This window comes from Rhinolophus hipposideros (assembly GCF_964194185.1).
Source record: "Rhinolophus hipposideros genome assembly, chromosome: 12".
NCBI classification, from domain to species: Eukaryota; Metazoa; Chordata; class Mammalia; order Chiroptera; family Rhinolophidae; genus Rhinolophus; species Rhinolophus hipposideros.
Genome location: NC_138058.1, coordinates 59,868,627 through 60,002,373, shown reverse-complemented (window position 1 = coordinate 60,002,373; position 133,747 = coordinate 59,868,627). Strand labels below are relative to the sequence as shown.

General features: G+C 46.6%; 3 protein-coding genes and 1 pseudogene across 5 annotated transcripts; 3 read left to right on the top strand and 1 right to left on the bottom strand.

Moving 5' to 3' along the window:
- Positions 1–9,198: 9,198 nt before the first annotated feature.
- On the bottom strand, positions 9,199–9,924 carry LOC308505664 (small ribosomal subunit protein eS6-like; annotated as a pseudogene). The gene has a single exon. The product of its transcript is annotated as a small ribosomal subunit protein eS6-like (transcript).
- A 7,923-nt stretch (positions 9,925–17,847) lies between these two features.
- On the top strand, positions 17,848–34,080 carry SLC35F6 (solute carrier family 35 member F6). The gene is made up of 6 exons (XM_081068229.1): positions 17,848–18,076; positions 27,336–27,408; positions 28,152–28,323; positions 28,603–28,815; positions 29,480–29,590; positions 30,860–34,080. The coding sequence occupies exons 1-6, from the start codon at positions 18,000–18,002 to the stop codon at positions 31,327–31,329; spliced, it is 1,116 nt and encodes a 371-aa protein (XP_080924355.1). The 5' UTR covers positions 17,848–17,999; the 3' UTR covers positions 31,330–34,080.
- A 1,297-nt stretch (positions 34,081–35,377) lies between these two features.
- CENPA (centromere protein A) lies at positions 35,378–44,166 on the top strand. Its single transcript, XM_081068230.1, has 5 exons — positions 35,378–37,367; positions 41,918–42,006; positions 42,517–42,594; positions 42,904–43,054; positions 43,399–44,166. Exons 1-4 carry the CDS (start codon positions 37,274–37,276, stop codon positions 43,036–43,038), a joined length of 396 nt encoding a protein of 131 aa, XP_080924356.1. The 5' UTR covers positions 35,378–37,273; the 3' UTR covers positions 43,039–43,054; positions 43,399–44,166.
- Positions 44,167–55,010: 10,844 nt separating this feature from the next.
- DPYSL5 (dihydropyrimidinase like 5) lies at positions 55,011–132,362 on the top strand. Of its 2 annotated transcripts, none has more exons than XM_081068253.1 (13): positions 55,011–55,140; positions 85,382–85,646; positions 109,341–109,499; positions 111,570–111,749; positions 112,407–112,475; positions 114,184–114,228; positions 116,027–116,102; positions 117,186–117,342; positions 119,765–119,906; positions 121,059–121,201; positions 122,762–122,969; positions 127,527–127,695; positions 129,831–132,362. In XM_081068253.1, the coding sequence occupies exons 2-13, from the start codon at positions 85,386–85,388 to the stop codon at positions 129,914–129,916; spliced, it is 1,695 nt and encodes a 564-aa protein (XP_080924379.1). In that variant the 5' UTR covers positions 55,011–55,140; positions 85,382–85,385; the 3' UTR covers positions 129,917–132,362. The 2 variants fall into 2 exon arrangements, with proteins under 2 accessions (XP_080924379.1, XP_080924380.1); XM_081068254.1 differs by lacking the exon at positions 55,011–55,140 and adding an exon at positions 55,779–55,873.
- Positions 132,363–133,747: the final 1,385 nt, after the last annotated feature.

Genomic DNA, 133,747 nt, shown 5'->3' with positions numbered 1-133,747 from the left:
CAAATTGAAATACACAGAAGAAATAAAAAGGGTGGGGGTAGGGGCATTCTCTCCCAGTCCTCCCACCTACCCACATAGATCAACTGAAAGACACAGAGGAAAGTGTATTTATTGGGGGTTCAGGGATCAACACAGAAGTGGTAGCACCAGCACCCCCCCCCCCAAAAAAAGCAGGACACGGTGTGACAGTGCTCCTGGCTGCTCCCTGCAGCTGCAGCAGTCTCCTGGGACATGTTCCTTGTTGGCCTGTGGCCCTTATGGCGGTCTTAGCTCCCATTGGCTTACCTGCACCTATAACTACTTCATCAAAAGCCAGGGCTTCCTGCCCATGGCCCACTGCCTCTGCCTTTTTTAGTACAACAGCAGAAATGATGTCACTTTTGAGGTCAGCGGTGACCAGTACAAGGTTGCTTTTACTTTCTTAAGCACTTCTTATAGGACATAAACATGCTGACATTTGCCCTCCTTTCTTTATCACCCAGGACAAAATAATCAGAGCTCAACGGAATCTCCAAGGAGCTGCATTCATCCCAGTTTTCAGAACTGTGACAGCACTAAACTGTACCCCAGCCCACAGCTCCTAAGTGCTCAGAATTGCCCGTGGTCTTAGTATGGGCTCTTTATCTCCAGATGATGCTTTCCCCACTCTCCTCCCTTCCACACAACATCTGAGGCATCCTACACTAAAATATATATACTATATGTACAGCAAAATGAAAATAGAAAACCAGCACCGCAGAGTGGGGGTCGGGTATTAAATATACCAAGATCCGGGCTGATGTGGTAACTTCCTGTGAGATCAGATGGAGACAGAAGCTTTCTGGGAGCCAAGAGAGAAAGAGGCCTGCAATATCAGCTCTTCCCAAAACATGTCCCATGGCATGCCTTGTTGGTTCCTTGGCCAAGTGAATCTGGGGAAATGCTGTGCATGTCACTCACCCATAGAGCTTCACAAGGCATCTTAGCTTAGCAAAGGTTCTGAAAAGCCTGCAGCAAACACAGCTGCTTACTTCCTCTTACCCCAGACTTGTTCAAAGTCATGCCCAACACCAGACCCGCTGTTTGTGTGGTATAGCTTCACACCCTGTGGTCCATAGAGCATGCTTTGGGAAATGCTGACCTAGCCAAATCTCATTGTCTGATGAAGAGAGAAGGCTGATCCTCCCCCTCAATAAATTCTAAAAAGAATGTAGTTTATAAGTCCTTCTAGAACTGAAGGCCATGGCATTACCAAATACACATTTTATTCTCAATTACATGTCAGCTCCAAGCAAGGCTCAGAGCAGTTCACTTGCCAAGATCAGGCCGTGGGTTGGTGGCAGAGCTGGGACTTGAGCCCAGACCTGATGACTCCTAAGCATACGTTCTCACCCACCTCACTGTTTCCTGTCTTCATGCTGGTCCATGTCTTCAGCAAAGGTTTAGCAGTATCGTAGAGCTCTTTAGAACACGTCGTTTCTCATTCAAAACCTTGGTGAGAGGGCTGGCTGTAATCTAAAATGTCATCCTTCAAAGATGCCAGATTCTGATGAAGCGAAGAAATCATGTTCCACCCAGGGTCCCCCACTCCCACGAGTAAGACCGTTCAGCTCTTTCTACAGGCTCAGTGTTGTCCCCAAGCCAAACAGCATCCCACAACTCATCTCAGGAAGCCAGGGGCCATGAGGGCTATTCAGGGCCAGGGAAGGACTTCTTCAGGACAGACATACTGCCCAAAGAAAGAGCAACTGCCCACACTGACCATGCTAGCCTCCCCACCCCAGGGCACACCTCCCCATCTCCACCAAGTAGCATGCAGCTGATGCCCCTTCTCACTCCCAAAGCTGATTAAGACTTTGTTTCCAGGGCAGGCCCAGTGGCTCAGGCTGTTGGAGCGCCGTGCTCCTAACGCCAGGAACAGCCGGCAGCCAGCGAGAGCTGCTGTGAGCAGCCAACTGATGAGCGGCAACCAACTGCCTCAGCCGGGGGGAGCACAAGGCTCATAATACCAGCATGGGCCACGGAGCTGTGTCCTACACAACTAGCCTGAGAAACAACGGCTTGAATCGGAGTGGGTGGGGGAGAGGTTGAAGAAGGGGTGGAGGGAAAAATGACTCTGCGCTCCTGTGTTTTGAAGGAAGAGATTTTTGTTTGCAGAGAGGAAGTAAGATGTTCAAGGTCATGAAGCAAGATAAAGGTGTAGCCAGGATTAGTGTCCAGATAGCCTAACTTTCCACCCTCCTCACACCACCATACACAGAGTGGGAGCCCAGCCTTCTCTGACTCTGATTTCAGATGAAAGCTGCTAATCTCTAGAGTTGAGTCATTCTCATACTGGAAATTTCCCACATTTACGTCTGGACAAATATCAAGAGATTCACATCCCCCCACCCCTCAGTCTCCCAGCTGGGGAGAGCCTTGTGGGTGGTGCCAACTCCTTAGGGCAGGGACTGTGATGGAATTGACCATCGCTGCACCCTTCTGCCTTGACGGCAATGGGCTGACATTCCTTAGATGTTCGCCCTTCCCCAACCTCAGTTCCAGGCACAAAGCTAATTATGATGACCTCGAACATCTTTCCAAAGATTGGATTAGGTCGGAGGGTATTTAATTCTAGTTAGTAGACTCATCAGGGAAGTCTCCTGGTGCTACTAGGAAAGGCTTTCCTTCTCCTAAAAGAAAACACAACAGAGGAAACACCATTCTACTCTAACTGGACCTTGCCAGGTCTATGTGTGATGACTGGAACAGTGGCAGCTATCTTGTGAACATGAGAGAAGACATCATGGACATAGTGAGGATGGCAGAAGGAGGAGATGGAGAGCTTAATTGTCACTGTGACATTGAGGGATCCCTGGTAACCCTCACCTCAGGACCTCTTATCACAGGAGATGGAAAGTGAAAGACCCAGATGTGTTTTCCATTATTGGCAGCCGAAAACCTCATAGCCCACAGGCTCCTACAACCGGATTGTTGCACTGTCTGAACCCAGTGGGCCACAAGAAGTGGCTTTGTTTCTCCTCCCTTCACAGGCTTTAGCAACACGAGGTTGAGTCTTCCATTCCTGTCTTTTAAATAGTAGCTGGGGCCAAGGTGGCCAGTTAGCTCAGTTGGTTAGAGCGTGATGCTCTTAACAAGGTTGCTGGTTTGATCCCCTCATGGGCCACTGTGAGCTACGCCCTCCACAACTAGATTGAAACAACTGCTTGACCTGGAGCTGATGGGTCCTGGAAAAACACACTGGAAAAAAAAAAACTTAAAAAAAAAAAATATATATATATATACATATATATATATATATATATATATATATATATATATATATATATATATATATATATAGTAGCTGGGGCCAATTCCAAAGCTTTGTGGTCACTCTTGGGTAGAAGGAAGTCCAATCTAGTTCAGTTTAAAACTTTAATCTCAAATCCATTTTAATGCTAATATTCTCTCCTCCCTGCTCCCAGAATAAACCATCCTTCAGCCCAAAAGACTTAGAAAGGGGAGGAGGCATGTTCTCCTCCCCCACGCCCACCTTCTACTTCTGACTGTTCCACAGTCAAGCTGGGGAAGAGGGACTAGAAAGACAAGGGAAGCCCTCCTTGTGCTGGCTCTCCCACGCCCCACGAGTGTTTTATAGAAACCATACAAGAGCCTCTTTACTGCCCTGTTCCATAGAGGGCCAGCCCAGTGTCCCCACAGCTCAAGCCCTTGGCGGCTCATCCTTCCCCCACCAGCCTCTTCTGGCCTCGCAGCCAGCTCTCTTGGGTGGAAGACTATAAAAATACAAAGGTGGCCCAGCCATATTCCAGTGTCCACTTGGCCCACAGGACACTCACACATCCTGACCCTGCTGGACAGTGTGAGTGCAGACGACCTCCAGTGAACCTGTCACCTCTCCCCAGTGCCCTTTACCCTTGTTCAAACAGGTAGAGGGTGGAACAGCACTTTCATCTCTCACGTAGACATCCAAACTGAAAAGAAGACGCCAAGTCCCCTTCTTGTGGTTTCTAACAGTGATTCCTGGGAGCCTGCTGCTCCAACCTAGCTAAGTGGGGGAGTCATAGCATTTTTCCCCCAGACTAACAAGTCACAATTAAAGTGACTCTCCTTCCTGTCTCTGATCTCTGCTTATTTATCCAGGCCGGGGAGGTCTAAGGACATCTCTCTGTCCTTGACTGTACATTCTGGTAGTTAATGCCAGGGCAAGAGAAAAAGTCAGTGTCTGTTCTGTTCCTTTCAAGCCAGGCCTGTCCTGCACTGAAGCTAAGCAGTTGCTCTTTTTAATGTCAGTGCAACATCTCATTGACTTAGCACTACTAGGTCTCATCTGGTTGGTGCCAGGCTTTTGATGATGTTCCAGATGTTGAAGCCTGGTTCCACTATTAAATCTATCCTGCTCTCTCCCAGCTCCACACCACCCACAGATTTGATAATCCAGTTTTCTGTGCCATTATTCAAGACTTTGATGAAAATATCAAAGAGAACAGGCCCTAATAGAGGACTATTAATTCAGGGTGACATTTATTCCAGCATGTTCCTGGTGAACTGTTACTGGCTCCTGCTACTTACCACTTCCTTTTATCTGTGCTCTAAAATTGTCTGTTTGATCAAAGCTCGCAGGTGGCTGGGCTCCAGTCCACAGTTCCCTTGCTCCCCCAGGGTGTCAGCGACCTGCGCTGGGGATTTGAACTTGCTGAAAATAGCAGGTGCTTCCTTGCCTGGCTCAGCCTTCACCCCCTCATTTGGGCTTCTTCATTTAGCTCAGCTCTGCCCAGCCCATATCCAGCCCCAGCTCCTGAGCTGAACACTGCCCTTCTCATCCCTTTCCCAGCTCAGCCGTGGCTCCTCTCTCAGGCAGCTGAGGAGAGGAGATAGGAGGGCAGTCACTGGAATAGTCGTGATCGCTCCAACAGTTGAGATCTGCCATAGGAAACAGCTGATGCCCAGGGCTCTTAGGTCAGCTGGGGCTGGGGTGGGCGAAGCAAAGGAAATTTGTTAAGCGAGTGCCAGGAGCTGGGCTAGGTATATTACCAGGTCCTCAGCAGAGCCCTGAGGATGTAGGCACAGTTGTCTCCATCTTCTGGGTGAGGAAATTGGGGTACAGGGAGGTCCCATCACTTGCCCAAAGTCAACCAACCAGTAAGTGGCAGAACCAGGTTTTGAACCCAAGGCTATGTGTTCCACTTTCCGTGCCTGACCACCACACGCTCTGGCTCACTGCCACTGTTTTCTCACCTTCCCAGGTGCTCCTCCCAGGCTAGCAGGGGGACCCAGCTACTGCTTTAGTGGCCTCTGGAAAACAGAGTAAGCCTAAGCTCAGCCCTTCTTGATCCCCCCAGAGGAAGCAGCAGGTGGGTGGGGTGACATCAGGCTACAGGGAAACCACACCAGTGTTCCCGAGACCTGAGCAATCTGGGATTAATCTCACAGAGCTGGCACCACAGACGTGATATGAATCTGCTGCCATCCCGCCCCCTCCAGCCTATCGTGGTGAACAGATGGGCAGACCCCTCCCTGGGGTCTAAATAGGGCACTGCTGAGGCTGCTGGGAGACAGGGAGGGTGGCCAGTCAGAGAGGGAGGGAAAGGAGCAGCAACCCAGCTTACCCCACCCTGCCCAGGCCCCCAGAGCCTGTGGAATCAGAGGGTTAGCTTTCTGCTGACAAAGGTGGGTGCAGCTGCAGCACCCTGGCAAAGACACACATCCCTGGGGTGCTCAAGCAGAGACTGGACAAGCGTTGCCCGGGATTCATGGGCCAGTCAGGCAGCCCTTGCTAACTCCAAACTCCTTAGCCTAAGCCCACTGGAACTGATAAGCAACAGGAACTTCCTCCTCGGGGCTCCAGAGTGAGGCCTGGGCAGTATGGTGCCCAGACCCAGCCTCCACTGTCTGCTCCCACCATCTCCGCAAGCACAGCGGGGTGGCGTGGGGCATGGGGTGCTGGAACAATGTGGAAACATAAACAGCTGGCTATCAGAGCTGGAAGGAACTGAGGAACCATGAGTACAATGCTTTCTGTTTTACAAGTGAACACGGAGGCTCAGAGAGGGGAAGAGAGGTGCAAGCAGTTAGTAGGTGACAGAGCCAGGGGCTCCCGGCTCCCCGACTAGCTTTCCTTCCACATCAACACAAGCCACAAGCTTGTACCAGCCAGGCACTGGAAACAACCCAGACGTCCACCAGCAGGTAAATGGATAAACCAACTGAGCACACGCATGCCAAGGACGACCTCCTACTCAGCAACACCAAGGAATGAACCAGTGACCCGTGCAGCATGGACGAGCCCCAAATCACCGTGCTGAGTGAAAGAAGTCAGTTGAAAAGAAGAGTACACGCTGCAGGATTCCATTTATATAAAGCTGGGGAAAGTGTAAACTAATCTAGAGCGACAGAAAGCAGATCGAGGGTTCCAGGGGAGGGGATGGTGGCAGGAGGAGCATTAAAAAGGGGCGCAGGGAAGGTTTGGTGTGATCAGGACTGTGCTGGCAGTTTCACACGTCAAAATTTATCAAATTCAACATTTTAAATATGTACAGTTTATTATATGTCAGTGTTATCTCAAAACAGCCGTTGCTAAAAAACAAGGCACAGAGGCATTGAACATGGCCCACCCAGGTCAGCCAAGCAGCCCACCCATACCTCAGTGTGTCCTGGTGGCTGGGCTGAGGTATAAGTTCCCTACACCCCCTTACCAGAGGGTCAGTGGGGAGGTCGCCAAAGCTTCTGGTTAATTCTGCCCACCCCAAAACTGCTATACGCATGGTGTTACCAACGTCACGTGAAGCCAAATCTGTTTCAAGGTGCAACAAACAATCCATAGGGGGTTGCTACACAAGCCAGACATCAAGCAAAGGTCAACGTCAAAGGGTGTCTCTACTCGGTAGAAAGGAAAACCAATTCCCACTCCACTCTCCCAGGGCTAAAGCGAGCTGGGCTGCTCCTTCGGTGGAATTGAAAAGGAGTTCCTTCTGGAAGGCACAGCCTCACGTGGTGTGCAAGCAGCCCCTTTGTGTGGAAAAAAAGGGTGCCCCTTGCTCCAAGCACATAGCTTGGGGAGGCGCTGGGAAAAAAAGCAAGGAGGTGCTTTTTTTGCCACTCCCACAGGGTCACTTTTCACTCTAGAGAAAACTGTCCGCCCTGACGCAATTATTCTGCCTGCCCCCTCCTCGCTAAAGCCCATCTCTGCTGTGGAGAAAAGGTCATTTTGCCCAGAGTCGCTAAAAATTACACATTAACAGCCCTACTGATTTCCAGCAGTTTCACATGCTGGCTTTGGCCAAAAATTTCTTTAAAAGGCCATCCTTCCTTCTTTTTCCATTGAGTTTACATTTTATAATATTTAAACAGAACCGCTTTTAAGCAAAGATACGCAGTACTTTCCTCACATGTCCCCATAAAAAGTAAAATCTGGGAACTGTCTACATTGGATGGCTAGGGAATGCCTTTGGAGCCCAGCAATGATTAGCTTTGTCTCCACAATAGTTTGGAATACTGCTGCCTCAAACCAGAGAACTCCCTCCTCCAAGAAGCCCTCCTGCTTCCCATCCAGGCTTCGAGCCATGGATATCAATCTCTGGGAGAAGGCATCTTGGCAGAAGCAGCTTCTCCACTCTTTATACACCTGACAGCTACATTTACTGAGCTCATCTAACATGTCAAGGGCAGAGACTGCTAAGAGAACTACCTATTATACTTCATTTGCCAGGTCAACCCTATAAGACAGCTATGACTCTTATACCCATTTTACAGATGGGAAGCAGAGGCTCAGAGAGGTCAATAGACCCTTCACCCTGACTCCACAACTCACATCCTTTAAGGCTCTCAGCTCCAGCCGAGGCATCCAGAACTGACAGAGAGACTGAAACCTTGAGCCAGGCCTGGGGTCTCATCCGCCTCATAAGCCCATCCATCCTGCTGTCCTGGTTGAGGACACCTGACTGCATCCTCCACCAATTGAGCCCAAAGAAGCTGATCCCTCTGCCATCGTTTTTGTTATTTTGCTTCTCTTTCTCCGTGAATTACTCACCCTACAATGCCCAAGATACTACTGTGGGTTTGCTTTTTTGATGTTAAAATTCCCTCAGGTGACTCAAATTTTTAAAAGCTGGATGGGCCCCAGCCACAGCACACCTCCCCGTTAGCAGCAGGGGCAGCGCGCCATCTAGTGGCTGTGGAATGAACCTCGTATTGGCTGCCTTTTAGAAATAGAGCCTGGGATCTGGGAGGCCCTTAGGTTGTCAGGTGGTCCAGCTGGGGTTCAGAGAAGGAAAGTGACCAACCTAAAGGCACACAGCAAGTTAATATCCAGTCTCCAGGACCACAACGCAGCTTGAGCAGCAAGACTGTGCTTCCCAAACTTCCCTGGTATTCAGGGGATGCTGCACATCTGGAAGCAGCTCTCAATTCCAGTAGTTGTAAGAGTAAAGGAAGTGCACCATCTTCCTGACAATGTGTCCTTTATTCCGGTTACCATTTTTGAGTTGGTAACGGTTCACACGGTATGGAGTGCAAAAGGTACAAAAAGGGTATATGGTGAAATTTAATACAAATTTAATACGACTCTCACCCCAACACCAGTTCCCAGCCACAGAGGCAACCAGAGTTATCAGTGTCTACATGTCTATCTGGATACTGCATATTTAAAAGTATACATATTTTCTAATTTTTTACATAAAAGGTAGCATTTCCTTCACTGGGCACTTAAGGTATTTTGGAGGTCATTGCACATTAGCACATAAAGAGCAGACTTGTTCCTATGTAAAGGCACACAGTATTCCCTCTGTGGGGTATGTGGAGGTACCACCATTTATTTAACTCCTTTCCTTTTGATGGATATTTATGTGACTCCCAATCTGCTGCTATAACAAACACATATGGGAAAACCTATAGAATCAATTCCTAAAAGTGGAATTTTCTGGATTATCAGTTCTGAATCGTTTTGATCTCAGATACCAGAAAACCCAACATAATAAGAGTTTAAATACTGAGGGCCTTATTATCTCATGTCAAACAAATCTAGAGGCAGACAGTCCAGAGGCACGTGGCAGCTTCATGCTGGGGCAAATACTGTACATGTGTAACTTTCATAGATATGACTAAATTGCCCTCTTCAGAGGTTGTACTGTCTTGATTTTTTTTCTTTCTTCCTTTCTTTCTTTCTTCTTTCTTCTTTTTTTTAATGTCTGATCTTATTTATTTATTACTCTTAGAAAAATCTCATTTTTGACTGGACTCAGACTTAGAGGTAGGAGCTCTCAGAGAGGGCAGCCTACATCTCTTGGCAGTCTGTTCCTGGTGTTTTTCTTTGGCCTCCTTCATTCTCTTGGCCAAAAGTTGAGCATAGTCTGTGGCCTCTTCCTTATTTTTCTTAGTTCGCTGTTTCTTCAGAGCAATACGCCCACATTTGTGTTGCAGGACGCATGGACTAACAAGACGCTGAATCTTGGGCGCTTTGGTCCGAGGTTTCTTACCTTCTTTGTTTAGGGGCTTGCTCACAACTCGGTGGCGGACGTCATCTTCTTTAGAGAGACTGCAGATTCTGCTAGCCCTTTAGGGCCCCAGGCGACAAGGCACAGCAGTATCAGTAAAACCAGAAATATCTTCCTCCCCCTTTTTTACAATGACCGAGTTGAGAACACTCAGATTGGCATCCACAATGCCAAAAGAACAGATTTGTACCTTCTTCCTCCAGTCCTTTTTTGTCCCCGTACTCAGGAGCAGGCGGACATGGCCATGGGTCAAGACATCCTGCTTCATGAGGAAACCCTGTGTGTCATTCCCACCACTGATTCTAACCACATGACCCTTCCGTTCTTCACCCAGAGCGTCAGCAGCAACTTCTATGGCCATACGCTCCTCATAAAACATGCGAAGTTTGCATTCATCATCTACTTCCATGAGTTTCTAGCCGACAGTGGCTGGGAAAGAGATGTTCAGCTTCATCCTGAAGCAGCCAACCGCCTCCCAGGTGCCATGAAAAAAAAGCTGTCCTGTCTTGATTTCCACCATCGGTGTACGAAGTGTTTCCTACAGCCTGCCCAACATTACATTGTCATACTGTGACTAAAATTTCCCCCATTGAGAGGTGAAAATGGTGTTCTTTATATTCTTAATTTTCATTTCTCTTATGAGTCAAATTGAACGAGGTATTTCTTTTTCCATAGATTGTCTGGTTATACTCATTGTCCATTTCCCTTTCATGTTTCTAGTCTTGTTTTGTATTAAATTTTTGTTAATACCTTTATTAAGACACAATTCACATACCATAAAAAAATCACCCAATAAAGCATACAGTTCAGTGGTTTTAGCATGTTCACAGGGTTATGCAACCATCACCCCAATCTAATTCTAGAACATTTATCTCCCCCACAAAAAGAAACACAGACACGTCATTTTCATTATCAGTCACTCATTCTCAATATGTCGCAGGTTTAAGCAACCATTAACCTACCTTGTCCATAGTGTTGCCTATTCTGGACATTTCACATAAATGTAATCACATGAAATTTGGTCCTCTGTGGCTGGCTTCCTTCATTAGCATAGCATTTTAAGGTTCATCCATTTTATAGCCTATATTAGTACTTCATTCCTTTTTGTTGTTGATTAATATTCCATTGTGTGGATATACCTCGTTTGTTTATCCCTTCATCGGCTGATGGACATTGAGTCATTTCCACTTTTCTGACTATTATGAGTAATGCTGCTCTAAATACTCAGGGACAAGTTTTTGGATGAACGTATGTTTTCATTTCTCCTTAGTGAATACTCAAAGTGGAGGTGCTGGGTCATATGGTAAGTCTATGTCTAACATTTTGAGGAACTGCCAAACTGTTTTCCAAAACAACTGCACCATTTTACATTCCCACCAGTAGTTTATGAGGGTTCCAATTTCCCAACATCTTCTCCAACACTTGTTATTTGCCTTTTTTAAAAATTACAGCCAAGTGGTAGAAGTGATTTGATTTCATTTCCCTAATGGTTGAGCACGGCTCAGTACCTTTTCACGTGTTATTAATCATTTGTATATCCTCTTTGGAGAAATAGCTATCGTATTGATTTTTAAGACCGCTTTAAATGGCAAGGAAATTAGCCCTTTGACATGGCTTGCAAATATTTTTCACAGACTGTCACATATTTTTGTTTTTATTTATGTTTTTTCCCCATGCGAGGTTTTGTATCATACTCATGAAGACCTTTTCTATTGCAGAAGTATTACAATTTTTTTAATGGCTTTCTATGTTTTCTTATAGCAATGTTATGATGTAACTTTTTTCCAGTCAAATCTTTGATCAAACTGAGTTTATTTTGGTGTAAGGTGAGAGGTAGAAATCCAAATTCCTTTTTTTTTCAGATATCTACCCTATTGTCCCATGACTATTTACATAATCCCTGCTGGTTTGAAATGTCATGCTTTTATTTACTGAATCCCTACCTGTATTGGACGAATTTCTGGACTCCCTATTCTTTTCCATTTACTTATCTATTCATGTGTCAGAACCATAAAGATTTCATGTGTAACTTTTTATTATGGAAAGTTTCAAACATGTAGTAATTAGAAAAAATAGTACAATGAGCTCCTGTGTACCCCAAACTCAGCTTCAACAACTATCATCTCTTGTCTCCTGTTTTCAGTTTTGTTTTTGTTTTCTCCTTTTTTCCTTTTCTACAGTTGCCCTAGTCTGCATAGGCTACCATAGCAAAATACTACAGACTGGGTAGTTTAAACAACAGAAATTTATATCTCACAGTTCTGGAGGCTGGGAAATCCAAGATCAAGGTGATGGCCAATTTGTTTCCTGGTGAGAACTCTCTTCCTACATTGCAGACATCATCTCCTTGCTATGTCCTCACATAGCCTTTCCTTGGTTTGTACGCGCAGAGACCACCCTCTCTTCCTCTTCTTATTAGGCTACTAATCCCATCGTGAGTTTTCTATCCCCTAACCTAATATAACCCCGATTACTTCCCAAAGGTCCCATCTCCAGGTACCATCACACTGGGGATTAGGGCTTCAATACATGAATTTCGGGAAGAAAAAAGGGAGTCCAGAAATACATCCAATACAGGTAGGGATTCAGTAAATAAAAGCATGACATTTCAAACCAGCAGGGATTATGTAAATAGTCATGGGACAATAGGGTAGATATCTGAAAAAAAGGAATTTGGATTTCTATCTCTCACCTTACACCAAAATAAACTCAGTTTGATCAAAGATTTGACTGGAAAAAAGTTAAACCATAACATTGCTATAAGAAAACACAGAAAGCCATCAAAAAAAATTGTAATACTTCTGGAGTAGAAAAGGTCTTCATGAGTATGATACAAAACCTTGCATGGGGAAGAAAAAACATAAATAAAAACAAAGATATATGACAGTCTGTGAAAAATATTTGCAAGCCATGTCAAAGGGCTAATTTCCTTGCCATTTAAAGGGGTCTTAAAAATCAATACGATAGCTATTTCTCCAACGAGGATATACAAATGATTAATAACACGTGAAAAGGTACTGAGCCGTGCTCAACCATTAGGGAAATGAAATCAAATCACATCTACCACTTGGCTGTAATTTAAAAAAAGACATAAGCATTCAGTCCATAACAAGAGCATTTTAAAGCAAATCATTTCACCTTTAATTAATTCACTCTCTAACAGCTAAGGACTTTTTTGATGTATCAAGACTCCTCTGTCACAACTGTGGTAGACAGAATAATGTCCTAATTCCCAAAGCCTGTGAATATGACACTTAACGTGATAAAAGATACTTTGCAGACGTGATTAAACCAAGGTTATTGAGTTGGGAGATGATGGCCAATGTAATCAGAGGATTTTGTCTTTTTTCAGTTCGTATGCTCACAGGTTATATTATTTTTAATGTAATTAAGCATTTCTAGGGCCAACCCATTTTTTATTACTATCCAGATTAAGCTAATTAATAAAAACTGAATCCAAATAAATAAATAAATGGGGGGGAAAGTTCACAAGTCACTTGCTACTAACCTGGACTAGTCACTTCCTCTCTGGGACTAGGCTTCCTACTCTGACAGCACGAAGGTTGGATTAGATCACATGTTCCCTCTAGGGAATCCATGTCTGGGCTGCATGAGATCTGGGAATACCCTGAAACTGTGCAAGAAGGGAGGGTTCAAATCTATCTGCCTCAGAGTCTCCTACAGATGACCCCATCCCTCACTTCTAGTCAGAAGGGTGTTAAACACAGAAGCCTGGGGGTTCCCGGTGTAAGATTCTCCTCCAAGGAGGCTGGTGTCAATTTAGAGACTTAACCGAATCAGAGGAAGAAAATATCATGCGCTTATTCAACAGCATATTCAAAGAAAGATATTTGCCCGACACACATCCATTCAATGCAGCTGATGTCATGGTTTACCTTCTCTGACCGAGGGCACTGAGTTGGGTGCCAGGCCAGCAGGGTTGCCAGTCTGAGCAAATGAAATGCCCAACTAAATTCAAGTTTCAGAAAAATAATGAATCATATTTTAGTATAAGTATATTCCCAAACAATATTGAAGATATACTTATACTTAAAAAAATTATTCATTGCTTATTTGAAATCAAATTTAAGTAGGAGGCCATGCTTAATCTGGATCTGACTTAATCCTGTTCCCAGAGGACCAAGAAAACACCAGCTTCCAGGATCCAGTGACCCACCCCAAGGCTAATGATCATCACTGATGGGGGACTGTTAGGGACCAAAGAAGATGTTAAGAAAGAAAGGCAAAGAGGGAAGGTTTGAAAATGACCTTAAGAGGGCCTGAAGCTAGAAGGAGCAGGTGATTCCTGATCTAATCATCTACAGTCACCATGGAAACCAGCCATAAAGTCCATCAGAAAAAGCTTGTAAACAGTATCTACTGCCTCACCACCAGTACAGACCACCCACATTTTCTGCCCTGGTTAGGTTCTGTCAGGCCTGGTTTCATTGTCACAGTTTGTCCCCCAGGAGACAGCCAAGATCTATCCTGCCCTCCTCCTCCCAAGGCCCTATACTCCTCTTCCCAGCTGCAGCCTCAGATGGCTGCCCTGCACTGCCCACCCTGTTGGGAGAGACAGACAACTAGATACCCAGGGCTGTGTCAAAGAAAAACCAGAACCAGACAGTAGTTAAAGCAATAAAAACAGTAGTGCCATAAGGGAAAAGAGACCTCAGTCTATGCAGGGTTATACAGAGCTCAATTCCAAATATAGCATGGGCAAGTGGTGATTTATAGCCTAGTGGCAGGGTGGGAGCCAATGGATGAAAAATTACTAAGAGGAAATGTCAGGTATAAGGGGGATTCTGGCTAAACCCACCTGAAAGGATTCTTGATGAAGGCAGGTCAGAGGCTCAGACATCCCGTGGGGGCATGGTGAAGGATGAAATAGTGAAGGTAATCAGATATGGAGGGGAGGGGTTTCTGGTTAAACTGACTTAGCAGGGTTCTTACTAAAACTGAATTTTATAAGAAAGTACACAGATGAGCCTAGGAGAATGTTCATGAACTTGACTAAAGTTTGGTCAAGCAAAAAATCTTTGTCACTGCCCATGAGACGGTCACATTCTACCAGGAGAACAGGCTATACATGAGGAAAATAGCCCAAGGACATACAGCAAAAACTTGTTTTAAACAAAACAGGTCTCTGTCCTTCTCAGGATAAAATAACTCTCTTCTAATCCAGAATATGATTAAATTGATTGAGGAAATGTTCAATCTTTCAGGCAAGCCACAGGCTGCAGTAAGCTTTGAATACAAATGCAGGGGTTTGCACTGACGCATTTAATGGTCTCTGGCAATTTAGCATGCAAATTTATTCAAAATGTCCCCGACTTTGGGAGAAAAGGCTCAAAGACTGGATCATGCACCTATGCAAATCATGAGAAGTGCTTTTAAATGGGCAGCTGAGGTCCTTCCTGTACCTCTCTGCTTAGATCAGCCCCGACCTCACATCAGCTATCTTCATACTCCCACAGGCCTCCCATGGCACTTCCTCTTCTGTCCTCCTTCCCTCTGTACAACAAGCTATGAATATTAACATTCCCATTTTACAGATAGGAAAGTAGGACTCTGAGCAATTAAGCAACTGAACCACGGTCACTTTGCTCTAAATGACAGACTCCCTCCAGGCTGAAGCAGCCCTCTCTTCCCTAGTCTGGGACAACATGTACAGATGTCATTTCCACTTGTGAAGATTCTGAGCTCTTAGGGGTACACCCACCCACACCCGCAGATTCTGTGGAAGGGGCATTCCCTAACGCTCAGTAAATTTCCACCCTGTGCCAAAAATTTGCAAATGTGTTCCGTTTCATGTAACTCCAATCTTCATGATCTTCAGGCAAGCTGTAATCTTTCATCGGGACCACCAAATCTGAGAAATTAGGAGACAACTGCTCTTCTGATGGCCAAAATCACCACACAAAGCAGCTGGCCCACCTTTGACTTTCTAAAAGACTCAGAAAGGTCTCAGGTTCAGTTTTGTGAGCATGTTATGTAATCCAGGAAATCATGGCTTCTAAAATTATGATGCAAATTTGTACCCAACATATACATTAAGCTCTATCCCTGAATTTAATCAAATAGTAATCCAAAGGATTTTGCAAAGCCTGTGTATGAACACACCCACCCTGATTCTTCTCTACTTTTCTCAGAATTCCCATATCCTGAGGCTCTGATGCCTTGACTTCAGGCTCGCTACTACCTGTGACATTAACGTCAACCCTGGTTTTCACCTGTAAAGCCCAGTCTAGCCAGGCTGGCAGAGACCTGGAGCCTCACTGAAGGTCACTCCCCAGCATGAGGGCTGGCTGGCCAACCCCATGGTGTCCACAAGGACTAGCCCATGATGGTCTTTGCCCCAGATGAACCCCTTCTCCACCTGGAGCAATTCTGCCTCTCCTTCAAGCCCCTGCTCAAATCACCTCTGAAGTCCAGCACACAGAGCTGCTGTGAAAATTGAGTTCACAGTGGTCACCCACCTTGCACAAGCAGACACAGATGAGGCACTTGATCCAGGACAACTCTGATTGTCACTATCACGCCCTTTCTCCTATTCCTGTTGAGGAACCCATCTCTTTCCCAGCTCCCTCTGCCTCTTACAAATCCTCAGGTTGCTGCGTGGTTACCCGTGAGCTCATCCTTCTCCTCCATAAAATCCTGAACTCCTTGAGGGCAGGGACCTTGTCTCACTTGTCTTTAGGGGTGTCATGTCTGGCTCTGGGCCTGGCATTTAGTGGGCTCCAAGTGTTTTTGCAAATAAACCCTCCTGTCTCCTGGGCTCCAGGGACAGCAATTTGATGAGTGGTCAGAACACGGTGATAAATTACAATTCATTTTATGATGTGGCTATAGAGACAGACAAAGACTGTGCTGCTAGTGACATCATGTCGGACGGGTGACACCATTGATCATTAGTAATGTTTACTTCAAGACAGTGCCCTTGGCGTGGACACATGTGGGGAAAATGGTCCAAAGCCCCACTGAGTGTGTCCCTGTGCCCTGTAGGAACTGCCTCCATTAGGGATGGGGCCATCCTGTTGTGTGGACTGCACCAGCCTGCCCCTTGGGACAGACGCTGTGCTACATTTATCTGTAAAGGCCCGAGAATCTCAGTAAAAATTTTTGGGTAACTGAATTAATTCCTTTTAAATCACATGAAACTAGTGGTGTTTTGGACAAGAAGCTTAAGAAGCTTCCTCTGAGTCTCCTGTCTCCCCATTGACTTATAAGAACAGGCGCCAGAGAAGAAGAATTCCCAGATGGTGTGTGGGTCAGATACACTCCATGCCCACTCATACCTCTGTGCCATTCCCTCCTGTGGGAAACCCCTTCCCCTGTCTATCAGGTGACCTCCTACATTTTGTCCAGAATCCCACTTATACATTTTCTCTGTCAGTTTTTTTCTGTAATAAAAGAGTCTGTGCAATACCTTGAGTGTTTTTCTAATTCAACACTGGTCATTTTCACAAGTTCAAGGCAGTCTTAGGGTAAGCAGGAAGACTTGGTAGGCAAGTCCATCTTTTCACCTTTAGTAAAAAGATCTGCAGTGATAGGGGAAATGTGCCCACTGGGTCTGAGCAGTTCCTGGAAGACCTTGGGTTCCAGGTCTTCCTGGATGAGATGAGATGAGATCTTCCAGGTCTTCCAAGATGAGATGGCTTGGCGTGCAGACTGGAGACCTGGAGATGAGGACAGAGAGCAGCTAAGGGCTGAGAACTAGGAGTAGAATTGTAAAAGCCAGAAAGCTTTTGCAAACAAACCTAGGTCTTTCTACGGTGATTGCCTCCTAGCAGCATCTGGGGAATCCAAGAAGCAGTGGGGCGATCTTCCTGGAGGGGCTGAGCTGAAGGCATGGATTTGGGGGAGACTGAAGAATCTGAGTGCAAACCCGCACCCCATCACTCACTAGCATGATCATAAGCAAATCACTTGGCTTCTCTCAATTTCGTTTCCTTATCTATAAAAATGGTCTCCCGGGAAGCAGGAACTAGCTTCCTACACCACTTTTTTTGTAAGATGTGAGCAACACTGTGGGCTGGGATCCCTAGGGACACGTCCTAGGCCTCCCGGGAGTTCTCTGGGTACCATGTGGAGAGGAGGTTCCCACGCTCGAAAAGAGCACTTTGTAGTTTGCCTTTGCCATCATTCAACTCAACCTCTCAACCGTTTACAAAACCCTCTAACATCCACGCTGCCTCTTCATTGCATCGTCCCATCGGTGCCTTTTACAAATGGGGAGACCTAGGTCCGTGACTTGCCATTGGCATCCTATGGGGACCAACCAGCACGCCTGGCTCCGGACTTGGAGAGCGCGGGCACCTCTGCTCCGCGAGCTCAGCTGCCGGGGCCGACACCCTCCCGGGGGCGGAGCGCGACGGCGCGGGGCGAGGCCAGCGCGGGTCACGTGACGCCCGGCCCGGAAGCGCTAGCACCCGAGACCCTCGGGTGACCGGGTCAGGGGCTGCTGCTTCTAGTGATCGCGGAGGTCGCGGGGGCCCCTGTAGTGTTGCGCTCCCCACCTCCACCGCCATGGCCTGGACCAAGTACCAGCTGTTCCTGGCCGGGCTTATGCTGGTCACCGGTTCCATCAACACACTATCGGCAAAGTGAGTCCGGGCCCGGCCGGGAGGGGAGGGGACTCTGCCCGGCCCGCCGCAGCCCACGCGGGAGCTGTCGACTCCCGCGCACCTTCCTCGCTCCCCCGCCCCCAGATAGCCTTTCCCGGCTTCACCCGCTTGACCATTTTCTCGGGTCGGTTCACGCGGTTTATGAACCACCCAAGGGGTGCGAGGCCCCGGGGAAACAGAGCGAGTCAGTGCCCGGGTTGGGGGACCCGAGCCCTGGCTTTGATTCACTGTGTGCTTGATGCCGGAGAGTCACCTTCCGTCTGTGCGCCTCAGGTTCCTCATCTTGAAACCGGAGCGTTGGTCCTTCCCGGATTCCTTCCAATGCTGGCGTCGCCCCCTCCCCCAGGAGCTATGGGCAGGGGTGGGGGGAGGCTCCCATACTGCGCATGCCAGCTACAATAGATGCCATGCAGGCCGAGTGACCAGTGAGCATGGAGTGCTGTGGCGGCAGAGACGCAGCTGCCCCATCAACCCCTCGTGGAGGAAGCGTTACAACTGGATTTCTACGTGTGGCGGGGACATCAAGGCAGGGAACAGCCAGGCCAGATAGAAGTGCAAGCACCAAATGCCCACGCCTGATTTTTATCCCATCATCAAAGAAGGGCTTTTGAGCAGGGAGTGACATGTTAAAAGTTGTATGATGAACCTGGTAGTCAAGGTAAAGAGCAGTTTGGTGCAGGGAAAACCACTCCAAGGCTGCTGCATGGCTTGGATGAGGGGAACTAGTAGTAGGCAGTGAGGTGGGAAAGGGACGGACAGGTGAGAGAGACCAGGTGCATAATGAAGTCCTACTGCCTGACCCACAGGATCAAGAGACAACGATCACTCCAGAGTTTCTGCCTGGGAAAGCAGAAGTGTCATTGAGCCAGACAGGGAGGGCAGGTGGGCAGTTCAGCTATGATGTATGAGAGTGAGGTGCTCGTGGGACAGTGAGGACAGTCCCCATGTGGTTGAAGATTGAGGACCCAGGGCTGTCGTGAGGCTAAGGGACCTAGCATAGCCTCCTCTCTGTAATGGGCGACGACAGAGGCCCAGGGAGCAGCCCCTTCTCTAGGCAGCTCTTTGCCTCCTTCTCTCCCCCCACACAAGGGCAGGACCTTCCTGCCGCTCTGCACCACCTAAGAACTCCAGGACCCAGAGCCCGGCTTTTTTCTGTGGTCCCGAATCTGACCTCACTTCCACCTCGGCCCTGCCAGGCTCAGAGCAAAAGGAAGTCATTCCAGTCACCTCTGGCCTATGCTTCAGACCCCCTGGGAGGAGGGCTGGTCATACTCAATTTTGAGGCATTTGTTCCTAGCACACTCCCATCAGTGATCTGAGAAATGCCCCAAAAGAGAGGCCTGGGAAAGAAGTATCCTATTCAGTTCATCAGACATGTAAAAGGTACCTGCAGTGAGTGAGGCACTGTCTGGACTCGGGGAAGGAGACAGAAATGACTAAGAGTCACTTCTGCCTTTGAGATGCTTAGAATCTGAAGTAGAGGTGACAGATGTGTACACACTTGGCAATCACAACGTCTTCCCTTCTCCAAAGGAAGTAGAGCTCAGGGTAGGGCCCGCCTTTCTGGTTAGGCTCTGCCCAGCTGTGTCTGTCTGATTTGTGCTGGTCTCTTAGGCCCTATGGCCTCTTAAAGGTCACTCCTTTGGCTGAGCCCTAGCTATAATAAGGAGACTCAACCAGAGGGCCCCACCTCAGTTAGGATCTGAACGCAGCAGAACAAATCACTTCCCCTCCATCTGTGGCTCCAGCCAAGACCCAGGTCAAGTGCTTAGAGGTCTGCCAGGGCTGCTGTCTCCAAGGAGAGTTGCTATTGTCTGTTCCTACTGGGGTAAACTGTGCTGACTCAGTTCCTTCCTTAAAAAGTTCCAAACCGGTCAGGTAGGAAGCCAGGTGATTCTCAGCCCCACGAGGCTGAACCCTGGCTAGCTGCCTGAAAGGCAGGAAAGAGGTTCCCAGGTGGGGACCCAGCCTTTGATCGTGTCTCCTAGCCTGTAGCCTGATGAGGGGCCTACCAGGAGCCTCCCGACCTGAGATGGGCCCCAGAATTGGACCCTAAACAGTGTTCTAAGGCCAGACTGAGAAGAATGCTCTCAAAGAGAAAGAACTTGAGAGAGTGGCTTTGTACCTCCTGCTGGGAATTATCAATTTAAAATCACACTCTGACCTGCAGGTTTTGGTGGGGACAGACAGACAAGAATGTGACTACAGCAACTGCTAATCAGCTAATACACAGAGAGCATCATGTGCCCGGTCCTGCTCTGGCCGCCTTTCATGTGTTAATTTAATGAATTCTCATAACCACCCTATGAGGGATATAAACTCATTGGCCCTCGATTAGGTAACTGGGATATGGAAAGATGGACTTTTCTGCCCAAGTTCAACTCAGCTACCAGTTGGCAGAGTTTATATTTGAGCCTAAGTACCTGGCTGTAGATTCTGTGCTCTTACCCACCTATGTGGGATGAGAACTGGGGCTTCTCTAGTCATTTTTCAGGGCATTTGGAGTTGTTAGAAAGTAGAAATCTTCCATCCCCACAATGTACCGTCCAAGTCCCAAGTTTCTTTTTGTGACTCAGCTGGTCAGAGCAGGAACCAGAACCTAGGTCTCAGCATTTTAGTCCCGTCCTGTTCCTTCATAGCTGCAGTACCCCAAAAGTCCCTCTTCCGTGGGATTTACTCTCACATCTCCCCAGACAAGCACAGCCCAGTGTGTGCCCATGGAAGGTATCGTCCTATAAGTGGCATCTGCCTTCAGAGCACTTTCCCTTTGGGACTGGGCAACAAGCCTCTGTCCCAGCCCACTGGACGCTGCTGTCACCTGCTTGTTTTCCCCCTGGGGCCAGCAGCCATGCAATGTTCAGGTTTAGAGTCTCTAGTAACCTCTTGCAGTTTCTTGGCCTATAAGGTGAGCATAATGTTTCCCTCCCGGGGTTCTTGGGCGGACGATAGACAGTGGATGAGGAAGTGGGTATGAGCACGTGCTGCCTGCTATACTGGGATCACAGGTCAGCTCTCCGCTGGAGAGGCCGCTCTGCCCACTCAGCAGCTTTGGAGAGATGGGCTGCCCTGGCTGGGATGGGGGTGGGCGTCACATACTCACGGGAGAGAAAGCCACCAAGCAGGCTTGCCCTTTACCCTGTCCCTGGGTCTTGGCAGAGGGCCCTTCCTGTGACGTGGCTCCTTCTCCTTTCTATGGCTGCTCTCACCCCCTCACCGGGACCTTCTGCTGGTGCGTCTCCTGGAGACCAAACATTTTGCCCTCCTCGGTACTGCTTAGAGCTGTCTGTCTAAAGCCTGTCCATGAGGTCGTGCCCATTTTGGAGCCCCATTCTCCTGAATCCATGAGGGGTTCAGCACATAAAGTGCCAGAGTCAAGTAGACACTCACTAAATAGGGCTCAGATCCCCTCTTAAACATCTGCAGGCTTCGAAGCTCACCCAGCCAGAGAGAGGCCTTGAGGGTGACTTCCCTCCAACAGTCAGACCTGCTGGTTCCAGGGGCCCTGCCAAGAAAGTGACAGGAAGTTTGGGACCACTGAGCTTCTATTAGGGAAGTACTCTCACTGTCCTTTCAATGCCAGCTCTAACTTTTGCTTTGGTGGCTGCCCCCACCCTTGGGTTCCATGAGCTGGCATGAGCTAATTGCTTCAAAGGGATTCCAGGGACTAACTAAAGAAATCCTGAAATCAAAGAGCAGGAGACTTGGGATTAGATGAGTCACCGGGCCTCTTCAAGCCTCAGTTTTACCTGTAAAATAAGTGTGACTTCCCCCACCTTCTTCACAAACACAGGTGGGATCTACTGAGGAAGATTTTCAGATTGTTCTTATAGATAAGTGGGCTTATCCTCATTTATCCCCACATGAGCCAGGGCCACCTGCTGTGACATCCCAGAGAGTGAAGTCCTGTGGCCCTTCTGTAGACCCTACTACAGGAGAAAGGAACTGACTGGGCTTGACAAGCCAGGCATGAAAGAGGAAATGGCAGAGATTCTGTGGTAAATGGACACACAACCAGTTGGTCTGAGGCAGCCATAGTAGCCACTTCCTCCGTCTCAGTTTGCCATCCCCGCCCACACACAGATACGCTCACTTCTTAGAATGCTGAATTTTGAGTTTGACTGGGCAAGGCCATGCAGAGTGACTCACCCTACCCCCACGCCTACCCCCAGCAAGGGGAGCCCAGCCAGCTGAAGCCCAGGGAACTCTAAAAGAAGCCAGCCTCTACCAGCAGGGGAGGAGAACCTCCTCATGAGGCCTCAGCCTGACGCTGGTGGGTCCCCACAGGCTTCCTGCTCTGGAGACCATGGCTTTCCCCAGGATGCAGTATCTACAGAGAACGGAGGGCCCATCTGCAGGGTTGACCCCTCCCCACCTCAGCCAGGGGAATGAGAAGCAATGGACATAGGAAGGTGCTAAGGGAAGCTCAAGAGTCGAGCAAGGGGGCACAGAACTGGAGTGGAAACTCCTGGGTACCCGCCCTCTGGGCATGTGATGAGCCCTGTGTCCCTCAGCCATCTCTGGTCCCTGGGCTCCTCGTCTGAGTAATGAGGAGCTTCATGAGATGATGGCTGAGTTTCTCCTCTTGCAGCACTTCGTGGCTCTGGAACTGCAGGGGCAGTAGCCTGAGGTCCTTCCCATAGCCTTTGCCTCAGCCAGCAGGGTAGGTCCCAGAGAACGGATGCTCTCCCAGCTTTCAAGCTAGAGCAGAGCTGGGACCACACCGACGTAACACAGAGGGAGACGTCAATAGAGGGGCAAGAGGGAGAAGGGGCAGGAGAGAACTTTTATTGACTACCTGCCGTGTGCCAGCTGTTACATATCTTATTTATTACTTCGACAATTCATCAGTGTTGGCATTATGATCCCCATTTTATAGATGAGAACACTATAACTTCTCCAGCCTGTGAGACTCAATCTGAGTTTTCCATGTATCCTGCTGCCTTTTCTGAATGTAAGTTCAAGCACATGGGTTTGGGCCTAGATCTGCCTGTTGTTAATTGTGTGAGCCTGAACACACCCCTCTCCACCCCTCCTCCCCCACCCTGAAGTCCCCAGGTGTAAAATAGGATTCTTGTTAATTCAGAGGCTTAAAACCGACAACCCATGGGAAGTGCTCAGCACAGGCCTGGCACAAAGTCAGTACTCAACAAATCCTACACTTATCAAAACATGCTAGTGACATGTTTTGCAAAAATAATCAAGTGGCATCCCACCCTAGGGGTCATTGCTGTCGTCCCCAGATGAACTGGGGCTGGATTTTGGCTCTTGTTCTATGCTACCTGGGGTCCTTTTGTGCCTGCTGAAATCTGTGAACCAGAGTCTGTCTCAGGGCCAGGACGAGAAGCCTGACTCCATCCCAAAGTGCCTGCTGGCCTGATTTCCCTGGTCTGAAGAGAGGCTGGGCAGGGTATGCTGTCCAATGACACCCAATCCCTTGGGCTGTAAGCCTGCCCCAGGCCCTCAGATACAAAAAGACTCCATTTCTCCAGTTGGGAACGCTGCCAGCCCCAGTCTGTTCCAGCAGAACCACCCCTTGGAGAAAGCAAAGCCGTCCCTTTGGGGTGGGGGGAGGGACCTCCACATGGTGCCCATCCTGGGGAAAGACAGGCCCAGCCTGTCCCACCAGCAAAGGGCACCTCATATCAGGTGGGAAATTAGGACTCACGGAGACATTGCCTCTGGACTGTAGTACCTGCCTATTTGCTCCGTGTGGTTTGGAAGTCTCATTCATTCAACCAAAGAATGTTTGAGCTTCTGTGCAGTAATGTGCCAGAAGCAGGGGATTGAAAGATGTGGAAGTTTCTGGATGCTGAGCTCAACTCTCCAGTGACAGTGGCTGTGGAACCTGAAAGTGATACTGATGTGAGTTGTCATTACTGTAAGTGTGTAGGTAGTAAGTAGTCCGGGGGAAGGTTCTGGAAGGTGGATCCACCACTAGATCTGGGGGGTCTTCTTGAACCTGCCAATCTCTGAGTGTGCCCCCAGGATGAGGAAGGGGCTTCCACACCTGCCCTTGTCCTAGGCTTCTGGTTGGCGTTATGGACTTGGCGTGACCTCCCTCGACCCCCTGGAGGAGCCCTGGCTCCAGTCCTGGGAATTCCCATCTTGGACCTGCTCACTTGGCTCTGTGCCTTTGGTAAAATTTCACTTCTTCATTCTTCCTCACCTCACTGTCTTGCTCAGTTGCCTCACCCAGGCCCTCCCAGGGGGCTCTTTCTGCAAAAGCGAGCCTGGTTGTAGAGCAGGCTTGCCCTGAGCCACAGTTTGTCTGTGGCCCCCACCCACGTCCCATGTCCTGCCCTGCCTGCGGATCTAAGAGCCAGAGCCTGTAGCAGATGCAGGCAGAAATGAGGCCCCAGAGAGCACGGAGTTTCATTCTATAGCAGGGCTTCTTTTCTTCATTGGTTCTGGGACTGATTCCAGCCTGACTGTAAGTGGTCCCCCAACCCAGATCTCTCTTCCTTCCCGTCCAGTCATACCAGAATTTCTCCCTGCCCTGCAGCTCTCCTTTGAGCCCTGCCTTTCCCAAGAACCACATCCCCTTCCTAACTGCCCCTCTTTCTCTACATCTCAGCGACTGGGTGGGGTCTCTCTCTGTGAGATAAGTTTGCCATCGCCCTGTTTGTTCACTATCCCTGGGATGCATTCAGATCTCTGTGTAGACCTGGGCTCTCCCTCACAGGTCTGCTACCCTCACAGTTGACCAGGAGCTCTGCCACCATTCAGCCTGCCCTTCCTACTGCTAGCATACGGACATCATGCCCTTGCCCTGGGCTATGGGAAAGAGCTGCTTGTTCCCCTTCCCAAACTCAGGGCACAGAGGAGCCAGGGCTGAACAGGATATTTGTCAAACCCAGACCCTAATTGTTTACTGCTCTGTAGGTGGCACAGGAAGCAGAAGGTTCCCTGGCTCTTTGGAGCTCAGGGTTGCATAGAAATGACTCTGTGAAGTAGGGCTGGGCACTACGGTATGGTTGGTCTTGACAGACATCACAAGGAGAGACATTTAAGAAAGAAGTCCTGAGTCTTTCAGTTTAGAGACAGCCACTGCCTACGTGTGAGGTGCTGCAAAGGGAACTGGTCAGTGGCCCACAGGAAACAGCCTGGGTCTGTATTGACTTGAGTCAGCAGTGTGACGTGGTGGACACAGTTGAAGTCCTATCAACTAACCAGGACATCCAGCATGAGGGAGGGGCCACCATCTAGCCAGGCTCGGTCTGGACCAGATCACATGCCTTTGGCTCAGGTCCTGGGCCCACTGGAGCCCTTCCATACGTCAGCAGCCAGGGAAGTGAAAGGCTAGGAAGGACTGGGGCTGTTTAGCCAGAAGATGAGAAGATTCAGAAGGTGGAAAAGTCTCCCAATATCTGAAGGGTTTTCCAATGAAAGAGATCGTACTAGACCCAGCAAAAATGAAATTCAGGGATGGGAGCTTTAGCACACACAGATGGCTGACAATGTAGAATGTTGGTAGTAGCTGCCCAGAGTGCTGTGCTACAAAGGATTTGGGGCCTGTGTCTGGACTCAGTGGGGAAGTGTGCCATAAACAGTTATGCCATCTGCCAGGGTGCTGGCTGGGAGGCCACACCACTAGTGCCGCGTGCTTGCCATCTGCTTTAGGCTCTGTGCTAGAAAGACCCTCCAAGCCCTCAGGTGTTATGCAGGTGACTGGGTAGTCTGTGTTAGGCGGTCATTTCCCGGGGCCCAAGTGACCTTGGAGACCAGTGGCTCTCAATGTTTTTGTGCCATGGATCCCTTTGATAATCTGGTGAATCCTGTTGTTTTTAAATGTGCAAATAAATGTACTTCCTAAAGTAATGTTTTAACATGCGAAAATAAAAGACCAAGGATTATAGAAAAATCCAATTTGTTGAAATAAAGTTATCAAAACCTTAAAAAGCAAGTTTGTGATACAGTAATTGTGTGTATACACTTCTTAACACATACAAGGTATGATCGGACAACATGGTGAATGTTTAAATAAATAAAAAATTTACTACAGTAAAAGACACATTGCTATTAATCCCTCTCAAAATACTTCCCCTCACTTCAGACACGCTTATCCCATCATTCTTGCCACTTTCTGCAGTAGTTCTGGAAGTCTTCTTTCATGAGTGTCTGTAGTTGTGCTGTCGTGGCTGCCTCAGTGTCCTGAATCATTTTGACTTTGGGGAAGAGCCAGAAGTTGCACGGTGCCAGATCCAATGAATAAGGTGGACGAGGACACACTGGAATGATTTTATTTGACAGAAATTGCCATATTCCAGAAACAATGTGTGATACGTTTCCATGATGGAGGATGATTTATGCCTCACTTTAAAACACACCTTCTCAACCGTAGCTCACACCCGACTGCACCGGACAAGCTGAAACTTGTCACACACTGTTACTAAGTTTGGACATGCCACTTCCCATATTGAAGATCCCTGCCTTGACGTTGGATGGCACTCGGCAGCAGTCACTGTAATCGTGTCACACATCGCTTCTGGCATGGCAGTTTCTGTCAAATAAAAACATTACGGTGTGTCCTCATCTATCTTATTCACTGGACCTGGCACCATGCGACTGCTGGCTCTCCCCCAAAGTCAAAATGACCACGGAAGATGAACATTTTGAATCAATTCAGGACATCGAGGCAGCCAGAACAGCGCAACTAAAGACACTCAAGAAAGAGGACTTCCAGAACTGCTTCAGAAAGTGGCAAGAATGATCAGATACGTGTATTTAAAGCGAGGGGGAGTGTTCCGAGGGGGATTAATGGCAATCTATCTTTTACTGTACTAAATTTTTTAATGTAGACATCCACTGTATTTTCTGATCATACCTTGTAAAATTATAAGCGTTCGGTCTAATTACTATAGTTTTGGATTAGTGATGAGTGTAAATGGTACTTCACAATATCTGTAACGCCTCCTATGTGAAAATGAGAATAGTTGTGATTTCTTTGTGACAAAGTCGCAGGTATTGCAATGCTACATTCATAATTTGAGGAAATGCTAAATTTCAGTTAGAGGTTCATGAAAATGTAAAGTTTCCCAGGCCCCCACATTCTGTCCATGGTCCCAGATGAAGACTCCTTGCCGTGGAAACTGGCCCCTTTGAGAGGAAGCCCCACTCTCGGCTGAGTCCCCTAAGTATAGCCTGTTGGCACTGAAAAGAGCAAGCTTGTCTAAAGGTACGAGGACCAGGGTGGGAGAGCCCGCCTCACTACAGGGTTTGACCTCCTTTTCTGCTGCAGGTGGGCGGACAACTTCGTGGCCCAGGGCTGTGGAGGAAGCAAGGAGCACAGCTTCCAGCATCCCTTCCTCCAGGTATGGCCCTGTCCCTTCCCACTTCCCATCTGCCAGGCCTCAGGCCAGGTGCCCTGCTGTTTTCTGACCTAGGGATAGAGTACTCCCCTGCTCCCAGAAAAGCCACCCGCTTTTCTCTCTCCCTTCCCAGAACAAAGGCCAGGGTTAAGTGCCTCTGGAAGGGAGTAGAGGGCACAGTCCTTTGTGGGAGTCCTGAATGAGTCCTGGTGAGCAGTCATGGCCTGGGCACTGTGAGGCTAGCCCTTACCAAGTTCAGGTCAGGATACATTTGGAAAACATCAACCCTCATAGCAAAACCTCCTCTCCATCCACTGGGAGCCCAGAGCCCACTGGGACAGGGCTGACACCATAAATAGGAGGCACCTCATTGCTCAACTGGGAAGTGGGAGACTCAAATTTCAGGCCCAGCTCCGCCAGCAACTTCCTCTGTGACCTTAAATAAGTTTGTGAACCTCTCTGGGCCGCAGTTTCTCCATCTGGAGCTTGAACTGGGGTTGGCCTAGATTGGTGGTTTTCAGACCAGGCTCTACAGAGCCTTGGGTTTGGGTCAAGATGTTCAGGAGTCTTAGGAGTAGACCCAGGAATCAGTCTCTGGCCTCCCACACACAGCAGCTCTGTTTTTGCCTGTTTTATGTGTTGGGGTTATAGGTAGGCTTTTATGTGAAGAAAAGTTATGTCAAAATTATTTTTGTTAAAGATGATCCTCTTTCCAGCTGTAAACTCCGAGGGTTCTGTCTCTGCAGGCAGTGGGCATGTTCCTGGGGGAGTTCTCCTGCCTGGCTGCCTTCTACCTGCTCCGGTGCAGAGCTGCGAGGCACCTAGATAGCAGCATGGATCCCCAGCAGCCCTTCAACCCCCTTCTTTTCCTGCCCCCAGCCCTCTGTGACATGACCGGGACCAGCATCATGTATGTGGGTAAGTAGCCAGGCCAGGCTGAGCAGGGCTCCATGAAGCCCATGACCCAAGGGGGGCCCTGGTGAAACAGCCACCCCTACCCCCAATTCATCTTCACCTCACCCCTGCGCCTCTCCCATCGACTTTCACACACACACACACACACACACACACACACTCACCCACCCAAGATTTACTGAGCACATACTATGTGGGAGGTCTGTCTTTAGTCCTGAGGACACCAAAGCGAACAGACAGCCTTGGCCTTCAGGAGCTAACATCGTGTCTGTCCTCTTCCAGCCCTGAACATGACCAGCGCCTCCAGCTTCCAGATGCTGCGGGGAGCGGTGATCATATTCACAGGCCTGTTCTCAGTGGCCTTCCTAGGGCGGAGGCTGGCCCTGAGCCAGTGGCTGGGCATCCTTTCAACCATCGCAGGGCTGGTGGTCGTGGGTCTGGCGGACCTTATGAGCAAGCATGACGATCAGCACAAGCTCAGCGAAGTGATCACAGGTATGGCCGGGCTCGGGGGTCCAAGGGCTGCCCTTCCTGTTCTGTCTGCCCTGTCCTCTCTAGGAGCCCAGCACAGAGTCACTCAACAAACTTGTACAAGCTCTGCTGTGTGCCACGTCCTAGGGGACGGCATGTGGGGGCCAGCTGCTGTGAACATGCACCTGCTCTTGAGGTGATGGGGAGAGTGTAGGGAAGGCACTTACCAAGTGTACTGAGCGCTTCCCGAGTGCCCAGCCTGGTGCTGAGCACTGGCGTTTGTCATCATAGTGACAAACTTCCCACAAGCCCAGAAAGGAAGCGGTGCAGCCCATTTTACAATGAAGTGACTACCCTGGTCACTCAGAGGCAGAACTAAACCAGGAATGTCTATCTCAGAGCCTGTGCTTCTCAAAAGACCTGCTTACCCCGTTGTGCAGGCCTCTGGACCTTCTGGGGGCTCAGTCCAGAGGCTGGCCAGCCTGCCCACCCCTCAGGGGCCAGGAGATCAGGCATGGGGGCAGCCATGACTGCCTTGTGAGCTGTATGGTGCCTACACAAGTCAGGGCTATGCGTGTTATGTCCCCATGGGCGCCCTCAACTTTGGGCTCCCCCCACCGCCAACATCCCGTGGCCTTGCTATGTCCCTGCCTCCCTCACCCTGAGCCTTCTTGATTCTTTCCCACAGGGGACCTGCTGATCATCATGGCCCAGATCATTGTCTCCATCCAGATGGTGCTAGAGGAGAAGTTCATCTACAAGCACAATGTGCACCCATTGCGAGCAGTTGGCACTGAGGGTATGTGAGCACAGGGGCTGGGAGCAGGGCACTGGTCGGGGGGCCACGTGGCGTGAATGCACACACAGGGGCGCTGGGAGGAGTGAGCCTCCTGCTCCCCATTCCTTCCTCCCTGCACCACATATGTGTTGCCATATACTCTGATATCTGCTGTGCATGTGGTCAGGAGCTCAGGAAGGACGAGGACGAAGGTGAATGACAGGTAAGCCTCCCTCTAGAGACGCTGAGCAGCAGGAAAGGACCGAGCAGTGCATCTCAGCTCAGGCCATTTGTGCTCAAGTGGTTTCGTCTGCGAGGCATAGCTGAGTGTCTTGGAGCAGGGGAGGTGGCATTCGAGTTGTGATTTCAACAGGAAGAGTGGGAAGGAGGGAACTCCAAACAGAGTGAAGACACGGGGAGCTGGACATGAGTTTGGAGACCAGTGAGAAATAGTTTGGGTGACATACCAGTCTGATGTTGGGGAAATGATAAGGAATTGAATAGGTCAAGGTCATATCATGGAGAACCTTGAACATCAGGCAAGTGGATTTAGAGTTTAAATGACAGGCAGGGAGGAACCACCAAAGGTTTTTGAGCAGGGAAGTAACTATCAAAATTATGCTTTAAAAATAGGAAGCTAACAGGGTGATTTAGAGCACTGCCACCAAAGTGTGGCCTGTGGATCTGTAAGGGAACTGTTTGTCCTGGTCCACAGTGACCTGAGGGCTAACCACAGAATGTTAGTCAACCACATCAGCAACATCATTAAGTGTAGTGTTTGTTTCTGCTCTTTTTTTTTTTGTCCTTCATTCAGACTTTCTGAATGAAGCAGTGCATCAATTTACATTCTGGTCCAGCTCCTTGTCACAAGCCAATGCCACTGAATTAGAGAGCCATGTTTTTCCACACTCATGAGCACTACAGCCAGCAATTCTTTTTTTTAAATGAATAGACTAGAATTTAAAAGTGTCTAAGAGCATTGTACATTGTAAGGGTAGCTATTGTTTTGTGAAAGTGTGCGTGTGCATACATGTGCCCGTGCACACATGTACTGGTCACAATATAAAAAGTATTTCTTACTCTTAGTCCAGTCAGAAATCACAGATTAACGTGGAGATGGGGCAGCTAGAGAGCCACAGTGAAATCCTGGTGAGACGGACGGCTCCAGGACCTGAAAGGAAGGTCCTGGTGTGAGGGCCACTCGGGAGGGGTGGCAGGAGATCAGGGGAGGTGTTGCTGGGAGCGTGAGGGCTGAGCAGAGAGTACGACAAGCTTCCTCCTCTCCTGCAGGCCTCTTTGGCTTTGTGATCCTCTCCCTGCTGCTGGTGCCCATGTACTACATCCCGGCCGGCTCCTTCAGTGGCAGCCCTCGTGGGACTCTGGAGGATGCGCTGGATGCCTTCTGCCAGGTGGGCCGGCAGCCACTCATCGCGCTGGCGCTGCTGGGCAACATCAGCAGTATTGCCTTCTTCAACTTCGCGGGCATCAGCGTCACCAAGGAGCTGAGCGCCACCACCCGCATGGTGCTGGACAGCCTGCGGACCATTGTCATCTGGGCACTGAGCCTGGCACTGGGCTGGGAGGCCTTCCACCCACTGCAGATCCTCGGCTTTGTCGTTCTCCTGATGGGCACTGCCCTCTACAACGGGCTGCACCGCCCATTGCTGAGCCGCCTGTCCCGGGGCCGGCCCCCAGCAGAGGAGGGCGAGCGTGAGAGACTGCTGGGTGCCTCTCGGACTCCCATCAATGATGCCAGCTGAGCCTCCTGCGGGGCCTCTGCTGCCACCTGGATGCACCTTGTTTGCCCTGAGGCTGAGGCCACACAGGCTGGTGAGCCTCAAGAGTGCCCTGTCCCCAAGGCCCCTCCTCCCCACCGATCGCCAGGACCCAGGATGTAATACCCAGGTCCTCCTTTGTCACCTCCCCCTGCAGAAAGGTGCTTCCCAGCCCCCACAGGTGTGAGTGCAGTGACTGAGTGAGCCCACCACGCTTCCCCTAACCCCCTAAACCTCTCTGGCAGCACTAAAGCCAAATCATCAAGTGGAATGGCAGGAACTAACAACCCTAAGATTTCCTCCTAAATCATAAGCTAAAATTGGTTCTCCAATGAAGAGAGGTGAGGGAGCAAATTCAAACCAGAACTAAGTATTGTAGTTTTGAACACTTGGAAGATATTCCCTAACTTTGTTTGGGACCCTAGGTTTTGCAAACTCAGTGTCTGTTCCCAGCCCATTCATTACCTAGTCTCTCTGGGCCTTGGTGTCCTGCTCTGCAAAGCAGAAAGTGTCAACACTGTGGCTTCGGGGACTTCCACCCCCAGCTGCGCCCACTCTGTGGGCCAACCTAGGAAAGGAGCAATAGCCCATTATTGGAAATTCCCCTCTGCCCACCGTGCCTCCTCCCGAGGCCTGTTTTGATGCTCCATGTCCTCGCTCACACATCCTCTGCCCTGGGAGAGGTTACAGGGGTATTCCCGGCAGCCCTTGATAACAGCTATTATGAACTCTGCACCTTGCATTTGAAAGATGAGGAAGCCGAGGCCCAGAAGTGCAAGTTGTTTGGCAAGAGGGGTATCCTGCCATGGGCTCTGGCCATACAAGCCACAGGATGCTGCCACCGGCGGGGACCTTGAGCACAGCTGGACCTCAGCCCCACCGCCAGCAACCTGACTCCAGAGCACTTCCAGGGTGGTGATTGACCAGGATCCTGCCATTCAGAGTAGTTCTGGTATCCCAGGATTGTATTAAGTGCTGAACTTTTATTCTCTCGCATAACAACCTGCATAGGTCGGTGCAGATCAAGGAAATCAAGGTCCAGAGAAGGTTAAGTGACTTCCTCATGGAACCTATATTCCAAGCAAGGTTTGCCTGATTCCCAATCTGTGGCCCCACCTGCCATAGGGGTCTCTGGAGGCTTTGGGGGAAATTTCCTGTGGCTGGGATAGAAGCATCATGTGCTGGTGTCCTCTTGGTAACACTACCCCCACCCCACCCCCAAGAGAGAGGACTGGCATTAGGGACTCCAGAGAGCTGAGTGGCCCTTCATTCCAGCGTTCCTCACTCCTTGGCAGTTTCTGGAGCCTCAGACCATTTTCCTGGGCAGCTCAATCATAAAACAAAATGCCAAATGCCTTCCTTAAAATAGATTCTAGGGGAAGGCATCCCTGACAAGCAAAACCCTCGGGCTGCGTGGGAATCCAGCAGGTTAAAGTTTGCTGGGAGAAGAGGGTCTTTACATCCCACCAGCTCTGAGTCCCAGGCTCCACTGAACATCTCTGGGTCATGGTGTGTGTCCTGGGAAGAAGGAAATAGAGAGTGAGGGTGGCGGGGACTACACCTGCCTTGTTCAAAATGAGGCCTGAGAATGTTTTAGGCTTTGTCTGAAAAAAGAAAAGGGAAATTGGCAGTAGGACTATTTTTTAAATGAGGGAAGCGGCACCAGGGTTGGGACGTTCCTGGGCATAGCATCTAGAATGTTGTTGAATGTTGAATGTTGAATCGAAAAGCTCTGATGTACCAAAGCCTCGAACTCTCCCAGTCCACCATATGTTGTTCAGAGGAAGGAATTTCCCAAGGTCATATAGCCAGTGATGGGCAAAGCCAGAGTTCCTGGTTCCCAGACCTTGCCCACCCCTTTCTACCACAGGGAACGCAGCCAGGAGTCTGGAAGAATCCACGACTGTTCCTTTGCCATGGGCTGCCCAGCCTGTGCGCCCAACTGTGCAAATTGCTTAAGAGAGTGTTCGGGAAGCACTTGGCCTTTATTTGAGTGTTGCCATGGAGGACGGAAGGCTTTTGGGGAGAATTACAATGGAACTTCAGTGGTGAGGGGTAGCGAAGCCTGAGGAGAGGGAAGCCCCATCAGGCCTGCCACCGACTCAAGCCAATTGCTTTACCTCCTGGGGCTTTTGGGTCTTCGTGTCTCTAAAATGGGAAAGCCTAACAGGATGAGTATGAAAATTACATAAGGTAATAAATCACAGGTGCCTCTAAATGTTAACACACAGTGGGGGGGGGGGTGTTTAGCTCCACTGTCCACCGGGGTGGTCTGTCAGGGGCACTGAAGTCCCAGCTGAGCACAGCATGGCATCAGCTTTGCTGAGAGGGGAAGAAATGTTTTATTAAAATACCATCATGGAGTCAAATGCAAAATTCATATCAATTACAGTGATAGAGGATAAAACAGAAGCCTCAAGAATATTTCATGCTGACAGTAGATACCATCCCAGACCCCGGAGATGGGTTCACTGGATCCTGTTGGGCTTTGGGGGGTGAGTTTGAGACGCTTTGCTGTGTCGTGCTGATTATGTAGATGGAGGGTAAGAACCTCTACTCTCCCAATGAGTCTGGAGGGTTATAGGGAATGTCTAGCTGTGGCCTGCCCTTCTGAGTGGAGTAAGGAGGCCCTAAATGGTGGAAGTTTGGCATAGAGGCGCTGAACCCCCAAATAAGAATTGACTGGTATTAGACTTCTGTAAACATTGGTTCAAATACAATGTAATTTAAACCATCTGTACCGTGGTGAACTCATCAGTCCCTGCCCCTGAGTGCTTCTGAGGGAGCCTAGGGCTGGGGCTTCCTTCAGGACTGCCTGTCTGGGCCCTGGAGTTGGCCTCAGGCTCCTCTCGTCAGGAATCTGCCTACAAAGCAGAGAAGTAGGACTGTGCCAAGTGGTTCTGCTTACCTTCACTTTGTCCAAAGGTCTGCATAGTTTAACAAGCAAACAACATTCCAGGAGGTCAGAGCTCTGACCCCTGATGATGATAGGCTGAGGACTGGAGCAAAGGGTCACCTGGTATAGGGGAAAAAAGCAACATTAGGAGTCAGCTGTGTCCGCAGCCCTGCCTCTGCCTTGACTGGCTGTCCTTAGACAAGTCATGTTACCTTTCAACACCTTGGCTACCTATAAAAAGGAGAGGTTCTCAGCAGCCCTAAATGTGTTCATCCCTTTGACCTGCTTATCATTCGATACCATTCTTTCCAATTTGGTTTGGTTTAGAGCCCCCTGACCTTTTGTTGACTACATCCTTTCAAAACCTGAGGTCAGCAGGGAGCTCCCTATGTAGTCACGAAAGTTTACAAATCACCCTTCTTCATTAAGAACTCATCAAAAAAAAATGTAATAAGAGATTTCTATCCCAGAGAGTGTTTATCAAGAATGTATGTGCTCCAAGGACTGGATCCATCAAAGGAAACAGGAAAAATAAATGTGTAATGAAATTCTAGTGCAGCTTGCTGTGCAATCAGAGGCCTTTGTATGAGGTGCAGGGGAGGTGTTGCAGGGGAGATCAGCTAACTGCCTGGAAGTCAGAGGCAGGCTCCACTTGAGCTGGGTGTTGAAGGATGGGCAGGAGTCTTCTAGGCTTGGTGGCGTGGGAGGAGGGAAAGAAGTATTCCAGGAAGCAGGAACAGCTTGTAAAAAGCACAGAAACGTATGTCACAAGGTGTGTACTTGAGAACTCAGGTAAGTAGACTGGTACAGCTGGCAATAGGCATGCAACACAGTAAGTGGGCAGAGACAAGGCTACAGCAGGAGAGGCTCCCAGGTAAAGCTGTGCCTCGTAGGCTTCGAGGAGGCGTCAGGGCTCTCTGTAGACAGTAGGATGCCCTGGAGAGTTTTAAGCAAGGAAGTAACATGATCCACATTGCCGTTTGGGAAGATGCCATGGTTATATGGGTTTGATTAGCATTAGGAAGAACTAAAGGCCAGTAAGACCACCTTTGATTAATTAGGGTTTAACTAGGGAAATACGAGAACCATCCAAGAAGGAGAGTCTGACTTTTTAGAGACCTGGTTGTAGGATCTTACATTGTATAAGGACATTATGCTAAGTGAAATAAGTCAGAGAAAGGCAAGTACCATGTGATCTCACTTCTATGTGGAAGCTAAAAAAAAGAATCCACTATTTTCTACCTTGTTTTCCACTTCAGTAGAGCAAAATAGGAGCTATATGTCTAAAACAGAATTAATGAGTGAAGATTTGCCTTGTCTGATTAATGGGTGTTGAGGACTGGTGTAGCTGGACTTCTTGCCTCTGTGATGATCTGGATTACTGAAAACCAGTCATCCTTCTGTGATCTGACTACACCTCGTTGGATTCCATCGAACATTCCTTTTCCTTCCTCCCTTTTTCTCTTTACTTCTTTTTTTTTCTTTCCTTCCTTCCAGTAAAATATACACAAACCATTATAAAACTTACCATTTTGACCATTAAGTGTACTCAGTGGCATTAAATATATTCACATTATTGTGCAACCATCACCATTCATCTCCAGAACTTTTTCATCTTCCCGAACTGAAACAACATACCCATTACCTATTAACTCCCCATAGCTCTACCCTCAGCCACTGGCAACCACCATCCTATTTTCTGTCTCTAGGAATTTGCTCTAGGCACCTCATATAAGTGGAATCACAGTATTTGTCCTTTTGTGTCTGGTTTATTTCACTTAACAGAATGCCACCAAGGTTCATCCATGTTGTAACGTGTCAGAATTTACTTTCTTTTTAAGGCTGAATAATATTCCATTGCACGTATATATACCACAATTTGTTTATTCATCCATGTGGACATTTTTGGCTATAGTGAGTAACACTGCTATGAGTATTAGTGTACAAATACCTGTTCAAGTCCCTGCATTTAATTCATTTGAGCATATAGCCAGAAGTGGAATTGCTGGATTATATGCTAATTCTATGGCCAGTTACCGTACTGTTTTTCTGGGGTTGTACCATTTTACATTCCCACTAATAGTGAACAAGGGTTCCGTGAAATCACTAATTTTGCAATGACATTTTTCCTGATTATAGTTCATGGTAACTATAGGATACTTAGAGAATGCAAGAAAGCAAACCGTAGAAAATAAAATCCCCCTTGTTCTAACTACGTTTGACCTGAATACGGCTGTCCACGACAGGAAGGGGAGGGGTCGTTTCCCTCGGAGGATTCTATTGCAGTGCTGGAGAGTGTGACCCAAGAACAGTGCTGAGGCCTGCGCTGCCTGATCGCATCGACAGAACCGGGATCCCGGCTGTCCCACGACCCTAAGCAATGTTCATGCAGTTAAAGTGCCTTTCATATTCGTGGGGTGTTCCCGGACGGGACACAGGTACGGCGTGGGGTTGTCACATTCTCTGTGGGTCTGCCTCCTCATCTTTAAAAGCTACCTCAGGATGGATAGGGCAAAGCCTAAAATCTTTGAGCAAAGTGATTCGTCTAGAGAAACGCGTTCTACAAGCACACCATCCATATCTCCAGAGTCGAGGTTTCCTTTTTCCACCCGAGGACACCGGAGGACGCGGAGCTGGCAGCATCCCCGACAAACACGTAGAGGGAAAATACCTGCCTATTTTCAATTCTCCAAGAGACCATTGGCTGATTCCACCGTCGATCCGCCATGTCCCCGCTTCCTCCTCCTATCACCGCCGCCGTTAATCTCTCGCTTTGTGCTCTCATTGGTTCTCCCCGCAGTCGCTCTGCTCCAGAGGCAGCCACTAGGAGTCGCAGGATTCGGGTTTTAAAAAACTCCGGCAATGAATCGGCTGAGCGGGCCGTTTGAACCTAAGGGGGCGCAGGCGACGCTGGAGCCGCCGCCCTGCTGGCACACGTGGCTAGGGCGCTCCTAAGCCTACCCCAGACGCCAGCCTTTACCCCCGAACCCTGAAGGCGGAGAAGAAACCGCGGGCCGAGACCCCGCACCCTCCATGGACCCGCCCCGCCGGCGCCGCAAGCCCGAAGCTCCGAGGAGGCGCACCGCGAGCCCTGCCCCCAGCCCCCGCCGGCGGGGCGCCCCCGCAGGTAACCGGCCGCGGACCCTTTCTCTCCAGGTTGTCTCCCTGAAGCCTGCCTGTGAGCTGGGCACGGCCGGGTCTACGTGCCCATTTCACAGACAAGAAAACCGAGGCTCGTTTGCGGAGACTAACATCGAGCCCGATCTCCCTGCTCCTGGTCCGCTGGCCTTCTAGCATCTGTTTCGAGCAGGGCCCAAGTTCCAAGCCCAGGGAGGGACTGGGGAAGGCAGTTCCAAGAAGGAGAAAGGACTGGCCCAGACAACCTGGCTCCTAATACTAATTCTTCTTCTTGATGTACTAGCATTTATTGAGTGCTTACCCCTAACTAGGCATTTTGTTAAACTCTTTACATGAGTTTTCTCAGTTTTATATATATTGTGCCCATTTTACAGATGAAAAAGCTGAGCCGCAGACAGGCCAGGTAACTTGAACAAAGTCACTCAGCTTGTTCTGTCAAACACAGGATTTATAAAATTCAGTGTTTGTGATTTTTTAAATTGCAAAATTACTGGCTGCTTTTTGTGACGATTTCAAACAATTCTACTTTTAGAAGGTGACCTTCCAGGTTTGTTTCATTTGTTTTTCCTTCTGTGACTGGCAGTGTTGGGGCTTACCCAGTGCCCTTTACTCAAGCAGTGCTCTCCTCTTCTTCCCTTCCCAACGTGGGTGCCCAGAAAGACAACTGGTCTGTGGTCCTTAGTTTCTGTGCTGTGCTCTGTGTTCTGGTGAATGAGAGATGCACCAACTGTACGTTGTGGCAACAATTGCTTTACTTGTCATCTGCTACCTAGACAAGAGCAGGGTGGAAAAGGACATTATAGGTTATTTATAAATGTCATTGTGAATGAGATTTTTTTTTCTTTCCTAAACATAAATAACCTTTGCAGCCAACCAATTTGCTGCATACTTTTGTTAATCCTAATAATCTTTTAGTTGCTTGATTGAAATTTTAAGTAGGCTATTGTCTGCAAATAAAGACTTTTGAGTCTTTTTCATTTTTATACATTTTATTTTGTATTAATGAGGCCCTGAGGCTACTACTGAAATAAGAGTGGTGTTTCAGCCATCTTTGTCTCATTCGTAATCTTTTTTTTTTAATTTGTTGGGGTGACATTTGTTAGTAAAATTACATAGATTTCAGGTGTACAATTCTGTATTACATCATCTATAAATCCCATTGTGTGTTCACCACCGAGTCAGTTCTCTTTCCATCACCATATATTTGATCCCCCTTACCCTCATCTTCCACCCCCCTCATTTGTAATCTTAACAGGAATATTGTTAAGGATGGTGTTTGCAGTTGCATTTTGATGTAGAAGCAGCCCTCTCTATTCCTGATCCATCTTTTCTCTCAGATGGACTCTGACACTTCCTGGCAATCCTACTGCACTTGTTCAGCAGTCTTGCTTTTCCATTCTTCCAATAACTATTCCATGATTTTTTTCTTCTTCTTCTAATTCCTGCAGCTCCAACCCCACCTCACTGTAAGCTGATGATGACCTTGCCCCATGCTTCATTGAGGAAATAGAAGCCTCTAGATTGTATTCCCTTTATCTTCTCACAACAGAGAACCTAGGTATCTGCCTTCCTATCAAAAGCCACTCGTCCACCTACTGGGCTCGTGGTCATATTCTTCTGTCACCTTCCCAAAGCTTTCTGTTGTCCTTTCCACCTGCACTTAGATTTAAATTCCAGCTCGTTACACTGGCATTCTGTAAATGTGCTCTGCTATTTCTAATCTAAAGAGCAGGGGTGGTTCCTGGTTCCCACATCCTGTCTCCCTCATACTCCCCACTTCTCTCTACTGCCCTTGCTAGATACCCATTTTAAAATAGCCAGACTTAAAAGTAGGTTTCCCTTCTTCCCAGAAATCCTTCAACACATTCCCATCTGACTCCCCACAACCACTACCCCTACTTCTAGTACACTTGAATTACTCTCGTCAAGGTCAACAGCTACTTCAGTGTTGCCAACTCCAGTAGACATGTCTGTTTTATTCTTGCTCTGTCTCTCAGAAGCATTTGACACAGTGGACCACTTTCTCCTTGAAACACTGTCCCCTTGGCTTCCATGATGTAACACACTCTCTGCAGTTCCTGCTTATTGTTTCTTACTGCCTGGGCCACCTGTCTTCAGCAGCTTGATGTTGGACTTCCTTGGTATCCTTTCCCTTACTTTCCCTTCCCCAGGTAGTCTCATCCCTTCCCACGACTCTAATTCCACTCATACATCAACAGCTCTCACATTCGTATTTCTAGCCCAGATCTCTCCTCTGAGCCCAGATTTGTATATCAACTGCCTTTCTACCTGAGTGCTCTTGGGTATGTCAAACTAACATACCAAAAACAAACTTTTGATTACACCCCTCCTACCTCTTCATCCCCACTTTCTCCCATTTCAGTAAATGGCACAACCACCCACCCAGTTTTTCAAGCCAGAAACCTGGGAGACATTCTTTTCTCTCACCCCCATGTACAATCCAAATGTAAGTTCATGCAATTGTATCTCCAAATTGCATCCTTAGTCATGTCACTTGTTGCCATCTGTACTCCCACCAGCCTAGTCCAAGCCTCCAGCATCCTAACCCAGCCACTACTCCACTTCCACACATGTCTCTTACACAACAGCTGGAATGAACGTCATAATGTAAGTGGATCACCTCTCTGTCCTGCTTAAAGCTCTTCCATGGCTTCAAACCTTAGTATTGAATCCCAACTCCTCATGTTGGCATTTCAAGACCCAGCTACTGAATGTTTAATCCCAGTTCTTTCCCATGATCTCTTTCATTGGCTACTTTTCATAACCGCTTGTTCTTAGGTCATGGCTTTCCTATCTTACCTTACCCCTCTAAGGTTATAAGGTGTATATCTCTCAAAGTGTCTATCTCTTTGCGCTATGAATTCAGATTCCTTTGGTATTGGTTATTTTGTTTGTTGAGTTTGGTTCCTTCCTTTCATGGTGTTGGCCTTAAGTTGTTTGGTGGCATTTAGTTGTGTTCCTATGACTGCAAGTCTGTTTTTTACAGGCTGCCTCCAGTGACTGGTGGTGACGAAGGAGGGAGGTGCCAGTCAGTATGGAGCCTCCCTCTTCTAAATGTCATCTGAGCACAGCCCTGTTTTTTTTTGGCCCACGCCCCCTCACCCAGACCCAGAGATTAAGTCTCCTCTGCCCGCTGCATAGTACAAGGCATCTCTGGATTGCCTCACCATCCCTGTTTGCTCTTGCAGCAATTCTAACCCTTTGTAATGAGTTCACTGTATTAAATCCCTTCTATTGAACTACTTGGTATGGATTCTCTTTTTGTGGCTGGACCTTGAGTAACATTTCCAAAGCTGATTTTATCCTTCAAAATGTTAGTTTTTGCGTGGATTCTTTCTTTCCTTCTTTCCTTCTTTCTTTCTTTCCTTCCTTCCTTCCTTCCTTCCTTCCTTCCTTCCTTCCTTCCTTCCTTCTTTTCTTCCTTCCTTCAACTTATCAGAGGTTCATTCATTTTTATTGGTCCTTGATTTAATTTATGGTGCAACTATACTGTTTTTTTTTACTCTTTTTCATTATTTTATTTTATTATTAGAATATTTCTTTAGCTCTATCTTCTTTGACTTAGTCTAATAATTCTCTTCCTACCACTTGAGTTGAATGCTTACCTCTGCTATCTTTTAATGTTCTTATTTTCTAACAGATAGCTCTTGAGGCTATACATTTTCCTTTAGTACAATTTGGCTCTATCTTATAAGTTTTGAGATATAGACTTTATTTTTATTCATTTCTAGATAGTTTCATTTCAATAAAGTTTCCTCTTCAACACAGAGTTAGAAGAATTTTAAGGTTTTGCATTCCTGTGTTTTTAATTTCTAATCAGAGAGTTTGATTTTTTTTTTTTTTTGACTTCTACTTTGGAGAATGTTTTTAAGATTTGTTGTTGTTGTTGTTACTAGGCTGTGAGCCAACGGCTCTGACTCCATAGTCTAACGACCTGACATTGGTACTGAGTTATGCCACTTCTGAGGTCCCACTTTGGCCATCAATGAGCTCTGGCTAACTGTCTTCACCTCTTTGGGACTGAGGGTAGACAATACAACAGAACTGTACTAGATAATCTCTCAGATTTTTTCCATCTCTGAAAAAAAGACCTAAAAACAAAGTAACTGGTTTTCCAGTCTATTTGGGAAAGATAGAAGACATGCACAAGCTACTGTGTGGCCCCAAAGAGGGAAGTGACCCATCGGTTTGGAAAGGCTTGGGAGTCAGGGAAGATTGCATGTAAGAGTTGGCATTTAAGATAGTATCCTCAAAGGATCATTATCGAGGGTCAATAAGACCCTCAAAAGAAAGGATCATTCATTCCTTTAACAAATACTTATTTAGTGCCTCTCTCCAGTTGCTAAAAATAAACACAGTGAATAAAATAGACAAAAACCCCTGCTTTTGTGGATTGTATTATGGTCTAGCAATTTGATGGTTTGACAGCCAAGCTACAAGGGACCACCTAGTTTCCACTGCACCTCACCTTTATGACCCAACTCTTCTGCTCAAGCACTTCCTTCCGTTGTCCCTCAGGTCGCCGGAGAACTCTGGTTCTGAAGGAGATCCGAAATCTTCAGAAGAGTACACACCTATTGTTAAGGAAGGCCCCCTTCAGCCGCCTGGTGAGCTCCAGGGAGCTTCCTGCCAACCCCCATGTCTCCTTTCTTTAAATTTCCCAGCTCTTGGGGACCCTATCATCTTTTACCCAAATGGCTAAGGGACTCCTTCTCTAACCTGGTAGGGAATTCTTCATCTTCTGAAAACATGAGCCTGCCAAGGGTACCTTCCAATTCTCTATGGAATTAAGTTCTAACCCCCACCACCTTTGAAGCTGAGTTCTTTGATTATAAATAGAAACCGTCTCATCCAGCCACCTTTTATCCCTATCCTCCCCTGGGAGATTGTATGTTCCTCTCCCCACCTCGAGTAATAGACATGTCGATGCCTAAGCTCCCAGGATTTGACACCCGCTACTAGTTAGGTGCTAAGATTAAGGCCCAGGAAGGTATAAGGGAAATGAAGATTCATGGAGACTCAAGGAGAGGGTCTGTCTTCCCTTGAGTCTCTCTTCTTTTACTCTCTATCCTCCCCACGTCTCTTCCCCCTTGCTGCCCATCTCCACTCCTTCACAGACAAGAGAAATATGTGTTAAATTCACTCGTGGTGTGGACTTCAATTGGCAAGCCCAGGCCCTGTTGGCCCTACAAGAGGTAAGAGGGGGGCCCGGGCACAGTGGGGAAGGGGTGAGTATGGGAGAGAGGTGTTCTAGAATTCCATAGGGTTGGCTGTGGGATGTCACACACTGAATCTTGCCTCCTTGAAAAGAGCTACAAGAATGCCCAGGGTTTGGACGCTGAATCTTTGGCGATAGCAGAATTCCCCAGCAGTTCAGTCTCATTCTGTGGACAGTCTTTCCTATAGTCCTTTGAGCCCTCAGAGACTAAGTTTGGCGGGTCCCTATGAAAAAAGCAGCCCATGCCCCCTTTCTTGTGTCTTTCTACTTCTCTTTCTGCCCCTAGGCAGCCGAAGCATTTCTAGTTCATCTTTTTGAGGATGCCTATCTCCTTTCCCTACATGCTGGCCGAGTTACTCTCTTCCCGAAGGATGTGCAGCTGGCCAGGAGGATCCGAGGCATTCAGGAAGGGCTCGGCTGAGATGCCACCAGTCCCGGTAAGCCTTTTCTGCTCACCAAAGAGTGGGTGGGGGCTGGCGGTGGGGTGGCACCCAGCTTCTTATCACTGGGTGGGAATTTCTCTTCTCCATCCTCAGTCCCTTCCCTTTGTTCTCCAGAAAAGGTTTGCTCTGGTTTTATCTTGAGTATTTGGGACTCTATGGCTCTTTTGTACAATGTTAAATAAAGAGATTTTTCTATTAAGTAATGACAAGACAACCCAAAGCTCTGTCAGAGTTCAGCCTCTCCGTTTTACAAGGACCACATGACCTCATTTTGATTAAGGGAAAGTTTTCTTACTTTTGAAAATGCCTTGTTCATAAATGTGATTCCTTAATTTCAGGGATGATACCAGAGACTCTATCCAGAGCCAGGACCAGATCCATGGGGTCCAGCTGCTGCCTGGACTTGCTGCCCATGAGCAGAGTGTGCGCATTGCTTTTGTAATTGGCTTTTTTAAGAAGGAGCAGACTGCATGGCTTTCTTACGCAACAGAGGTAATATATAAGAAAATCAACGTGGTTCCAGAGGCCTGAACATGATTTTCAGATAAAGAGACTTCAAGGTTGACTTCAGTTTGTAAATTTTTCATATGATTACTTGGTGATTCTGAAGACTTCAGATTTGTTGCGTTATGGCAGAAAAGGATATTTGCTTATTCTTTTAGATCTTTGTACCATTTAAATTTTTACCGTACGTATATTTACTTCTATTTATAACATAAGGGGAAAAAGAAGAGAAGACCACTTCTGTCAGTTGCATGGAAGAGCCTGACACATCTCAGCATACAAATCTCTGTTCTTCAGCTTAATCTTAGTGGTAGCAGCGAGTGCTTATGGGGGTCTGTGTCTGTCAACAAATTACAGTTGCTCAAAAAATCTCAGTTGGGGTTAAAATCGAAAATCTTTTAAGGTTTGATGTTCTGGTTCTTCCTAGTAAATTTCTATCAAAATCATTCTAACTTATAGAATTTTATTATTTGTAAATCACAGAAGATGTATCATAGTTTATACTTTAGAATTTTTCATTTCAGAATTTTCAAGTGCCTTTTCAATGTTTTTACAGGTATATTTATAACTTCTTTGTGGAGAGATAATAAAAATAATTCTTTAACAAAAAAATTTAAAACAGTTACTCTTACAGCATACATGTATATTTTGTGTGTTAGCATTAAGTTCTTCATTTGTACACTGTTTTCAAGCAACTCACATTTAAACAAGAGAATCGTTTTGCCTTCAAGGGAGTAAAGAGAGCAGATAAAAACCTTGCCCTTCTGTTGTAACTGAAAGCAGTTTAAGAGATTTCCAGACAAATGGGAAGTGCCACCCAAAGATTTTTAGATTTTTTTTTTTAGATTTGTATTAAAATATAGCTAACATACAATATTATATTAGTTTCAGATATACATCATAGTTATTCCACAGTACCCACCTGGCACTATACAGAGTAATTACCACATCATTGAGCACAGTACCACGCTATCACAATATTATTGACTGTATTTCCTATGCTGTACGCTACGTCCCCAGGACTTATTTATTTTATATCTGGAACTTTGAACCTCTTATTCTTTATATTCCACCCCCCCTTTTAAAATTTTCAATTGGAGTTGACATTTAATATTATTTTATATTAGTTTCAAGTGTATAGCATAGTGGTTAACCATTTATATAATTTAGGAAGTGATCCCCTGGCTAGTACCCTCCTGGCACTATACATAGTTATTACCATATTATTGATTATATTCCCTATACATTACATCCCCATGACTATTTTGTAACTTCCAATTTGTATTTTTAAATTCCTTCACCTTTTTCATCTTGCCCCGACCCCTCTCCCATCTATCACCACGATAGATCTAGTACCCATCTGGCACCGTACATAGTTATTAGAATATTATTGACTATATTCCTTATACCTTATATCCCCATGACTACTGTGTAACACCCAATTTGTACTCCTTGATCCCTTCCCATTTTCACCTACCCCCTCCCATCTGACAACCATCAAAGTGTTCTCTGTATGAGTTTGTTTCTGTTTCGTTTGATTGTTTATTTTGTTCTTTAGATTCCATTTATAAGTGAAATCATATGACATTTGTCTTTCGCTGTCTGACTTACTATACTCAGCACAATACCTCCTAGGTCCATCCATGTTGTCTCCCATGGCAAGATTTTATTCTTTTTTAATAGCTGAGTAATATCCCACTGTATATACTCGTATGTACCACCACTTCTTTATCCATTCATCCATTTAGGGACACCTAGGTTGCCTTCATATCTTGGCTTATGTACATAGTGCTGCAATGAACATATGGATGAGCACTTCCACTCGAAGTAGCATTTTGGGTTTGTTCGGATAAATTCCCAGAAGTGGGATTACTAGATCCTTCTTTGTTTCTTGTTACAGTCTTTGTTTTAAAGTCTATTTTGTCTGGTATAAGTATTGTTACTACAGCTTTTATTTGTTTCCATTTTCATGAAATATCTTTTTTCATCCCTTTACTTTCAGTCTGTGTGTCTTTCAATCTGCAGGTGAGTCTCTTGTAAGCAGCATATGTAACGGTCTTGTTTTGTTTTCTTGGTTTGTGTGTGTGTGTGTGTGTGTGTGTTTCCAGGACCCATCAGCTCCAACTCAAGTCGTTGTCCTTCAATCTAGTTGTTAGTTGTGGAGGGCGCAACTCAGCTCCAAGCCAGTCATTTTCAATCTTAGTTTCAGGGGGCGCAGTCCACCATCCCATGTGGCAATCAAAGCGGCAACCCTGTTGTTAAGAGCTCACGCTATAATCACCCGAGCCATCTGGCTGCCCTGGGCCTTGTTTTCGTATCTGTTCAGTTCCTCTACCTTTTGATTGGAGCATTTAACCCATTTACATTGAAAATAATTGTTGATACTGTGTTTCCCCAAAAATATGACCTAGCCGGACCATCAGCTCTAATGTGTCTTTTGGAGCAAAAATTAATATTTAAGACCCGGTTTTATTTTACTATAATAAAAGACTGGGTCTTACACAATACAAGATTGGGTCTTATATTAATTTTTGCTCCAAAAGACGCAGTAGAGCTGATGGTCCTACTAGGTCTTACTTTCGGGAAAACACGGTAGGTATGTAGTTATTCCCATTTTATTATTCATGGTTTTGGGTTGTTGTTTTTTTTCCACCTTAAAGAAGTCCCTCTAAGATTCCTTGTAATACTGGTTTGGTAGTGATGAACTCCTTTAGCTTTTTCTTGTGTGATAAGCTCTTTATCTGTCCTTCAATTCCAAATGACAGCTTCGCTGGGTAGTCTTGGTTGTAGGTCCTTACTTTTCATCACGTTGAATATTTTGTTCCAATCCCTTCTGGCCTGCAAAGTTTCTGTTGAGAAATCAGCTGATAGTTTTGTGGGAGCTCCCTTGTAGGTAACTAAAATAGCATTTCTTTTCTCTTGCTGTTTTTAAGATTTTCTCTTTGTCTTTAACGTTTGGTATTTTAATTATAATGTGTCTTAGTGTGGGCCTGTTTGAGTTCATCTTGTTTGGGGCTCTCTGCACTTCCTGGGCTTGTATGTCTATTTCCTTCACAGGTTAGGAAAGTTTTCTGTCATTATTTCTTCAAATAGGGTTTCAATTCCTTGCTCTCTCGTCTCCTTCTGGAACCCCTATAATGCGAATGTTGGCGCATTTGAGGTTGTCCCAGAGGCCCCTTAAACTCTCTTCAATTTGTTGGATTCTTTTTTCTTTTTGCTGTTCTGATTGGGTGTTTTCTGCTACCTTATCTTCTAAATCTCTGATTTGATCCTCTGCTTCATCTAATCTACTGTTGATTCCCTGTAATGTATTCTTTGTTTCCATTATTGTAATCTTTATTTTCATTATTGTTATTACTATTATTATTATTTGTAATCTTTATTTCTGACTGGTCCTTTTTTCTGTTCTCTACCTTCATTTTTATGTTTCCTATCTCTTTTTTGAAGTTCTCCTTGATACTATTGAGAGCATCCTTATAATCAGTGTTTGGAATTCTGCATCTGGTAGACTACTTGTCTCCATTTCGTTCAATTCGTTTTCTGGAGTTCTGTTCTTTGGGGTGTGTTTCTTTGTTTCCCCATTTTGGCTGCCTCCTTGTGTTTGTTTTTATGGAGGGCTGCTATGTCTTCTGTTGTTAGTAGAGTGGCCTTATGTAGTAGGTGTGCTGTGGGGTTCAGTGGTGCCGTCTTCCTGGTCACCTGAGCTGTGCACTCCAGGTGTGTCCCTCGTGAGGATCGTGTGTGCCCGCCTCTTGTGGCTAAGCCTTGGTTGCTGTTTGCACATCAGTAGGAGGGATTCACCACGAGACTCATTGGTTGTGAGGACTGGCCTTGACTACAGTGGAGGAACTGTGGTGCAAGGGCTGACCCTACAGAGTGGGATCTGCCTCAATAGGGCTCTGGGGTCTGCCCAATCTTCCCCTTGGGTGTGTCATCCTTGGAGGCGGCTGGGTGATGTTCCAGCTCATTTTGAAGCTAGCTGATGAGGATGCCAGCACCAGGGCCACCGGGGAGGAGACCTTCTGCTGGTCAAGTTCAGTCACAGCCAGTGCCCCACCCAAGGCCACCCAGCAGGAGCCACAGAGAAATCCGAAGATGGCTACTACCCGTGCCATACTTGGAAGTGCCTTGAGAGGCCAAGCCACCAACCAAGGCCAGCTGCCACTAGTGCTGGGCTTAGGGCTGCTCAGCCAGAGGTACAGGACATGCTCCAGCAAGATGCTGCTTGTCTGGGCTCCTTGAAACTTTGAGAGACCCTAGGAGAGTCTGCAGCATGAGCCAAGGCAGGAGATTTGTACAGAAAAGCCGCTGGAAGCGCCTTGGGTGTGCCTGACAGTTGGGTGGTGCAGGAGTCTTGAATCACCAGGGGGAGCGTTAGCCAGCTTGGTGGAGACTCAGATATGGCAGCTGCCTGTGTCTGCACACAGGGAAGGGGGAGGGCTCAACAAAGAAGCAGTGGCCTCCGCCATCTCCTCAGTCCAGGAGAAAGCTACCCCTCCAGCTCCTCTTCTGAAGCCAGACAACTCAGTTCTCCACCATATGTCCGTGCTACCTCTCCACCTGCTGCCTCAGTGCTGGAGCTCAGAGCCAGTGATTCTGTGGGTAAGTCCTTACTTGGTCCCTTTAAGAGGAACACCTGGTACTTCAGCCGCCCTCAGTATCACTCAGTCACAATCTCTGCTGGTTTTCACAGCCAGAAATTACGGGACTTCTCTCCAGGCACTGGAACCTAGGAGGGAGGGGATGGGGACCCCTCGCTCCTCCAGGAGGACCTCCGCAGCTGATATCCTTCCCAATTTCTAATGGTCACACATGGGTGTGACATCAGCCTGTTCCACGGCTCTGCCCCTCCTACCAGTCTCGAGGTGGATTCTTCTGCACGTCCTTAGTTGTAGGGCTTCGGTTCAGCAAGATTTTAGGCGATCCTCAATGATGGTTGTTTTGTAGTTCAGTCTGTAATTTTGATGTGGTTGTGAGAGAAGGTAAGCATGGCATTGACCGACTTTGCCATCTTGACCAGAAATCCCAAAGTTGTTTAGATTTTGTGTGTGGTAAAGATGATCAGTGAGGATGGACTAATAATGATGTGTCGGTCAACTGATTTCAGAGACAAACTAAAGGGTAGGACCAAGTTCTGTTGTTTAACACATTTTAACGCTTTAGAAAAACCTTTTGTTTGACCTCAGCTCATATTTTTGTAGACAATCAGGTAAAGTTTTATCTATCAATGAATATATTTAAAGTTCTTATCAGAGTGTTATTAATTAGAAGGTTATCGTCTTTCTCTCATTTTCTTTAAATTGACACTGCTCTGCTGTCTTAATATTGTACTAACCAGAGCACCACTACAGCACACGTACATGTGTCACATGCAAATGTCAGGCAGGGGATGTGTGCTCTTGGCACCACACAGAATTTGTACATATATGAGAGTGAGCATTTTTATCAGGACAGTGTTATACAATAGTGTTACATTCACTGTAAAGTTTGAGTACTTGCATTGTGGCTGGAGTTTTGTTTTTGTTTTTCTCTACTTTCTGGGTGATTCCATCAACCTATCTTCTAAATTTTACATCCATTTTTTTATTTCTGCATTCACATTTTTAATATCTAAGAACACTTATTTTTTTTCTTGAATGTTTCTTTTTTATAGCATCCCAATCAGTCAGTGTATACTAAAAAAAAAAAAAGAAGAAGAAGAAGAAGAAGAAGAAGAAAAGAAACCAATCTAGATATGGCAAGCAATGGGGAATTTAATGGAAGGGATTTGGTTACAGTAATGTCAGGATGGCTGAAAGAGCAAAAGGGAAGAGAGTACGCTACCCAAAGATCAGGAAGCCGCCAGTGTCAGAAGCCCATACTCACTGCTATTTGGGAAGCACGGCCCCTGCCAGCACTGTGTTAAAACCGCACTTGTTGCTACTGAGCAGGAACTCAGGAGATGAGCCCCCACTCCAACCAATGCTGTTGAAACCACCACTGACACCAAGGAAGCTCTTTCATCCACGGCTGTTTGTGCTGCCAGACACTACCAAAAAAATGAAAGAACAAAGTTTCCTTTTTCCCCCTCACCTTGCAGACTCCACCAGCATTTTCCATTGACACAACCTAACCCCAGCAGCTGCAAAGGAGTCTGGGAATATAACTGGCTGACTTCTAATCCCTTTCTGTTACAGAGAACTTACAAGGGTGAGAATGGAGCTTACAGCCTGTAGAAATATAATCTACACACATCCCCATCTTGTTTCATGGGTTTAATACCATTTTAAGGAGAGTATAATTTTTTTGTTACTGGTTTTTGTTTTTTGCTGCATAGTCTGTTTTCTCCAGGTTGATTTCGTTTTCCTGTTGTGGCCTCTCACTTACAAGGTTTTCCTTTAATGATTAACACTCCTTATGTTTAAGAGTGGGAGACAGAAAAGTTAATGGAAAGTTCTGTGCCTGTTGATGGGACATGTTGATGGCGCTTTACTGTACCATGGTCAGGTGTGTCTTTTGATGGGGAGCCCCCTGTTCCCTTAGGCTACCCAAATGCCTCAGAAGAGAGTCGTCTAACCTGCTTGGACGGTAAAGGCATATCTGGGTCTAGGAGCTGAATGGAGAAGAGCTGAAGATATCCATATTCAAAATCCCATAGGCATACATTTCTTTCATCTCTCTGGTTTTGTTCTCCCCAAGTTCAGAGACCCTTGATTTTCTCTTTTCAAAATAGGCCTCCAGACACCTGCCTGGAATGGGAGAAAGAGTCACCCAGTGACTGAGTGGTAAGGGAGCAGCATGTAGGGATTTGTTTCCTAAATAGCTTGCAACCAATCCTCTTTAGCCAACCCTTGTTCATACCCAGTTGTGGAAGTACTTGACACTCTCAGTTCTTGGGCCTTGTGAAGATTCTGCTGTGTAGATTGTGATGGTTCTCAACTTCACCCACTGCTAGCTTAGAGGGTTCTATTCTCCTGCATCTGTGAATTCAGTTTCATCTTGTCCATCTGCTTTCTAACTTTGAATTTTGTTGCTATTTTCTTCTCTCCTGTTCTCATCTTTGTGAATGTATGTTGAGTTACTGTGTATAGAATTGTAGATTGGCAGTTATTTTCTTTCTTCACATGAGAAAGCTGATTCCACTATTTCCCGGGTTCTGTTTTTACTGTTGAGAAGTCAGCTGTCCAAGAGTTGCTCCTTTGCCGCTAATGTTACTTGTCTGGCTATCTCTTTGTAAAAGATTTTTCTTTGTTTTTGTAGTTTTGCAATGTCATCATGATGTGTCTAAGTGGATTTCTTATCTCGCTTGGTATGCATTGGACATTGATAAAGAACCTTCTATGTTCCCAGGGCTTTCACGTAGGCTGATACTTACCTATTCCTCCTGACAACTCTGTGAGTTGAGTGTTGGAACTCCCATCGTCCATATGAGGTAATAGAATGACAGAGTAGAAAGGAACCTAGACCCTTCTTCCATGACACAGCCCCAAGTTTGAACCCCAATTCTGACGGTAGCTCAGTGATCTGGGCAATTCATAGCTACGGGGTCTGGCAAATGGGGATAAGAGAACCTCCGCACTGGGGTATTGTGAGAGTTGAACTTGGTGACACTGGGAAAGTGCCTGGCACCCAATAAATGGTTGTTGCTCTTATTACGGTTTCAATTCCATGGTAGTACCTTCAGGGAGGCTGAGTAGCCATGTGGCAGAGGTGGGACTTAAACATAGTCTGCAGACCAATTCACACGACTGCCAGAATGGAGACCCTGGTATAAAGCAAGGAGCACAGCCACAAAAACAGGGTGTTGGCCCTCCAACTCCTTCATCTCTTTCAGGATGGTTACGTGAGGATGGCTCAGAGGGCAGCAGTCTCAGTGGCTAGGACTTGGTGGGGCTCGGGGGTTTTAAGCAACTGACAGTTTGTCACCAGCTTTGAACAAAATTGGTCACCCTCAGTCCAAAGCAGGAGGACTGATGTACCGTGATATCTCGAATTTATTCGGTGCTTTTCTGTCAAGGAGATCAAAGCACTTCAAAATAATTTCCTCTAAACTTCTCTGGGAAAGAAGCCAGCAGGGGAAAACCCATTTTACCTATGAGCTACGCTTGACATCAGTCATCATCTATGACATTTTATAATTCTTTATGAGGATATGACTTTTGCGCATATCCTCAGTGACACTCCTGGAAGTAAAACAGGTGGGATTGACCCCATTTTACAGATGGGTAAATGGGAGCCAGGGGAGCTTAGTGCCTTTCCCAAGTGAATACTCCCCCATCACAGTGCTACATATTGGTGTCAAGTTGCAGCCTGGTGTCAAGTTCCACACAGATCCGAATCAGGGCCAGGTCCCTGGACAGCCTTTGAATCAAGCAGCTCGTGACACTGCCGTCAATGCCCCTTTCCGAATCTCAAGGAGTGCCTGAATACAATGGGAGCATTGAAAGCAGCCCTGTGCAGTGCTGAGCAGGGCCAGGCTCTCCCAGCTGCAGGCTCTGGGACTCCAGCTGGTCTCAGGCAGGGAGACGCCCTCCGTCCTCCGTGCATTGCCATGTTTGCTATTGTCTCCTTCCCAGCCCCCCCCCCACACACACACAATTTCTCCTGTATTCCCAATCTTCCCCTCTTCCTTTCCCCAGGACTCACCTTCTTAGATCCTTCTACACATCTATGTGCCCTCTGCGTTCAGCTTCTTGTTTTCATGGGACATTTCTCCTCATCTACAAACATGGCCATGTCCTCAAAGCTGGGAAAACCTTCCCTAGACCCTGCTGCCCCTCCTCTTAGTCACCTCCACCCTTAGGCTGGTCCTCTTCCTGACAAGCTTCCCTTGGATTATCCACTTGCTGCTGAGCCTACAAACAGATTTTTACCTTCATCCTTTACTGCAACTGCTCACCAAGCAGCTTTCTCAATCTCCTCAGTAATAATAACTACCATACCTCAAGGGGTCTGCTGCTACTGGCATTGTGCCATCTACCCTTAAAATGACCTTGAAAAATGGGTACTGAGAGTCCAGGTTATAGATGAGGCAACTGAGGCTCACAGTACATGTCAGGTTTGAGCTCACGACAGTTTAATTCTGGCTCCTGCTCTGTGGCACTGACCTGAATATAAAGGTTTGACTGCTGACTCACAATTATTTTACATGACTAAGTAGACTTCAAGCTCCTCAGGAATATTGGCGAACACCCTTTCTCAGAGGACACCTCGAGGAGGAACAGGTTGAAACTGCCGAGGAAGGACCATCTGAGAGCCAAAGATTTGGCATAGGCTCTCCTTGAGAGTTGTTCATGGTCCCCACAGTCTGTCAGCCTTCTGGAGGACTTGTGGGGAAGGGCGTGCTGGAGCGGGAAGGGCTCAGCTTGGCATTGGGCAGATGAGGTTTGGAAACCTGGTTCTGCGTACTTATAACAGTGTGACTTTCCGGGCAATTCACTCAACCTCTCTTCCGATCTTGTTTGAAATGAGCAATCTGTAAGAAATGAGCAATGAGCAATGCTACCTGCTATGTGGAGCGGTAATTAAATGACATATTCTGAAAACACCTGCTAATCTTTCCTCCCTCCCTCTTTTATGGTAATTCTTCACTTGCCCATTATTCAGAAGCTTGTTGTTAAAGCAATGTGGAACCCCAAACACATTTACTCCTAAAAGCCAGTAGCCCTGAACTTCATGAGGTATGGCCCCCAGCACCAGTCTACCTTACTCTCCCCTTTCTCTTCCTACTAACCCCATTCTTGGACTTGACTTTCAAGCCATGGTGGTTCCTCAGCTGTCTTCCAAATGTCCACCTTCCCGACCCACAGACTTTTTTACTCCTTTATCCTAGAATCTCAGACCTCTGTTTAGACCCATCCAACAAATCAATATCCAGGTAAAACCTAAATTCAGTTCCTCCATTTAGCAACCCCAGGTTTGGGCATGACTTTCATCAATGTCCCAGGTCTTTCTGATGACAGGTAGGCAGCTCTTATCTGACCAGAGGAGGTCGCCCCAAGAAAGCAAAGAAGCAAGAGTCCAACTGTGAGATCTACTAAATGTTGCAGAAAACGTTTACTGCCACTAGAGGACTCCCTCCCCTTAGGCAAAAATTGCCCCATCTAACGTGTCTTGTGGGCTCAGAGCCTGAACCCCAAACTGGTATTAGGGGGCTGCACTTCTGGATTAGGACTGCAGAGAAAGCGTGGCCCATGACCACCTCAGTTCGGCGGGCTCCGGGGGCCTGCTGCCTCTAGATTTTGCTGGGACCGGGAGGAGAGGCCCTCCTGAGTAGTGGTTTGCAAATACCCCGCAGAGAGAACTAACCCTTGGGGCCTGGGCTTTACGACTGTTGGGGAACTCCCTCACCTTCACCCCTTCGCGCCACCCGGTAGAGGAGGGGCTTCTGCAGCAACACATTGGGGTTCCCAGAGGGATCCCGGAATGGGGTTGGAGGTAAGGATTCAATGTTGCATCTTAACACCGTATGAATAGCATTGCCTTTGGAGTGACGTTAAGTGAAAGAAGGCAAATTACTAAACCGTATCTAAGCCATTATTACAACTACATGAAATAACATACAGGGCAAAGGCTTGAGGGGATCAGGGAGGTCGTATGAAGGCATGATGACCCTCCCTCTCTTTTTTAAATGTGTTGTTTTTGCTAAGTTATGTGTGCATTTAAAACGTGAAGGAAACGATGAAGCAAATGTAAATTGAGTTATAAAACATTTCCAGAGGCTTCACCATCCCCTGAAAAGGGGTGTCCGAAACAGGACAGGCAGCTGGACCTGAGAGATCTGGATGGAGAAGCCCTAGCTCAGCTAGGCCTGAGAGTGAACTCGGGTCAGGGCCCCAACATGGAGAAGTTGCCAACGTCGGTGATCCGGAGTGGCTGTCCACTTTTTACGTGACAACATTGACTCCTAACGACCGACCCTGTCCTCTTCATCCTGGAAACCCGCCGAGTGCCCACTTCGAAGGTATCGGATTGAGTCTTGGCGGGAACTGGGTCTAGCCAGGCCCCCAGCGAAGGGAAGGTCCTGCAACAGCCGGGAGAGGCAGCCCGGGCATTGTTTCAGCCCCTGGGGTGGGGTCCTACAGGGGAGGGGAGGCGGTGTGTCCTCGCGGACCCGCCGTGTAGTCCTTCCAGAGGACCCGGGCTTTGTAAAGTGTTGGGAGTCCCCATGGAAACCCAAAGGAACGCAGAAAAGGTCGGGGGTTTCCTTTGGGTTTCGGGGGTTCTCGGGCCGCGCCCTCTGTCCACTCTCGGACCCCGGCCCTGCAGCAAGGCCTGTCGGGAGTTGTAGTCCCAAGGCGGCGGCGCGGAGGATGCGGACCGCCGCCTGTCCCCGCCTCTCTCGAACCTGCTAGAGCGAGGTGGAGGGCACTGGGGAGGAGCCGTCGCATCGGTGATTGGCCGAGGCCGCCTCCAGCCCATCCGCGTCCCCTCCCCCTCGCAGCTTGGGACTCCAGCGCCTGGCGCGCTAAGGCGGCGATCCTGCGAGCGCGCGTGCAGCCGCCGCCGCCCCGAGCACCCGCAGCTCCCGCGCCGCGGCGAGACCGAGAAGAGACCAACGCACGGACAGACTCTCCAAGCCTCAGCATCCTGGAAGAGTGGGTGATGGCGGGGCGGGCGGTGGGCTTCTTCTCCCCCGGCTGGGACATCCATTTTACGCCCTCTGTTTCTTTGAGAGGCGCACAAAAGGGCGGGGGCTTGGGTGCGCCTAGGGGCCCTGCCGCAGGGAATGGAGCGAGAAGATAGTTTGGGGTTCTGGGCTGCTATCGGGGCTAAACTGGGGCCCGAATTGGGTCCTATTTGTACGCCCACAGAGCGCCGTGCGATGCCTTGCTCACAGTAGGCGTTTATGTGTGCTCATGGAATTGCAAAGAACTGGGATGAGGAGGCGTCTTGGTTGAAGGTGTTTCACTCCTAGCACACAGTAGGCGCTTAACCTCGCTCGTCGAGGTGCAGTGAAAGGCTAGAAGGCTGAGCGGGGGCTTCTCTGGCTGCGGGCCCGTCCTGTCCGAGTCCGTAGCTCGGCGCGGTCCCCAACCCCCAGTCCCCACCCATAGGCAGCGTCCATCCATCTCATCTCTGGGTTGGGATTGCCCGGCCTGGACCGGACCCCGCGGCCCATCTCATCGTCCCGCTAATGGAGCAGACGCCTGAGGTTGACTCGCCAGCCGCGTCCGAGGCACCTGCCTGAACCACAAAGAACGCCTGCCGCCGCCTGGCCCAGAAAGGGCGCCGAGCTTGTTCCCTTCTCTTGAGCCCAGCGCGGGAGCCCTGCCCACAGCATCGATCTTGGCCAGCGAGAGACCTCGACGCCCCGGGCCTGGGGAGGGGGTAGGAGTTGTTGCTGGAGGGAAGCTGGGATGCAGAGAGGCGGAGGCCAGGCCACCGTTTGAGCAAAGATGGGGAGATGGGGAATCTGGGTGGGGACAGGTGTCTGGGTCTGGGAGGAGGGGGAAGTGGAGACCAGGGCTTGAGGATGAAAGAGAAGGGGGCGGAGGCAGGAAAGGAGCGTGGTGCAGGTGGCGCGACTTGAGGCTGGGGCTGATGAAGACTGGCGGCGAGGGTAGATGCTGGAGGGTGGAGACCTCCACCCTCCTGGGTTTGAGGAGGGTAGACGGCGGGGAGGAGGAGACTCGCGCGGTGCGGAGGAGGGAGGTCTCCGGGGAAGGGAGGGGCAGGCAGCTTGGAGGTGGGTCTCAGGCCTAAGGACCCTCAGCTCTAGTTGTGAGGCCTCGAGGTCCAGGTGGCTGGCTGGGCGTGGCTTTTGGACCGGGCGACACACCCAGGATCTGGGACCGGGCTGGTCTATCCTGCGAGCTTTGTCTTCCGGCTTGATTCAAGCCCGTGGGGACTCTTAGGGTTTCGTGATAATCTGCAGCCCCGCAGGCACACCCTTTTCTTCGCGGAGCTGAAAGGCTTGGTCCAGTGGCAGATGCGGCCTGGGAGGCGGAATGGGGGCCGTCTCCCACCGGGGTGACCGGGAGAACAATAGCCGGCACTGATCTCCGCCCGACGGAGAACTAGGGCCCCCCAGAACTCGTGTGCAGTTTTCTGGTGCAGAAAATGCTCCCGGAGAAATCTCAGGGCACGTGTTCATGTTGGGGTTTGTGATGGGAAACCAAACCCCGCCGTTAATGCCGGGGTGGGAGTCGCGCGTTTCCCCAGACTGAGGCGGGTAGACAGCCGCCGCCCCCAGTTTGGGTACCTTCTGTCTGCTGCCGCGCCGCCTGCCCCACGCTGCTGATCATCAGCCGAGACGTGGCGGGTCCCGGCGGCGACCCGGAGCTCGCCTCGGTGCAGACTGGGCCCCCCTTAGCAGCCTGCTTTGTCTGCAGAGGCGGCCACATTGCAGGGCTGCTGTGTGTTCCTAAAGGGAGCAATCAGGGCTGGTGCGGATTGTAGTAAAATCGGGAGAAGCGGGCGCGGAGATGACTCGCCGAGCGTTGGGCTCCTGGTCTTAGAGCGGGCAGCAAGGGGACCTGAGCTTCCCTGTGCCAGTGACCACACCCGAATCTATCCCCATCCTTCGCAGGTTTCGCCTGTATTATCTGCTGACCTAAGTCGGGGACGGCTCTGTGATAGGAGGTGGCTGCTTGCCCATGAAAGCAGATGAATAGAAATGGAAACAGAAAACGGGGATTCAACAGCTTTCCATGCACTCCTAGTCTTGCTGGCTATCTAGGCACCTTTCATGTCACGTTGGAACGTTTTAACGGTGTAAAATGACAGAATTCTGTCTTACGGACTTGTTTTATCATTGTTTAGCTAATATTGAAGGGACTGTTTAACCTAAGTTTTGTAATTTTAAGATACCATTTATTAAAACAAAAGGAGCAAGGCAGAAGCATTTTTTTTCCAAGAGTGGAGGAAGCTTGGTTAAATGACAGCATCATAGGACTAATCGATGTGACTTATATTTGCCATTAAATTAGTTGATGAGCCTTTTGGCTCTCTTAAGCTAGCCTTGAAACCTCAGGATTTTCTTTCTTAACCAGATTGCAGCATAAGGTGAGGGGCTGTGATGTGACTATTGGCTCTTGCCCAGGATGTGTAGTAGTTGCCAGCATGAAGACCTCTTGTGTGGGTTGTCCTGAGTGGCCCCAGGATGGGTCTCTGAAGAGGTGCATCTCAGAAGTTACAGAACTGGTCTAGAAGGACTAGCTGGAATGTTGCTCATTGGGTGTTGTTGTTTTTTTTAAAAACTAAATTAATAGCTCTACCTGTCTCCAGAATAGGTGAAAACCAGGAATCCCAATATTAGCAAACCAGAAATCTGACACTGAAGGTTTTTTTCCCTGTAGAAGAGTCCAATGGGAAATAGGCTTTCATGTCGTCACCCAAAGGGGAAAGTTTCAGGAGGAGATGTTTTCTTGGTTTATTCTTTTGGGAAAAATGTCATGGATTTGTTTCAGGCTGTAATCCTATAAGGCACTATGTGAACAGCCAGCCCAGTCTTTTCTTCATGGTAAGGAGTCCATAGGTGAGGAATCCCAGCATGACCAGCCCATTTCTACAGGGAAGATGGAGAGAAAACAACATTCCCTCCCCTCTCCTGTGACAATACCAGAAGGGAGAGATAGGTGGCCTAGAAAGGACTTTATGTCCCTAGAATTCTGGGGTGCCATTCTTAACCCCCATCTTCCTGAACCAGGAGACCTTGGCTAGGTATACAAAAGATGTTCATAGAACATGAAGACCTAGCCTCTCCAGGATGCAGATGTCAGCCAGGGTATTTTCAGTATTCTCAATGTACTACCTGTTTCCATTTCTGGAAACAGTTACTCAGCAAAACGAGTCTACACAATTGGCCAAAATTTGCTTAGGGGACTTGGTGTTGACCTCATCTGTGGTACCTGCACCTCTCTCTGTCCTCCTTCTGCTATGGACATCTGAGAATTTCCTCTCCTTAATAATAGCTCCTCTGACTCAGGATTCAGCGTGACCATGCATTAACCCCAAGGAACTGCAGGCCAAAGGCCATCACAACTGTGGACAACTCCCTGGGGTAAATTAGGATTCAGTTCACTTTGAGAAGCAGAGAAGTCAGTCTTATTAGAAAAGAGTATCCAAGATCCAGTCCATCTTTCTGATGAAAAAAATTAACCAAATTCTCAAAGGATCTGATCCTGTGCATACGTTTTTGTTTTCTGAGTTATAAGAAAATATTTCAGAAAAGTATTCTCAGACTTACTTCACAGGATCCTATAGGAGAATAGTAATACAGAAAATCTTTGTCGATGTGAAAAACCTATAGGGAGAAGTTGATATAATATGAAATCAAATGAGAATAAGAAGTAAGAAGGTATTTGATTTGATTGTATGGCTAGTGAATAAATGAGAAATAATATCAAGATTGCTTTGCCTTAAATTTTTTTATGTGAAGATGAAAGGTTCAAATACAATGGTATGAATCTTGAATGAACTTTGATATTTATATATAAAAGCGGACACATCATATACTTTAACAAAAGAAATTCATGAAGGAATATTATTTATGACTAGTTCTATTTCAATTTTTAAAACTGATTTAATTTACAATAAGTCAACTTAACTATAGCATCCCCTGAGCCCCTCACAACCTCCCATCAGTCACAGCCCAGTTTGGTGCTTCCTCCTGTCTGGACCCCCTCCTCACAGCCAGACTCAGAGGCAGTGCGCACTGGAGGGAGAGCCTGGGTCTGGGCCAGAAAGCCTGGGGTCAAATCCCAACTTTCTATCTGTCTATCCTTAGGTGAGTTCCTTTTCTTGTAGGCACTCAGTTTCTTTGTCTGTACAATGGGAATTATATGTATAGCACTGAGAGCAGTGTCTGCTATTTAGTCAGTGCTCGATAAATGTTATCACCACCAGCACCATCATCATACTTCCCCCCAGAATGTGTGCCCACAAAAACAACATTTGGATTCCCCATTTAATCTTTCATCTCAGGGGCCAGGCAGGCTGCTGTGGGCATAAACAGTGGGAACAGAGAATGATCAGGACCCCTTTCTGAAGCCCCCACCCTTGCAAATAGTAGAAATAGCTCTGTGCTGAGTCTGAGACTCTGTAAGCACAGCTGTTTTCAGCAGCTGGGTACTTGCAGAGTTAAGAATGTTCCAGAAGTGCTCTGTCCCCAGCGTTGCCGAATTGTCCCCAGGTGTGAAGTTGGCCTGGTGTGTCACCCTGCTCCTGCACCCTCTAAAGGAACAATTAGGCGCCTGTGGCAGGTGCGTAGGCTGCTTTGTTCTTGGTGTGAGAAAGAGCGATCGTGATTGGTTGATGGCAAATTGTTGTGAATAAAAGTGTCTCAAGTTTTCCAGCTGAGAAGTAAACTCAGCACCACAGAATTACTTATTTAACAAACACTTTCAAAGCACTTACTCGGTGCTAGGGGTTCCTGTGAGTTAAGTACTAGCATAACCCCATTTTATAGATGAAGCAACAGAGGTACAGAAATCACCCAGCTAGCGAAGTGGCAGAGCCAAGCTTCAAACCCAAGGAGTCGGCTGCTCAGAGCCTGTTATAAGCAGGGGTTCTCCACAGAAACAAAACCAATAAGGATTGGCTTATGTAGTTGTAGGGGCTGGCAGGTCCCATATGTGTAGGGCAAGTATAAAACAGATCGTCAGGCTGCAGACACTCAGGCAGGAGCTGATGTTTTTGTCTTAAGACAGAATTTCTTCTTAGGGAAAGCTTACTTTTTCTCTTAAGGACTTTGAACTGATTGTCTGAGGCCCACCCACATTATCAAGGAAAATCTCCCTTACTTAAAGTCAACTTTAAGCACATCTGCAAAATACCTTCACAGCAACACATAAAGATGAGCGTGTGATTACTAACTGGTATTATAGCCTAGCCAAATTGACACAAAAAACTAATTATCATGGGCGCCACACTTTTAAACACTACCCCAAACTAAGAAGCTTACATGTTGTGTAGAAGGCTTACAATAAGCTAAAGAACTTAGCGGTGTGCTATCCTATTACAAAATGGTGCTCCTCACTTTGTGTAAAATAGAATTTGGACCACTTCTTTTAATCCATGTTGCTTCTAGCACAAAATATTGCTCCAAGTAAGCATTCAATAATAATATTGAAAGACTGAGCAACTGAATGCTTTAGATGATATTTCATAAGATTTTCCAGCCAGTGAGACCTCTGGCTCCCTTTTTAAATTTAAAATCATTTGGCCCAAGTGAGGTTGAAATGTAATGAATGACTAGATTCTCTTGAAAAAAAGGGAGGCAATGTGCATTCTGAATTGAGCGTTGTGTCACTCTCCACCTCCCGACATCTGTCCGTTTTCATTGGCTCAGCAAAGTTTTTTGGGTCTGTCACTGCCTCCACTCCTTGTGAATGTGTCTCCCACACTTTATCAGTGCCCAGTACTTAGTCACACCATCTTTGTGTCACTTCAGTGTCCATTTACAGGCAGTCCCTTTGTTGATTTCAAATCCGCCATGGGCTTGCTCTGATTTCTCAGGCCCTGGGTCTTTATTCGTCCCTGCTTTTGTCTGGTCCTGTCCTTCCCTTTGTACTTCTGCAGAGCATGAGCCACTATTGATGGAGAAGTTGCCTCCTTTCTTATTTTGACCCCTTCAACCAGTTCTGTCACTGTGGATCGATATGTTCATTCTGTTATAAAATTCAAACGTAGTCCCCAGTTTTCTCATTTAATTTTTGCTCCTGTTTCCAATGCTTGAGAAACTCAGCTTTAATGCAGTTACTTGGATCATTTCAAGTTTGCCATATTGCCAGGTATGTGGGGTGGATGGGGGTATGTTTTAAAAATAGTTTTACTGGGAACAGCCGGTGGCTCAATTGGTTAGAGCGCAGTACTCGTAACACCAAAGTCGCGGGTTCAATTCCCACATAGGCCAGTGAGCTGCACCCTCCACAACTAGGTTGAAAACAGCGACACTTAACTTGGAGCTGATGGGTCCTGGAAAATATTCCCCAATAAAAATTTTTAAAAAAGAAATAGTTTTGCTGTTTAAACTTTTTAGAGAAGTATAACATATACAGCGAAGTACACAAATCATAAATAATATAGCCCAATGAATTTTCACAAACTAAACATCTACGTGATTTGCACCAAATCAAGAAACAGATTACCAGTACCCAAAGCCCCCCTAAAACCCCTCCCAGTCATTACTCTTCCTATCTATACCCTATCCTGACTTCTCACCATCATAGATCAGCTTTATTTTTGAACTTTTTACAAATGGCATCATAATGTGGGTGGCTTCTTTTGCTCAACGTTATGTTTGTTGCATTTCATTTGCTCATTTGCATTGCTATATAGCATTTTATTGTGTAAATATACCACAATTTATTTATCGGTTATGTTGTTAATGGGTAGTTTCCAGTTTGAGCTTATCATGAATAGTGCTACTGTGAATATTCTAGTATGTGTCTTTTGGTGAACATGTGTGTGTTTCTGTTGGGTATGTACTTAGGAATGGAATTGCTGGGTCAAGGGTATGCATGTGTTGGTTTTAGTAGACAGTATTAAATACAGAGGGTGCCAAAAAATGGATGCATATTTTAAGAAAGGAAAAATTTGTATTAAAATCGTGATACTCAATATATACCGATAACAAAAGATGGATACAAGTCACGTTTGAATTCTGCAATTACAAGAGGTGTGCAAAGTGGTTACCATCAGTGTAATTTTAAAAGTGTTTTCCTTTAGCTTAAAATGTGTATATGTGCTCGCTTCGGCAGCACATATACTAAAATGTGTATACATTTTTTTGGCACCCTCTGTAGTCGGATTAATAGTGAAATTAAAAAAAAAAAAAACACCCATACTCTGACATACTCTGAAATATACAATGCTGTGATTAAACTATTTTTAGAAACCCTAAAGGCTGGTAAAATGTGTGACTTGATCAAAAATTGGTTTCAAACTCTTATTCTTTAGCAAAAAATAGAACTTTAAGCTGTGTCTGATTCCATGGTAGCTGAAATGAACATTTTTAAATGGTTGTACTTCAGCCTTAGTCTCGCTACAGCAATTTCCCTATTCGAATACTCTTCCTTAAGGAAAAGATGAGAATCAGATTATAATTGCAACATGGGTCCAAAGATCATTCCACAGATGTCCTGTCAGCCTTGAACAAGGTTAACAAATGATTTTTATTCTGTTGACTATTTTCTATTTATTGTATTGGGTCAAACAGCAATTTTGAACAGTATGATTTCTGTGACTTTAAAAAATTCATTAAAAACTATCAGCTTGGAATCACAAAGTTCAGAATTCTTCACTGGGAATTTGAATTATAGCATAGATCCCCTTTTTTGTGGGTTTCTAAAAAGACTTAAAATGGACGTGATTTTTACAACTGGATTATAATGGAAAAGAGCTCTGCAGCTACTGAAAAACAATACAGATGAGGAACAAGGAAATGAGCAATAGTCTTCAGACAGGGGATGTAAGGCAAACCAATCTTGCCTCTATGGCTGGGCTTTGTTGTTGACGCAGGAGAAATGGCAATGATGTAGATCAAGGGCCTCGACTTAGGCATAATTATATGTAGGATGATGCTAAGGAAACCTGTGCCACCAACGGAGCATGACAAGGCAGTCATGAATTCTTACCTTGGCTGGTTTTCCCTTATGAGACCAAGTTGTTCCTGAGAAAGATTGTTTTCCTGTCACGTTCTGTCACGTTTGGTACTGGTCCTCATCCAAGCAGGTGAGTGAGATCAGATTTATCATTGCTTTAAAACTCAGATTTGGGGTGGCGGTTAGCTCAGTTGGTTAGAGCGTGGTGCTCTTAACAGCAAGGTTGCTGGTTCGATCCCCACATGGGCCAGTGTGAGCTGTGCCCTCCACAACTAGATTGAAATAATGACTCGACTTGGAGCCCAAGGGTCCTGGAAAAACACACTTAAATAAAAGTCTTAAAAAAACTAACAAACCCAGATTTACTGCTTGAACTCTGCATCCCCTCGGCACCTAGATATTTCGTATCTTTTATGATATGAGATTTCATTTTGTACTTTAAAATGTATATATATAATATGCTAATATTTAATCAATTATAAAACCACCGATGGACTGTTTTGCTAATATAGCTGCTGTCATTTTTGCTTTTTCCATCAAACCCTTGTCCCTATGCTCACATAATTTTTACAGCTCTATCTCCAGAAATAGCTCCAGGCTTTTGGCGCCCCACCTTCATTTATACTGGTTCAGTTCAGCTACTGGCTAGGAGCTGTGGGGACAGTCTTGACACTGCCTCCCGGACCTGTACCCCAGATGCCCTCCTGGGAACCTATTTCTTGACTTGGGGACCAGGCTGGAGTTTCCTTTCTTTCCTATTACTGCTTCTTTCAGCTTCCCCTGTGGGCTGAGCCGGAAACACTCTGATGCAAGTCTGACGTGTCTTTGAAGCCTTGTTAACAGCTTTATGGAGATACAGTTTACTTACCATATGAAGTGTACAATTCAGTAGTTCTTAGAGTATTCACAGAGTTGTACAACCATCACCATACTCTGATTTTAGAACATTTTCCTCACCCCCAAAAGAAATCCTTTACCCATTAACAGTCACTCCCCATCCTCTACCACTACCCCACCCTCACCTCACCCCCCCACCCCTACCCCCCAGCTCCCAGCAACAAGTCATCTACTTTTGCCTGTTCTCTAGATTTGCCTGTTCTGGACATTTCATACAAATGGAATCATAGTCGCCCTTTGTGACTGTTGAAGCCTCGTTCTTTAGTCTTAAAAAATGTTAATGCAATGTCTGCACTCTCATTCACCATATACCCTTTTTTGTTTGTTTTGATTTAAAGTTATAACAAATTTTGGGAATTATATATAGTTAAAATGTTAAAGTGTTCCAGGGAGAGATGTCCTGTTTGCCCCAAGGCTCACTTCATGCTGCGCTCCTTGGACTCCTGTCTGAAAGGACAGGCCTAGATAATTCTGACAGCATCTAGATGTCTTTCTCTCCAGAGCAGGGAGAAATCCAATAGAAGGATTATTTGAGTCGTTGTTTGAAAGGGAAGATGATTAACATTTTCTGAGCATCTGCCTCTAGCCAGGCACCACGCTAAATACTGGGGGAAGAAAAAGGTGGAGAGAGGTACGGCCATGAAGACTGTGGAACTGTCAGTTAAGTGGCAAACTATAACTAAGGTGGGGGACAGGACCCACAGGCTGAGGGAATCATCCTGACCTTGCGGTACATCAAAGGTCTTCCTGACAAGATGTTCTGGACAGGATTGGGGGAAGAGGACATTCCCGCAGAGGTATGGGTGTGAAACTGCAGGGTAGTGCCAAGGATGTGTTTGGCTGGTGTCAGGAGGGAGGCTCGGGCAGCAGGGGGAGGAGACAGGCTGAAGGTGAGTAGGGGCCACTGAGCACATGCCCCCCCCAAGCTTCCATCTCTTCTGCATTTCCCCTTTGGGGGTCTCTGTGCTCAGGGGAGTAACAAGGAGGGAGCCTGAGAGGACAGAAAATGAAGAGACCTTGTCTTTACCTGCATGAATCGACACTGACTCACAACTTGTAGGCCTCCCTGCAGACCACCCTTAGCAATTTCTTTTCTTAATGAAAATCAATGACAATACAGATAAGTTTCAAAATATATTTAATTGAGTGTGTGTTTAGGAAAATCCTGTGCATAGATGCAATGTGCCTTTTCTCCTAAGCGTGTACTAAAATAACGACTCTTGTTCCTCTGTTCTTTGAGAACCTATGTTCACATCCTTCATGTTCCAAATAGCCAATAAGTAGCACAGAAAATGCAGTTTTTCCTCCTAATTGTAGAATCCTTTGTTCTCGGCTAAGATGTATAGCTAGGTTCTGGTTTTGGTTTTTAAGGTTATGGTGAGCTTGGATGTCAGAGCATATTTTATTGTATAAAAAAATTATCGTAATGGGCATGGCCCAGGAGAAAGACCCTAAAGGTGAAGAGACAATCAAAAGCCTGCAAAACACAGCTCAGAGCTTCTCCTTTTGTGTTTTTCAACTCCTAAGCAGTAGGCAACAAATTGAACGTTCACAGGGCCCTGTGCCAAGTATGAACACAATTGTTAACACACAGATCTCTGCAACGCACGGTCCTCCCCTCTCTGGCAATCGCAGACTGAAAGGCTAGCGGAGGTAGAGACGAGACTCTTGAAGGCAGGGATCCTACTCATTTTGGAGCCCACTATCCAGGACACTGAGAGGGGCACCTGGTGGCTGAAGGGCACATGGGTTGGCCAAATAGAAGGTAAATGTCCTATGACCAGTATAGCCCATACGTAATAGGGCAGAGACGGAAAAGAATGTCTAGGAGCTAACCGTGGGTGCAGGTCTCGTCTTCTCTACTTACTCCTAATATTTGTCATACCAAGCAAGTCACCTAACCTTTCTGAAACCCCGTTGTCTTCATTCATTGCAGTGTCGCCATGAGGATTAGAATAAAGCACATCTGGTACTATGCGTGGCATGTGACAGGGGCTCAGTAAATTTGACTGGCCTTAAAGGATGGATAGGTAGTTTTTGTTTCGGTGAATATTTTGTTGCTTCTCTCGCCCCTGGTTTTATGTTCATTGTGAAAAATTTGAACAATATTAAATGTATAAAAAAGAAAGTAAAAGTCACCTGAAATCACACAACCCTAAAATAGCCACCATTTGCATTTTGGTGACTTCTGAGGCATCTCATTGTGTAACACACACACACACACACACACACACACACACACACATTCTGTCTTAATTATTGACAGTTTTTCTTTCTCTTTTAAAAATTTGACTTTCCCCTCCCTTTTCCATTTTCTCTCTTCCCACTCTTCTCCAACTAAATACCACCTCCTCATCCTCAGGTAATCTGTGAGAGCAAACGGGCGTTTTGACTACATTTCACTCCATGCACGTTATTGTGTATAAGTATATGGACATGGGTACTTTTGGCCCTTGTTCACTTCAGCAGAATGGGATCCTATTATGGCTATGTCTACGTGTAGATATCCTGGATGCGTGTGCTGGATTTCCATTTTGGTAAAATATGTCATCTCTACAACTCACCTTTCTTGTTACATCTCAGAAGAAGCTTTAAGCCAATTGGTATAGATCTACCTTTTTAAAAATTGTGTGATATTCTATGGCACGGATAATGAGCTATGTAATAAGAAATATATGTTTGATCTTTATCCCCTGGCACACAGCCCCTGAAACTCGAGCGATTTCCTGCGTGATTAGAGTAAGAGGAGCACCTTTTTGACTCTGAGTGGGAGCTCATTGCCAAGGGAACCAACTGGGTGATTAGAGGGTTGGAACTTTCAGCCCTACTCCCCACCCCTGACCCCATCTCTAAGGAGGGGAAAGTGGGTGAAGATGGAGTTAATCGCCAATGGCCAGAGATTCAATCAATCGTGCCTGTGTAATGGAACCTCCATACAAACCCCAAGGAATGGAGAGCTTCTAGGTTGGTGAACGCATTGGGGTACTGGGAGGTGTTGCACCCAGCTCCACGTCCCTTCCCCACACCATGCCCTGTGCGTCTCCCATTTGGCTGTTCCTTAGTTGTATCCAGTAACAGAAAGTACAGTGTTTCTCTGAGGTTTGTGAGCCATTCTAGCAAATTAGCAAACTCGAGGAGGAGGTTCCTGAGAGCCCCTGATTTGTAGTCGGTTGGTAGGAAGTACAGGTGACAACCTGGGATATGTGACTGGCATTTGCAATGAGAGCAGTCTTGTGGGACTGAGCCTTTAGCTGGGGGGGTGGGGGAGCCCTGTGCTAACTCCCGGAAGTCAGTGTCAGTGCTGTGATAAGAGAAACAGTTTTCCTTTAGATAACACCACCGGATTTTCAACCATTCCCCATAGATGGGCATTCGGTTTGTTTCCAGTGTTTTGGTTTTTGCCCTACCAGCAGTTCCGCAGTGGACCTCTCTGTATAGCAGACCTCTCCACTCATCTTTCTCTGGATGGAGTCCTAGGAATGGAGTTGCTGACGCAGAGATCTTCTTAAAATTTTAATAGAGGTCTTTTCAGACTATTTTCCAAAAGCATGTAATAATGCTTTTCTATCAGTATCACCCTCACAGCCACTCCCAACCTGTACCCCTCCTCCCCGAAGTCCTGCCAATGTTGGTATCACCCTCGAATTTTTGCCAGACAGGTGGATGTGAAGTGATTCATCCTTATTGTGACTTTTATTTATGTCTCCTTGGTTCCTGGAGAGGTTGAACATCTTTTCATATGCTGTTGGACACATAGATTTGCTCCTCTGTGGGCACTGATTGATATCCTGTGCCTATCTTTCTCGTGGGTATGTTTTTCCTGTTTGTAAGAGCTCATAGTTGTCATATGCATTGCATATGTCTTGCCAGGGTACTTACTGTTTATCTATTGACTTATTTCTATGATATCATTTACCAAATTTTAAAAATTTTTATAAAGTCAGAAATGTGACTTTTATGGCTTCTGGGTTTCCAGACTGAGCTGAAAAGGGCTCCCCTGTTCCTAGGTTGTACATGTAGTTTCCTGGGCTTTCCTCTAATATTTTTATTTTATGTTTTACATTTAAATAAATTCCAGACAGATTACAGATTTTGGTATACGCTGTAAGGTAGGGACCAACTTAATTTTCTTCCAGACAAATAGCCAGCGATACCAGCCTCATCCATTAAGTAAATCATTTTCCCTCTGCTGAATTTAAATATTACTATGTGTTGGATTTAATTGAAATCTGCTGCCAAGCACCTTATTGTGCTGCCCTCCTCTTTGTCTCCTCATATGCTGATACCAGAGTTTTGATTACAGTAATCTTATAGAGCATCTTTTAATATTTCTAAGTCATTTACCTACTCCACAGCATTCCTTTTCATAATTTTCTTGACTCTTCTCAGTCCCATTATTATCCATTTCAAAATAAACCTGTTAGGAATTGTAATAGGAATTGCATTACATTTATATATTAATTTGGAGGAGAATTGACATTTTACAACATTAGCTTTTCCCATCTAAGAATGTATTTGTTTCATTTCGTTTAGATCTTATTTTATGTACTTTGAGACGTTCTACAGGAATCTGTGCCTTTCATGGGGGGGAAGAGGGAGAGAGAGAGAGAGAGAGAGAGAGAGAGGGAGAGAGAGAGAGAGAGAGGGGCTGTATTGTATAATTTACATGCAATAAAATTCACTCATTTTAGGTGTACAATTCACTGATTACTAGTATATAATACACATTTTAAGAAAGGAAGAAAACAAAGTTGTAATATTTAATATATACCAATAATAAAAGATGAATACAAATCATGTATATACATTTTTTGGCACCCCTGGTATAAAATGTTGTACAACCGTCATGCAGTTTAATTTTATAAAAGTTTTATGACCCAAAAAGAAAACTCAAGCCCATTTGCAGTACTCCCATTCTTACCCCCTGTCCTGGGCAGCCACTGAACAAAAAAGATTATCGAAATAGAGAAAATGCTTTATATTTAGATATGCCTTTTCTGGACCATTCTTTATGTTTCATTCTTTATGCTTAAGTGTTTTCCAGTGTTTTTCATTATTGTAAACACAACCTCTTTTTCTATTTCTAGCTGGTTAGCTGCTCACATAGAAAAAAATTACATTGGTTTTTATTATATTAATCATATAATCTGCTATCTTAAACAAATTTTCTGAGGTTTTCTAGGTATACAATCATAACACAATTTCTCACTTTTTTCCATGATTATCTTGAGGGTTTCATTTTATCTTATTGCATTTTTTAGGAAATTGAAAACATTGTTTAATAATTGGGATCAGAGAAGACATCCCTGCTTTATTCCTGATTGTAATGACTATGACTTGCCATCAAAATGTAATTTATTTACAATGCTGGTTGAACTGGGAGAGGAAGGGAAGGTCAAAAGAAGGTTGAGAGGCCGTTATCTTTCTGTTGACAGTTGTCTTGAAATAGTTATACATTTCCTTAATCATTGGCTGGAGCTGCACTGTATAGAGCCTTAGTCACTTAAAAAGAAATACAATTAAAATTTAGGTTACTCAGTCATACTAGCCACATTTCAAGTGCTCAGTAGCCACACAAGGCGAATGGCCTCCCCATAAGACAGCAAGAATGGGTCGGCAGACCACCACCCGGGGAGTTTTTGTCAAGCCTGTTGAGCTAAGAATGGTGTTTGCCATTTTAAAACGATTATTTAAAAGAAAAATAGTCGTTGGAAAAAATATTTCTGCACCACCCACAAAACTGCAGTCAAATATACCTGTCATGTTACTAATTTTCCTTAAAAAGTAATCCAATAAGTTCTTTCTAGAATTATCTACATAGAGAGCAGACCGGCTTTCTCTGAAACATTCTGACTGAATCCTTCTGTTGAATGTTTGGTTCGATGGAGGGAAGCAATGAATTATTTGGGATTCAAAAGGCTTTTCCTGGTGGGTGAATCAGCCTCGCTTTTATCCAACAAGAAGAGTTTTTCCTTCCCAAACCATTTCCCTTTCTACTTGAACTGCCATGCCAGGAAGCTTTGCACTAAATGTAATTCCTACTAAGTTGTATCTCTTTTATTTCTCTGCTTTCCCTTCAACAATTCTTTCAAATACTTTTAAGTATTTTTTTCATAATAGCCCCAAATAAAAAAACTTTTTATTGTTTTTAAGTCAACTTTGTTAAAGTGTAATTTACATACTATAGACACAACCATTTCAGTATACACTTCAGAGTTTTGACATACTTACTTACCTGAGTAATCACCACCACAATGTAGATATGCAATATTTCTATTATCCCATGTGCCTCTTCCTATTCAGCCCCATCCCTCTCCCTCTCGACCCCCAACCAGTGACCCCCTATCACTATAGACCAATATTGCTCTACCCGGGGCAAGTTTGCCCCTCAGGGAACGTATGGCAATGTCTGGAGACATTTTGGGTTGGCACAACTGGGCAGGTGCTACTGGCATCTCATGGGTAGAGGCCAAGAATACTGCTAGACATCCTTAAATGCACAGGATAGTCCCATACAAGAATTAACCAGCCAAAAGTTTCAGTCATGCCAAGACTGAGAAACTGCTATAAGTATAGATCCGTCATGCAAATGATGGCCCACGGCCCAAATCCAGCTTCATTGCCTGATTTTGTGCAGCCCATAGCTGTACGAATAAATGATTTCAATATGTAGTCTTTTGTAACTGGCTTCTAGCATGAATCAGTACTTTTTATTAATGAATAATATTCCATTGTATGGATATGCCACATTTTGTTTATCCACTCACCAATTGGTGGCTACTTGGGTTGTTTCCACTTTTTGACTATTATAAATAATGTTGCTACCAGCATTCATGTGTAAGTTTTTATGTGGGCATACATTTTCATCTCTCTTGGGTATATACTTAGGAGTGGAATTTCTGGGTCATGTGGTGATTCTATAACTTTTTGAGGAATTGTCACAGTGTTTTCTAAAGCAGTTGCGTCGTTTTACTTTTCTACTAGCAGTGTGTAAGGATTCTAATTTCTCTCCACATCCTTGCCAGCACTTGTTGTTATAACCATCCTAGTGGGTGTGAAGTGGTATCACATTATAGTTTTGATTTGCATTTCTGATTGCTAATGATGTTGAGCATCTTTTCATGTGCTTATTGGCCATTCATATATCTTTGGAGAAATGTCTATTCAGATCCTTTGCCCATTTTTAAATTGGGTTATATGTCTTTATATTACTGAGTTGTAGAAGTTCTTTATATATAGGTTTCTTATCAGGTATACAATTTGCAAAATGTTCTCCCATTCTCTGGGAGTTACTTGCTTTTTATTACTGAGTATTCCTTGTTTGTTTGGAATTAGTACTGTATTAACAATTTGTTTTTCCATTTACCTGTTGGTAGACACTTGGGTTGTTTCCAGTTTGGGGCTATTATGAAAAAACTACCAGTATAAGTCTTTGTGTGCACATATTTTTATTTCTCTGGCAAATATCTACAGAGTAGAACTACTGAGTAGTTTGATAAGTGTATGTTTAACGTTACAGAAATTACCAAAATATTTTCCAAAGTGGTTGCACCATTTTACATTCCCATCAGCAATGCATAAGAATTCCAGTTGTTCCACATCCATGCTAACCTTGACATTATTAGTCTTTTTAAGTTTAGCCATTTTAATGAGCGTATTTCATATTTCTAATGGGTAACGATTTTTCATTATGGTTTTAATTTGCACTTCTTTAATAATCAGTGATGGTGAATATCTTTTCGTGTGCTTATTTGAATCTTCTTTGTGAAGTGTCTTTACAAATCTTTTGCTCATTTTTTATTGTGTTGTTTATCTTATTGAGTTATAAGAGTTCACTTTATATTCTAGATATGTCCTTTGTCTTGTGAATATGTTTTGCAAATGGTTTGTCTTGCTCTATGGCTTGCCCTTTCATTTTCTTAATAGTATCTCTTGAAGAGCAAAAGTTTTAAATTTTGATAAAGTTCTGTTTATCAATTTTATCTTTCAGGGTTCATGGTTTTTTTGTCCCAACCCAAGGTCCTAAAGATGCTCTCCTATGTTTTATTCTAGAATTTTATAGTTTAAAATTTATAATTTAGGTCTATTATTTGTTTTGAGTTCATTTTTCCCCCCAGATGGATGTCCATTTGCCTAGCATCATTTGTTGAAAAGATTACCCTTTCCTCCACTGAATTACTTTAGCACCATTGTTAAAATCAGTTGACATTTTATATAAAACCATATTTTATATAAGATATGTAGGTCTATTTCTGGACTCTATCATACTACCCATGTATTTGTCTATTCTTAAATCTATACCACACTGTCTTGATTACCGTAGCTTGAGAGTAAATCTTGAAATCAGGTAGTATAAGTCTTCCGGTTCGTTCTTTTTCAAAACGGTTTGCCTATTCTATCTAGGTTCTATACATTTTTATATAAATTTAGAAGCAGCTTACCAATATCTACAAAAAAGCCTTATTAAGGTTTTGAGTGAGATTGTGTTCAATCTTCAGATCAAATTGGGGAAAACTGACATCTTAACAACGTTGTCTTCCAATCCATGAACACAGTATATTTATTTATTGATCTCTCTAATTTCTCTCAACAATGTTGTATAGTTTTTATTGTATCTGTTTTGCACATTTTGTTAAATTAATCATGTTTTTGATGCCATTATGAGATAAATACGTTTTAATCTTGTAAGTTGCCTCACTCTGCCAGTTCTCAGAAAAGAAATGTGTCACTATGAACAGCCACAAAATAGGGCAGGCTGAGAAGGGCTAGGACTAGAACGGATGAGACAAGGGGACTAGTTCACTGGGCAAAACACCCGTGACAGCAGAGACCACAGCTGGCAGGGAGCCCAGGCAGGCATTTGGCAGCAAACAGGCAGGTAGAGCAGTGACAGGAGTGCAGATACAAGTGGTAAGAGGAGGCAGTTGGTGTCAGGAGAGTGCCCGCAGGTGGAGGGGCCTCAGACACAGACAGGCAGGGCTTGACAACTCCTCGGAGAAGGCAACAGGCAACAATAAGGAAAGGTGTGCCCGCCTCTGGGAATGAGGCAGATAGTAGGCCCTTTACCAAATAGGTCTTGGGTACAGAGAACCAGGTACCTGATGTGAATCTGGGGTCTGAGCCGAAGCAGCAGAAGAGTGGATCACAGCCAGGGCTTGTCCAACACCAGGTGTTCTGACCTGGAGTCTCAGCATGGCGGACTCTGGTCTTTAGACTTGCCTTCAGGGATTGGTCCTTGGCCTGGGCTGGGAGTGGGGAGACGGCTGCCAGGAACTGGGAACCCAGGGAATCTAGCCAGCCCTTCTGGGAAGTAGAAGGGAATCAATTGTATTTATAAAAGTAATTAGGTGTCTGTCATCACTTCCAACTCCACCTCTCTTCTAGCAGGAGCAGGTGAAGAGGAAATGCTGGCATTCAGGATGAATTCAAAGGGCAGACAATCAGACTTCCCATCACTCCCATTTACTTGTTTTCAAGAGAGGTGGGCTTACTCATCTCTTTTGTCGGCAGTTACTCAGCAGGTGCTCTAGAGCCCAGCCACAGCTCCAAGGAAAAGCTCGTTCCCTTTTTTTGTTTAAGTGAATGAAGGTATCTCCACTTTTTTTTTTTACTGGCAGACTGAACTGCCAGTAAAAGCCTTTGAATCCCAAACAATCAATTGCTCCATCTCTCCAACCAGTCATTCAAGGAAAGCGGCAGCCAGATGGGCTGGGTTAAAAGGGGTGTTATGCTCTTATCTTGCAACCATTCGAGAAGATGTTATCTTGTCTGGGTCCCCAGTGAGCAAAATGGAGGAAGGGATCCATCGCTGTTGCCTATGTCGTTTGCTCTCCTCACTAAAAATGATGCCCCTGGTGCTGGCTTGCTCCCAGGGTGGAAGACACTGGAAAAGGAGCCAGGTGGAGACAGAACATAATGAGTTTAGTTTTGAATGTGATGAGTTTGAAGGGCCAGTGAGACATCAAAGTAGAGCGATCCAATAGGCCATTAGATGTACAGGTTAGCGGTGGAGATGGTAGCTTGCTGGCGAATGGCCTGCCCTGGCACAGACTTCCTGAATCTGCTCCACTGCGCCTGCCCCCTGATCAGGGCTATTGTTCATTCCACAGCCGGTTTATTACAAAAATATTTTTACAATTAAATAATACAGAGAGATTGAGTCTTGCGGTGATTCCCTTTCTGAGACAACTGCAGTTCATAGTTTAGTGAATAGCTTCCCAGTGTTTTATGCAAGAAGCTCATTTATATTTAGTTGAGTTTCACATATGTATGAGTATATATAAATATACAAGTAGATACGCATACCATAGGTCCTGTTCTGTAACCTACTTTTTTTCCTTCTGAAAGTTTCATGGATAACCTCCCATGTCAGTACTTAGAGAGCTACATGACCCTCTTTAATGGCTGTATGGCCTTCTATTGACTATATCATTATTTATATAAACAGTCCTCCTATTGAGAAACCTTAAACTTGTTCTCAAAATACTTGCTATTATAAACAATAATGCAACAAGAGACCCTCACAATTTTTGTGCAATGGTCCAATTATTTCCTTAGGAGAAACTCTTAGATGTGAATGCACGTTTTAGGTTTTCATATAGATTTCCAGATTTCCCTCTGGTAATGTACCAATTTGAACTCCTGCTAACAGTGTATGAGACTGCATGCTTTTCTCACTTGCTCTGGGCATTGTTCCCTGTGCCATTGTTCTGTGCCATTATGATAGGTGAAAAATGTAATCTCATTGTTTTCTTTTGCATTCCTTTGATCATTAATAAAGATGAACCTCTTTTCATTTGCTTCTTAGCTATTTATGCCTCCCCACTCTAACTCTGTGGGTTGCCTATTCCTATCCTTTAGCTTTTTTTTCTACTGAAGTAATGCCTTTCTCTTGAGATTTGTAAGTGCTATTGCATATTACAGATATTAACCCTTGGTTATATGTTGCAAATGTGTCATAACCTATTTTTACTTGACTTTATTAAAAGTAGTTTGTGGGATATTTTGCTGTATCACAGTTTTTCATTGTTATATAGGCATATCTAAATCAATCTTTTATGATTTCTGGCTTTGGATTATGCTAAGAAATGCTTAACCCATCCAAAATTTATAAACGTATCTTTCTGTGTTTTCTCATCCTCTCTTCTCATCCTTTTATTTTTTACCTAAATTGCAAATCTAATGAGGTTACTTCTTTGCTTGCAATACCAGCACACCTTCCCACTGTACTCAGACCCAGGTCCACACTCTTGGAATGTCCCACCAGGCCTTGGGTGATTTGGCTTCTGTCTAGTCTCCAGCCTCACACATCAAATATACCAGCCATCCTGAATGCTCTGAGCTAGATGACACTGCTACTTCTGTCTGGAATGCCCTTGTTTGGCTTCTGCCCCACCGCTGGTGAACTCCAAAGCAACCATCAAGACTCACCTCAACATACGTCCTCTGAGAAGCAGTCTTCCACCTCAGTCAGTGTTAAATGCTTCCCACCTCTCCTGGCACTGACACAACCCTTCTCTTCATGCATATTGAAATTTTGGTTATTGCATTTCTTTCCACTTCAAACTTGTGAGCTCCTGGGAGGTTGGTGCAGCTTCTGGCACTTAGTGTAGTAGGTGCTAAACCCACCTCTGTGATCTGATTGGCACCTTAGCAACTCAATTTGCTGACTGTGGAGGCTGGAAGACCAGTTAGAAGTACAAGCAATAGTGATGTCATAGTCCAGGTAGATGATCAGGGCCTGAACAGAGGCCGTGCTTTGGAGAAAAGAGGACAGATGAGAAACAGGTTTAGTAGGTAGAATGGATAGTGCTTGAGTATTTTGTTGAAATGTCTCCTACATGTTCAACACATGAGTAAATCAAAATGTTAGCCCGTTAGCATGGTCCAGACCTTCTGATTCGGGGATTATTTGGTGTTTAGAATTACTTCTGTTTCTTTCCCTAAGGCTGTCTGACCGTGGGTCATCATCATGTCCATCTGTCAAGTGGAGATGTCAACTCCAAGGGCAATTGTGCAGTGGTTTCGATTAAATGCCATGTATTTAAGAGCTTTCCCGGCCCCTGCCTGACATGTAGTAGCACTCAGTGAGTGTTCTCTGGTCACCTCCTTACCTTGGGTGGTTGGGTCAGTTACCATCTTCTGACCGATCTAAAGGATTCCTGGAGAGAAGCTGAAATCAGTTTTATTGTTGGCTTTCCACAGACCACAGACGTGCCCCGACAACTGGTCTCCATCTGTCCACACCAGCTCTTCGCTCTGCCCTGTTTGCCCATGCTACCATCTTACTGTCGTCCCCAGTCTGTTTTCCTTTTCCTCCAGAGAAGTTCCAGGATTCCGTCTCTTCCCAGCTCTGCTCCTGCCTTTTCTCTTCCATGATCACTGCCTAACTCACCTAATACATCCTTGTGCCTGGTTACTTACTGCAGTCGCTGCTCTCCCAGCCTCCGGTCAAACTGTGCAAAGTAAAGAAGCGGGAAAACCAGTCCCCAAATCATGTTTCACACGCTGACCATCCTCAGGATCCCACTCTTCACGCTCCACGGTGCCCTACATGTCTCATTCAGAACCCTGAGCCGCTGCTTGACTTCACACCTTGGATCTCCAAGCTGCTTCTTCATCTCAGTCTGACTTCTCAGCCCCAAAGCCTGAGAGTCTGCTTGCCATTCCCATCCTCGCTTTCCACTACCTCTTGTTTTTTTTCCGTCCCAAAGAATGCCTCCTTTTTCCTCTGCCCCAGGCTTTCTCACCAAGCGCCCTCACCACCAGCACAGAACTCTTTAGAGAAGGCTTCCTTCCCATCACTAATAGCCTGTTACTGTGGCTGACACTTCTTTGTACATGCAAAGTGCTGTCACACCACTGTCTCCTGAGTAAGCTTCCTTTAACCAGCATTGACAGAGTCCCCTCTGAGCGCCAAGCCCTTAGAAGGATAAAATAAGGCCTAGGCGTTGCTCTCAAGGAATTCCAGTCTCATAGGTGTGAATTCCAACCGACAGTTTCCTCAGCCATAACAGGGGGATAATAAAGTCTAATCACCTCTGCAGGTTGTTGTAAGATTTATATGAAATCTTAAAGAGCTTCATGGTGAGGAAATGCTCATGATGCCCACTTTGTAGCTAAGAAGATGGGCTGGGAGCCGTTAAGGTTGTGCCCACAGTCGCACAACTAGAGGGGCAAAGCCAAGTTCAGTGCTTGTGGTGCTGCCCTCCTCATACCCCACTTACATCTTTGCATCCCCGCCCATTCCCATTCACTGCTCTCTAAAACAGGCCTCTGAAATGCAGATACCATCAGGCTAGTGGTATCACTGCCCCAGTCAAGGGCAGTTGGCCATTTTCACCCATAGTCCTTTATTTAAGCCTGCTGACAGTACGTGCTTGGCCTGCCACTCCTGGTGGGCATGGCGCGTCCCACAGGTGAGCCTGGCTGTCTCACCTGTGTGTTTGTCTATGGCAAGGAGATGGTCAAGCCCATAGTGGCTCACCCACCTTATTGAGCATCTCCCCCAAATTGGGTTCCATTAGTAACGTGTTTCCACAGGCACTGGTGAGATTTGGTTCTCAGGCTCCAGGAATTCTGGATTGGGGTAAAAACACCTGTTTGCCTCAGTGATGGCGATGAGTCAGGTTCATGAGAAGGCAGCTGGCAGAAGCACAGGAGGGGGGATGTCACTAACTGAGCAGAAGCATCATTGGCATAAAGAGTCAATGGCAGGTAAAAGCATTGCGTTTGGGAGAGAGCTGGAAGCACATGTAAACACAAGATGAAATATCTGGTCCTCTTTGAAGGAGTCTTATGTCACAGAGAAAAAAGTCTGTGCTCTGCTGAAATCTATTTGAGTTGAAATAAGGAAGGAGGCTAGTTTGTCCTAAAGCCCAGTCCTTATAGGAAATCTTCCAGAAGGTGGCAGGATGAAGGAAGGCAAAACTTCCTAAAAAGAAGAGGGGAAAGTTTTTCACCGTATTTCAAATTTTTTTCAAACAATGGAAACGTATGTTTGTGGTTTTAAATTACCATGTTTATTTTTCATTATAAAATCAACATATATAGAAAGTTTGAAAAATTGGAGTAAGTTGCCTATAGTCCTATAACACAAACCTTGTTTATTTTCATCTGGTCTGGTATTTGTGTGCATGCATTTACATGGTTGTAATAATACTTGACATATCTTTTTTTTTTTGTATACTGTCATGCAGTTCTGTTTTTTTATTTTTAAATGTTTTATGAGATACATACAGAAAATTGCAAAAATCTGTACATACAGTTTAAAGAATAATTTAAAGCAAACACCTCTGTAACTTCCCCCTAGGTATAAGACGAGAGTATTTGCAGCTTTCAAGAGCTTCCTCTACCATGTGCCCCTCCTGAGATGCAGCCCGCCCCTACCCCGAGAGATAACCATAGCCTACTTTTCTGATAATCATTTCTTTGATTTTTCTTCATCGTTCTACCACTATATGCCTAAGCGCTATAGTTCACTTTTGACTGATTTTAAATGTTATATAAATGAATCATTCCGTATTTACTACTTTGTCTTGCTTCTTTCCCTCGATTATTGTTTTCGAGATGTTGTATATGGCTGTGGTTCACACTGATTTTCAGTTGAAAGGAGAAAAAAGTAGAGTTTTTATTTTTGTGCTCAATTTCTATCCCAAATCTAGACTTTATCAGGTAGCCCAGGTTTGTGATACTTTTATAGTTAGGAAAACTCATTCTTTTCCCGTGCTTTTGACCCCCCCCCCAAGAATGCAGGTCTCAGACTGAGAAGAGCCCTTGCCCCCTCTTTTCTGGCAGTGGACGCTGCCCCCTCCTCCTTTGGCTAGCGTCCTAGGAAGCAGCCACTCTGGCCCACTGGAGGCACTTGAGCTGCAGCTGCCGTCCTTCCAAAGGAGCTGATGGAATTCTTTCTGGGGCCTGGAGACAGCTGGCAGGAGCATGAAAAGCACAGCAGGGCTGAGGAATCTGCCAGAGGGTCAGGGGCAGTGGGGGAGCTGCAGGGATCGAGATGGTGACTCCTGGTCACGAAAGGCCTGGTGTTCTCTGACTAAAGCCTCAGTCAGGAGCTGGGGATTCAGTGTGTGAGCACACCTCCCTCTGCTCGTCTTCCAGGGCCCTGGAGCCGCTGGGCTCATGGAAAGAAGATTGAGTTCACACTTACTGCTGTTTGCCGGTGCTCGGCCTCCCTGAGCCTCGAAGGAAACGCCTCCTGGCCTCAGCGAGTGGGTGGGCACCTAAGAGGAGCTAGGTTGCTGCCCAAATGCCAAAGACTGTGCCTGCGTGGTCTGTGCCAACACAGAGAAGCCTGTCCGCACACTCTCATTCACCCTCAGTTTTGCCTTCCGACAACTGCCCTCTTTCTCTCATCGCTAATCTCGTTGAACAAGTGGTCTGCAGCTCCACTTCTTACCACCCTCTCCTGGCTAATCCTTTGGAATTTCACTTTTGGCCCCTGTGCACTCATGGTGTTTGCTCATTAAGCCCAGCTACACTGGGCCAGGCTTGGTCACATGAAGGCGCGGGATTAAAACCCCTTACTTGATCTTAGCCTGTTAAGGACCTACCCCTAGACACCTGCCCAGAAGCCAGGCCCACCTCTGGGCGTCACTCATAGCAGCTCCTTTGTTCTAAGCTTGTTTTGTACACTTTATCAGGGACAAGCCCTGTTACTGTGTTTATGCCCATCACATGGACACACTGGGCCTCCCTCTTCTTACTGCCTTGAAGAGGCGGCCCTGGAGCTGGGCTCTCACCTATAGTCTTGCCCTCTCCTGACCTACCTGGTCCCGTTCTACCTTCTCTACTGTACAATGATAAAGATGGTGGCAGTATTCCAGACTCAGGTGCTTCATAGTCTTGTGCAGATGGTCCCCAATTATAAGCACCTTGGGTCAGCCCTCACCTGCCACCCGTAGGCCTGATCCTGCCCAGCCCTGGGTGAATGGAAACAGGGCCTGTGGAACATTAGAGACCTCCTGGCTAGCCAGTTAGGTGCAGAGATAGTTTATGGCTAGTGGAGAAAGGATCCAGTATGTGTCAGGGTGGGTGTAACATCTGCCATAGCCTCTCTAACCTCTGCCCTCATGTGCTACCCCTCAGCCTGACTGGCCCTTCTTCCTGTCCAGGTCTCTGGTTCCCAGGTCCCCACTAGCCCTTGGAGACGCCTGAGCTCCTGATGAGTGATGGACCTTCTCCCGTTCCTATCCCCATGGCTGGCTGTCTTCTACTCAGAATCCCTCAAAACAGTTTGCACAAAACTCCCAGGTAACCAAAATCAGGTCCACCATTTCCACCAGCCCTCCTGGATGCTGATACTGGCCTGGGTTGGAGAGGAATCCAGGAAGAGTCCCAGATTTCTGGGTGGTGACTGGGGATGGTGCAGTTGGTTTTGGACAGGTTGAGTGTGCTGCCTGTGGAACATTCCAGTGGAATGGTCCAGTGGGCACTGGATAATAGTGAAATGCCCGCACTTCCTCATCATGAGCATAGAGTAGGCTCTCAGATTGCTGCTTACCTTGGAAAGCAGAGAACTAGGTGGTGAAGAAATCAGTTACAGGGCAGGTGAAGTCATGATGGGTGGTCAGGAGGCAGGAACAGCCGTGAGCTTCTCTCTTTTTTTTTTTTTTTGTCACTTAACTGTGATTAGTCATTTATTCATAAAAATTGGCTGCAGAAGTAGTTACCTGTGAGGAGGAGGATGTGGGATGCGATGAATGGGCTGTGGCGACTTCAGTGGTTATGACAGTGGTGAGTTCATAGGTGTTGTCATTATTCTTTATACCTTACATGTATGTTATCAATATCATTAAATCTACTCACGAGTTGATAAAGCCAGTTAAGAATTCATTATAAAATTATACTGTGCTTTAATATTAGTTAAGATTGTCTAGTGCTTTACTATTAAGAAAGGAATTTACTTTCTAAAAATTAAATTCATGAACTTAAACCCTTAGCTATTTCCCGCTCACCTCTAATTTCTCTTTTTGGCTTTTGTGTTCTGTTGAACCTTTCATTTCTTCTCATTTTTCAACTCAAAGAGACTCCCTTTCCAGAGTCACCCCAAGACACTGCAAGTACAAGCACCACCCCCAGTCCCCTGTAGGGACGGCTCTCCCGTGGTTCCCTCTCCCATTGGTCTTTCTCTTTCCTAGGTGCTGAGCAGAAACAGAAAACAGCTGCATGTTTTCACTTTCTTTTCCAAACCACTGCCATATATTGCCCTTTTATGCTTTAACAGATGTTATCCGCTTGGGGCAAGGGACAAACCACGCCTCCTGTGACCTCAGCTGGCTTCACCCACCCCTGCAGTTACCACCCCTGGCGCCGTTAGGGTTGGCTTAAATGCCACAGATCCTTTAGTTACAGGGCAGTTGTGTAGCTCCTTTTTGCATGTTCCTTGATACCACAGTGACCAATTGTCTGTAAAATCACACATTTTTCTGTGAATTTTACCAAAGGAGGAAATGGTGAGTCTTAAACCAATGCCTGTTGTTAAAAAGAGGAAACATATGTCTTAACTTGGTACCTCTTAGGTTAGTTTTAAGGTCTTCATGCAAGAAGTATTGCCTTTGCACCATTTCTGGCCCCATGGGTCTGTGCTGAGCCCCACAAGCCCCATGGAATCCTCCAGCTGAGCTGCTGGCAGGAGGCAGCTGTGCAGGGCAGACTGTGCAGTCTCTCCTTGTCTCCTTGTCTCGCGCCTCCCTGCAGGCACAGGGGGACCGTGGAAGTGATGACAGAAGCAGGCCATTGCAAAACACATTGTCAAGGTTGTCATTTCCTTGGCAGGACAAACACTGAGCGCCTTCTAGGACTGAGGTGTGTGAACTCTATGAACGGGAAGCAGCCGCCGCCATAACCTTGACTCTTCACTTGGCAAGATGCCCCCTGTGCCGTTCTGCTTTGGAACTGCTCAATAGCCTTTAAAAAGGCAGGAGAGTGGGCGGTGTGGGAAATTGTCTGTTATCCATCAAGACAGTTATTGGATAGCAGATAGCAATAATTGTTACTATTTCAAACATGAGGAGGCTTTCTCATGGAAGACTGCCAGGTTATAGCGCTATCCCCCCAGCCCACCCAGAAGTCCCTGTTTCCCTTGCTTGAATGTCACCGGAGCTCTAACCTTTATCACTGGTTCAGGAACATAAGGAACCCATGCCAAAAAATCAGGATATCGGGGGATACAAGCTGTATACAGTGAGATAAATCTTGGCATACTGAATGTATCTACCATCTTGCCATGGAAAGCATCATTACTGCCCTGAATACATTGTGAAAATGTTAAGATCACTGTATTTGCGGCATAACTCCACCCTGTCAGTCCTAGATTGGTTCCCTTCGATTCAAGGCACTGTTGGTCAAGTTCAGGGACTGGAGGGAGAGTCAGGGTAGACTTGAAACTAGGTGGCTCTAGCATTCCATACCTCTGATTAATTCTTTCTAGTAGCATTTAACCATCTGGCCTATTTTCCATTTCTGCCTGGAAGGACAGACATGTGGTTTGAAGTCTTTCATTTACATAGACAAAATAGCTGGATGATCAAAGGTTTTGGTTAAACAAATGGAAATGTGTGATACAGCCAGAAGTCTGTAAAGGAGGTGACATTTATTGTAGGGCTCAGTCATTCCTTAATTATTTGATTTTTAATATTCATTTCTAAAGTGCTATCATAGTCAGCTTGAGCTGCTATAATAATACCATTGACTAGGTGGCTTAAACAACAGAAACTCATTCCTCACAGTTCTGAAGGCTGGGAAGTCTAAGGTCAAGGTGCCAGGCAGTTCGGTTCCTGATGAGAACTTTCTTACTTGCTTGCAGCCATCTTCTGTTCCTCATATGGCAGAGAGAGCGAGATCTCTCATGTCTCTTCTTATAAGGGCACTAATCCCACTTATGAGGACTCCACCCTCATGACCTAAATATCTCACAAAGATCCCCTCTACAAATATCATCACATTGGGATTAGGCTTCAAGGGTGAATTTGAGTAGGACATAAACATTCAGTCCATAGCAGGAAGTTAGCCAGTGGGCTGGATATTGGCTCCATCCTGCACTTATGATGTTTTGGAATAGAATGGGTGACTTGAAGCATCATAAATTAGTGAAACTGACTCTGACCCTCTCTCTACATCATGATCGCTAACTAGAATGTTCTTTGTATATGCTGCCCCGACCAGAGCAGAGAGAAAGACAGTCAGAGCCAATGGCATGTACAGTGCTTATGAGCATGTATTTCAACAATTGTGCTCTAATCCTTTCCCTTTGGGGGGACTCCTAAGAGATTCAGGGTATCCCTACACTCACCCGCCCACCTCACTCTGTTATGTTCACACATTTGGACACACACAGACAGTAGGTTCGCTGTGGAAAAAGACGCCAGTAACATCTTTCCTTTGTTTAGTTTAGCGAGGACTAGGAGGGAAAGCTGTAGGAATAAGGTGCTAATGAGGTTACTGGGGGAAGTGAGAAACATAATGAATGTCAACTGTCAACAGCAAGGCGGGACTAGAAGGGATTAAGATTTTGTCCATGTAGACAATTTGGAAATGTAGAAATGTATGGGGAGGTTATTGGTGGAACAAGACCATCACCAAACAGCTAGTCTCACCCATTCACAGCTCTGGTATCTGGTACTTGGTGCGAGACACCCAGTTTAAACCAATATCTGTCAAGTTAGTTTTAAGGTCTTTAGACAATAAGTGTCTGTCCCCTTTCTCTGTACTTTAGTCACTGGGTAATACAAATATTTGTGTCTCTCTCACCCACTAAACTGAGCTTCCTGAGAGCAAGGCCTGTATCTTTTTCAGAATTGTCTCCAGTGCGTGACACTGGAAAAGAGTGAAGTTACAGAATATTTTAGTGCACACAAATGTTCATTTTAAAAAGATAGTCTCCAAAAGCACCATGGGCCAGGAGTGTGGTAAGCAACCAAGCCATGTTATCGAAACACCAGTCCAGGCCTGGAGTGTTCTGAGGCCTTGGAACCGCAGAAAGGCTGAAGGCCTGCAAGCAGTTCTAATGCCAGCAGCCCCCAGGCTGAAGGTGGAATTAATTCTGCCAGAGGGTTGGGAGGGAGCTGACAGCACTATGCTGAGTCAGGCCCGATGGCCTTATGCTGAGTCAGGCCCGATTGCCAGGCCATTATTTGCACTGAAGTGGCTCCACCAGGCAGGTTAACAGCCAGGGCTGGGTCACTGTCCTTCCATATTAGCAGTATGGCTCATTGGCTAAGAGTATAGCTTCTTGTATTAGTCTGCTTTGGGCAGCCATAAAACACCACAGACTAAGTGGCTTAAGCAACAGAAATTTATTTTCTCACAGTTCTGAGGGCTGGAAGTCTGCATCAGGGTGCTGGCATGGTCTGTTTTTGGTGAGGTCTCTTCCTGGCTGGTAGATGGCCATCGTCTCTCAATGTCCTCACATGGCCTTACTTCTGTGCATGCACATGGTGCACCGGGGTGGGAGGGGAGGGGAAAGAGAGCTCTCTGGTGTCTCTTTTTATGAAGACACTCATTCTATCGGATTAGGGCCCCACCCTTATGACCTCATTTATCCTTAAACACTTCCTGAGAGGCCTCATCTCCAAAAACAGCCACACTGGAAGATGGGGCTTTAGCATAGGATTTTGGGAGGACACAAACATTCAGTTCATAACAGTTCTGAAGACAACTGTCTGGCTTTCATTCCCTACTCTGTTGCAAACTAGTTGTGTGACTTTGAGGAACTTCTCTAGCTTTTGAAAATAAGGATTCTGGGGACCCAGCCCTGGACCAAATAAATCTGAATTTTTGGGGGTGCTCCTCAAATGGGCTTATTAATGTGCAGCCAGCTGAGGTAGTGGACTTTTTGAGGCAAATCTAGGAGGGTGAACTGAAGCAAAATCTGTCTAAAGAATGGCATGAGTTAAACAGCTGTGAGACTTGGAGAATTTGGCTCACAGAGACACGCCCAGGAGCCTCTGAGATCTTCAGGACCATGTGGTATACTGGGGACATTGGTCCTATATGACATCTGGGTTTGACTCGGCTACTTAAGTAGCCATAAATTCCTCAGCAGTTTCAGCCTTCTCACCCGTAAAATGCCAGTCCTCAGGTTGTTTCTGGAATAAAATGAAACAGTAGATATAAAAAGGCTTTAGAACCCACACAGCATTTCAGGAAGATAAATATTGATGTTTCTTTGGGGCCCAGCTTCACCCTGAATGCCACTGTGCCACGATTCCTAATAAGTCCTGCTGCGAGGTCAGTGGACCCTGCTGGCTATAGGACCAATGTCCTCAGGCTGTGAAGAAATGTCTTCATCCCTGCTCACTTAACTCTGCCCACAGAGTTCAGGCTCGGTGACCGTGAAAAGCGACTTTGACCTTGACCCATGCCCCCCTCTCACCTTCCCTAGGAACATGCTTGCCAACTCAGCCAGCGTGCGGATTCTCATCAAGGGAGGCAAGGTGGTGAATGATGACTGCACCCACGAGGCAGACGTCTACATTGAGAACGGCGTCATCCAGCAGGTGGGCCGTGAGCTCATGATCCCCGGAGGGGCCAAGGTGATCGACGCCACTGGCAAGCTGGTGATCCCTGGCGGCATCGACACCAGCACCCACTTCCACCAGACCTTCATGAACGCCACGTGTGTGGACGACTTCTATCACGGAACCAAGGTAATGCCCACGGTGCCTTCCGCTTGGGCTTCTTCTGTTTCTGGACTGCTCCAGACCAGACCCACGTGAACAGGGGGCTTCCACTGTACTGCTAGAAAGAAGGGTACTCTCCAGAGGGGCTAGTGTGGCAACTAAAATTGGAAATTCCAGGCTGGATATCACAGATTTCCATTATACAAAAGGATGTATTTAGGCCTATTTTGCTGGTCACATCCCTTATCTAGGTACCCAGGCTGGGAACTGACTTTATTTTTATATCACATAATACGGACCGAGAGGAAGAAGAGAATGATCTGGTGTTTGTTATTGTGCTTGTATGTAGTGGGGGCAGGGGCTTCTTCTGATGGACTCCTTTATGAAAGGCTAAGTTAATTCCCCTAAAGATTGTGAAAAATAGGTATGCTTCTTCTAGATGATTTTAATGGCAGACATTATGAAAAAGACATAGTTAGCTATTGTCTGTTATCTCTCCTAGCTTGTTCATTATTTTTAAAAGAACAGCTTGACAACTACTGAGAGTGAGCCCTCTTTCAGAGGGAGTGATCATGGGCAATATTTAACCGTTATTGAGCTAAGCCTCAGCTACTGTGCTCGTATGTTCCTGAATGCAAAATACAAACATTCAAACCTGTGAAACAAATGAATTAGGAGGAAATTACATTTTGCAAAAGGAGCCACAAGTGGGTTCTTTTACCCTTCCAGAACCTCTGTCATGGCTGTCACCTTTCTGCATCGTAATCATCTGTCATATGCTGGCCTGTCCCTGGACACCAGCCTGTGAGTAAATGAGGCTTACCCACCTGAGTCCCTACACCCAGCTATCCATCGGAGTCATCTATGAAGATCTTTTTAAATGCAGAATTCAATCAGAATCTCAAGGGCCACAAGCCCCTGACCCTGGCAGCAGCCTCGTAGCCTATCTGATTTACGAAGGACTTGGCCTTTCACGCTTCCTGGGTGAAAAGGATCCCCCAACTCCTGGTCCCATGGCTGCAGTCCTCTGTCCTTTTTTGGCTCCTAGCCTCAAATCCCCAACGACCCCACCCCCTAAAATCCCACCTCTGTTCTGCCTGTGATTCTCAGGGAGTCCCTCGCCCATGCTCAGAGCTCTGCCATTGGAATCCATCTTCCTGGGGGCTCAAGTGCTCCTGCTGCTTGGCAGACACTGTCAAGGCTCCCCAAACCCTCCCCTAAAGAGCCTGGCCGGGGCTGCCGGGAGAGGCAGGGGCTGGTCTTGGGGTCAGCTCTGTGGGATGGCAGATGGCCTCACCCACCTCAGGCAGATGGCCCCGTGAGGCGTCTATGAGGATACGCCCCCTCCCCAATCCAGGAGCAGCAGACCAGGCCCCTGGAAGCCTATGCTGAGGCAAGGATGCTCGCAGGCCTACTTCCTGGCATCTGGTGCCACACCTGCACACTCCAGCCATGCCTGGGGAGGAGAGGAGGTAGGCAGACCCTCCCTACTTTCTCCTCTGAGAGTTTTCCTGGGCCCTGCAGGGGATGCTTTACGGATGAAATGGGGTGGCCCCATCCTCATGAATTTGCAGGATCCTCTTGCAGGTACCCCTAGTGGCAGTCAGGACCTTTCTGAAGGGAGTTAGTGTATCCAGTTCACCATCCCCATGCATTGGAGCCAGGCCAGGCCAGGCCTGTGTTGTTTGTGGTTGTGGTTGTTATTTTTATTGAAGTACATAGCATACATACTGAAAAGTGCACGAATTATAAGTATACAGAATTGTCACATCTGAGCACACTCTTGTGACCAGCACCCAAGTCAAGAAACCAAACATTGCCAGGACCAGAAGCCCTTGCTTGGGCCCCCTCCCGGTCACTACTCCTCACCAAGGATAACCACTATCCTGACTTCTAAGGCCATAGTCTTTAAAAAAGAACAGCTTACTTGAGATATACTTCACACACCATACAATTCCCCTTTTGGAAGTGTAGCAGTCAATGGTTTTTAATATATTCACCATCGATTGGTTTTGACTATTTATGTACATGACATCAGGCAGTATGTACCCTTGTGTTGGCTTCCTTTGCTCAACATTATTTTTCATCCAGTGAAATTCATCCATGTTGTTGCATGTCATTCACTTTTATTGCTCTGTAGTAGTCCACTGTATGACACACCACATAGTACTTAGCCCATTCTGCTACCAATGGGCGTTTGGATGGCTGCTAGTTTGGAGCTATTACAAACACTGTTGCTATGAACATTCTGGTACGTGTCTTTTGGCAAACATACATGCACACATTTCTGTTGGGCATATCCCTAGGAGTGGAATTGCTGGGTCATAGGGTAACGTATGCTCAGCTTTAGGAGATTCCGCCAAATCGTTTTCCAAACTGGTTGTAACAACGTATAGTCCCAGCAGTCGTGTAAGAGACGCCACAGTAAATACTATCAGCATAACGCTGATAACCACACCGGTCCATGCTGGGGTCCATTCTGTAGTATACTCAGGCCTTGCACTAAAAAATTGTAACTTACTGGTTACAGTCCCCACTTGGGAGACCTTTAGTCCATGGCCGGGTGCCACTCTGTCACTACTCTGTCTATGAGCCTCTTGGAGGGCAGACTGGCCTTCTTTGTCATATTTGCCCCACTGTCATCTGTCGGGGCCTCATTAGCCAGCAGTGACAGCTTTTCCCCTGAGAGCCCTTAGCTCTTTATGGCCAGTGTAGACCTCTGCGCATGTATCTCTGTGCAAGGTGGAGGGTAACTCTTGATCTTTTCCAGGCTTCTAATCCAAGGGAACAGCTGCCTCTGGAAAACACATAAAGCCCTTGTGTGATTACAGGCCCCAGCTCTCCCAGTTCCTGCTGGTTTAGGCTACCTCAGGCACCCCCATCTAAGTCAGGCCCTAGTTGTGGGGAATTTAAGGGCCCATAGACCCCAAGCCACCCTGGCTGCTGGTGTCACCTAAACAGACCCTTTGGTTATATCCATCCCCTCAGCAAGATCGCACTTTGTCCTCGTGCCCCAGCTCATACTGAGCTCTGTTTCATAACACAGCCATGACCCAGTTCTCCCTGGACCCCTTTAGCAGACCCTTCCCAGAGCCTGCCTCAGGCATCCCAGCCTCCCAAGAGCGGGCTTCCTGCCCCAGTATCCCCTCCCTGCCACTCCTGGATTTCCCCTCCTCATTGGTGCTTCTACCACTGGCTATTTTGGCTTTCTCGTTCCTCCAGTTCCTGACAATCTCCTGGGGAGAGAAAATGCTCTCCTTTTGCAATGCTGATCCCAGGGACTTGTGGATTTAATTATTCACATGGCCTGTGGCTCTCGCCCTCACGCAGAGGCTGAGCACCCGGATAGATCGCCGCTGACCTACTTTGTACCTTCTAAGAAAGGTAGCAGTTGCTGCACTTGAAGCATCTGGGTTTATAATGGAATAATAATCCCAAGGAAAAGCTCACCGCAGTGATTAGCCTAGAGAGAAAGAGAGATCAGGTTGCATCTTTTTGTTCTTGCTGGACAGAGGACAGATCCGCATGGCCTTGAACTCTGTACCCCCTACGCTATTGCGAGCTTGTCAATTTGTCAACAGCAGCCGGGGCTGGGAAAACAAAACCGTTGAAGACCTGGCTTTTTCCGCGAGCATCTGGGTCTCCATTGTACTGGGTCTAAAGGGATTTCTCTAGTGCCTCTTTAACAAACGCCTCGCCTGCCTTTGCTCCGTCAGAGGCTGTGGTCGGCTCTGCCTGGCTCCCCTGGCTCTGCGTCTCACCCTCACAGCTGTCACTTGATCCTCCTCCCCGCACCCCACAGCCTCCCAACCCTCACACCCCGCCCTCCCAGACGCCCCAAACCTGGGTTTCCCGGAGGTGCGAGGACCACCTGTTTGTTAATAATGCAGACTCCACTGAAGAAAGAGGTTATCTCCTATGGGGAGGCAGGGGGACGAGGGGAGAAAGGAGAACCAGTAACACCAACTGGGTTAATAAAGGTCTAGGATTTCACTTGGGTCATGGGGTCTTTCATTATTATTCTGCTTAACTTCTGTTATATTGATTCTTTTGTGTATATCTAATATTACATAATAGAGAATGTGAACGCAGGCTCTTGAGCTCCACCCCACCCGTGGTACTGCATGGCCAGGTGGGGATATCAGAATCAGGCTCTTTAAATCACAGGCACGGCCCTTTCACTAAGATGGTGATAGAGGGAACAGACATGGACAATGGGAAAAAGCTCCCTAAATGCCTTTTCTGCTTTCTGCTCCTCCAAACATATATTCATAACCACTGTGTAGGCCAGTGGTTTTCAACCCTTGGCAGCAAATTACATTAGAACTATTTTGGGCTTTTTAACTTAACAGATACCAATATGCAGGCCCCACCCGACCAATGAAACCAAGGTCTGTAGGTCTGCCTCTTCCCCGTCAGTACTTACTAAAGCCTCCCTGATGATTCTGTCACTCACAGGTGCATGTTTAAGGGACTTTCTCAGTTATTTTGAATGGCACTTTTTCTTGTCATCCCTCTGACCCTCACCTTATGTGCCAGGACTGACATCTGAATCCCTGTTGAAAGCATGGGCTTGCCTTGCCCTTGCCAGTCTTTTTTATTTGCTCCTCTTATGTGCATTCCAGGGTCCCATCATTGGAAACCCAAACCCCACCCCGTACTTGCTAAATTTCCCTGGCCCTGTGTTCTGCCTGCCTGTCTATGCCCCATGGAAACCATCAGTGAGAGAGAAGTTGGCCATGGTAGAGGTGTCATCAAATAGAAGTCCGGCTGGGTCTGTCCCTCTTCCTCGAGGGCCCAGGACCTGTGCCAGGACCATCTGGGCACAGAGACAGCCTTCCATTAACTTGAAACCAGCACCAGCAGGGCATCTATTCTTGCTTGTAATCAACCTACAAGGGAAGCCAAACGCCAGCCAGAGGAGTACTTGACCAGCCTGGGAACGGCCCAGGGAATGTTCAGTGGCATTGCTAGCATGGCCTGCCGCTGCCACATCCCGCCACCCGTGGAGAGTCCTGACCCTACCTCCCCCACCCCACCCCCCCTGCAGAGGACTGGACCCTGGACCCGCTCTGGCAGAGTCCTGACATGTGACAGTCTAGGACATAATTGAATTCCCTTTGGTTCCCCGCCTGCCAACATCCATTTCCAAGGCTCCCATTTATCCACTGGGCAGACTCTATGTGCTATTTGCCTTTGAAATTTGCTCTCTTGGAATTAAACCTTTCAATGCTGCTCACTTCCTTTCTTCTTTTACCTTGACCCCAGTATTCTGTCTGTTTTTATTTTATTCTGGTCAAAATGTCTTTTTAGTCTTTTAGCTCTGCAACAACACTTCCTGCTTATCAGGAACTAGACTCATACGATCTTGCTTATTAGTTGGTGTCCCCAAGTTCGCTTATATCTTCATTCCTGTAAAAAGCTGGAAGGGATCTTAGAAATGTAATCCCTCCCTCCCATTGATTGGAGGGTGAATGAATTGCCCCAAGTCCCTGAGATAATTAGACCAAAATACAAGTTTCTCAGTCTCAGGCCCTTTTGACCACACTACTCAGGGGCTCTTGGAAGCCCAGAGCTGGACAGTCACCCCGTTCAGACAGCCTCTCGGTGGGCTGCACACCAATAGTTCCCTTGACACTATGGCTTCGAACTTGCCTGCACCAGAGGAAGGCATCCCAGAACGGATATGCATCAGGCAGACACTGGAGAGTGCTCTCTGCCTCCCGGAGACAGCACTTTATAAAACAACACTTATCCTTGGAGGAGTAACACTGATGTCAGTGCTTAGAGCGGGACGGCTTTTACCATTTACCAGGGGTGATTGTGAGGAGTAATAAGGTGCCGCATGAAACACACGTCACACAGTGCCTGGCACAGTGTGTGCCTGTGATAGATGTTGGTCCCCGGGCTGTGGCTACCTGGGTCCACCCCAGGCCTGGCTTTGGTTTGTCTTCCACGTTCTTAGGTTACTTGATCCACCCACTTTGGGTTTACGGTGAAATTGGCCTACCTGTTTTCCTGGTCTGGCTGCTGCCATACCGTGCCCCTTCTTCCCAGTGACCTGCCACCTTCTGGCCTGGATCGGCATAGCTGGGCTCCTCTCTCTACTGTCTTCTCTGAGTCACGCACAGTCACACTAATTAGGGAACTCCATGAGTGCTTTGTAAGGTGACATTCCTCCCCAGCCACATGGAAGGCATCCCTTCTCCTACCTCTCCCAGTGGGTCCGAGTACCCACGCAGGGGATGTACTCGTTTTCTACTATTTTGTAACAAATTACCACAAATGTAGCAATTTAACACCCTTTTATGAGCTCACAGTTCTGTAGGTCTGAAGTCTGGGCACAGTGTAACCGAGTTCTCTGTTCAGGGGACTCCCATTCTCAACTGGAGGTCAGAATCCTCTGCCAAGTTCACCTGGTTGTGGCAGAATCCCTCTCACACTTCAAATCTCTCTGACTTAGAATCTTTTTCACCAGGAAGAACCCGTCCCTTTAAGAGCTCACCTGATTGGCTCAGGCCCACTGAGACAATCTCCCCTTCTGAAAGTCAACTGTGCCATATAACATAACCTAATCGTGGGTGTGGTATCCCATCTATTCACAGGGTCCCGCCCACTCTCCGCAGGAGGGGCTTATACAGGGTGGGTCACAGAGAGTCGTCCGTCTTCCATTGGGGCTCACATGCAAAGACATGGCCATCCTCTAGACGCTTTGCCCTGGTACATCTCTATTCCACCAATTTTGCTTAAACTACTTAAACCTTTTGAAGACTCCTCATTTATATTTTTTTCATCACAAGTCACCTGGGCCACCCTTTACTTCACAGCTTTCGGTGCCTCATGTTTTCTCCCTGCTTGAGAACCTACACTGGCTCCCTTGGTGACTGAGACATCAAGTTTGGATCTGAATCTTCACCCTGGGCAACTCCCCATTTGACCGTGTGCTCCCATCTAATCCTCGTTCCCCCCCCGCGCCCCAGCATGCTCTGATTCACCAGAAAGATGGTTTTCTCAGCCCCCTCCCCTGTGAACTTCCATGCTGCCTCCTGCCATCTCTCCCACCCGTCCATAGACCCATGCCTTCGTGGCCTACCTCATTCATCTCACATTCTCCCTCCAGCCACTTCAGCTCCAGGACCCCCTTTTCTTCTCACCAACTGCAATAATGTGTCATCCTGGGGCTTTCAAATGGTTTCCTGTGAAGTTGATCTCTCAGCTAGATTGAAGACTCTTAGGGCAGAGATCACGATTCATATTTAAGTGACGACTCCCCACAGAATTCACATAGCTTTCCACATATAGTAGACGGTCAAGAAATAGATGGGTGTGAGCACAGCATGGCGGTTGTGAACACGGAGTCAAGTGGACAGCCAGAGTTTGAATTCCAGCTCCACATTTGCTAGCTGTGCGATTTGGACAAGTTCATCTCTGTTCCCTCAGTTACCTTCTCTGGAAAAATGGAGATTATAATACTATTTTATATGTGTTCATTGAGTTACTGTTTGTAAAGAACTTAAAATAGTCTTGGGTGCTTACTAAGCACCATAGGAATGTTTGTTAAAAAAATAAATATATCGTGCTGATCAAGGACTGACCCCTGGAGAATCCATTTGTACAGTTTCCTCATGAGTACGTATATGTATTACACTACTAAGCATCAAACAGGAACTAAAAAAACTGCATTCCATTTCAATTCTTAGAGTTGACTGTGGTTTTAGATTTCAAATGGAATCCGATGTAATGGTGATGAATTCTCGTTAATTTTCTCTCTTTCTTAAAAGCAGAAGAAGCCAGTCATAAACTCTGCAGGCATCAGGAGCTATTTAAAGATGTCCTGCTTCAAATCAGTTATCTTGCTTAACAAGACCTCGCTGACAACTTTCATTCTATTCCACATCTACATTAATTGGCAGGCCAAAATGTAGGCCAGCTGACCCTTCTTAGAACAAATGGAAGAGAGGAGATCTATCGTTTTCTTACAAATTTTCACATCTAGTATTGGAAAAAAATCTCCTATGGTGACCAAGCAGCTTCTCAATTCCTACAATAAAGAGTATCTGCAAAGAATTTATCTACAGAAAGATTATTGCATTGTGATACCTTTGGTTCAAGAATAGAAAGAAACGCACCCTCTGCTTTTGAGCCCAACTGTCTTGGAAACCTTTCATACTTGTCCGAGAAGTTCTGCTTTTATACTCTCATCCTCTGGGGTTAAAAAAAAAGAAAAACACATCATGTACTGTATGTATACTTCAGTGATGCTTATAGCACATGAATGATATAGTTTTCTTCCTTTTTTTTCTTAAAGCGTGCCTTTTTTTACATATTTTAAGAAATATTTGAATATGGCCTTATGGAAGGCTTCAAAAGTCTCAACTGGAAATATCTCTTCTCCCAAACCTTGTAGAGGTCGCCTCTGATCTGAAGTTGCCATATTCCTATGTTGAATGTAAGGGTCTTAGAATGGTTCATTAACAGGCAGCGATGTGTGTAGACGCCGTATCTTTTCCTCTTGGTTTTTCCTGCCCCATTGGTCCCTCAAGTATCACTGCAGCCAGCCATGTTTTCCTCTCCTCTGATCCTTTCTTACTTCTTGTTAATTAAAAATTAGGAGCTATAAGGATTCTTAATTAATGACTGTGAAGATAAAACCATAGCCAACTATTCTGAGAACTTTCTTACTAACCAATGTTTATCTCATACTACACACCCACATTCCCACTTAAACACTTTCACATACTCATACTCACATTCGCACACTTGCACTCACTATAATACACATAATTTTCTGGGTGAAAGTACCATTAGAGATGAATGAATCCAACCCCTGATCCATAAATAACCCTCCTTTTTAGATTTAATCTCGCCACAATATTCTCAATTAATACTTAGAATTTGTGCTCGCTTCGGCAGCACATATACTAAAATATTTAGAATTAAAATTAAACGTGATGTAAGTTGGTAGACTCTATTCTTTCTTTTAATATTATTTTTATTCAAGTTTATTGGGGTGACAGTTATTAGCAAAGTTACATAGATTTCAGGTGTACAATTCTGTATTACATCATCTACATATCACATTGTGTGTTCACCACCCAGAGTCAGATCTCCTTCCATCACCATATATTTGATCCCCCTTACCCTCATCTCCCACCCCCCACCCCCCTTACCCTCTGGTAACCGCTAAACAATTGTCTGTGTCTATGAGTTTTTGTTTCTTCATTTGTTTGTCTTGTTCTTTTGTTGTTTTCAGCTTTATATACCACATATCAGTGAAATCATAGGGTTCTCGACTTTTTCTGTCTGACTTATTTCACTTAGCAGGTGGACTCTATTCTTGGGAAGAGTATTACAGAATGAAGAGGTCATGATTAGGTAACCATGATAAGGAAGCCATCTTTTTAAAAAAAAAACTTAGGTGTTCCCTTTTTTCCAACAACTTGATTAAGGTATAAGTGACATACAATAAGCTGCTCATTTTGAAAGTGTATAGTTTGACATCTTTTGATATATGTATACACTGAGAAGCCATCATCATTAATATAATAAACATATTAATTACCCTCAAAAGTTTCTTTGTGTCCTTCCCCCACCCCACAAAACCACTGATCTGTTTTCTGCCACTATAGGTTTCATTTTCTCACATTTTTATATAAATTAAATAATATAGTATGCATCCTTTTTTGGTCTGATCGCTTTCACTCAGCATTACTAAGTGTGGGGATAGTATAGATGAATCTGCTACGAACATTTGCGTACATGTGTTTGTGTGTACCTATGCACATGTCCCTTGCCTAATTACCAAGACGTGGAATGCCTACGGTATATGGTAGGTGTATGTTTAGCTTTTTAAGAAATGGCCAAACTGGTTTCCAAAGTGGGTGTGACATTTTGTATTCTTTCCAGGCTCCACGTCTTTGCCACCATTTGTTATGGTCAGTCCTTTTAATTGTATCCGGGCTAACAGAGGTGTGTGGTGCTATCTCACTGTGGTTTTAATTTGCATTTCCCTAATGGCTAATGCTGAATGTCTTTACATGTGCCTTCCATATATCTGTGGTGAAGTCTTCACATCTTTTGTCCACATTTTAATTGAGTTACTACTCTTCTTTTTATTGGGTTGTCGGAGTTGTTTGTCTGTTGTAATTGCAAGTCATTTGTTGGGTGTATGTTTATGAAAATATTTTCTCCCAGTCTGTGATTTGCCTCTTTATTTTCTTAACAGTTTCTTTTTAAGAACTGAAGTTTTTAATTTTGAAATCCAATTTATTGATTTTTTTTTTCTTTTACAGTTCGTTTTTTTGTGCTGTAATTAAATTTTTGTGAAATCCAAGATCACTAAGATTCTCTCCTATATTTTCTTTTGGAAGTTTTATAATCTTAGCTCTTACATTTAGTTCTATGATTCACTTTAAGTTTTTATATATGGTAGGTGATAAGGGTTGAGGTTCAGTTTTTATTTGCATGTGTCTATCCAATTATTCCAGTACAATTTATTGAAAAGATTCCAAAAATCAGTTCACCTTGTGCATGTGGGTCTATTTCTAGACTCTCTTTTCTGTTCTTTTGATCTGTTTTTCTATCTTTACACCAATACCACTCTGTCTTGATGGTCATAGCTTTACAATAAGACTTGAAAGCAGGTAGTGTAAGTCTTCCAACTTTGTTTTTCTTCTTTAAAATTGTTTTTGGCTATTCTTTGTCCTTAGAAACAACCTTGTTACGTACAGTCTGTAAACCAAAAACTAAAGAGAACTATAAGCTGAGTGCATTAACCAAGCACTTGACAAACATTGTCAGTCCTTTGCATGGTCCCTTTCTGTTAGCTAGAAGTTAAGAATTTTCTTTAAAAGTTTCTCAAGTTATTTGAAGGGCAAAGTGTGTGTGTGTGTGTGTCTGTGTGTCTGTGTGTGTGTGTGTGTTGTGTTAAAAGGAACTTTGTTGGGGGTTCAGATGGCGGCTATGAGGATATCGTCCTCCATGACAGGGGGCTCATGTTGATGTGGATATGTTGTCTTCACGTGATCCATACCAATGTACAGTAAATTGTGATGACATCATGGGGAAGAGTTCGTTCTTCTCCCTCTTTGCCTCGTATTTAGAGTCAGTGGAGAATAGAGGTAGACTGGGGAGTTCTGAGCGGACTAGATTAGGATAAAACTTCCGTGGACCAAACCTCTAACCACTTAGCCATCGCCACCCTCTCCCCTTCCCTCTGTCAGGTTTCCATTCTTGGTATCCTTTGTTACCACCAGGCCCCCTGGGCTGTAGCTTCTCTCTTTTGGTTCGGTGCCTTGACTCACGTTGCCAGGCTATGACACTCTAGGACTTATGTTTGGGAGAGCTCTCTGGCTCCAAAGCTCTAAGTCCTAGACTCAGTGGCCCAGCAAAGAGTATATTTTTTCCTGCTGGGTGGAGAATAGTGTTCTCCAGCGCAGCCATAATGGAGCACATTGAGCCCCTGAGGGGCTCCTGGATCCCAGACCCCCAAGTAGTAAGCACCTGGCTGCACATGGCTCTCCACAGGACCTGCCCTTGAGCTGCCCAGCCTGGACCTCAGGTCAGAGCACTTGTCAGAGCACTTCTTTATTCATAGTACATGTATTTTGATCTTTAAAGACCCCTCAGGCAGCTCCCCTTCCTTTCCAGGGGGGAAACTGAGTCTCAGGGAGATAAAATAACGTGCCGAGCTGATAAGTGCAGGCACAGGTCTGCCTGCCGCGCAGCCTTGACCCCAGCCCCCATTCCTTGGGGCCAGAATCCACAGAGGCCTTTGGATAGCTGCCCTCCGCAGTTTGATGGTACTTGTGTCACTTAGCTTTGGGACCAAAATGAGTACTTGCCAACATTGGAATAGACGAGGGAAGAAAAGCAAGTGCAATTCCAAGGGGTCTATTTCTAGATTGTTGATGAATCCCTCCCCTCTGACATCTGTGGGCTGCCTGGACTTTTAAAAACGATGGTTGTGGCCTGCTTGCCTGTAAACTTTCCCACTTTGAGATTAGAAGGGGCTTTGCTAAGGAGGGTGACAAAGGGCCCCTCTGTGCAGCTCTGTTTTTTAGAATGGTTCCCCCAGACCCCTGAGCTTCTCAGAAGCTGGCAGCCACATTCTCTCTGCCACATAACTCCCTTTGAGGATCATCTCCAGTCTCCATGGTAACTGCATGTTGGGAGGCAGCAGGCGCTGTACTGTGGCTTTGTATTAAACACAATGAATTTAAATTGGGTGCTTGACAGTGAAGATAATCATTCTGGATTAGAGAGAAGCCTGGAGCTCCTCATTTCATAATTTTTGATGTTGGCACAATTCTCAGTTTTAGCCCTGTAATTCAAACCCAAGCCACACCTACCCCTGTTTATAAACTGCGAGAGGTCCGGTTTCACTTGGGCTTTTCCCCACCCTTTGACAGAGGAAGCTTGGAGTCAGGGAGCCCCTCAGTCAGGCCAGGGCTATCCTGAGCTCTAGAAGGGGCGGCATAACACAAAGGACAACTGGGGGCTCTAGAGTCGGAGGGACCCTCATTCAGCCTGGCTGCGTGATTTCCTCTGAGCCTCCGGTTTCTCACCTGTAAAATGAGAAGAGTAACCTGCACCCTACAGAACCATATTTCTAAAATTTTTTTATTGTAATAAAATATATAATTTAGCATTTTAACTATCTTTAATTGTACAGCTCGGTGATAGTAAGTGCGTTCACAGTATTGTCACCACAATAATCCATCTCTAGAACTTTTTCATCTTCCCCAACTGAAACTCCATACCTGTTAAACACAAACTTCCCATTTCTCTCTCCCCCCAACCCCTGACAACTATCATTCCACTTTCTGCCTCTATGAGTTTGACTACTCTAGTTCCTTATATAAGTGAAATCATACAGTATTTGTCCATTTGTGACTGGCTTATTTCAATTAGCATAATGTCTTCAAAGTTCATCCATGTTGTAGCATGTGTCAGGATTTCCCTCCTTTTTAAGGCTGGATACCATTCCATTGTCTGTTTCTAGCACATTTTGTTTATCCATTCATCTGTCGATGGATTCTTGGGTTGCTTCCACCTTTTGACTAGCATGAATAATGCTGCTATGAACATGGTTATGCAAATATCTGAGTCCTTGCTTTCCATTACAGAATCATTTTGGGGATCAAATAAGATAATAAATGTTAAGAACATTGCACATAGTAGGCTGTCAGTGAAGGTGAATTTCTCTTCTAAAAGTAAGTTCAGCCCAGGAGCTAACTGCCACCGCGGTCCGATGGCTTTATGAGAGTGGTGTCACTTTTTGCTAGCAGGCTGCTTCTGTATCCCTGGGACATACTAGTCTGCCTTGTCTGGGAATTAACACAGTACATTCCAGGGTTTAAAGGAAATGTCTTAAGCATGGAAGTAAATGTGCATCAAGTCTCACAATAAAAACCACGCGTGCTTTTACATTTCTCCTACCGTTTGGGATTCACGTATTCCTAGTTACAAAATGAAAAAAATGTTAGGGCTGATGTATACACTTCCTTATCAGTTGTCTATTTTAAGTACACCCTCTGGGAGACCCAAAGCTGGGGTGGGATTGCCCCAGGCTGTGAGGTTCTGTGCTTAGTTACTATTTCAACGGCATCAGATCTGTTCTCAGTATTACAGGCGAGTGTGGGATTTGGAATAAAAATACCTAGATCTCAGTCTTGGCTCATGTCTAAAAAAATGAGATGATGAAACGTGTGCTGCACGTGGTGCCTGTGAAGACTGGATGAGGGAAGGACTTTCTGTGCAGATGACCCACTCCTACAGCGCTGGGTGCCTGGAGGGAGGAAGGTCCTTGGGCTGCTTTGCAGCTCTTCAGGAGATTTTCTCTGGGTCTAGTTTCATCCAAAAGTTTCTATAGTGGGGGTAACTCCCCCGCTGCCTTGGGCCCCTCCCCTGTGAGCATCCTGGAGCCCAGAAACTATCTTTCTCTGGTGCTCTGAAATTAGCCGTTCCAGGCTTGGCTGCGGGTTCTGCTGCCAGCATCACTGAAGCTGGAGAGAGCCAGCTCCCTTTGTATTTAGCAATTTGTGACAGAAGAGCAGGGGGCCAGGAGCTCTTGCTCAGCCTCCCTGTGACTTGTGCATGACCCAGCTGCTCCCTGCAGCCTGGCCGTCAGGCCTGTTTATTAATGAGGCTGCAGGGAGGAAGGGAGATGGGGATTTCACATGGAATCTCAGGCCTTTCTCTCACTTGTCAGTGGAGCTGCTACTTGGTAATGTGGTGTGCACCCAAGGTCTACTGTAGTCGCACAACAGCCTAACCAACTGTCCCCCCGTGTCTTTCCTTAAGGAAAGAAGAGTCTGTGAGATTGTGCCTTTCTGGGACTCTGTTCCATCCTTGTGTTTACACCTTATGTCTCTCTGTTTGGTCCCCAAAAGATGGTTTGCAGCCAAAGACGGGTAAGATATCTCCCGGGAGATACAACCTAAGCCAGGCAGAACCGAATGGGGACCCCCAATGAGCTGCCTTAGAAAAATATGGGAAGGGGCTGTTCCTCCCCTTCCTCCTGCCTGGGAAAGTCTGTTGCCGGCTCTGGCTTTTCCCTTGCACCTGTTTGTTAGAGAAGTCATGAGAACAACAAAGATCAGTTCTCTCCATTTATCTCAACGGAGCTGTTACAATATGAGAGACTTGACCCTGAGAGGGTACATACCTTAGGTAAGACATCATGGGACCTTGTGCTTCGGCTGTTTGAAGATCAACATAAATGGTTTGGGATGTTTCTATAACGTGATAAGTGAGTCTCACAGACCGTGCCAAAAACACTGCTACTCCCTTGTATACTTATCAGTAAAAGCCTTCAGTTGGCTTTATTCTGGGCTCCAGTCCTCTGAGACTGAGAGACCCCTGGCCTTCTGAGAAATTTAACTGCATTAAGTCTCTGTTTGTTTCTTTCTTAAAAACTGAACCCAAACCGCCCCTTCTCGCACCCGCACTGCCCTTGTTGCGCGGGACGCGACAGTCTACCTGTTGGGCAGGAGCCAGGCAGCCTTCAGTCAGGGCTTCGTGAGCAGATGTACTCACTGTCCTTGAGACTTGAAAGCTGCCCTGGATCACTCACCTCTAGGGAGGGGGAGCTTGGGTCTCCCAGGCGGACCTGCACCTCAACCCCTAGGGCAGCTCACCTCTTCTGGGAGCCAGTGAGCCAGGGAGATATTTGCATTGGTAGGAGGGCTTGCTTGGTTTCCATAACCCCATGGCAGCCTGGTGTCCTCCTGCCTCTTGGCTGTTCCTTCCTGCTCTCCTTCCTGGTTGTTTTCGTCTTAATCCTCCTTATATGGCTGCTTCTCCGTGTCCTACCGAACACTGTCTTCTCCTCTTACTTACGCTCTCTACTCAATCCGTCACGTTTATAACTACAGCCTAGACACCTCTGTGTACCTCCCGCAAAGTCAACACATCCATCAGAGCCCCACTCCGCTCCATGGGATCCCTCCTTCTGGGAATGGCACCCCCATCGCCCCAAGCCAGCGCTCACTTGCCTAAGACCACAGAACTTCTCAGCAATATATCCAAAACTGGGATCCAGGTCTGCCAGGTTCAGACATCTCTCACCAGAGAATCCTGTCTTCACACGCCGTCAGAGTACTGAACTTCGTTTCCAATAAACTGAAAATGCAAATGTCACTCTTAAGTCCCAGCCAAACCCTGGGCCTCCCCTGGGACCACTCCCCATTTTGGGGGCTGTGCTGGACGTCTGCCTGGACCCCTTTGTCAGCCATCCCTGATCCTGTGGTTCCCACTCCTCCAGCTCTCCCAGCCTGCTTTCTCTGTCCCTGCTCCTGGGCTCACAGAACTGGCCCATGACAAGGGCACATTCTTGTTGATTCGTCAATGCATCTCCCATACGGCTTTCGCAGGCCTCATCTTGGCTCAGATCAACACTCCTGACTTCCCCAAAACCTTTCTTCCGGATGTTAGCATCATTTCCTGTTTAGCTAAGAAGCCTGGGACCAAGGGCCGATGCACCCTTGGTTCTCTGTCACCTCTGATCGTCACCTCCTTTATCCACCCCCTTCCTGAATGGATGGGAAGAGGTGTCCCTCCCAGTCTAATGGGTATGAGTATCAACCCTCAGATTCCTCATCTGAATAATGGAGGTAATAAAGCACCCATTTCACCAGGCTGTTGTGAAAATTAAACAGGTGCAGAGTAAGTGCTCAGTGGATATTTGTTATAATTAGAGACTTTCATCCATTTGAATGTCCCTCAATCAACTCTACCTTAAGATGTCTAAAAATTCCCTTCCCTCCTTAATTTGATTGTTCCTTTTCTTTCTTTTTTTTCTTAAGATTTTATTGGGGAAGGGGAACAGGACTTTATTGGGGAACAGTGTGTTCTTCCAGGACTTTTTTCCAAGTCAAGTAGTCCTTTCAGTCTTAGTTGTGGAGGGCACAGCTCAGCTCCAGGTCCAGTTGCCATTGCTAGTTGCAGGGGGCGCAGCCCACCATCCCCTGCAGGAGTCGAACCGGCAACCTTGTGGTGGAGAGCCCACTGGCCCACGTGGGAATCGACCCGGCAGCCTTCGGAGTTAGGCGCACGGAGCTCCAACCGCCTGAGCCCCCGGGCCGGCCGGATTGTTCCTTTTCTAATGCTGTTTTTTCAGCCACATAAGCGTAAAACTTCCCCCATTGTCTACAGCTCTATTCTTCTGTCCTCAGACCTTGCATCTTCCAAGAAACAGCTTCACACATGTCCTTCCAGCCCAGTCCCCAGCTTCAGCTCCATCATCTCAGCACTGCAGTGGATCATGCCTTCCACAGCCAGTGATGTTTTGTCGTCTGATTTTCACGTTCTTCCTCTGCCCAGAAGTCTGCTGTGACCACAGACATGTCCAGGGATGGAGGTGTGGCCAGAGTCCTCTCTGTAAATGTGCTACTAAACTCCACGCTCCCTGAGCTCCCCCAACACAAACACAAGTTGCTCCACTTTGCCAACAGGATCGAATGCAGGTTCATCCAAGTCCACCGTTCGGTCCTCATCAGACCTGCCTTGACCCAAACCAAACAGGTCTGTTCTCAGTCCTCCGGCTGTGCCCCCCTCCACCCCTGACTTTCCCTACCATTTCCTACCCCGGCGTGTCACATCATGCCCACTGTCCAGCTCTCAGCCTGCCCATCCTAAGGTGTCCTTTCCTTCCTCTGCTCTTCTTTTGAACTTGCTGCTGCCATCGCCATTGAGGAATATTCTCTTGTGATGCCTTATGCTCTCATGCTATTTTGAAGTCGTTTCTATTAAAAAGGAACTTTTTTCTCGTCCTGTTTGATAACTGGACTCTTAAGCGCCCTCAAGGTGCTTACATTTCTGACTATTTCTGGAGCATCTGATACACGGAACAGAGAGCACATATTGTGTGCGTAAATACTATCTACAAATTATGCTTATTGTGTATTAACTATAACAGTTACCGCTGTACTATAGGTAGACTTATAATAGTATCATAAATCACTGCTATTTATTGGGTTCCTACTGCGAGCAGGCACCGTGCTAGGTGCTTTATGCGCATTATCTGCTTTACTTCTCACACTAACCCCATGAGGGATGTGTCATTATCCCATTTTACAAATGAGGAAATGGAGCTCAAGGAGATTAAATACTTGCCCAAGGTCTTACAACTAATAAGTGACAGAGCTTGGATTTAAACCTAGATCTGCCTGCCTTAAAGTCTGATTCTTGTCACTATACTATTTTGCCTCTAAATATATAATGTGCCTTTAAATGGCAGGGAAATTGAGTGTGGGAAAATGTCCCTTTCCCAGAGTGTACTGTGGATTGAATGTTGCCTGTAGAAAAAGTTCAACGAATGAAGTGTAAGTTTTAGAAATGGTAACGCCTAGAGTGACAGCCTTCCTTGCGAGGTCATGACTTCCCTAGGTGATATAGTTGAGGCTGCAGACCCAGAAGGTAGGAGTGGAAAGTAAAAGGAGTTTAGGAGTTCAGTGAATTACAAATGTACAATTTGGAGAAAACCAGTCAGCTGCAGGATACGCTCAACAGGCTGCAAATTATGGGTCAAGAAAAGGCGTGAGAGCTTCCTACAGCCAGCAAGACGGACAGGGTGGCCCCAGGGAACTGATCACACATCACTTGCACGCCCTGGAGAAAAGATAAGCTGGGGTGTTTTCTGTGTGTTGTTTTGTTTGTTTGTCTGTTTTTCAGAGAAAAGGTATTTGATAGAGGGCATTGGGGAGACTCCAAAAGAGGATGAGGCAGGCAGTCAGTGGTCAGCATTCAAGCAGCCTGGAAAGGAACTATCAGAGAAAGGGTCAGTGTCCTGAGCCTCCGGGGTGAGCTGGCTCAGTTGACAGAGAAGCTCAGTGTAAGCCTGTTAAGAGCCTGATCTCCCTAGATCAGGCCAGCGTAGCTGATAAAAATGTGGATTCCTTGTTTAAAAATGATTAAGAATTTCAAGACAGAGACAGCAGATCATTAAACTAAGCCCTTCTAAATGCAGGCCTTCTAAATGCAGGGCACCAAGGGACTGCACAGACCACATGCCCACGCAGCTGGCCCTTGCTGGTGGGCTTGTTTCACGATGGGAAAGGTTTTTACTGAGTGCCAGGTGTAGCAACGGACAGATCCCTGAAGGTGAAGGACGTTACTCAGAGCGGGAGAGAAACCACTGAGCTGGTTATTTCTTTTATTTTTTTTCTCTTGTACTTTGGGAGATTGTGAGTAAAAGATGGAAGATAATTTTAATGTGAAAAGAAAAGGAGGTGGTTCAGCAATTCCAAAGGAAGCAGATCCATCTGCTTGGTTTTCCCAACTGCATTCAAAAATGCAGAAATGTTTGCATTGCACTTAGTTTGCAGAGTACATCCATGCACTTGTTAGCTGATTCTCAGTGCACTAGTGTTCCCCTGAAAGACTGAGTTGCCCTTAATCTATACCTCCAGATGGTAACAGATCCTGCTTTTCTGATTCCAATCACCTTTTCCAAAACACACCCCTCTTCTGTGCTCCAGGAAATGCCTACCCCATCCCCAATGAAAAACCCCTGGGATTAGCTCTGGCTCAAGTGCCTTCTCACCAGCAGAGCACAAAGTCTGTGCCTTGACCTAGTGGTTCTTGGCCTTGGAGCAAGAGAACCAAATCTTTTTCTTTGGGGAGGATGGGGTGCAGTGGGAGAAGAGAAAACCATTTCTGTTGGGAACTCAGCAAACCACGATGAGATCTGCAGCAATGTAGCCAATGGTAAGAGAGTGACTCTTCAAAGATTTGTCCTGACGAAGCCAGGAAGGGTGAATACATTGTTCTCTCCCACACCATGATGTCAGCAAATATGTTGTATTTGAAATTTCTTTCCAACTTGCTGAGCAAGTCTCTGGTTAATAATGGAGAACCCCAGGTATCCCACAGTGGTCTGATAACTTCTGAGGCATAAAGACGACATTTATAACAGGTTTAGTTTGCATTCGGTACAAGTTCTTTCCAAGTATGTGCCTGGAAACTGTCCCAAAATTTATTTACCATTAAGTATATTAGATTTTCTTCAGGAGCAAATGGACGTGACATGACTGGGCGTCAAATAAATCCAGTTTTACCCAGCAATACATCATAAATGTCAAAAACAAAATCATGGAACCCCTTTGAAATAGTAAAATTATGTTTCCTCTCCTGCCAAATGTGTAAATGGGGCTGCGTCTGTTGGTTAAACAAATAGTCCTAATGTCCAGATTAACTTAATAGTGAGAGCTGTGAAGTCCCACATTCACAAGGAAACCAAATGCCACAGACACAACGGGGAATGCTTGGTTGGAGGGCAGTTGACATAAAAAAACAATAAGGACGTGGGTTGATAGATGGGCAGTTCTGGTTAGCCACCAAGCTCTAGGAGGCCCTCGTGAGTTAGCTTTCCCATGGTCACATCCGGTATAATTGGAGATACACATGTGTCATGAAGCTGCAATTCCACTTTCTGGCAACGTAGACCCTAAATTCGGGGCCCACTCACCCTGTGTGGCCATAAATGTCACAAAGTCAGGAAATGAATACATACCCGGAGGAGTGTTCATACAATGAATTAAAATGAAGGAAATAAATCTACATAAATAAATTTACTTAATGATGAGTTAAAAAAAAGCAAGTTGCAAAAGGATATGGACAGTACTGTACCATTTCTATACATCTTTTAAAATCATAAAACAAATATAGTGAAAGCATAAAAACATGGATGGGAGGAATTTTTATCAACCTCAGGGGAGAGGGCTTCCATTGTATTGGAAATATTTTATTTCATTTTTTTATTAAAAAAACATGAACCGTCGATCCAGCAAAAATGTTAACCTCTGTTATATGGGACTAGTGCTTTCACGGGTACATGTTGTTGAGTTTTCCAAATTTTTTCTGTGTGGTTGAGACATTTCATAAGTTGAAAAGGAAAGTATTTTAAACACATAAACATGATTAACTAAATTTTGAATTGTTCTAGCTTCCTCCAAATTCATTTTTAAATGTATAGTGTAAAAGTAATATATTCTATTAAATCAATTCAGAAAATTAGAAAAAATCAATTACTGAGCATGTCATCACCCAAAAGCATGTTTTTGTGTATTTCCTCCTGTGTGTGCATGTGAGCGTGTGTCTGTGTTTAAACCTAATTCTAAACATCTTGGATACACATTGAATTCTGCCTTTTTCACTTGTTGTACCCTCACCCTCTTTCTATGTTATGACTTAGCCTCCAGAACATCCTTTCTATTGATTTCCATTAAAGATGTTCCACAGCTTGCTAACCTCACACCAGATTTTGCATAAAAACAGTTGTGAACATTCAGCAGTCACATAGTTGTCAACATAATCCCTTTGAAAGCCTGAGGAACAGAACTGGGTCATGCAAGACTGTTGATTTCTACAGGGCTGTCTTGTGGGGGACGACACTGAAAAAGTCTGTCACATCTGTGATGTCGCAGTCCCATAAAGACTGAGCTAGTCGGCATTCATCCCGTGGGTAGGAACTGTACATATTTTAAAAGCCAGCTCTGTGTGTCTCTTGCCTGAGAGGAAGCAAGTGCTCGAACCTGCAGCTGGGGGGTGTTTGGTGATCCCGTTAAACTCTTGTTTTGAGGCCTGGGGTAACAGCAGAAATAATTATTCCAGATATTTTTGTGCCTCTTCCCAGCTTTAGATGCTCTCGTATCCACTGCCATCTGCCCCTCTCTGGGCCCCTGAGAGGTGAGGTGCAGAGCAGGCACACAGCTGCCCCTGGATTACAACAGTAAGTAGGAAAGTCAGGGCCATCATCCGATGCTCCTGCCTCCTTCCAGAACCCTTTCCGTGACCATCCTGAGACCCAGGCAAGAGGGACAGTGTCTGCCCAGAGCCCAATACTCCCACTCCTAGTCCGCGCTCTGGGTCCCAGGAATTCTCTGACAAATGGCCTGAGTACTTCCAGGGTGTGCACAAGCCTGCATCTGTCCTCCTGGGGGCCAGACCACCAATGTGTGCACGCCGAGACCCAAGGGCAGCATTTTGTAGGGGGTGAGCAGAGCTTAGACCTGCAGGATGTAGTATCCAGGATCAGGAGGTGTGGGCTGGAGTCAGGTGCAGAGACTGAAGACCAATGTCCCCTGCAATGTAGTTCAGAACGGCAAAGACTCCAAGAATTCTAAATTCAAGCCTGGCTTTCTTGGTCATTATGAAGATAGTATTTGTCAGAGTAGGAGGACTGACTATATTCTGTGTAACAGTTTGTAGCTTGATCTGGAACTTTTAACTATATAGAGATTCAGCACGAGGACGTCCTTTTCTACTCCTGTTCTAGGACCCACAAATATTAAGAACAGTCTCGGCTCTCTTTTCACATTGCTGTTTCCAGGTTCCCTTTTTTCTATTCAAGGCTACAGTCATATTGAGGGTGGGAATGTGCAAAGGAAAACAATCTAGAACCACAGAAAAATAGAACAATTTAGTGTGTAAAATCCTAATATATCAGACACCCCCATGTCCTCGTGTAAAAGCCAGAAATGCATCTCGGGACAAAATATGTAGAGTACAACCAGCTGCTATGAAGATGAATTGGCCTGGCACGATCCAGCCAAAATCAGAAATAGAAGCCAGCTAGTAAAGCAACAATCTGCTGTGCTTCCCCCTTTCTCCATTTCTCCACCTCCCCCATTACGGTTTCTCCTTGTGTACTGCAGAACTGCTACCCTCTGTTGGTTGCTTTAAGCTATGCAAGAAATCAGACCCCAGGGTTTCCCGTGACAACATGGGGAGTAGTCTCAGTGACCCAGCCAACGTCAGCATGGAAAACCAAAGTTGCCAGAATTTTCATTTTTATAGTTGCTTGGCCACTGAACTAATTGTTTTGGGGTTTTTTTAGTTCTTATTCCCCAGCAACATTTCTGATTTGTGATCAAGGATTTAACTGAATGGAGAAGCAAGAAATCATTAAGACGATTTCGTTGTGCTGTTTTTCTCCCCTCTAGAAAACAGACAATACAGCTAAGTTCTGAATAATTAAACACACACGTTAGGACAAGACTTTCCGAAGTCCGTTCTATTCTATAAGTGATATTTCACTTGACTTTTGCAACTAACCAGCAAAGGAAGGTATTTTCATTGTGTAGGTGAAGAATCTGCATCTCACAGAGGTTAAGTAACCTGGCTAAGGTTATCCAGCTGGGAGGTGGCATAGTGGGGACTGGAATTTGGGGCTGATTCCAAATCATTATGAGGACCCAAGTAGAACCACAGGTTTTTGTCCAAACTTTTACTCACTAGAAAAAGAGAATCACCTTATATCAGAGCCCTCACAAAGTCTTTCATATTACGGGATCCTGTCTCAATTAGTTTCATTTTAATCCAGCTCATTAGCCTGGAACGTTCTTTGGTCAATGCTTGTTTTGGAAGCTTGTGGAGGTCACAAGCTTTTTTAAAACCAATTTTAAAATTGGTTTTAAAAAAGTTTGTATTGGGGGGAAGAGAGGGTCTCTTATACAGATTTGGTCATTGTTTCCGGATGTATGCTTTGTGATCGATCACAAGTGAGTCTTTTTGAAGATTTCTTTTTAAGTGATATCTTGTGGAGATTGTGAATAGGATAATTTTCACTGAAATCATACAGGGACCTAAAAAGTGCTCTATCTCAAACAAGACAGACGAAAACGAAGCTAATGTGCTTGGAAAACTGAAGACAAAGGCCCTGCTGTTGAAGATGCATGTGAAAACTTGGAATAGGATTGTTTCGTGAAATGTGAGAGAATAAAACAACAACATATCCAAATTAACATTTTATTATAGTTTAAATATATGTGTGTAACTAAATTAATAAATATTATACACAGACGTGATCGTCATTTTTATTATGTCATATCATATGCAGATAATGATTGTATCATCGATGTACTCATGTTGGGCAAAAATTGTTTATGGGGGTCTTCTCATTGGGAAATAGGGGTTGGCCTTAAGGCTTGGGTAACACCCGAGGTGGTTTTTCCAAAGCACCGAGTGGCAACCCAAAACGAGGAGGAAGCAGGTGTGTCTGCTGGATCCATCCACCATAATGATGGATAACACTGGCTCCTGCACCTCCGCACAGCCCCTCACAGTTTCCCAATCGTTGCTGCAGTTGGGCCTTACAGCCTCTTGTGAGGTAGGGTCTATGGTTGTTCTGAATGTCAACCCACGGAGCCCGTGTCTCCCCACGTCAGAGACTTGGGTGAGGGAAGAGGTGTGACGAGACTGCTTTTCCATCTCCCTCAGGCAGCACTAGTTGGAGGTACCACCATGGTCATCGGCCACGTCCTGCCTGACAAGGAGACCTCCCTCGTGGATGCGTATGAGAAGTGCCGGGGTCTGGCTGACCCTAAGGTCTGCTGTGACTATGCCCTCCACGTGGGGATCACCTGGTGGGCACCCAAGGTAACAGTGGGATCCTAAAAGAACAAATGCTCTTTTAGGCAGAGAGGCCATTTGGAGGGACCCAGCTGGGATGTGGTGTTCTCCCGCAGGTGTGGAATACCCCTTCCACCCTCACCATCCTAACTCCCCCAAGTGCCAAAAGAAAAAACACTTGTGATTCCATAAGGGGGTGGGTGGACCTATCCTGCTTCATTTAAAGAGCCAGTTTTCCAGCAGACACAGGACAGGAGGCCTTGGGAGCGCTGGCTCCTTGCTCTGACCCCAAGGCTTCCAGCATCTCCTGATTCTTAACATTAGGTACCTCTGGCACCTACAAGGACTCCTCTAAGTAATAGGCTCAATGTCAGGCTTCAAAGGTTAAGGGTCATATCGTTTTTTGTGCTGGGAGTGACAGCACTGAGTGGACGTCTCAGAGGGTCTTATCCTGGCTCAGTGCTATCTGGTGTGAATGGACTGGGGCACTTCTTTCCTACTGGGGGCCAGCGCCTGCTCTGATTGCCTTGAGGCTGTTGTTCCTGGTGTGTAGCTGAGGCTGGCTCCCGCTGGACCTGGGCCCTTTCTCAGTTCAGCCTGTGCCCCAGGCCCTGGGTTTCCTGTCCACCTGCTACCCCAACCCCAGGGCCAGAGTCCATTCCTCTTTCCTTGCATTCCCACTTCTTGCTCTTCCTGAAAACAGATATACAGACATAAAGGCGTGTGGGCTTTGCTTTGTTTCTGGAGTTTTCCTGCATATTACCCCAAGGAAGCAACCTGGATATTCTTTCATCAATTACTTATTAATCACCGTGTGTCAGTACTTGGGGGGGGGCCAGAGTCATAAAAATAAATAAGCATTAAGCATTAAGAAGTTTTATAAAGTTCTTCAGCTGTGGACCCAGGTCTAAATGGCCTGACACCCTTCTGAAGGTCATTAAAAGCCTCGCTGTGTTTCTGACCTTGGGTTTTAGCCTTGAGTGTGGGGCTCACCGGGTCTCTTCCATATTTCTAACCTGGTGCTTATGAAATGCCTTGGACCCCACTCCCCACCCAAGTCTCGTACCATGAAGACCACCCTCCTGGTACTGGCTAATGGTACAGACCACACAGCCATTCCTTAGCTCATACGGGGTTTTTGTCTATTTTGGACATTCTCCTGAGTGGTTGACCTCTACACCCAAGCCTTTCTCCATTCCCTGTCCCAGAGTTGGCTTGGATTAGAGGGTCTGGTCGGATTCTCAGCAAGCCTGGGGTCAGGCCAGCCATCTCTAAGTCCCTAGAGGTTGGGGAGATTTTCACACATCTAGAATTTTGAATTCATTTTCTAGGAATCAAATCATTCTTTTTCTAACTACAGGTTTTAAAAATAGAAGAGAAAGGAAGCCCATAATCTGGGCACCCCAACACAATCACTATTGTTATTTTAGACTAGTTCCTTCCAGTCTTTTTTCATACATCATTTTTACATGGTAACAGTTTCGCTTAAGTGTGAGTATTTTCTATTTGGCTGTGTGGTCTTCATGACCATCAATGCAATGGCCACCTGACATCTGTCAGGTAGATGAACTTCAGTTTATTTTCTTATTGTCAGATCGATGTTTCCACTTTTTCCAAACAAATAATGTTGGGATGAATCTCCTTATTCATATAGCTTTGTTCATGTTCTGCTTTGTTCTTAAATTAGATTTTCCCCAGGTCTCTGGATTTTTAGCATTATTGCGCCTCCTGTGGAATACCACTTCCATTATGGGGTCAGAGGGAACAAGCCGTAGGAATAAAGGTCATTAATGCATTTACCACTAAGGTGGATTTGGAGACAGAAACACAGGACAAGCCTGTGTGCTATAGGAAAAATATGCCTAGAAGGTAACAATATAGTTCCTATATTTGTGTCATGCTCGACAATTTTCAAAGTACTTCTTCATCCATTTGCTCACAGGATTCCACAGCAGCCTGTGGGGTGGGAGGAAAGTGAGCTACTTCTAGGTCGTGGTGACTCCCCCAACTGCACCACACGTCCGCCACATAGGGCCAGCATCTGCCAGTCAGCCTCTTGGGCCTCTGTACTCATGTGACATTGCCTTTACTTTCCAGGTGAAAGCAGAGATGGAGACACTGGTGAGAGAGAAGGGTGTCAACTCGTTCCAGATGTTCATGACCTACAAGGACTTGTATATGCTTCGGGACAGTGAGCTGTACCAAGTGCTACACGCTTGCAAAGACATTGGGGCAATCGCCCGAGTCCATGCTGAAAACGGGGAGCTCGTGGCAGAGGCAAGGCAGTAGAGAATGTTGGGGAAAAGGGCCCCAGGGCCCCAGTCGAGAGTTGTCAGTGGGGATTCCTGACCACCCATTACCTATCCTACAAGGTTTCAGACAAAATAAGCTGTAAAAAAAAAAAAAAAAGCAAGACGTTAACAGTTTAGATGACAAATCTTTGGCATAAAACCCAAACTTTTCTACTATCTCTAAAAAACGAATCTCTCTTTATAGTTCAAAAAGGTTTCTAAGTGTTAAATGGTGATGTCTTGATTCTAATAGTATCATATTTAAATTTCATTACAGCAAAGGGATTTAGAGTCCCTCTAAGAAATATTTTAATGAGATTTCTAGCAGGGAAATTATGACTTTCAGAACAATAAAGAGTGCTTGTCTTTGGTGTCCCAGGCCTATTCGCTAGTTATGGAACTGTATTTTTAAGAGGAAAAGGTATTTTCAATTATTATGAAGTGAAACTCAGGAGAGCCTTCCTGAAAGGGAGCCCTGTACTCATTCTGCCCTCTTTAGATGAATGTTACATGAGTGGGGAAGGTAGCAAGCTTATTGGAATGGGCCGTGTCTAGCATATTTTATTGTCCCTTGGGTTCAGTATTTTTATTTTATTTTTGTATCTCTGATTCTGTCGATTTTCTTTCTTTTGCTATTATTCAGGGTGCTAAGGAGGCACTAGATTTGGGTATCACAGGCCCAGAAGGAATAGAGATCAGCCGTCCAGAGGAGGTGAGGAAGACTTCCTATGTGCATTTTGTCAACTGCTTTCCTATAGATTCACAGAATCTTTAGGATAGAAGAGACATCAGTAAATAGAAATTGTATAGTATCACCTCTCCACAGGTGAAATTCCCATCTGCAAACTTCCCAGGAAACAGCTTCTTCCGTGCTGAGCTGACTTGGCCTTGAGCTTCCCTGAGAAAGGCAATTTGGGGGAAACCTACCCACCTCATTTTGAGTCTGATTTCAAGGATCTGAGGGACACAATGTGAACATAGGGCTTGCTTTACCCAAAATTGAATCCAGATAGAAAAGACAAACCGAAAGGTGTGTTTCTTCAGATGTAAGAAGAAATTCTGGACTATAAACCAGTGACTCAGTGTTTGGGGATGAGATCCCTTTGAGCATGAGGAAGACTTTGGACCCTTTGCACCAGAAACCAGAGGCACATATGTGTCCGTGGTCTGTCCCGCTTGTTACCTTATTACTCACCGAGATGGTCACTAAGAGCCCTGCTCTCATTCTGCCCTCTGGTGTTATCCTTGCACGGTTTTGCAGGATGTCGCTACAAATCACCCTGCGTCCCCTGCTAAAGAATTCTGCTCTGGAGGGACCACGTTAGACCGCTAATGCCTTCGTGCCCTATGACCCTGTTCAGACATCCCTGGCCATTTGTGAGGGGAGAGCCGTTTTCCGTTTCTTCAAAGCCTTAAATGCAGAGTGGTGGGTGGATGTCCATGAGGGGCTGATGGGTAGGCCTTGGGGAATGAGGAGCTAGAGACGGTGAGATGAATGGTGCGGCCATCGGACAAGACCAAGTCGGCCCATAGTGGGTCAGCTGGGCGGGGGGGCGGGGGTCCCACCTTACTCCTGCCCTGGGTCTACCGGTGTCTGTCAGCGCCCTTAAATACAGCTCCTGTTTTGCTACCTGAAAATTGGTAGAGAAAGATGCACCAGAATTCAGCAAAGTAAATCCTGTGCCTGTGAAAACAGGAGTGGGCGGGGATGGGCCTAGGACTGTACTTTGTTGAGTTATTTGAGGGGACGAGCAAGGCTTTGACTTGGTAGTAGCAGTGGAAAAACCTCACTGTCACCATCTGTTGCTTAAAGGGGAGGGTCCTGGGTCTACCTACACCAAGGGAGATTTTGTTCCTCAGGAGACATTTGCAATGTCTAGAGATGTTTTTGGTTATCTCTACCGAGGGGTGGGGTGCTACCGGCATCTAGTGGGTAGAGGCAAGGGATGCTGTTCAAGATCCTAATTTCGTGATAACGAATTATCTAACCCAAAATGTCAATAGTATTGAGGTTTTAGCCCTGACCGAGGCTGATTTCCAGCTTGGTATCAGTCTATATCGCTCCTTTGCTTTGCTCCAGTGCTGAGGTGGCTGTGGAGAGAATACACCAGAAAACCGAGAGATGTGACTCCAGGTTGTCATTTGCTTTTGTTTCGTTGCCTTTTAATTAAGGCCTGAATAGCATCCTGCGAGGATGTACCTGGTGTGCTAAGTCCTAGGAGTCTCTCAGGGTGAGCTTGGTGCGCCTGCTCCATTCCACCCCACTGAGCCTGGCTTGCCAGCCCTATGGGTGTCGTTGGCTCCTCTGGCTCTGTGTCAGATACTCCAGCACTTTCTACGAGGTGGGCTCTCAGGTAGATGTGGGCTTGCTTGGGGGAGATAGTGAAGCTTGTTTTCTTCTTACCCTTTGTTTCCAACAGCTGGAAGCTGAAGCTGCTCACCGAGTTATTACCATTGCAAACAGGGTAAGTAGACGCTGGCTCACCCTAAGCCCATTCTCGAATAGCCCTGTCACCATCAGAAATCAATCTCTATAGTGGCGTCCCATTCTGCTCTGCATCATGCCTGCCAGACAGGACCCCCAAACTGTTTGTTGAATGAACCTTGTTATTCCCACAAACCTGGCAGGGGTCCTCCTTGCCACCAGCTCTCCACTCCACCCCACTGAGCCTGGTTTCAGTGCTTACGTGGAAAAGGCTCCGAGGGGAGGCCGGGAGAGGTGGGGCACACAGCCACACTGCAACTCGAGGCTGCTGCTTGCAGAGGAATGGGCAGACACTGTGCTTAGGGAACCATGATTTAAACCCGCCTCTGGGCCATTCACGATATTTCCTTGGTGTGGTTCAGGGTTAGGCCCTGTCAGGGTCAGGGCACTGATGCACGTGGTGCTGGCAACGAGCAAGAGATGTGGGGCCTTTAGCAAATACAAGCTTTCGATTCTATGCAAGTCACTCGGCCACTCTGACATACTGTTGCATTAGCTAAAATTGGGGTGATAATATCACTCACTTCTCACAGGGTGGTTATGAGACAAAGGAGTCATGGAAGGAAAAGCACTTTGTACACAGCTGTACGAAGGTCATTCATTTCTCTTTCTAGCATCAAAGAGTTTGATATGCTCAGATAATCTGAAGTGCCTCCTCTAGAACACTGGTTTTCTAAGTGTTATCCCTGGCGGCAGAAGCAGCATTGCTTATTAGAAATAAGAACATAGAAATGCAAATTCTCGGGCAGACCTATTGAATCAGAAACTGGGGTGATGCCCAGCAATCTGTGTTTTAACAGACCCGCTAATGACTGTAAAGGCGCTCACGCTTGAGAACCTCTCCTGGAAAGACCCGGGCTACCCGGAAGGATGTAAGCACGAGGGTGTGGTGTTAGAAATACAGAGAGGTTGGAGGTCCAGCTGGTTTCAGAATTAGTAAACTCATGTGAAGCACCTCAAATGTCGGGCCAGCACCGAAACTCTCGGTCTTCCTAATCTGATAAACAAGGAAGGCTTCAGAAAAACATTTGGGAAAACAGTTTCCCATTAGCAGTTAATAAGCTGGGGGCTGAACAAGGACATTGTTTTACTGTCATAACCATTGTTATGTTATCAGTTACTTCCTGATGGAAATTTTCCCCAGAATAAGGAAGCATCTGAACAACAAAACGTCAGCTTCTGTTTTTTAGCTCCAGTATATGTCCAGAGAAGTTAAGCCATGGACCATGGCTCGGTAGAGGAATAGCTAATCGATATTGCAATGCAGATGTCCGTTTGTAAGTCTGGTCTTGTCTGGCGTAGACTCTGAACCCTGAAGCCCTAGTGTTTTCTTTTTTCCAGGGTACATTCTGTCTATTGATAATGCAGCCCTCAGATGGCAGGCATTGTAATTTTAGATATGGAATGTAATACATGACTATCTCTAAGTCATTCATGAGCAGGAAATTAAAGTAGTCCCTTGTTTTAAGTTATAAATAGGCTTTTGTCAGTTTGTAGAAAATGTGAGGTTCAGTTCTCGACATCTTGCCCCACGTTCCCATGATGGGTTCTGGTGCTGAATGCTGCTTACCCCCTCCTTGCTTCACAAAGTTCCCCTGCAGCTTGTGGCTCTGGCTGCCAATTCTGCACTCCTAGCAAAAGACTGTCACCTTGAGAAGAGGGCTGAGCCATGCAGAGAGAGATGTTGGGGCCAGGGTTGATATGACCAGGGGTGATGTTGGTGCGTGTTAGGTTTTGGGGGTTGATGCTCTCTCTTCCTGTTATGTTTCCATGTTTAGACTCACTGTCCAATCTACCTGGTCAACGTGTCCAGCATCTCGGCCGGTGATGTTATTGCAGCTGCTAAGATGCAAGGTGAGTCCTTGGCAAGGAGAACAAAGGAACAGGGATGGACAGGGCAGGTGTGTGGTGGGATTGGATCCCCAATGGGGCCCACCGGCTCCATGCACGCTCCAGCCCTGGTGCCTGAGGCCCAGCCCTGAGCCTGCCCTTCCCCTTCTCCTGTTCCCAGAAGCACCCTGCACTAGCCTGGCTTCAGTCCGCTAGAACCCAGAATGTTTTCCTCTGCACACTTGTCTGCACGACAGCTTTACAGAAGTGTCTGTCACTGCTCCTGGGTCTGGCAAAATTTTGCAAGTTTTCAGTCAACTCGTTATTTGGGATCTTTCTGGCCTCTTGGGTTTTACTGGTGGTTGCCCTGGTAACCAATATGAAATCCTGGACCAGTTCCAATGGACATTCCAGGGGATGCCTGGGAAGTCCCTGGAGAAATAACAGTGTGTGGACCTAACTTCCCTTACAGCCACCTGGAACCCTGTCTATGAGCCCCGGGCACCTGTATGTCTACTGTTGCTGAGCACCTGGCAACACCTGAAGGCTTTGTACTTGCTTGTAGTCCCAGCCCTGCTCAGGGTGCCAGTAAGTCACGGTCACAAACCTGAGGCTATAAATCAGGAACAGGAGCTTGCAGCCTTCCCGCCATGCTGCCCTCTAGGTCTCACCTCCTGACTGGCTCCCACCTCCATCTCCCTGCCCTCCAGCGCTGCTGTGTATGGATCCCACCCCCAGCAATTCTGCAGGTGCTCCCATCACCTGCCTGTTCAGAAAACAGCCCAGACTGCCCCCTTAGCTTGTCATCCACAGCCCTCCATCCTCCCGCTAGCACCCGTGCTCCAGCCAAACCATGCTCCTTGAAGTGCCATTTGGTGCTGCTCTGCCTCGGTGCCCTTGCCCTTTAGTTCTCCTTGCCTAGCGTCAGTATGGGGATAGGGACCACTCTGGCCTTGAACGCAGCTGTGCTCTCAAACATCTGAGTGAGCCTGGGTGAGTCCCTTCCTCGCTCTGACTTCACCTCCATCAGCTATCAAGGGAGAGGCTCAGACCAATGCTCTCAGGTTCACTGGCTTCCTAGTTATGGTTTGACCCTTCTTCTTCCAGGGAAGGTTGTGCTGGCTGAGACCACCACTGCGCATGCCACCCTGACAGGCTTGCACTACTACCACCAGGACTGGTCCCATGCGGCTGCTTATGTCACGGTGCCTCCCCTGAGACTGGACACCAACACCTCAACCTACCTCATGAGCCTGCTGGCCAAGTAAGACGTTTCGGGAGGACCACCGTGGCCCCATAGCACAACATTAGCCCATAATACATGCCATGCCAGGAATTTGTAGATCCTGAAGGTGATATAGAGGCCCCACATCTGACCTAGGTTTGATTTCATTGTGCCCAAAGGATGATTTTGCTTTTGTTACCGTCTCCAGAGCCCAACAGATCATTGTCACCCCATTGAGCCCCCATGACCACTTGATCTGGAGTGAGAGCTTCTGAGGTATCAGAGTAAAGAGCATATATAAGACTGTGAACAGTGGTTATTCAGAATTTCAAAGGAATTAATGTCTTACCCTAAGGACTGGAACTGTGGGATACGGCCTCTGACTTATCCTAGGATATGTGTGGGCCTTTCTATCTCTTCTTTTTCTTTACCTCTACCTCTTCTCGTTGTTTCACTTGTGGTTTTCTCTCCTTGTGTATGCCTCTCTCCTTCTTTCTTTACCCTTCCCCCTTTTTCTTCTGCCCTGTTTCCTCACATCTCCCTCCAGACCTCCTTTTCTCCAGCTTCACTTTTTCTAACACTGCCTTTTCCCCCATTTGATCCAAATCTAAAGGAGATGGTTTAACGAACAGTCTGGATTTGGTGGGAAGCAAACACAAAATATTTTGTTTTGTCCCAATAACTGATTGCATCTTCTTTCTTTGCTCTAGTGACATTTTGGGTAGAGGCCACTGCTTTCTCTTCCCTTTTGGTTATTAAAGTCCGATTCACTTGAAGTCAGTCTCTTCCCCTCCCCACCCCCAGCTCAGGGATGGGTGGTGGGTAAGATTAGGAAGAAAGGTGTGGGGTGATTCTTCTCCATCCCCAAGCACATATCTGTACTTCTACATTAGTTGTTGATGCTTCTCAGGCTACAAGTCACTGGCCTTGGGGCTCTCCTTGTGCAGGGCATATGCCCAAGGTGGACTCTCTTGTGCCACCTCGCACAATCCCCTGATGTAGGAAATGAATTCCACCTTCCCAGAACTAGCAGTGTCCCTGTAAACAAGGGCCCTGACAAGGCAGTGTAAGCCTGGCAACCTTCTGCAGTGCCTGGGGCCCAGAGGAAGCGTTGCCATTCCCTGCGGTGGGAGGCCAGGCTGTCCCCAGCCCACTGGCTCTCCTCACCCAGAAGCTTAGAGGCAGGCCCACCTCCCAGGTAGATGCCCACTGCCGTCACCTCTGATCTCCACAGGTGAACCTCTTGAAATGTCCCCTCCTTGAGTTTGGGGTAGACCAGTGGGGGAGAGAGAGAAAGAGGAAGCAGGGAAAGACTACAGGACTCTCCATTCTGCCCACATTTCAGTCTCTCTCCCTGTATTCTGCTTGTACAGACCTGGGGTTGGTGATATGCCTTAAGAATACACCTCTTCACCAAGGGAAGTAATGCCTTCTGCTCCCAGATTCCCCTTCTGAAGTGGGCATCATAGATGGCCCACATGCACTTAGAAGGCTTCGGTGCCTCTTACCAGTAAAATTAGACTCTCAGGGACCCCCACCGTGTGGTCCTCTTCTCCCACATGACCACCCATGCTCCAGCCAGACCCCTCCCTGCCCTCCTAGGGTGTTTCCTCCTGAGGTCGTCCTGCCTGGGTGACATCGGCAATCTCTCCCCTCTGCTCCTCACCACCTCTGAGTCTGCAGAGATCTCTGAACACGGGCCAGCTGTCTACCTCCCTCATTAGGCAGAGGGTCTGCTGTGTTTGCTCTCACACCATTGAAGTCTCTGCCCCAAGTTCTTAGCTAGCCCAGAGCCCCTCGAGAACACGGCCTTGTTTTTGCCACTTGCAGCCTGGCATGGAGGCTGGCCTCTAACCATTTGAGGGCAATGGCCATGGATGGCGAGGAACCAGCCAACTTGCATACCATTGCTGGTTTATTGAGACAAATTTCTGTCTTGTCCCTCCTTTCCCCTTCCTGGCCATTAGAGCCCCACATCCAAGGAAAGCTATGGCTCCAAGTTATTTGCAAAGCTTAGCATTGAACTTATGTTTTACCAAGTACATGCTTGTTGCCAGCAGGGACTGGTGGAGGTTGGGGGCGATGAAAGGGAGTTTGCATATGATTCTGTAGTAGTAAAACTACCTTCACGCTCTCACTTTAGCTAAACTCTTAAGTTCAGTTTTTTTCTCCACCCATTATCGTAACTCTTAACAGCTAGCATTCCAAAGACTCAACGTCTCCTGTGACACTGACAGCCTGTGCCATATTCAGCACATATTCCCATTCTGTTGATGAGTAAACTGAGGTTCTGACAGATTAAGTCACTCGTTAAAGGTCATACAGCTACTAAGTGGCAGAGCCAAGACTGAAATCAGCTTTGTCTGGTCCATAAGCAAAGGTTTTTCTCCCCTGTACCTGTCATACCCTCTCGGACCCTGACCTCCTTCCCTCTACTGGACCCGTCCTTCTCTCTACACAGTGATACTCTGAACATCGTGGCGTCAGATCACCGGCCTTTCACTACAAAGCAGAAAGCTATGGGCAAGGAGGACTTCACCAAGATCCCGCATGGAGTGAGTGGCGTGCAGGACCGCATGAGCGTCATCTGGGAGAGAGGAGTGGTATGTTCTCAGGAGCCCCGCCCCACTCTAGTCCTAGTAAGACTTTTCACCCTAATTAGGAGGTTTGGGTCAACCACAGCTCCTTGTTTCACTCAAAAACGAAAACAGAAAGGTCTTTTCCCCCACGATCAGAAAGGTAATAGGACTAGTATAGGAATTTGGAAAAATACAGAAAAATATTGGGGAAAAATTCCCATAATTCCCTACCAAGAAATTAAACTATTAATGTTTTGGTATGTTTCTTTCTAGTACTATGCGTGTCTTAATACATTATTTTAATAACTGGGTTCATCCTTTTTTTCATAAAACTGTATATCTTAAGTGTCTTCCTATATCAGTAAAAATTCTTTAAAAACCTCTTTTAATGGATAAATAATATTTCCTCTAGTGGAAATACCATACTTCAGTTAATTATTTCCTGATGTTTGGAACTTTTAACTGTTTCAAATTTTTGCACTTACAAATAGTGCTGCAGAGAACCTCATTGTTCATGAGTATATGTCAGCATTTCTAATTATTTCTTGAGGACAGATTCCGGACAGTTGATTTCTGGGCTGAGGGATTAAAAATTTTTAAGCCTTTGATATATTTTGTCCAATTACTTTTCAATAAAGATAGGGACTAGGGCTTCATTTGAATACCATCTGTTCTCCCCATAAAGAATATGTATTTTTGGTCTTAACCTATCACGGATCAGATGCAACAGAGTTTGAGCTCAAGGAGATTTGACGTCCTCAAGACTAAGTGAGGACCCATGAAATGTCTCAGGAATCCCTAAAAGAGTCCACAGTGCTCTCATGGGTGGGTAGGTGGATGGCGCAATAAGATCCTTTTCCAGGATATGTCTGTCTGTGGATGAGGGAGCCCCTGACCCATCCATAGTGGGCACAGGAGCAGAGCTGGTTTTACAATCAGGGAGTAGATTTTCACCAGCTAGGCAACCTTTTGGAATAAGGGCCCACTCACCATTGTTGGATGAAGGAGAAAGGCGTAAGCAAGCACCGGGAATCACCAAGTCGGTTGGCTCATCTGAAGTAGTGTCCACCTCAGCGCCATCGTTTTGACAAATTAAAAGGCCAGGGTCAAGGGTGACCGGGGGTTGCAGGCACACATACGGGGCCTGGATGACGTAACACTTCTGCAATGTTTCAGGTTGGAGGAAAGATGGATGAGAACCGTTTTGTGGCCGTCACCAGTTCCAATGCAGCGAAGATTCTCAACCTGTATCCCCGCAAGGGCCGCGTCATCCCGGGAGCCGATGCTGATGTGGTCGTTTGGGACCCCGAAGCCACAAAGTAAAGCCTGCTAGTCTCAGGGGCTAAGGGACTTGGGATTTTAAGGAACTTGTATTACAGAATTCCGAAAGCATATCATCTCTGCACTCTTTCTAGCATAGAGAAGTATGACCCTGAGGCGTTTTCAACAAATATCTGAGGGCCTCCCATAGTCCGGGCACAATGAACAGCTCCACCTGCACAGCACTTTACAGTGTTTCAAAGCTGCTTCACATCAGTTATCTCATTTGATTTGATTCACAGCCCCAAGAAGCACTCGAGCCTGGAGTTCGTCTTTCCACTTTACTATTGAAGACACTAAGACCATAGAGTAGAGGGACTCCTCACGTCCCGTAGCCAATAAGTGGCTGAAATGGGCCGATATACTGACACTCAGTTCCAGGCTCTTCCATCCTCTGCTTCTCTCCCTGAGGGTGTGGTACCTTGAACACAGCGCTTGACACACACAGCATTGATGAACACAAGATGAGTGACTAAAATGAAGTTGTGTCAGAAGTGATCATGCCACAGGATGTAGAGCATCATTTGTACTTGTAGATTTGGGCAGGGGAGATATAAATCGTCTTTTAATATTAAATTTCATTCAGTCAACAAATATCTGTTAAGGCCCACTGCTTGCCAGCACTTTTCTAATTGCACAAGCTAGCAGGGAACAAGATAGACAAAAACGTGCTGGGATGTTGAGGATAAAAAGTTGGAAAGCAAAGAAAGTCCACCCTGCACACAACCACCCTCCTCTGTGGCAGGATTTCCACACTGTTTTCTCCGTTTGGGCCTTGAGAAGCCCTGTTCTGCATCCCGACACCAGGGGCTCGTTCCTGTTGCTGGGGTAGGTCTGACTGTTACTAATTGCTATTGGCAGAAGGACCCCTCAAGTTTAGCCCAGTGTACTAGTTTGTTAGGGCTGCTTTAAAAAATACCACAGCCAGAGGGGCCTAAACAATAGAAATCTGTCTTCTCACAGTTCTGGAGGCTAGAAGTCCAAGATCAAGGTGTGTCGGCAGGTTTCATTTGGAGGCCTCTCTCCTGGACTTACAGTCATCTTCTCCCATTGGCTTCACATGGTCTTTCCTCTGTGTGTGTACATGTCTGGTGTCTCAATTTCCTCTCACAAGGACACCAGTCAGATTGGACTAGGGTCCACCCACATGACCTCATTTTACTTCAATTAGCTCTTTAAGGGCCCTGTCTCCAAACAGAGGCACACTCTGATACTAGAGGTGAGGACTTCAACATGTAAATCTGGGGGACACAATTCAGCCTACAACAACCAGTGGGAAGGTGATCATTCCTTCCCATTGAACATCTTCCCTTCCTATTGAGCATCACCCCTTCCCGCTGAGCGTCACCCCTTCCCACTGAGCGTCACCCCTTCCCGCTGAGCATCACTGCTTCCCGCTGAGCGTCACCCCGCTCCGCTGAGCATCACCCTTCCCCACTGAACATCTTCCCTCCCCACTGAGCGTCACCCCTCCCCACTGAGCGTCACCCCTCCCCACTGAGCTGTGGTATCTTTACCTCTTCTCAGAGATTTTTCTCCCACCATTACCTCCCCACTAGGACCATCTCAGCCAGCACCCAGGTGCAGGGAGGAGACTTCAACCTGTATGAGAACATGCGCTGCCATGGCGTGCCGCTGGTCACCATCAGCCGGGGGCGGGTCGTGTATGAGAATGGTGTCTTCATGTGCGCTGAGGGCACCGGCAAGTTCTGTCCCCTGAGGTCCTTCCCAGACACTGTCTACAAGAAGTTGGTCCAGAGAGAAAAGGTAAGATGAAGGAAGGGGAAGATGTGTGGGAAGAGGTTGAAGCCCCTTGTTGGGCATCTCATATGACTTTTAAGTCTCAAAGATGTTCTCACTCTATTTTCCCACTGAATCCTATTGCCTGGAGTGGTCACTTTGGAAAGGAGAAATAGTAGGAAAGAAGCACCTGTAACAAAGTAAAATGTGTTGGGAAGGGTCCCCAACTCCCCTGGAGCTGAGGGAATACTGTGAGGTGTTCAGAGCTGTCCTGACGTCTGGTCTCTAGGAGGATTCTTGCCATCCCTCAGGGCAAGGGGCTCCCGGTTTGGCCTGGGCTATCATATGTGCCTGGAGTTGCTCTTTTCTCTGAAACCTACCCCTTCCCTGTGACTCAGCAGTAGGCTGAATGGGCTTTGCTGAGTCTGGGTCCCCCCACACCGAAGTGGTCAGGCCAGGTCTGGAATAGTTCAAATCTCATGTTTGCAGCCAGTCCTCAGATTCCATAAGCACCCTGGGTGTTCACTAAAGCTTTGGGCTCCATCTCATCCCGAGGGGCTCCGCTCCCCTGGGTAGACACATGTACCCAAAAGAGGGCTGGCTATCCCTTATTGCTTGGGATTGATGTCCAGCCTTATGTTTGAAAGCTGCCCTAGACAATCTGGCCTAGATCCTTTTTGACAGCTCCAGATTCTGGGAACGGCTGGCCCCTGCCTCTGGGGGGAGGTCCCAAGCCATCAGTAAAGAACAAATCTAAAAAAAAAAAAAAAAAAGAACAAATCTAACAAACTGATAGTTGAAAGCATCTTGCTGTTAGCCCTCCCCATTCTCTGGCCTAAAATAATATTACTGTGGCTTCAAAATGCTCCTGCCTAGCTATTTCCAGATGCTGTCTAGAAAGGGTGAGTGTTCTTAGATACTCATATATCACAACCAAGAGCCGGGGAGTCCGAGCCCTCACTGGGTCTCAGAGCTCTCTCCTGCCCAGGCTCCGGGATGCCATGGCACACTTAAGAGATATCGATCCTTTAAAAAAAATGTTTTTTAATTTCCTCCCCCAGCTTCTCCCGTGTCCCATTTGTTTGTTCCTTTTGCCCAGTACATACCAGTCCTCTATACACAGCAGTGTTCTGAAGGTACGAGCAGTGAAGGTTTCTGGGTGAATCAGGAAAACAGCAAAGTCTGGCCTTGGCAGTCAGCTACTTCACTATCCAGGGACGGAGACCCAATAAAATAGTCTGTGTTTTAGCTAGAGGCCCCAAGTAGTAGCTCGGGGTTGGGGGGCATTTTCTAGGCCCCTCCCCGGTGACCTCTCCACCCCCACCTCACCCCTGTATTGTGCTCACTCTCCCAGGTCAGCGTCAGTTTCCCATTCCCAGGTCCCATGTTCTCTACTCACGTCCAGCTCTGGCTTCCAGCAGGGGACCAGAGATTTAAAGGACCTTGACTGAAATTACACTCAGCTGCCATATTACTGAGCTCTAGATCTGCTTAATAATAGCACAGGCATAGGCCTTTTAAGAGCAACCTCTGTCTTGGCACACTTTCCGTCAAGTGATCACATGACTTTCTTATTATCTTAGTTTTCTAATCCTCCATGCAAAAGCCAAGCAACTTTACTCAGTTCCTCAGGCCTCCCCTACTTGTTCCCACCCTTGTTTCCTCCTTGAACCACCCAAAGACTTTCAGGAGTAGCTATTATAGCCTTTGCCCTCCCACCTGTTCTCTAAACATCCTTCCCTCTCGCTGGCCTGTGAGCCCCAGCCCTGGGATCACCCAAGGAGTAGAAGGAAGGAAGGTCCCATCAGGTGGCGTGGTGGGCAGGCTGTCCTTCATGCATTCTGCAGTTCCCCTAACCAGAATTTCATTTCGCTCTGAGCATGGTCCTCAGGAGAGGCCCTCTGTCACAAGTTCATTCACAAGAACCACAGTGTCTTTTACAAACTGTGGTCTAGCTCTCCTGTGCTGACAGAGAGTGTGTGATGAGACGAGGGGAAGACTAGAGTAGATAATTCTGGTTTCCATTGTCCATCTTTGATTACCAGATAGCATTTTAAAGGATCAGGTAAAGAGGGCGTCCTGAGTTCCCAAAGGAACAAGAGGGAAATGTGAGCGTGTCTGTGACCTCTGAGTCCCTCTTGATTTGCAGGCTTGGGGGCCTTGAGGTAGTGCCATTGCTTGGGTCCTTCCCAGTCTTGATGAAGTGAGGGCACATAAAACTGATACTTGAAAGCAATTATCAAAAGCGTAAGAGTAAACAGCATGTTAACCCAAAAGATCAACTCTGCTGGCAAGCCTTCGATGTGTGGAATAACTAAAGATCCTTCTCTCCCAAAGGCCAACAGAGAAACCCAAAGATAAGTCTGATGTGGGGGAGCAGACTTGGGTTACCTGAAAAAAGCATGACTTTAGTTATCACACTGTTCAGTCCGAAGGAAACTCACGGTCTCAGGTAGGCTAATGGTCCTGTCTCCATGATGCTTCCCAGATATGGACAATGGCAGGAGGCCGCTGGAGGACGTGCCAGAAAGAGCTATAAGAGCAATGCATTCACACAAGAATATCTGACAAAGGGCGGCTATAATTTCTAAAAAGAAAATGGAACATAATGTGTTGGGGAGAATGTGGAGAGATTGAGACCCTCATTCATTCCTGGAAGAAATGTAAAATGGTGCAACCACTTTGGAAAAATTTGGCAGTTCCCAAAACGTTGGTTACCAAATGACCCAGCAGTTCCACTCTCAGGTATACTCAAGAGAAATGAAAATATATGTCTACACAAAAGCTACATGAATATTCGTAGCAGCATTATTCAAGAGAGCTCAAAAGTGGAAACATCCCAAATATCCATCGCTGTTGAACCGATAAACAAAATGTCTATTGATCTAACCACACAATGGATTATTCAGCCATAAAACGGAGTGGAGTACTAATATGTGCTATATACAACATAAATGAACCTTAAAAATATGCTAAGTGAAACAATTGTCACAAAAGACCACACAGTATATGATTCCATTTTTATGGAATGTCCAGGGGGAGCAAATCCATAGACAGAAAATAGATTAGTGGTTGCTTAGAGGTGTGGGGAGGGGAGAATGGGAGTAACTGCTCATGGGTATGGGGTTTTTTTTTTGGGGGGGAGTGATGAAAATGTTTTGGAATTAGATGGTGGTGATGGTGGCACAACATTGTGAATATACTAAACACCACTGAATTGTATACTTTAAAATGATGAATTTTATGGTCTGTGAATTTTATCTCAATTTGAAGGAAAATAAAACAATATCTGACAACAGTTCTGTGGCCTTCCCCAAAAAAGATATTTTAGTCGGGAAATAGGGTCAAAAGAGATCAGAGAAAGTGTTTCAAGCCCTTCTAAAAGCCAACCTCATAAAAATGTCAGATAGGTACCAGTTCACAGCAGAGCCAGCCATGGTGCAGGAGCGCCGGCTTCTAGAATTGATAGAAATTCAACCCGGAGTCCCTTTGTCTAAGTTGGTTATAATGACAACATGACAATGTCAGGTCCTCAAGAAAAAGCCACTGTTATTCCCTGTTCTCTGTTACAGCTGTTATGTAGCAGAATTAGGGTATGCAGAAAAAGAAAACTATCAGAAAACCTCATTTTCCAAAAACTATAAATGAGGATTCTCTAAAAAGCATGGGCCTCTGGGAAAAGGGCAGCTCTGGGATGGCGCCCCACAAATAAAGCCAGGAAGCAATAAAGCCAGAAACTGGCCAGCTAAGGTCACTCACCAGGATTCACCCAGGACCTGTGCCCTTCACTCCTAGGACCCCGGCCACCAAAAGCCAGATGCCAACGTGCAGCCTGGCACAGGCCAACACAGTTCAGACCAGGTCTAACATTCCAGGGGCTGAGCTGAACTACAGGTCTGTTGTTGCAAAACACAAAGACATATGTAGACCAGAGAGAGCCTTCAAGAAATCACCCACGTCATATCTCTGAACAAGATTTTCAATAAGAATCAAGCAACAAGGAGATTGAGGTTATGTGTCTGACGAGTGCCTGGGGTGGAGAGTATCTGTGCTGCTCCTTCAGACGTCATGCACACCAACACACTTCCTCCTCACAACAGCACCTTTTAATATGACTAAGCACCCTTCAATGACCTGTGCAATAGTAATAGTTGCTGGTACTTACATGCACTTGTGCTAGAGCAGTTCTAAGAGCTTTACGTATATTATTTGATCTCATGTGAGGGGTGCTCTCTAAGGTTGAATATCTCAGAAGTTTACCTACTACCTTAGAAAGGATTCCACCAAAATTAAGGGGAGCCAGTGGGTATCTCCTCTATGCACATGTGCAGGGGTGTGCGTGCACACACACACACACACACACACACACACACACACACACACACTCAGGAGGTACAAGAGAAGAATTCTCCATCCCCTGTGGTCAAGGTTTAGGAAGACTTTGTCACAATAATTTGGGTCCCAAGCAGAATGGCAGCATCTAGAATTCTGTTCGACGTCAAGGAGGCTCTGGTCGTGGTGGTGATGTCTGGGCTGATGATGGTGTCATCTTTTCCCTTTTTCTCCTTCTCCATCCTTCACTAGACCTTAAAGGTTAAGGGAGTGGACCGCACTCCCTACCTGGGGGATGTAGCTGTCGTTGTGCATCCTGGGAAAAAAGAGATGGGAACACCACTCGCAGACACTCCTACCCGGCCTGTTACCCGACATGGGGGCATGAGGGACCTTCATGAATCCAGCTTCAGCCTGTCTGGTAAGAGCAAGCACCTCTAGGACTGGTCTTGTGTCTCCACCACAGTGGGGTGGCAGGAGGAGGGCCAAGGGGCCAGGCGGTCCAGCCGGGCAATGGGGTTTATGCTGCCTTTCCCCTCATCTTCCTCCCTCCTCTATTGCATGTCTGATGATGAGTGCTGGGTTCCCTACTAAAGACACACAAATATTAGAGGGGCAGGAGGGCTCTCCCGATCCCTGGGCACCACTCTTACAGGCCTTGGCCTGTGGGAGAGTCTCCCCATGGTTTCTAATTCAGATATTTTCTTCCCTTGAAACACCTTGAGGGCCCTGCACATAGTAGGTGCCCCAGACATGATCCAAGCTCAGAAGGATTAACCCTCTCTGCTACGTGGGACTGCACCATTACCCTCTCCACGTACCTGCTCCTTGCCAGCCTCTCTGAAAGACCTGGTATTTCCCTTACTCTCTCCTCCCTCACCTTGTCCCCATGTTTGCCCGTTCACCTTTTTTTTTTTTTTTGCCAGGAATTGTATTACATATAATATATGCAGTGTGTGTCTTCAGTTATTTTATTGTCAACAACTGTTTGTATCCCACGTGTTTTTGCAGCCGTTAAAGGTACGGGGGTCGTTGCTGAATAAATGGCAACACTCAGAGGAGGACAAACAGAGGCTGTAGGATGCTGGTCCTGCAGGCGGTTTTGATGGAAACTCAGAGCACTAGAGCGGGGCGAGGCCGGGCCTCTCTGAACGGCCTTCAGGCCTAGCCCAGGTGCAAACCTAGTATGTGCTCTGCAAGGGCTATGCTGGGGCCCAGAGAGGAGCGAGGTCCAGCTCTGATCGTGGGGAAAAAGACCTTTCTGTTTTGTTTTTGAGTGAAACAAGGAGCTGTCGTTGACCCAAACCTCCTAAGGGTGAAAACTATTACTAGGACTAGAGTGGGGAGGGGCTCCCGAGAACATACCACTCCTCTCTCCCAGGTGACGCTCATGCGGTCCTGCATGCCACTCACTCCATGCGGGATCTTGGTGAAGTCCTCCTTGCCCATAGCTTTCTGCTTTGTAGTGAAAGGCTGGTGATCTGATGCCACAGTGCTGTTTATAGGGAGAGATGAGACCCGCACACACACTGTCTTAACCCGAGAGGCAGTGGGCTAAACCAGAGCGACAGCCAGAGAACAGGGCTGCCTGCTGAGCAGCTGTCCGCTGTGCTCAGCTATGTGCTGGGAGCAGCTCCAGGCAGAAGTCTTGTGGTTCCTGTTTGAGGAGCTGATAGCCTGTGGGAAGGGGTCCTCTCCACCACTCTCCCCTTCCTCTCAGAGCTAATCTCATTAGAGATAGCCACTCCCCCACCTTGAGGGCCACTGCTGCTCCAGCCACCGCTACCCCCAGGACCAGAGTTCAGGGAGTCAGAAAGGTGTGGAGTGTCCATGGTGTGGAGTGTCCACGGGCACTCAGCTTTGCCCATCTGGGAGGTATGAATGCCCAAGGCTGCCTGGGCATGGCCCTTCCTGCAGCAGCCAGCCCCACCAGAAGGGCAAGGCCTCCAGAGCAGTGGACCCTGCTGGCCATTGGCTTCTGCACCCACCCAAGTCTTGGAGCAGAGCCAAGACCAAGCAGAACGCCTCTCAGACTCAGCAAACATCAGGCAGCCTCCCACCTTCCCTCTGTCCCAAACCTTGTCTGGCTTAGACGGACACGCTAAAGACTGTCCCACTGCACTGTTTGGGGCACCAGGCCTCCTTTTCTAAGTCTTGGGATTTCAAGATGTGGGGTTCTTTGGGGTATACTTCTTTGATTTTCCAAATGAATAGAGTCCCCTCCCTTCTCTCTTGTACTGACTGAGGCAAATGTACAAAAGCCCATATATGTCCAGGCTTGGGAGCAGTAAAGGGGGCATAGTCGGGCAGTAAATCATGGAGGCCCTGAATCAGGAAGACAAGTTCAAATTCAGGTTCTGCCACTTACATGTTGTGTAACACTGGGCAAGTTACTTCCATGAGCCTCAGTTTCCTCATCTGTAAAATAGGAAGGAGTTGTTGTGAGGATTAAAACAGATCAGACACAGGGAGAGCCTAACAGCCTCCACCAGAAGAGTTGGCTCTGCTTTTATGACCCAGGCAAGAGGAGCTCACCCTCTGCTTCCTTCCCTGCAGGTTCTCAGATTGATGACCATGTTCCAAAGCGAGCCTCAGCTCGGATCCTCGCTCCCCCTGGAGGCAGGTCAAGCGGCATTTGGTAAAGGCACTGACCAGCCCCCCCAAATGAGGATACAGCGCTGCCACCAGCCCGCACACCCTCCGGCCGAAGCTGCAGGGGCAGGAGAGGCTGGGCTGGGCAGCTCACCACCTGAGGGGCCACAGGACCCGGGAGCCCTCGCCATGTCTGACACGTGATTCACTGTGTTTCGAGCCGACCCTAACAGGCACTTTGAGATGTGTTCCTCCTGCTGCAGTCCTTTCTGCCCTGGCCTCCGGGGGCCCAGGAAGCCCACACTATGCATAGAGCCGCCCAGCCCCTCCCCTCACACCTGCCTCTGTATGCCGGCTTCGGGAAAGCCCAGACTTGAGTGCCCTGTGGCTGGCTCACCCACCAGTGGCCCAGAGCACTTTAGCAGATGTATTTTAAAAGGATTCCCTGCCCCCACCCCTTCGGCCCTGTGGTCACTCTTCTCAAGTCAGACAGGTGTTAGCTGCCCAGCCACACCCAGACCATCCTGTTTTTCCTGACTCACCTCTGGCCCCTGGGGGTGTGCTTGGGATCCTTTGCCAGCTCCTTCCTCTCCCTCCCCTATCTTTTGGGGAGTCACATGCCCAGAAGGGCTAGCTGGGCAGGGTGTGAGGCTGGTGCCAGGCGCGTGTACATGATTTTGTTTTGCACGTTTGGTTTGCGCAGTGGTTTGGTTTGACTTGTTTGTGCCCCCTGTGAAAAATAACGGTGCTTTGTGTCACTAGCATAGCATAGAAACAGGAATAGATGTGGACCTTAGGAGTTGCTGCACTCGACACCAACCAGACAGCCTAGGGCACAGAAGGGGTGGAGGGTGGGGGGTGCAGGGTTTACAGGCCCTTCTTCTCGCCACCTGGAGTCTTCCAAGCGGCCACAGGCCTTGTCCCAGGCCCTCTTCCCATCTCTTCCCCTCCTGGTGTAATTCCCTACATTCTGAGAGGGTGCCTAGGGTGCTGGCTCCGAAGACCTTTGGGTCGTAGGGTGGCCTTTCCAGTCTCTGGCCCTGGTCATTCCCAGCGCTGACACGCCCAGCTTCCTGTAAACTCCCCCTGCTGGACAGAGGCCCAGCTGCTCCTCCTGTGTGATTGGCGAGAGGCCTGATGCCTGCTAAGAGAGGGGGAGCAGGACTCGGGAGAGGAGGCTAGCCAGGGGACAGGGCAGCAGACCAGGCCGGCAGGACCTGGCTGTAGTACTCACATCACTGCACAGGTGCTATGTCTGTGCTTAGCACCGTGGCCTCCATCTCCTCCTACAGCCAGGGGCCCTCCCTGCCTCTGAAGCTCCTGATTTCCATGGAAACACCAGAGGCTGGGTAATCTCCACCCTGAGTGAGCTGGGCAGTGACCCCGCCACCTGCCCTTGTTAAGCCTTGTCCTCCCCTCGGGGAAGTGATTTCATGTTGCACATTCAGTTTAAGCATGCCAGGCTTCCATGCTCCTGGACTCTGGGGCTAGTAGTCATACCTTGCACGTTTCTATCGTGCTTTTCATGTTTTCAAAGCACTTCCATATACAAGCTCTCAATTGCTCCTCATGACCACTGAGCATGTATTACACCCCCATTGCAAAGATGAGGCTCAGAAAGTTGAGACCTTCTGACTCCAGAAGTGTTGTGACTACCCTTAAGAGCTTGGCTATCTACCCTAGCTGTGGAAAGGAAGAGGGGGGTGATGTTCCTTTGTAGATCCCGCCTACACTTTAACCAATTAGAAGACTTACTCCCCTGATAGGCAGTCTGCTTCGTTTTGCACAGGTAGATAGATTTTTCTTGTGATGCATATTCACCATTTGAGCCAGAACTAGCTATGTGTTGGGGGTTTGCTATGTGGTTTGAGCTGCCTCTACACCCTTATTCCTTCATGCTCATCGTCCTCATTTAGGGGCTGAGATGACAGAAACGGTAACCCAGGGAGCAGAGGCAGCAAAGGCACTCCTGGAGGGTGGCAGCCGTGGGTTCAGTGGGTAGGGATCTGGGCCTAGGGAACCATGACACTGACCCTTTGGTGCAATGTACATCATCTGGATCCCTTTTCAGCCCTTGCTGGGTCATGGGCCTTGGGCAGATGCCAAAGAGCCAAGCAGTGGTGGCCCACGGGCAGAGCATCCCTGCTTGGGCTAGGAAAGCTTTACCTTCTCTGAGTGCCTCCGCCCGGGAGGTGCACGGTCTGTGGCTCTGGGAGACCACCCTGGGAGTGGTCCACCGTAGGCCTTTCACTTCATCCACCCCGGATCCTTACATAGACCCCGCCCTTGCCCAGGAGCTTCTAGCTGAAAATCGGAAGGAGGTTCAAGGAACCAAATGAACGGTCAGCCCACCCGCTCTTTGCCCCCGTGCAGAGTTCCAGCCAGCTCCCTCAGCCCGCTGGCTCCTGGTTGGAATGAATAGGGTCTCTGGTTGCACCGATGCAGCTCTCAAACCGGTCTTGTACTTGCTGAATAAATACTGTTGTTCTTGCCTTAGCTGCTCTCTAGGTTTGTGAGGTTACGTTACCAGAAAATTGTGCTACTGTGTGTGCGCGTGTGTGTGCGTGTGTGTAGTGCTAGGAGGCCCCACGGTAGGTCTCTCTCTGTCAAGCCAATGGCGTGATGAGGGCTTTTCCAACACTGACCCAGAAACCACAGAACCACGCAGAAACCCAAACCCCCTCCAGCTGCACAGGTAGCAGGCACAGCCCGGGGTCGGGATGGAGCCTCCGGCACCCAAGTGACTTCCTCACTGTAAAAGTCATGGTGCTAAGATTGTGTCAACCCCAAGACAACCCACGTCCTGTGCTTTGGCCACCGTTGGAGGCAAAAACAAAACAGCCCGACACATTGTGTTCTGGTGCAGATTTGTATTAAACTGTAGCTACTTCTCACTTGGTCTCAGTTGTGTTTCTTTAAAGAAGAGGAGGTTCGGCAGGGGACCTCTTCTGTAGTATTGGGGTGAAGCTGAAGTTGCTAAGAAAACTCAGCTTTGCTTCTTCACTCGCGGTGGGTGGTGGGTGGCAGGTGGCAGCTTACTGGGAGGCCTGAGCAGAGTATCCATATAAACTGTTGAGAGATGGGAGCTTCAGTGGCCCAACAGCTAGCAGTCAGCCCTCTCCCGATGGGAACAAAACCAAGGTTTGTGGTGCCAGGAGGTTGCTGAGTTATCTGAAACAGGGCAATTAGGGGGAAGCATTAGATTTAAAAGCGGAGAAACAGGCTTTCCCTACCTACCCTTTGTCACCTATTCTCTTGGCCACCATTTTGGAAAACCATAGCGCCCCTCCCCCTTCACACAGTGGACCCCTTAGCCTTATAAAATTACAGAAGGCTGTCCCAAGGCCAGTGTGTCTGAAAGATCTGCAGGCTTGTTCTCTGGCTTCCCGAGAACCTCACCATGTGGATTGGCCCACTGTGTCCCCAAACCCCACCCACCTGCATCAAGACTCCTCTGCCTTCTCTCTGATCAAGCACTTCCACGCTGAAGAGTAGGTGAGTAAAATTGTTGATTCCAGTACTATGGGGTCACTTGTGCTTATTTCTTAGCCCCAGAGGACAAAACCCTAATGAGGAGATTTTAGGTAGTGTGGGGTAATAGTTGGCAGCCGGGGAACTTTCCCAGCTCTCATCACATAAGTAACCCTTCTGCAAATAAGACAGGCTGTGACCCAAAGAAATACCCAGAGCACTGCAGTTAGGGCAAAGCACTTGGCTGTGTTTATGAGCTCTGGTGGAGTTTCTGAGCCAGATGGAAACACCATTACTTGATTTTCAGGATGATGAGTCCGTAGGATGGTACTGGGCCAAAGTGTGCATGTTACCCTATTCTCCCATAACATGGGAGCACCCCAGAATTTGATTCTATTGTAAGTATTTGG

Coding starts and splice junctions, on each gene's coding strand:
- DPYSL5 (XM_081068253.1), top strand. CDS start 85,386: ATGCTTGCCAACTCAGCCAGCGTGCGGATTCTCATCAAGGGAGGCAAG. Junction 111,750..112,406: donor ACGGGGAGCTCGTGGCAGAG/GCAAGGCAGTAG, acceptor GCTATTATTCAG/GGTGCTAAGGAGGCACTAGA. Junction 122,970..127,526: donor AGTTGGTCCAGAGAGAAAAG/GTAAGATGAAGG, acceptor ATCCTTCACTAG/ACCTTAAAGGTTAAGGGAGT.
- CENPA (XM_081068230.1), top strand. CDS start 37,274: ATGGACCCGCCCCGCCGGCGCCGCAAGCCCGAAGCTCCGAGGAGGCGC. Junction 42,007..42,516: donor AGGCCCCCTTCAGCCGCCTG/GTGAGCTCCAGG, acceptor ACTCCTTCACAG/ACAAGAGAAATATGTGTTAA. Junction 42,595..42,903: donor CCCTGTTGGCCCTACAAGAG/GTAAGAGGGGGG, acceptor TTCTGCCCCTAG/GCAGCCGAAGCATTTCTAGT.
- SLC35F6 (XM_081068229.1), top strand. CDS start 18,000: ATGGCCTGGACCAAGTACCAGCTGTTCCTGGCCGGGCTTATGCTGGTC. Junction 18,077..27,335: donor ATCAACACACTATCGGCAAA/GTGAGTCCGGGC, acceptor TTTCTGCTGCAG/GTGGGCGGACAACTTCGTGG. Junction 29,591..30,859: donor GCGAGCAGTTGGCACTGAGG/GTATGTGAGCAC, acceptor CCTCTCCTGCAG/GCCTCTTTGGCTTTGTGATC.